Source organism: Haliotis cracherodii, unplaced genomic scaffold (genome assembly GCF_022045235.1).
Source record: "Haliotis cracherodii isolate W230 unplaced genomic scaffold, xgHalCrac1.p SCAF_7, whole genome shotgun sequence".
NCBI lineage: Eukaryota > Metazoa > Mollusca > Gastropoda > Lepetellida > Haliotidae > Haliotis > Haliotis cracherodii.
The window spans coordinates 37077196-37211736 of NW_027266330.1; the positions used below are offsets into that span (position 1 = coordinate 37077196).

Here is a 134541-nt window from a genome sequence, read left to right on the forward strand (position 1 = left end):
TGAGCTAAATTATGATTCATTGTACATCAAAATGTGCTGAAACGTATAAACGTCCTTTCATACATGAATATGGTGTGGTCACCTCTGTTAATAGTTAAAATAAATTAGCAAGGTCTTTTATTTAGAGATGATCAAATCACCAAATTAAAGATGAGTAATTATAGTTGTTGTATATATTCAAAAGTATTTTGTGATTAACCAAACCTTGAAAGATGAATGGAAACAATTTATGTCAGTACTTCAAATTAGAATGAGAGCACAGCAGGAAAGCACAGCACTTTAATATACGTATCTTGTTAACCCAATAGTTTTAAGTAAGAGCAACATATCGAGAGTATAGGTTCGCTGCATTTGTTATCACACATTATTTTCAGAAAGTAGGCATATTCTGTTTATTGGGAATAAATGTCATAAGACGATTCATGTGGGTAAATACGATTTACTTGCGAACTATTTTAGATAACTTTAGGTTAGGGGAAAACGTATGTAATTATGATTTGGATTTCGAAAGTGTCGTACTTAGGGGGTTGTTTGGGCGGTTTTAAAGGACACAGGTCTTTGCTTGGGCTTTGTATTGGAGTCTGGACCAGACAATTCAGTGATTAATGTCATGAGCATCGATCCACGCAATTGGGATCGATGACATGCATCAACGAAGTCAGCGAGCCTGACCACCCGATCCCGTTAGTCGCCTTTTACGACAAGCATAATCACCCTTTACGGCAAGCATGGGTTGCTGAAGACCTATTCTACCCCGGAAGTACGGTCATGTAATTCAGAAACAAACTACAAGTGGAGTTGTTTATTGTAGGATAAACAACGACCATGAGTCGTTTATTTCTTATTTGAGATATCAACATTACGTACAACCGGTTTAAATGTTAAATTATTTAAAAGTACACGCTTTAAAAATAGTTAACCCTACTTATAATGATGAATTCCTGAACAGAATCCGACCGCGGAAATGTTGGATACATTTTATGAACAGGAGGGTTTGGATTTGGCATTTCCTGCATATTCTCACAATTTTCTCTTCGATTATTGTACCTTTTCTCCCAATACCGATTGTCATATTGCTCTCACTTTCGGATGCGATTGTTCGGGCATTGTGTTTATCTACCCTCCCCAGCTGCATCTCTTGGGAACAACTCACCAGACACTTCCCTCTAAAACATAACGTCAAATGTACGACGTCTTCAAGTTGCGAGCGCATGTTCGAATCTCCAGAAATGACGTAATGACAGAACAATGTTTTATCATGAAATAAATTACGTTTCGTTCTTCTTTGTTCTTTGCGATTTATCGCGTATCATGATATATGATTATCCTTTGGTGCAATATTTCTGGTTGATAAATCTAATTATATATGCCTACTTTTAAGAGTAGCAACCAAACATTTTTCTATCACTTCAACAAGTCTCTGTAACATTTGCACTATAACTATAAACGCCTTCATGCATCCGCACTCATTTCTTAGCTAAACAATTTAAGTCTAAAAACTCATGTAGCCAACGACCCAAATGTTTATAGTCAGGACTATCTTCTGAGCATATCCACATTTTAAAACAAAGCTGGATTGAGTCTTTGGAGGGAATTAAGAAGTGATACACATAAGCAAGAGAATTTATAGATGTCAACGTCTGTATTATGAGGAACACAACGTTTCGGAGTATATACTTACTGCTTCATCTGATGAATGTAAATGAGGGACTGTTGGATGTTACATGAAACATTCATCTTGAGCGTGATGGTATTTCGAGTTAGATAAGTATGTAACTATGACCTTCCAAATATCACACGAATTCACCTGTCCGCTATCTTGGACAGCGCATTTGAAGCCACTGTGATTGCCCCCTGCAGAGTTGGATGAACATTCTGCTGTTGCGTGGCGGAGTTGACCAGAGCATTTCCCGTCGTCAGCTCAGTAACACCAGAGTAGGTGAGTACATGATTGAAAACTGCCCCATAATTATGTTTGGCAGATTAGTCGAGTTGCTGCTACATGTTTGTGTGAAAACAAAGCTCTTGAAGTGAAAAGGAAACCTGTTTAAAGTTACCAAGAAACGTGTTATATCGTCACTGCATAAATAATGACGAGTGTTTAGTATTAGCATTCAAATATGCCATATCTGTATCAGCCATATTGTCTACGTTAGGTGGGTAATCGTTAACCTTACTATCTCGTAGTATATATATTTGCAAGAATTTGAATTATTGAAGACATCACGATACAGATTTAACGATGCATTACGTTTGTACGAGCGCTTGATAACAGCCTTGTGTTTGTGTTTTAGTAGTTTAAATTGCTGCTCTTGATATTGTTTATTAAACCTTGATACAATGAACAATATAAGGTTACATTAAAGGATGACTTTCGGACAGGCGTGAATGTATATCTGACATATATAAGATGACATAAATAGAACAATCGGTTGTACTTCAAGAGTAGTTTATAGGCAACATTTAATTATTAAATTCAAAAACTCTCTATTTTGACTAAAATTCTTACCGTTATCATTGTATTAGTTAATGAGAAATGCGTGCCGATCAAGTATGTGCCATACATTTAAGTGTCATTGTAGATTCCGAACTTATCACGAGAATGTGTTTATGAATCATTCTCAAATAAAGGTGACATTAAATCCAGGAAACAATCCGCGAAATCGCGCATGCACAAAACGGAAAATTTGGACAAGGCATTAAACAATCCGCATGCGCAGAGCTCACTCCCACTAAGCGGTACGCGTACAGCGTCAAACTCCGGTGAAACACGCGAGAACTGACCAATGAAATCTGAGAAGTATAAACACCGGTAGAGGCTGTTCCTTGATTGACAATCAATAAGGGAGGATCTTGATGATATCCTTCTCTCCCAGTAAATTCAGATGTCAAATAACGATGTTATTTGGACGGAAAAACGATGATTTTGAAAGTGTCCAAAAACGTCGTTTTTCCGTCCAATGACCATATACGGAAAGTGTTATGGTTTATCTCCGCTGGACTATATGTTCAGTAACAACCACTGGGGTACCATGCTGGATTGTACGTATAGTGTATATGATTTTCCCATCCCAAGCTTTATTGTATGTTCAGTGTCACCCAATGCTCTACCTCTCCCGTGCTGGGTTGTATGTCCAGTATCAACCACTAGTTTACCTCTCCCATGCTGGGTTGTATGTCCAGTATCAACCACTAGTTTACCTCTCCCATGCTGGGTTGCATGTTCGGTCTCACCCACCAGTTTACCTCTCCCATGTTGGGTTGTATGCCCAGTATCTCCCACTAGTTTATCTCTCCCGTGCTGGGTTGTATGTCCAGTATCAACCACCAGTTTACCTCTCCCATGCTTGGTTGTATGTCCAGTATCTCCCACTAGTTTATCTCTCCCATGCTGCGTTGTATGTCCAGTATCAACTACTAGTTTATCTCTCACATGCTTGGTTGCATGTTCAGTATCAACCACTAGTTTATCTCTCCCATGCTGGGCTGTATGTCCAGTATCACTCACTAGTTTACCTCTCCCGTGCTGGGTTGTATGTCCAGTATCTCCCATTAGTTTATCTCTCCCATGCTGGGTTGTATGTCCAGTATCAACCACTAGTTTATCTTTCACATGCTGGGTTGCATGTTCAGTATCAACCACTAGTTTCTCTCTCACATGCTGGGTTGTATGTCCAGTATCACCCACTAGTTTACCTCTCCCATGCTTGGTTGTATGTCCAGTATCTCCCACTAGTTTATCTCTCCCATGTTGGGTTGTATGTCCAGTATCAACCACTAGTTTATCTCTCAAATGCTGGGTTGCATGTTCAGTATCAACCACTAGTTTACCTCTCCCATGCTGGGTCCTATGTTCAATATCAACCACTAGTTTACCTCTCCCATGCTGGGTTGTATGTCCAGTATCAACCACTAGTTTACCTCTCCCATGCTGGGTTGTATGTTCAGTATCAACCACTAGTTTACCTCTCCCATGCTGGGTTGTATGTTCAGTATCATCCACTAGTTTACCTCTCCCATGCTGGGTTGTATATTCAATATCACCCACTGGTTTACCTCTCCCATGTTGGGTTGTATGTTCAGTATCAACCACTAGTTTACCTCTCCCATGCTGGGTTGTATGTTCAGTATCAACCATTAGTTTACTTCTCCCATGCTGGGTTGTATGTTCAGTATCAACCACTAGTTTACCTCTCCCATGCTGGGTTGTATGTTCAGTATCACCCACTAGTTTACCTCCCCCATGCTGGGTTGTATGTTCAGTATCAACCACTAGTTTACCTCTCCCATGTTGGGTTGTATGTTCAGTATCAAGCACTAGTTTATCTCTCCCATGCTGGGTTGTATGTTCAGTATCAACATCTAGTTTATCTCTCCCATGCTTGGTTGTATGTACAGTGTCAGCCACTGGTTTACCTCCCCCATGCTGGGTTGTATGTTCAGTATCAACCACTAGTTTACCTCTCCCATGCTGGGTTGTATGTTCAGTATCACCCACTAGTTTACCTCCCCCATGCTGGGTTGTATGTTCAGTATCAACCACTAGTTTACCTCTCCCATGTTGGGTTGTATGTTCAGTATCAAGCACTAGTTTATCTCTCCCATGCTGGGTTGTATGTACAATATCACCCACTAGTTTACCTCTCCCATGTTGGGTTGTATGTTCAGTATCAACCACTAGTTTACCTCTCCCATGTTGGGTTGTATGTTCAGTATCAACCATTAGTTTACCTCTCCCATGCTGGGTTGTATGTTTAATATCAACCACTTGTTTACCTCTCCCATGCTGGGTTGTATGTTCAGTATTAACCACTAGTTTACCTCTCACATGCTGGGTTGTATGTTCAGTATCAACCATTAGTTTACTTACCACATGCTGGGTTGTATGTTTAGTATCAACCACTGGTTTATCTCCCACATGCTGGGTTGTATGTTTAGTATCAACCACTGGTTTACCTCTCCCATGCTGGGTTGTATTTTCAGAATTAACCACTGGTTTATCTCTCCCATGCTGGGTTGTATGTTCAGTGTCAACCACCGATCTATCTCTCCATGGTGCCTTATATATTCAAACGCAATGGCTATAACTTGGTGAATGATTCTACTTGTTTCAAGAATAGTGAACCGTGTCGAACCTGGTAAATTATCTCTCACATGCTGGGTTGTATGTCCAGTATCTACCACTAGTTTATCTCTCCCGTGCTGGGTTGTATGCCCAGTATCAACCACTAGGTTATCTCTCACATGCTGGGTTGCATGTTCAGTATCAACCACTAGTTTACTTACCACATGCTGGGTTGTATGTTCAGTATCAACCACTAGTTTACTTACCATATGCTGGGTTGTATGTTTAGTATCAACCACTGGTTTACCTCCCACATGCTGGGTTGTATGCTCAGTATCAACCATTAGTTTACTTACCACATGCTGGGTTGTATGTTTAGTATCAACCATTGGTTTATCTCCCATATGCTGGGTTGTATATTCAGTATCAACCACTGGTTTACCTCCCACATGCTGGGTTGTATGTTCAGTATCAACCATTAGTTTACTTACCACATGCTGGGTTGTATGTTTAGTATCAACCACTGGTTTATCTCCCACATGCTGGGTTGTATGTTTAGTATCAACCACTGGTTTACCTCTCCCATGCTGGGTTGTATTTTCAGGATTAACCACTGGTTTATCTCTCCCATGCTGGGTTGTATGTTCAGTGTCAACCACCGATCTATCTCTCCATGGTGCCTTATATATTCAAACGCAATGGCTATAACTTGGTGAATGATTCTACTTGTTTCAAGAATAGTGAACCGTGTCGAACCTGGTAAATTAAAATGCTATCTGATTTCCGGATATTAAGGAAAAACGTGATTGAGCAAATTTTCACCAGCATTTAGTGAGGCAGTAATTGATTTTGATTCCTTTTTCGTATTTGTGTGTATTTATTCACTGAGTTCAATTCAAATGTACTGTCAATGGTTACAATTATACAATTCTGACATGACAAACATACTTTATCTTATATCTTGGATGCTTTCATTGACCTTGACCTTGACGATTCAATATGATTCAGTACTAAAAAATGTTTATATGGGTTTGAGACAGATAGCGTGGTCTTAAAAGCTTGGTCGAGATTGCAGGAGGGTGTCAGGGGCCGTGCTTATAAAACCTCGGGGTCGTGTTTTATCTTTCACTTATTATCTTCATGATGTTTGCTTTGTACCTGGTATCTCTGAGTTGTATTTGAATCACGTGTGGGTCTGATAGGCAAGGAACGCTCATGGCTCGTGTCGGTAAAAACATAATATCTACAAACAGATCGATTGTGTAAATCAATATCCTGTTTAAAATATAAGACACTCCTTGAGCTGCAAACATCGCGACCCTCGTTCGACAGCTGTCAACTGAATAAACAATCCCTCGCATAAAATATATCTGGTGTTTAAAGTGTCTCCCCTAGAGCGCTGTCATAAATCCCAGACATTACATTAGGTAGGAATCCAGTGTTGCCAAGAGTTATGGAGATTGCTTTGTCCCATGCTTAAAGCAACAATGCATCTGCTGTTTTCTTTACATAGCCTCCCTTATCATTAGACCATCTGAATTGTCTGTATACAGTGTACATGAACTGTTATGTTCTATGTGCTACTTCAGGTGACGTGATGAGTAAATGTTGAGGGGAAGGTTTCTCCAATAGCAAACGGAGTAATCACTGGACACCGTTTTATTTCAATGAACTATCATCTTTCTAAAATATTAGGTTTCACTGTAGAAGGTGAGGTGAAATTTGGTTTAACGTCGCGTCCATGAGTATTGCACTAATATAGTGACGTGCATGCACATGTGTGTGTTTGTGTGTGTGTGGCTGCTTGTTATAGTCCGGACTGATGCGGATTTATGGTGCGAGCTCATTGAGATACCATGCCGCAGTTTAACATGAATACCCCACTCAGACACAGTATACTGAATCCGAGCCGACAAGTCCTTGTTTTAGCCCCTTAATGCCGAGCGCCAGACAGGGTAACAACAAGTACCATCTTTTAACGTCTTTTGGCATGACGCGGCCGGGGATCTTACCCCGGACCTTTAAGTTCCCCGGCGGACGCGCTACCACTAGACCAGGGAGGCTGTCTTTTTACTCTAGTAAAGAGTAGTGTAGAGTTGCCGTATTGAACAGATTTTGTTTGGAGGCATTCACCTTTAAGTTCAGGTTGCCGAGAGACGGTTGATCTTACGTCGTTCTAAATCATTGGACTTGTCCGTAAATTGTTCATTTGGCTGACATCGTTTCCAGACTTGTTTTATTTACGGTGTATGATACGTCAGATTTCATGTTGAATATTTTAAACCTGGTCAGGCATAAAACGCCGCTGTACCGCGATATCAATAGCCTCTCACTGAAATGAGCTCTATATCTACCCTTAATTTAGCAGACGTTTAACAAAAGATTCAGTTAATATTATTAATTGACTGGACTGAATAACAAAACGTGTTATAGTATGCACATCGTTATTAATTATTTGTTCCAAAATAGTTTTTCCGTCACATTCAATTGTAATCGAACTCCCTAACATACTTGTACAAACTTTTTTAGTCCTTCTAACGTTGTTTTAAAGAGACCTTTGTCAAGATTGCAAAATATCAGTTAGCAATTTTATCACTAACACGCATATTGTTCTTTTCTCTCATTACTCAATGTCCTTAACACATGGGTGGCTGTTTGATGACCCGGAACACACGTATCCACGACTGGCAGAGCAGATAGCGTCCATACTTTGGATGCACAAACCAGTAGAACATGTTCACAATCTGACATAAACATAACGCACTTCGTACTTCTTAGGTGCTTCCTGGTACCTGGTGAGTCATGGTCCTAATGTAGTCCACTAGTTGCAACATGTTTCCCGCTGGTGTCGTAGTGAACAGAGCCGCCACCGACAGGTGACATAGAAAGATAAAACAACGACTGTCATGTTGACCATACACAGAGAACAGTAGCTGTTGATGTAAGTTAACACAGTTTTAGAGCGAGCACACAACAGTGAGTAGATTTGTTCGTTTAATCCTATTGTGAATTGGTGAAATTGTGATGGTGTCTCATGAAGTATACATGTTATAAACAGGACATGTACGTCACGGGTTTCAAGGATCTGTGTCTCTGTCGTTCTTACATAAGTCGGGGCGGTCGGGTAGCCTAGTGGGTAAAGCGTTCGCTCGTTACGCCATGGTTAGTTGCAGATTTGATAACGGTCGTGATTTCCAAAATGTTAAGAGGCATACGGTTCTAGGAATATTTGTGTGGGAACACATTACCACCGGTGGTTGACGTGGCGTAAAACTGCCATGACTTGTCAAACATTCATGCACTCAACGAGGCTTACTGCGTTTAAATTTCCTCAATGGCGGGAGTCTGTCCCACTCCCCATGAAGCGCCTGGCCAAGTTCAGCCAAAGAGGTCGGCGGCGCATGACGTTGACTCTCATGTCTCCCTATCATGTCCCAGACGTGTTCAATACGGGAAAGGTCTGTGCTCTTTGCTTGCCATGACATTCTACGGATGTTGTGCTGCTGGAGGTGAACATTGACGATTCGTGCACATTGAGCATGAGAGTTACTGTCCTAAAAGACAAAACGTTGACTCACACACCTTGCAAACGGGCGAACAAAAGGTGGTCAGTATGCGGTCCCGATAGTACTGTCCAGTGAGACCGCATTCGTGGTCTAATGGTAGAAGTCCGGCCGCAGCTCCATGATTCCATCCCCGGCCACGTCAATCCAAATTACAAGAAAAGATGGCACTTGTTGTTACCCTGCCTGGCTCTCGGCATTCAGGGGCTAAAACAAGGACTGGTCGGCTCAGACTGGTGGGGTATATCATGGTGAACTGGTACGCAAGGTATCTCACTGGCCGAGCACTATAAATTCGGCATCAATCCTGACTAGGTCAACGTCACACATACACACACACAAGCACGCACGCAAACACACACACACACAGACACACACACACACAAACACATATACACATGTATTCATGTCGCTATATAAGTGCAATGATCTTGGGCGCGATGATAAATCCCTTTTCACCTCACCTCACTGTCCAGTGACCATCTCTTGCACGGTATGGAGTGGGGTTCACTCTGTCATAGTGATGCCACCCAACAAAATGGTTGATCATGATCCACCGAGGCATCTTTCATAAGGTCTCAAATTCACATTGGCTTAACCTTCATTTCGACATCGCAAGACACTCCCACGCCTAGCAAGTAAGTTCTAAGAGGGTAGGGAATATTACCCACGTTTCAAATTCGACGTTGTGTACACCACTGACGCCTGTTGGGAGTCTGACACGGCACGGCACGGCACGGCACCTTGTCGTAGAGCATGGAGATTAGCTGCATGTGGACGATTTCTCATTTCTGACCCGTAACTAGTACGATTGTAATGAAAGTTTGCAGCAATTTGAATCGACGTTTTAGTTCGACTTCGCGATCGGAGAGCCTGGTTACGGAGCAATTGATCGTGTCCCTCGTCCGCCCTGAAGAACGGTCGATCGTAAACATTTTGGGTTTGTTGGTACCTGTTTCATTGTCTGGTAATCAGACTGTGAAACATCGAACGTATTGGACTTCAGCAAGTCTCCATCATGCCAATAGTCCATAGACGCTCCGCGTGTTGCACACACCGCACCGCTATTTCATACCCAAACAATAAAAGAAATCAGCGTGATAAGAAGAATCAATAAGGTTGGCAGAAATAAGGGTCAGCTGAAGGACAATGCCAGCCCTAGGATGTGTTTTGGTGTTACATTTTACAAATGTTCTTGCATAGGACGCTTGCCGTCAACACTTATCTTTGCTCTGACATTGGTATTATCATTTATATTTCATGATCCCCTACCTTTTCTTACGAGGATATAAATAACGGCCTATGTATGTTATCTTTCGGACAGTTATACAATGAACAAGCTATAACACGTGTAATTCGATGTTCAGTGCCTAATCCTAGATGATTATTAGTAAGCCTATAAGTCTATATAAATACAGACACTCAGAGAGACAGACGTGCACACACATAGGGGGTGTTCGCAGGACGTCGATATTTTGGCAAGCATGTCGGACGAAGTCACAGTACGGTATCGTTTGATGATTAATCCAGTTAAGTGTTGTTGTTTTAACGCATTGCCTATCATTGATGATAGTTTCATCGATTATGACAGGAATTACGTGTCACACAGGGGGACAATTCTTTAACAGACTGAGTGCTTTAACTTCCTGGACAGAGCCTTCGATAATCTTTGCTGATAAAAGCATCACACCAAAATTTAAAAACAAGCAGTTAATTATTCACATACATATTTAAAATGAATTATACTGACCAATTTCTTGCAAGTAGCTGATCATGAGAATAAGATGCCCGCTTACATGGTAAAAGATATCTTTCAGGTTTACTGTTTGATAATGTGAATTCCTTGCGATTGAAAAGTCCACACAGTCAAACAATATATGCGTAACGGGGAACACTTTCATCACAAGGGATACAGTAAGAGGTTCGTCCTTATCTGTTTTAAGCAGATATTCGTGGGTAAACCGATTGTGGCCAATACGACATCATCGTAAAACCACCTCATCATGTCTTGACTGACAGCCCAGGTAGGTATGCCCGATCTTTGGTTTAAATTCATGAAGTTTTTTTCTTCCTTCCTAGGTGTCCCAGCTATTTTGCCTGATACCCCGAGTATAACTTTTGATAGTTGGTTTGAAATCGCTGTACGGGATAAGGAGTGAAGGTAACGGTTTGTCAAGAGCTGCGTTAGCTGCAGCTAAAGCCTTTGACATAGCTGCTATGCCTATATGACTTTGTAACCAGCTAAAGACGATGTCAGATTGGCCAGTAGAAAGATCATTGAAAAGTTCTAAGATGTCAAGGATTATGTGATGATTCAAGGAGACATTTTGAAGGCAAGTGCAAAAAGGCAATGGATCTGAGAAGATGATGAAAGTTTTGGATTAATCCATTTAATTGAAATTAAATTTTTGTTGTATTCATTGCAATTCCTGAACTCTATTCAGCTGAATTGGTCACGTGTTATTGCCTTCATTTCCCAATGAATGTAAACAATGAAGCCACGCCCTCCGCTGCGGACTACATTTTTTTGCAACGGAATGTCGGGTAATCCCAATATTACAGTCGAGGGAATTCCCTTTCTGCTCACGTGTATCGTCATGCACATTTCATTTTGCAAAATTCATGCATATTCATTGTCAAGATTACCATTTAAGACCGAAGGATGAGGAGGAATGAAACAGCAAACGTGCGTGCAGAATCGCTCTCCTTTTTTGTGGCTTGAATGGGTTCCACAAATTTCATGCCTTCGGATTTCATTTCTAACTAGCATATTTCCAACTGTGTCCTCTCGCTGTCAGGGAACTAATGTTTGAATCTGGTTGTGACTGATGTCATTTGAAACAACTGCTTCCTCCCGGACATTTGTTCCGGTTCGTTACAGTGTGACTGTTGCAATTCTTCTCGACTCTTGCCATGATTGGCAGGTTCTATGAACTTTGTTTTGATCCTACTCTCCATTGATTGGCTACTGATTGTGAGCGTGCTAAGTTATGTGCATAAATTAAACAATCACCTGATTCATGTCACGCCACAGTATGTGTACCGGGACATTTTATCAATCTCGTCATTTTTGTCAGCCCTGAATATATACAACTGTTGGTGGTTAAACTGTTATAAATAACACATGTCGTTGTAATATTTAATTATAAGGATTGACTGTGTTTTTTCAGTTCATTGAAATATGAATAAAAATACCGATGTGCAAACTTTTGTAAGAATCCGGTACATAGGTCTGCACGCCAAGAAGAACCGCAGTCCTTATATAGTTGTATAGGATCAGGAACATTCCGGAAATTTTCAGATGTTATTTTTTCTGACATAATGTTTGGAATAAAGATCACTTGACCTTTGTAAAGTTCCACCTTGTTGAAGGAGGTTCGTCAGCAGGATTGATAGTTGTAAGTATTGTTAGAAAATTGTAACTTCAACAAAAGTCATCATGGACCGACCATTCAGATTCATGTAAAATATTTGAATCTGTCAGTAAAAAGATCAAGTGCAGAATATGTGCCAATGGCAGGATGCAGATAAGTATTAGATCCATCATTGAAGATGCATAAGTCATTATTTGAGATAAAATCTTCAAGGACTTTTCCCTTATTATTTGTTCCAGTACTCCACAAAGAGGAATATGACCGTTTAAGTTGCCTGTGATGATACAGGGCTTCGGGAGCTGGTCATACAAAATCTGAAGATTTGATTGGTGGATAGTTGAGGAAGGTAGAAGATACAGTGAAACGCAGTGTTGAGTGGAACAGGGCTATGGATTGTGCCCTGCTTCACCAGGATAGAAGAACCGCCTATAGCTTTATCACCAGGCATCACAGATATTAAATTTATCTGTGTTTTTAGGAATCTTTCTTGGAGACAAAAAGCTGAGGGTTTAAAATCTTGAATTAAAAGTTGTATAAAACATTTCTTAAGACTTCAGCATTTCCATCGTATTATTTTTTTGTGGATTGATGGTGGTGCTTCCACAGGAGAAATGTCACGCGAACGTAACGAAGACCTTGTTGTGCTCCTATTTAATTCATGTGGTGATGGAGTTACCTCCATGTCCAGAGGACCAAAGGTGTTATGGATCTCCACGTGGTGGCCTTTGGTGTTGTTGTATGCAGTTCCTTTTGTTGCTTTTGTTTTAATATTGTTCTTTCTTTCTTTCTTTGAAAGATGAACCATTCCTGGCCCTGGTTCAGTTTCTTATTTTGGACACTGATACTCGACAGGTTTTAGAGGTGTCACAGACGAAGGTGTCACAACTGATTTTTAAATGAAGTGGCTGAACCGACCTGGCCCATGCCAGATGTGTCTGGCTGTCGATAAAGGCAGTGATTACAAGGCAAGAGACTGCACCAGGGTAATAGAAGTCGAAATGGTTGCGGTAAAACCTCTTCTTATATAGCTTCGTGACACAAGACATTTTGTTCAGTCTACACTCTCATGATTTTGGTCTCGCGTTTCCATGCAGGACAGGATTGGGAAGAGGCAATATGGTTCCCGCTGAACATTTCACATCTTTCCTGCAGCCAGTGGCCAACTACAACGTTAACCAATAGCAGAGGCATGACCAGGGTGGATTTGGGATATACACTTCTATTCCAATGTTACAATAACCAGCTTTGATAATTTGAGGGAAAGATGTTCGGGCAAATGTGAAGTGGTAGGGGTTGGTCGGTTCGACCACACCATCCTTCTTCACGGTAAATCGTTTGACTGCTGAGACAAATTGTTGGACAAGTTCCTGGGCATTTTTTTATCTTTGGTCATGCCAGACAGGCAGTGAGCTCTGTCATGGAGGTTAGCGTCTTGTAACCTCTTGTAACATATGTAACCTCTCTGCAATTAACAATGATACCCTTGGAGGTTACATCTGGAATCAATTTGATTGGTTCTATGTCTGAAGCCTCAATAACCAAGATATGTGGCCAATAGTCGGATCGAATAGACGTAGTAGTCAATGTGTTGTCCTTTTTAACCAGGGTGTTGGGTAGCCATGTCGAAAAGATAATGATTCAGCATATCTTTTATCCACCTGCCATGGACTGTCAACAAAGTCTTATACTGCAGCGGATATCCAAGTTGTAAAGACCGAGGAAAAAGGAGTTGTATACTCGAGGAAATTAGAAGGATCTATCTACTGAATAAAAAGTCAGGCTGGTTCGGCTAATGACAATCAATTAAAGACGCACAGCATTCGGAGGTCAGCATGACCAGATTTACCAATGAGCTACTGCATTTGGAGTGTGTGAGTGAGTAACGCTGATTTTAACAGTAGTGGGCAAGCTTTATTTATGCTTAAACAAATGTTGTTTGTATGAGCACCTGATACCTAAACAATCATTGTGGGAGGTTCATATAAAACCACGTGTGTCAGTATCATAAATCCAACAAACACGCAAAGATCCAAATTGTGCATGCCCCATGAACGAAAGTTCGTTCATTATTGACATCATTTTCAATGCTGTTTACATTTATACAGGAAGTCCCACGATCAGACATGTCGCACAAAGAAATCCTGCGACGTCATCATCGATTGCTGAAGGAGAAACTGGAGGTGACACTGGTTCTTGACAAACTGTACGAACGCGGCATATTCAGCATTGAGGACAAATATAAATGCAAGGCCAATTTCGGTAAATATGCACAGAGCGATGAACTGCTCATCATCCTCACAAGGAAAGGAAAAGAGGGATATGATATCTTCATGCAGATACTGAACGAGGTTCAACCGTACCTGATAGAACAAATTGTGCTGCGAGAATCAAGTCGGCAAGATAACAGCAGTGTAACAGGCGCAACGTTACTCCAACTAGAGGTACACTTATCTAATTTACAGATGGTATGTCTTAATGATATAGAACCAACCATTCAGTAAACTACGAAGGTTACTAAACTAAGTGTAAAGAGATACTTTGCCTTTATCTCAACCAAGAAAACAAATACACAGCTGTAGACAAAAATAAAACGTCAACAATATAATGACGGTCTGTAAATACTTGAGTTGAAACAGTGACACCAACAGTTGAAAATATGAGCAACTGGCTGATGACACATAATCAGAATGTCAAAGATCCTGATTCGATTTAGTTAATCCTTCTCTGGGAACGTTGGGGTGCTGCCGAACTGTTAATACCTTGATTATCCTTTTTGCAGGTAAAACAAAAGGAAATTGAGGAATTGAAAGAAAGGTTACTCAAACGTGAACAGTCTAACATCAAACTAAAGGACAGAGTTCGACAGATTGAAAGGGTAGGCAAATGTTTCACACTATTATTGAAGCCAACCATTGAGTTATTATTCCTTAACGTCGCATCTGCAATCTGGTACCTAGGCGCATTCAAGTTCATCAGGATAGCCGAGTCTGGACTATTGCAGTCATCATCAGCATAAAAAAAACATAGTTTTCAGTAAATGATATCGTGGTTCTCAAGTAAAGCATCATTTCATGTATATTGGTTATCTGTGTCTTTTGAAAGCGGACTTATCAAAACAAAGGCAGAGATTTTTTATACCCGCCTGTGTTCTTGCATAATGTTTTCTGTTTTGTTTTAGTTTCATGTACAGAAGGCAGGTGGAGCAAGTGGTGGAAGGGAAACACATTCAGATACAGGTGTGTACATTCATTCTTGTATGCCGCTAGATTTTGTTCATATAAACAACACACAATCAAGGTCATGTCAGTCTGCCCTGTGATTTTACCACCCCCAACCGCATTATAAAAAAATAAATAAATAAAAATAAAAATATCCTGTTTTGCAAAGGAAACGGAAAAAGGTTTCTATTCTCTATACAAAATATCCATTGCGACCTGACTGCTACATGTGTATCAATACGAAGAAACTATTTCTTACCAACTTTCCTCACAGTCGCTCTGTTTTATTTTACCTTTGTCAGGTTTTTCCAATGCTGTCATCTCATATTTTCTAAAATCGGCAAAAACGAACAACACTTTCGTCCTACTGTGTAAGTATTTTTGTCTTACAATTGGCATTATCTTTGAGCAGTGGTGGGTGTTGCGATGTGCAATCATGTATAATTTCCGTGAATATACTGAATATATATGTTCTAAATGCAGATTTCAAGTCTTCAAATAATAAATGGCGAGCTAATGTACATGTACCCCGATGTCCTGGATCCTTGTTAATGATATCGGTCACTGCATGGTCTGGTACAAACAGGATTATTTAGAGGCCGCCATCAAATAGCTGGTTAAAAACATTCATGTGGTAGCAGATGTACCCTAACTCACTATGATGGCCTGTCTTTGGTTGCTGGCGATCGAAAGACAGTTCTTTTTATAATGTCCTTCTACAGTCATATCGTTTTCATGTGGGGGCACGGGTGGCCCAGTCTTCCCTTGGACACGCCAGAAACCTATGATTGTGGGTTCGAATCCCCGTTCGCCCCGATTATGTTTCTAGGTTTGCCAGCACCATACCCGTGCTCGTGGGTTTCATCGAAGTGGTAAATGTCTGTGACCTGCATCACTTCAGGCTTTCTTCCCACATTAAGCTTGCACGCAGCGATGTAACTGGAATACTATTAAAAGCGGCGTTAAAAACAACTCACTCACTCACTAATATCTTTTTCATGTCGTCAATCTAGGTTTAAGAAGAAAACTGCGGTATACTGGTTGTCATACTGCAATTGACAGAATTTGATATATTATTATAACTGAAATACTGCCAATGTGTCTTGATCACCCGCCCTGATATTCTTGGAATATTGCCAAAACGGCGTAAAACCATACTCACTCATTCACCATTTACAACTGGTCAAGAAAGAGCTTTCTCCTTTTCAAGTGATGAAGCACCACATATAAATCCAAGATTGTGTCAACAATTATGTTCCTACTTTGTCTTTTTGAACTAATATCTACTGTTAATTCAAGAATAGTTAGAGCTGTTATGTGACGTGTTCGATCGTGATTCAACCACTACAAGCCCATTTAGTCATTGAAAGTTTGCCTAAATTGATTCCTTAAAGTAATGTAGGTATGGTTAATATTCTATCCTTCATAACCAGGGAAGGTGTAAAGGTGTAGATGCTGTCATGTATAAAACCACTGTTTATCAGTGACATCCCTAAATACATCCGAATAATAATATTGGGTAACTTGTACACAAACTTCTTGACTCCTTATTTAACCGAAACATGTGCTTTTTTTAAATACATGGTTTCTTGACGTACAAGTCACAATATAATAAGTACAATTCGTCTCGTGTGATATCAGTGCAAGTATTTGCAGCTCATACATTTTGAGAACACATTCCTGGACAATACTGGAACTTTGTTGCGACACAATTGAAAACGTACGGTTTGTGAAAATATTCGTCGAAGGCCAGGGATGCTTCTTGCAGTCATTGTTGCTGGCTGGAATCGATTTCGTATTTGTGTTGTTCGAATCCAGTTGTCTTGTCCATTATTGGTTACGCGTGGTCTGCCCACTTCAAGGATGGTCTCTGACTGCATTCGTCTGTTGCCAACGTTGCCATAAACACCAATCTTGCTTCAAGCATACCAATGGCTCCCAGACGCTCATTTTCGGTCAGGCGTGGTATTTCGTAATGTTGAATAATTACGCAATTTTGTTGTTTTTCTGAGTGGTTGTTGTCAGCACGATGCTAAACAATTCATATGGAATCCCGTTAACGCAAATGTTTTTATACCCATTCTTGGGTAGTGAAATGCATGGGGCCTGCATAAATATGGAATGCATGCTTTTCTGTAGCAGTTGCATTTTTTAGACTTGATTTCATACATGTACTACAATATTGAAAAACAAACTTTTTTTGTTTGAAAAATACACTAAATTATTGGTGTCACAAGAACTTTTGTTGTTGAGTATATATTTAGGTTGTGGGTTATGTTCACGTGAGATATGCCAGATTTTTATTCCTCCACTGCGGCCATGTTGGATTATGACAAAGTGGATTGTTCTTGGTTTCACGCCGCACTCAGCTATATTCCAGCTATATGACAGCGGTCTGTAATTTATAGAGTCTGGACCAGACAATTCAGTGATCATGAGCATCGATCTACGCAATTGGGATTCGATGACATGCATCAACCAAGTCGGCAAAAATGACTGCCCGATCCCGTTAATCGCCTCTTACGACAAACATAATCGCTTTTTACGGCGAGCATGGGTTGTGGAAGATCTATTCTTCACCGGATCTTCACTGGTCTTGGATTTCTGGACAAGTGCCACTTTTTGTACATGAAATACGCCTTCATTTGTATGAAAGATGATTTCTAAACATCGCACATGGTGTCTAGGCCACAAGTGAAGATGATTGCCATGTTTAGCGCCTGGTGAGATTTGTTGACAGAGACATTTGAGAACAACAAACAAGGCATTATGTCAGTGTTGATCGTGAGCCTCATGTATTGGCATCCACGGTGAACTAGCTAACCTTCTGTCACTGATGGTTACTTTAAGGTGTGTTTGCAGCGGTGCGTTTCTTGTGTTCTAATGCTTTGATTATTCACAATAAGAGACCACAGAGCCTTCGAAACTCCATTCTTCTTGAATCAGTCTCGATCGTACAGATGTGTATCTTATCGGGTCTGCGTCGAAGATGAATGACTACAGAAAGGTCCTGGATGCACCGTGTAAGTCAGTATCTTGTTTATGGCCGCAATCAACAATATTCAAACTGTATGACGGAGATATCAGTGATTGATATTATGAGCAACGATTCACGCCATGAGATACGTTGAAACGCAACCAGCCAAATCCTGAGTCTGACCACTTGATACACTGTCACCATTGATTGCTTTGGATCAGTTGTACCCCGGAATCCCCAAGGGGGAGGCTACACTGCACATCAGTAACGATAGCAACATACGATTCAGTGAAAGTGTCATCTTTTCACTGTTTCGTTCACATTGGTACAACAATACAAACTTGATTAAGTCTTTGAAATGCGTTTAGAAGTGATACACATTAGGAAGAGAAGTTATGGTGTCAACGTCCTTATTGCGAGGAACACAACGTTTCGGTGTATATACTTATTCCTTCTTGTAAGCAAATTTTGAAAGACACCAGGAAGCTTTTGGCACCTTCCCGGAAGAAAACTTTAGAAACGACGGGGGGATGACACGTAATGCCCCCTTCACATACACGGATTGAGGTGTTCCGAGTTATTACAAGCTATTTACGGCAAACGTCCACGAGTTGTTACGAGTTGTCACGGATAACTATAAGCAACATACGGTCATTTTACGAGCATTTATGGATTGTTACGAGTATATTACGGAATGTGACTATTCATCGAAGCTTTTACGTGTTAGTAACGACCTGTTTACGTGTTGTTACGAATCGTTCCAAATTAGCTACGAGTACTTACGAGTCCTTACGAGTTTTTGCCAAAATATATATAGATCCTGCAAATCTCAATGTATCATCATTCGACAACTGATATCAAGAGAGACAACATGGCGTATGAGAGAAACAGATTGCAGTTATATCAACACTTTCTACAATGGCTCCTTCAACTTGCCCAGAGGGAAGAGGACGTGGCCCAGCAACTACCAGATATTCCTCAACCGATATTGTAGAGTAAATATGCAGAGATGTGACTTCTATGACTTCTTAATACAACTGAAAATGAAGTGTTTGATTTTGCAGCTTTTATTCCTTTCACCAAATCGTAAACAATACGTAAGAATGCGTAAAGTATACGTATCTATTCGTAAAGTACTCGTTACTGCACGTAAAATACTCGTAATAAGCTGTAACAATCCGTAAAGCTATCGTAACACGACCCGATTAAAATCGCAAACAACACGTAAGCACTCGTAATAATCCGTAAATAATCCGTAAACAAGTCTTAAACTTACCGTAACAAATCGAAAAATTATTTGTTGCGAGTCACTTACGGATTCTTGCGAGCTGTTTACGGATGGTTACGTGTTGTTGCGAGCGATTTACGATAATTACGGATTGTTACGAATTATTTACGAAACCATCAATCTGTGGACAATCGTAAGACAATTGCACCTTCTTTCATGCATCATTAAGTGTCTGCGAGTTGTTACGAGTTGTGACGAGTTATTTACGGATGCTTGCGATTGACTACGAGTTGGCGATCCGTAAGGACTCGTAAGAAAAGTCTGTGCATGTGAAGGGGACATTACTGGCTATCTTAAACACCAATAAAACAACAAGGTAATTGAAATTGATAGTGACGTCGGGAGCAGAGATGATATGATGGCCTGTATGTCTTAGTGCTGAAAGTTTTGAGTACCAATCTTATACAAACTTATACAATTACAACTACCAGTGTGGTGAACAGGATAGACTGCGATACGATAAACCCGTGAAGATCTGGGCTAGAATAGTTCTTCAGCATTGCGTAGATCGATCCTCTTGATGTCAATCACTGGGTTGTCTTGTCCAGACTCGATTATTTACACACTGCCGCCATATTGCTGTAATATTGCCGCGTGCAGCGTTAAACAACGAACAAATCACCACGGCGGAAAGGAATTTATAGAGTAATTTAAAGGGGAAAGGTATGAGACAATTCAGAAACAGATTCCTCCAATAGGTGAATGAGTAAGAATTCAAAGTCGCATCGGCATTGATTCAGCTCCTCCTATAACGATTGATAATTTGGATTTTTGAAAAAGAGGGGGAGACGATTTGAAATGGGGCTCAACGCGTTAACGATTATTTCTCTCATGTGTGGCTGCTTGACCTTGCTTGACCTAGCTCACTGAGACACCACGCCCGGGTTTAAAATGGACAGCCAGCTGAGACAGAGTTTACTGGGCCGACCAGTTCGTGGTTTGTCCAAACATCGCCGAGAGCCAGGCAAGGTGACAAGTATAATTGTTTAACGTGTTTTGGTCGATGTAGCGAGGGGGTCGAGACATCGACCTTCCATTCTCAGGGCATTCTTCCATTCTACAGAACAAGAATAAAAAATGTTATGCCACCCATCATTGTCTTATTCTTAAATAAAACTTGATTGACAAGAGTCGATTTATTTCTATTTCCGACGGTTCTTCAGTTCAGACATGGCTGGCAATCAGTTTCATTTCTGACTGGAATTAGGTTTCACAGCCGCCTGTAACACAACCTGAAATGTATACCAGATATATATCGCATACCAAGTAGTATCGATGTGAAGATGGCAGACGACAAATTTTAAAAACTATTTCTTATTCATTATAATCAACAATACGAAAGGATATTTTGATTTTAACCGAAGACGTGCGCGTGATCACCTGACACGTGCCGATTATACGCTAACTGGTAGTTGTTTATATTTTCATTGTTTTCACTCCCACTGTTATAACAGATCTTCTCACATTTTGTCCACGGAACAAGGTGAGTGCATATCCTCCTTGTTCAATACTGCAGAACAAACAAGAAACCAATTACAACAATTGGTTGTCTTCAAATATCTGCTTTCGAAACTAACAGCAGTCAAATCGTGTGCGTCTCAGTAAGAATGGTTTTGGCGTGCTGAAACGACGCCTGTATTTAGTTCGTACGTGTAACACGAAGCGTCTTGTCACAACAAGACACTGGAAGCAATTTCGTCAACAGTTTGCGAGTTGATTTGTATTTTCACAAATAATTCAAATAATCAAAAGCAGTTGGTCCATGTCAGTTTATTCCATACATAAAACACAACAAAATGAGCATAAAGAACATTATTACAATGTCATACTCAAAATAATGATAATACAGAATATTCCAGAAATGTTTGAACAGTTTTCATAGCTGCCTGCGCAATACTTTACCCAGCCGTCTTCACGTTCCTCGTTATACTGCGTTCCTCGGGGTCTCTGTTATAACACGGTGTATGGGAGCAGGAACTCCTCTGTGTGTTCCTGTGTCATAGTCACGCTCTGTTTATAACTAATTGTTTTAGTAATTCAGAATATCATCTGCCAATATATCTGATGATGTAGTATCACAATCTAATGTTCATGTATTGTTGTCGCTTGTGCCTAACCTTGTGATTCATTTAATAACTGACGAACAACACACTCAAATTATTACTTACTATTTTCCTAATTTCATATTCGGGTTAATGGATTATCAGTTAATCCAATATGAACATATATGTTAGCTCGGAATGCCTTCCTCACATCTGTAATCTGATTATGTTACATTGTTGTTGAGTAGAGTATACTCGTTCATAAATCAGTACCATCTACATGTCATTATATATCATAAATATCACACTTTGTCTCATGTTCACTTGTAAACTACATTCATATGTTGTAGGTATACATCTGAAGTATGACAAAGATAGAGTCAATCTCGCCAATGTCCACATCAACACAGAAGGAGACCTGGTCAACAGGAAGTCGGGCACCAGACCTGCAGGGGAGGGGAGACTGAAGAAGTACTGTGGCACATGTAGCACTGCCCCCCTCCCCCGGGCTGGCTGTCCCCAGTACTGGGAGGTGGTGAACAGGGTCAGTCTGGACAAACCACTCACAGAGGGCGACCTCATCCTGGAGGTGGGTGTATGCAGGAAGGGGCAGAGGGACGTGACTCATTGTATCAATCCACAAACCAGCTCCTACAGCCTGGATGTCTCCCACTGTTCTACACACGGCGGGATATGCAGGGTGACATGTAAGGAGGGGATGCAAGTGCTGTGTCTGCCTGACACTCTCCCCAACACAGCAGGGGCATCACACACACTACATTACGGTGTTGTCTATGATGACGCCAGGAAGAAGATTGTCTTTATTGATGTGAAGGAGAATAAAGTGATGTCGACGTTAGACAATGTAGACTCTAGTCAGCCACTGTGGCCGATGTTCGGGGTGTATATGCCCTCATTGGGTAATGTCAGCATGACACTTGTAGTGGGCAGCGACATCAACATGACAGAGGAGAAGAAAGCAATGATTGTCAAGGCGCTGTCGTGATGGTGACAATGATTGTCAAGGCGGTGTCGTGATGGTGACAATGATTGTCAAGGCGCTGTCGTGATGGTGACAATGATTGTCATGGCACTGTCGTGATAGTGACAATAGATGGTTATTATGAACACAATGTGAATGTCAGTAGTTTGGCTTTTTTAAACAGATATTGATCAAACTGACCTAAGCATAATCATTTGGAATTATATTTGATACAAGTGATTATTTAGAGAAGTTATTGTTCTGTAAATGGTGCCAAAATCAACAGTGTCACACCGTATTTATTTAGGCGAGGTGAAATCGGGTTTAACGTCGCGTCCAACATTATTGCACTTATATAGCAACGTGCACGCACGTGTGTGTGTGTGTATGTGTGCTTGTGTTAGTCCGTATTAATGCCCATTTTATAGTGCTGGCCCACTGAGATACCATGCGGCAGTTGAACATGAATACCACACTCAGACACACTATACGCAGTATACTCCGAGCCGACCAGTCCTTCACCTTAATGCCGAGCGCCAGAGTAACAACAAGTACCACCTTTCAACGTATTTTGGTATGATGCCGACGGGGATCGAAGCCCGGAACTTTCGCTCTCCGGGCAGACGCTCTACGACTAGGGCGGTCGGGTAGCCTAGTGGCTAAAGCGTTCGCTCGTCACGCCGAAGACCCGGGTTCGATTCCCGATATGGGTACAATGTGTGAAGCCCATTTCTGGTGTCCCCCGCCGTGATATTGTTAGAATATTGCTAAAAGCGGAGTGAATGTTTTTACCCCTGGGCTACCCCACCGCACTTGAATAATGTGAAAATAAGTGTAAGCGATTATGTGACACGTATGCACACATAACTTTACAATAATCTGTGATTATATCATGACATATTTTTCTTAATGTTGACATTTTTTGTCTCCAAGGCAACAGGCTGGAAATGGAAATGAAGATTGGAATCAGTTGTTTCATATTTATTGACTTCTTGTGAAACGCTGTAAACAATGACGGAAGGCAGGGTTCAATATCGAGGTTATAAACCTTTCAGTATTACTCCTAGAAAATTAAGATCAATTACGTTATACCTTTATATTTGAAAACTGGGCTTACATTTCCTCATGGAAAACTGCTTTAGGAGGATTTCTACATAGATATCAAACACCTTCGCCATTTGCGTAAATCAACCCAGTAGGGCGACTCTTTCCGGGTAAGTTTAACCAACAAACTTCACTTTCATTTTCCATGGATTTAAGACAGCATCGTAAAAATGAAGGTCGAGTTTTATTAACCTTAAGTCAACAACGACTGTATCGCTACTTCTGCTGTGTTCCAAACATATACTCTTAAAAAAAGAAACGCAAAGCCAGATATGTGTGAGATAGGAAAAATACATTTATACGAGGAACCGTACAAGGCTTTGAGCCAAAATGTTGTTGAAAGAACACTTGGTGATTGTAGTCATCTCAGTTATCGGTACATAGGAAAAGTCCAAGGTGAAGGTCATCTACCATCAATAACGCGTATGTCCCCCGTTGAAATCAATAGTGGCCTGAAATGATAGCCCACTCGGCCTGAAACGCGAAATCTAACTGCTGCAGGTGCTCTATCGGGTTCAAATTCGGGGATCTGGAGGGCCAGGGCAGAACATCAACGTTGTTGTTGTGTCGACAGGCTCTTGTGATCCGTTCTGTATGTGGTCGAGTGTTGTCCTGCTGGAAACACCGAGGACGTGTGGTAGGACAACTTTGTTGATGCATCGTTGAGCCTTAAGATCGCCCTGCCATGATGAGAGATAGCCGCCCATATTATAAGGCTACCCCCCACCAAACCTGTCCGCTTCCTGGACAGGTTTTGTGGGGTAGCCTTATGATGTGGGTGTTAGCATGCAGTTTCCGGCCTAACGTTCTACCCGACGTCTGTGGACCCGTGCTCTTCAACCCCTTCGGCGGAGCAAAGATATTGATTCATTGCCCTGCCATGATGAGAGATAGCCGCCCACATCATAAGGCTACCCCCCACCAAACCTGTCCGCTTCCTGGACAGGTTTTGTGGGGTAGCCTTATGATGTGGGTGTTAGCATGCAGTTTCCGGCCAAACGTTCTCCCCGACGTCTGTGGACCCGTGCTCTTCAACCCCTTCGGCGGAGCAAAGATATTGATTCATTGCTGAACCAGACATGTCTCTATCTCTTCATTTTGCACCTCTTGATCTGCTAAGTTTGTTTTTATGGCCAAAAATATCCGTTTTTCGTTTCTTTTGTGTTAAGAGTATTATTACACCTATGAGAGGCAAGATGATGATGTGCATCACCATCTTCTCGTGTACAATTTATGTATGTCATCACTGGGTTATTAAAAAATATAATTTTTAACTGTCGTCACTTTTGGTTCAACCAAGCCAGCGAGCCTGCATGACCACCTGATCCTGCTAATCGCCTGTTATGACAAGCATGATATTGAAGACCTCTTCCATCTCGGTTCTTCACGTGTGTTTTCCAAATAAGAACAGAACGTGTTTATCAATGTATGCCTGAATTTCAGCTATATGACGGCGGTCTGTAAATAATCGAGTCTGGACCAGACAATCCAGTGATTGACATCATGAGCATCGACCCACGCAAATGGGATCGATGACATGCATCAACCAAGTCAGTGAGCCTGACCACCCGATCCCGTCAGTCGCCCCTTAAATATGGTGCTTTTTAGTCATTCTCCAACGAAATGTGGTGCCGTTTTGTGAAAATATTCGATGCATGACAGGATGCTGTCAGATCACAATTCTTCACAATGTATCGAAGTGTTACATCCTCACGCAACTCACTGCTGTCCATGGTCCAGTGGTGTATAGCCAGTGTGTCAGGACGACAAGAATTATTGTGCAGTCACACGTGAGATTGATGGTGATGAATTAACCGATGAAACTGGTGACGTTTTGCTGAGTTGCCGTTTCAGCCCGAACCCTTGAGTGGTTGTCAACCACTGGCTTTTATTGGATTACCTCCCTTTGGTAAAGGTGTCCCGCATGAAAATGTAAACAAGAGAGGTATTCACTTTACTCGTTGAAACAACAACAAGACATGCACATGTCATTGATAGATATTGGGTTCCTTCGCGACCTACCTGTATGTAATATGTCATGCGTATCTGAAGAAGTATTTACAAATGCCCACAAGGCCATGATAGTGCTCAGAAATTTGCAAAGTACCGAACAAATATCAACTGCATATAGAACGTATACTATAATGACTTTTTATATAAGGTTCCCGTGTTTCAACATGTATTTCAATATCCTGCGTCACGTGCCTGTGTGCATTAGGGAATATAAAAAAAAACACATAACATTTGTTGTTTGTTGTGACGTTTGCTTTACCTCCCTGGGCTGTGATGCGTACTGCCAGTGTTAACTCAATAACTGACATTGTGTCACTAAAACAAATGATACATGCATTATAGCGACCAGTGTCTGTCATTTCGCAAAAACGGAAAAGTTGGCCAACATATTGTTACGATGTTGCAGTCATGGCAGTGTAGCGGCCATAAAATTTCCGAGTCCCGTGATGGGATTTGAACCACGGACCTCCTGATCCGAGGTTGGACGACTTGTCCACATGACTAAAGAGGTTAACCCCTTCAGCAAGCTGACAAGATAAGGATGTCATCTGTGTGATGACTCCACGCCCTGCTACATACTCCCTCGTCAACAGAAGGCACGTCTCGGGCCGCATTGTAGGGTACTGAGGCTTATTTTGCTCAAATTTAATATGAACGTGCTCAGCCCCACGTTGGGTGCCAATGTAGCGGCCATAAAATGTCGGAGTCCCGTGATGGGATTCGAACCACGGACCTTCTGATCCGAAGTCGGACGCCTTATCCACATGACCAAGCAGGTTAAACCCTTCAGCAAGCTGACAAGGTAAGGATGTCATCTGTGGGATGACTCCACGCCCTGCTACAGCAGGATTAACAGTCACTTGCATTTCAGCTTTCTGGGTATTACTCATATTTCATGTATGCAAAAAGTACATTGATGCATATCTTATGTTTTGTCAAACAACATTACTGATATGAATGATAGAATGAATGGCATTATTTATTGTTGATGAAGTCTCTCCTTTCTCTGGAACATTCACAAAATCAGCTTCCTCATGCAACTGAAGATGGACGACATTCAGGTAGATGTCGCAGTCATAGGCGCTGGTATCAGTGGTGAGTACAACTAGGCTGTTCATGTCACTTCGAAGGTTTTCCAGCTCTCTTCTATCCAAAATATTAGACATTCTCCGTTCTGGTGGTCAGATTCTGTGACTTGACTGGTACATGGAGGTACTTACATGGCACGTTACATATCATACCACCAGGGCTACCCATCCCCCTAATAACGGCCTGACCCTGGTCCCTGCTTAGGGTCTCAAGAGATAGGTACAAACTATCCCATTAGGAACAGTTTGACCCTAGCCCTGGCAAAATGTATCTGGTCATGCATACACCGAAGTTGACTGAAGTTTTATCGTTTATGAAACATTAAAGTCAGAAGGAATGCGTACATATAGTCAGATGTACATGCAAACATTAGTGACTTGTAGTGTAACCGTGGAGTTCAAGACCATTTTTGTCATTAAACAATATATAAGTTATAACACGACTAATATAATACAGTCAAGTCTCGTTAATCCGACATTGCTGGTTGCACATGATTGTGTCGGATTAACGGATTAATTAGTTGCAAATTAGGTGTGTCGGAGTCGGAGTGCGAGAATGTCGGATTAAAAGGACTAAATAGCGCTGAATCAATCGGTTCCCATCATTTGTGTTGGATAAAGCCGAGTGTCGGATTAACAGGCGTCGGATTAACGAGACTTGACACATGAGGACACACGGGTCATACTCAGTACCCGCCCGACCTGAGTTCCCCGTCCCAGCCCTATATTCCACATATCAACCCGAGATGCCCCGATCAGCTTGGTGGCTGAAGGCCAGGGGGCTGACATGGGGGTTGAGGGTTACATGGGGTATGATATGTACCTGTAAAATGCCTGATGTCATTGACACATATTTGATAAAGAATGTTGTCACACCAACACTGATCAGTTCACTGGATCTCATCAACATGTGTGTAGCAGGAATATGATGTCTCTGATTTACACCAACATTCATCCTCATTGTTTGAAAATATGTATTTGTATTATTTATGTGTTGAAATTGCATGGGAGACAATTAAGAGTGGCAGACTCTCACAGTTTACTAGACTTACACTCACAGTCTAGCAGACTTACACTCACAGTTTACTAGACTTACACTCACAGTTTACTAGACTTACACTCACAGTTTGCAAGACTTACACTCACAGTTTACTAGACTTACACTCACAGTTTACTAGACTTACACTCACAGTTTACTAGACTTACACTCAACGGTTATCAGACTTACAATCACAGTTTACTAGACTTACAATCACAGTTTACCAGACTTACACTCACAGTTTATCAGACTTATACTCACAGTTTACTAGACTTACACTCACAGTTTACTAGACTTACACTCAACGGTTATCAGACTTACAATCACAGTTTACTAGACTTACAATCACAGTTTACCAGACTTACACTCGCAGTTTACTAGACTTACACTCACAGGTTATCAGACTTACACTCACAGTTTACCAGACTTAAAATTACAGTTTACCAGACTTACACTCACAGTTTACCAGAATTACACTCACAGTTTACCAGACAGACATTCACAGTTTACCAGACTTACACTCACAGTTTACCAGACTTACACTCACAGTTTACCAGACTTACACTCGCAGTTTACTAGACTTAAACTCACAGTTTACCAGATTTACACTCACAGTTTATCAGGCTTTCACTCACAGTTTAACAGACTTACACTCACAGTTTATCAGACTTACACTCACAATTTACAAGACCTACTCTTACAGTTAAAAGACTTACATTCACAGATTACCAGATTTACACTCACATTTTACCAGACTTACACTCACAGTTTACAAGACTAGCATTCACAGATTACTAGATTTACACTCAGTTTTCCAGTATTCATTCACGGTTTTCCAGACTTACACTTACAGTTTACAACATTGAAAGCAGGGTAGATGTGTTAGTATGATTTTTTAACATATGGTCAAGTCTTTGAACTCGATCATTTTGATTTCTCTTTTTTGAAGAAGCAAAATCCTATTTGGCAACACAGACTGATAAGATCTCACCATTTGTCTCAAACTATGGTTGACTTGATATTGTGTTCACCTGTTGATCAGGTTTGAGTGCCGCCTGTTTACTCAAGAAGACTGGATTGAGAGTTGCTGTCCTCGAAGCCCAGGATCGTGTTGGAGGACGGACCTACACAGTCAGGGTATATAGATAGGTCTATGGTAGTCTTGTCTCTATGTCATTGGTATTCGCCCATCTTTGTGTCTTTCAGCTCTGAACATAAATCATAGTTATTAAAAGATATCAAAATCATTTCACTTTACATGCTAACATAAGAACAGGTCAGTGAGCTTTTGTTGTCGCATTTTGTACCTTGTGCACTTGTTACAGTTTTGTCTTCTTACCTGACATTATGAGGCCCATGAAGCTATATTGTGGCACTGATGATCCTATCTATGGCATTATGAGGCCCATGAAGCTATATTGTGGCACTGATGATCCTATCTATGGCATTATGAGGCCTATGAAGCTATATTGTGGCACTGATGATCCTATCTATGGCATTATGAGGCCCATGAAGCTATATTGTGGCACTGATGATCCTATCTATGGCATTATGAGGCCCATGAAGCTCTATTGTGGCATTGATGATCCTATCTATTGCATTATGAGGTCCATGAAGCTATATTGTGGCACTGATGATCCTATCTATGGCATTATGAGGCCCATGAAGCTATATTGTGGCATTGATGATCCTATCTGTGGCATTGTGAGGCCCATGAAGCTATAGTGTGGCATTGATGATCCTATCTATTGCATTATGAGGTTGAAGCTATATTGTGGCACTGATGATCCTATCTATGGCATTATGAGGTCCATGAAGCTATATTGTGGCACTGATGATCCTATCTATGGCATTATGAGGCCCATGAAGCTCTATTGTGGCATTGATGATCCTATCTATGGCATTATGAGGTTGAAGCTATATTGTGGCACTGATGATCCTACCCAGCTAACAATTTCACGTTGTGACAACGTCGTGACAACGTTGTGTTTACGTTGTGGCAACGTTGTGGATGTAACGTCCATATAACGTTATTCTGTGGACTCCCATTTATGTTGTCACAACGTCATGGCCTAACGTTGTGTTACGTCATAATCACGTCGTCACAACGTTGTGATGACATTGTATTTTACGTTGTGGGAACGTTGTGATAACGTTGTGTTTACGTTGTGGTAACGTTGCAGATGTTACGTCCATATAACGTTATTCTGTGGACTCCCATTTATGTTGTCACAACGTCATGGCCTAACGTTGTGTTACGTCATATTCACGTCGTCACAACGTTGTGATGACGTTGTATTTTACGTTGTGGGAACGTTGTATTTCTACGTTGAGGGAACGTTGTATTTGACGTTGTGGTTATGTTGTAATTTACGTTGTGGCAATGTTATAATAATGCGTCCCTACAACGTTATTCTGTGTACTACCACGGACGTTGTCACGACGTGAAATAACTTTGTTACAAGGATGAAATACGGTTGTGACCATTCCACACTAAAATGTTGTAAAAACAACCCCAAAAATGTTTTAGAATATGCTTTAGTCACGTGAATGTGTATGATTCGAGATACCTTTTACCAATATTTGAAAACCAGGGCGTCGAATAGCCCGGTTAACAGTGAGTTAGATCGTGTTTTGCTAACAATGTTCAAAATGTAAAAACACCACTGAGCTGTTAACTAGATACATGATTTGACTATTAGAAAGTTAGACACCATTACCCTTTAGGCTTGTACTGAAAGAAACAAAAAAAAGAATGTGATATTTTCTGGGGAGGGTCGGGTCCTGGAATATTATCGAAAAAATATATTGTCACCGAAAATTCTTGACAAAAATAAAAAACGGTTCAGACTGGTGAAAAAAATGCCTGCCACAAAAAAAAATGACATAGATCTAGATGCAAGGTGCTTATCTTCAGGCTCATAGAGTTAAAGAAAATCATATATCTGCTTTTGTAGCTGTGACCGAAAACATATGTAATCTCCATAGAAAGGTTCCAGGTCCCCACCTCCTTGAATATTAAATGGTCGGACTCTAATCAAGTCCATATTGTATACTTCAACTTTCAGTCATGCGAAGTCACCATTCAACAAAGAACTCCAAGACATATTTGCGTTGACATTTTATTATTTTTAGATTATAGAAAATTTATACACTTTTCTAAATTATTGAATGCCAGAATCTTCTTTCTTTGGTGTTCACTTCCACTTCCCTGAAATACAAACAGCTTAATAAATCTCAAGCAGGTATATGAAAGATTTCATATGACGAGAAACATTCATTTGGAGATAAGGTTTTATCAATATTCAAACAATAATGTATAATTCAAGTGACTGATGGAAACAAATTTTAACATTCATTCAGAGACATCAAGAATCAGGTTGAATACAAAACGTGGTACGAGCATAGATTTATATAAATAGATCTACATTCTTAGCATTCATTTCAAGCAACAAAAAAACACACCAATTAACATGGATATAGACAATGGAATGTAACTGTAAACAATTGTACTTACGTTAACATAATTCACAGCCCAGGGTTTATTTGGTGTGTTCCTCAATGATTCAACATTCTTGATTTTATCTCCTGGAATGGTCGTGTAACATTTTCCCCCTTGCTGCAAAGAAAACATATTAAAAGAGTCAAAACTAAAACTATATTCAATAAGCATACATTTAGATCTGTAGTCTAAACAAAAAGATAACATACATTGTATAATTGCCTAAAATTTAGGAAAACTGTAAATCTAAAGTCTTCATGTGTAAGGTCCGATCGGAAATAAACTCAGGCTACAGATATAAGTAACAAAATTATGAGTATATAAGTAACACAATTATGAGTACCATCATAAAAAAAACAACACCTAATATAATTTGGTTTTACATATACACCGGTCTGACAAACCCGGTCAGGCAAACCAGTGATTGTTTTAGTGAGCCACGTCTCACAACCTCTGTCAGAGTACAATGACACACAATCATGTTAGTACAAATATGGTTTGTTGGGGACCTTTTCTAAACCAGAATCCAAACGGGAACATATATATTAGACAGGCATTGTAGCTAATAACGACTCACACTCACATCTTCATCGCAGCGTTGTTTATATAGATCTAGCTACAGTACGATTTCGTAGCGAGCACTGGAACTTACTCGTTCAGTTTTCGATCACCATTTTATTCTCTCTCATTGCCAAAATGTTTCAGAGAACCAAGTATCATATACTTACTACGTTTATTAACATAATACAGTTCAATATCGTTAAATATAATTCTGTAGTATGGTAGCCTTCCTGGCAACATACGGAGAACGAATATGGTTGCTATCAATTCCATTGTATTTTTCATTGGTGCACATTGACTAGATCTACACCTATCTCACCTTAATAATCAACAAACGATGACCAAATCACTGACATTGTATGGTGATATTTAACTTTTGACTATCGACTAACTATCATCACCAGCGAGAACAATACCGCAAACACCCCGTTATAGCGCGCGACGAGACTCGTTTTACTTTTGCTCGTTTTCATTAGAAGGGAGTCGGACATAGATCTAGTTATCGGAAAATGATGAATTGATTCTTTTTTTTGGAAATATTAAAAATACATATGATAAGCGCCTTGCTCAAATAAACTTTATAGATAGCACTAACAACCATATATGATCCACATTTAGGCTACTTCAGTCAGTGCTAATTGGGCCTTTTCGGGAACAACAAGTATGTTTCTGTCTCTTCCCGAAAATACAATTGTTCATAACATCATTGAGCCCTTTAGACTAGGGCTATAACTAGGAGCCTACAGAGAGTCGATCTGAAAATACTTCCATTGTTTTGATTCCCTCTCTTCGCTGTATAAGAGAAATCTACTCAACCTTTCCCATGGCCTGAATGAGCCACATTGTTTCACAAAAATCAAAGTCAGTACATGTAAACTTTCAGATTTCAGAAATAACACTGAAGAAATGGCAATAACTGTCAGTGGTCAGTAGGCGATGCATACGTTAGGCCTATTTAGGCCTACAGACATACGCTTATGATCGAAACCCGAACATAATATGACGACCACAAAACGCCGCCAGACTGAATTCTGGTCAAACATATACCACTTGCCCTTGGTAATTTCACTTGGTATCCATAAAATAATAATATGGTAAAAAGTCATGGGCTTCCTTCACCTCTATATACATCACGTTTTGTGTATCAAATATTACTATCAACACTGACGCTCAGCTCAGTGAAAGTGATCGGCAAACTGCATTCTAAACCCCGCCACTTCTGAATAATACGATACATTTAAATCATTTGACTATCTGCATGTACAGAAACATATCAACAAGCGGAGACTGCTTTTGAAAAATAACTTACCTTATCCGAATTCACAGATCATCTGTCCAGTTCCCGTTGCTCCACAATCACTTGGTTGTAATATATCCAGAGTGAGCTTGAACTAAGATGGCTGGTGACAACAAATCTTCCGCGACAATGTGACGTCATTTTGACGTCACTACACGAGGCAACAGGCTAAACTTTTCAGCAGTCACTCTCACGCCGCAAAAAATGCGCGCCAATGTGTTTTTAACTGTAATTTTGCTTGTGACAACATTTAGTAGACAGATAACTTCCTTCATAGATATATATGTTTAAAAAAAATAAAACTACGAGATGATAGATCTACAAGTGGTTTCCTAAACATCATTTACAAAAAGTGTTGTAATGTCCAAAGCATAACGTTATCACAACGTTAATTTGCAACGTTGTTGTTACGTTGTGGAATAACGTTACAATGTAACGTAATACTAACGTTGTAATAGAGATACGCATTTACGTTCTTGAAATTTTAGAATTAAGAGATGAAAATTCAAATGCCGAATATACAGAAAGGTAAAGCATTACTGCCTTGGTATTCTGACAAATCCATGTTGATTTTGATAAAGCAGTTCTATTCCTTTATGACTATCAAGAAGCAAACGTTATAAGGTTTCACCGACGTTTCAGAAACGTAGTTACAAAACGTTGTGCTATGTCCGATGTACAACGTTTTCAGAACGTGAATGTGCAACGTTGTTGTAACGTTGTGAAATAACGTTGTACGTTGACGTTATAATAACGTTGTGACAACGTTATTTCACGACGTTACCTATCCACAACCTTTCCACAACGTTGTGACAACGTCGTGTGTTAGCTGGGTATCTATGGCATTATGAGGTTGAAGCTATATTGTGGCACTGATGATCCTATCTATGGCATTGTGAGGCCCATGAAGCTATATTGTGGCACTGATGATCCTATCTATGGCATTATGAGGTTGAAGCTATATTGTGGCACTGATGATCCTATCTATGGCATTGTGAGGCCCATGAAGCTCTATTGTGGCATTGATGATCCTATCTATGGCATTATGAAGCCCATGAAGCTATATTGTGGCATTGATGATCCTACCTGTGGCATTGTGAGGCCCATGAAGCTATATTGTTGCATTGATGATCCTATCTATGGCATTATGAGGCCCATGAAGCTCTATTGTGGCATTGATGATCCTATATATCTATGGCATTATGAGGCCTATGAAGCTATATTGTGGCATTGATGATCCTATCTATGACATTATGAGGCCCATGAAGCTATATTGTGGCATTGATGATCCTATCTATGGCATTATGAGGCCCATGAAGCTCTATTGTGGCATTGATGATCCTATATATCTATGGCATTATGAGGCCTATGAAGCTATAGTGTGGCATTGATGATCCTATCTATGACATTATGAGGCCCATGAAGCTATATTGTGGCATTGATGATCCTATCTATGGTGTCTGTAACTGCTGCTCACAGAATTCCAATCTGTCATTGATTATATGTTTCCATGCCAACTTTATTATTCCCCGCAATGTGTTTTGCAGGGAGAATTAAAACATCCACTGTTTTCCATTGAAAACCATATAATTTTTCCTCCTTGTGGATACTGGGGCATGGAAGCAACCCCAAGAACTTACCAAGATGAGAATTGGGATGTTAGTGTATGGTCTACCTGCATGGAGGCTGCTCATTCTATCAACCACTAGTTTGCTATGCCCTTTTTCAATTATTTACAGTTCACCTTGATATAACTTTAACATTCCTAACTTTACTGAAGTGGACGTTGCAGATAACAAGATAGTTTTGTTTGTTTACGGTTTGTATCGAGTTTGATTGCTTATACAACCATGTGTTCTCGTTTGCAACGTTGGTGATATTGATGGTTAAGTTTAATGCAGGGACATATCTTGTATTCTTCGCAGCACCCTGCACATGGCAGCGTAGATGTGGGTGGGGCCTACATTGGACCCACACAGAACAGAGTGTACAGGCTGGTCAAGGAACTCGGACTACAAGTCTACAATGTCAACGAAGACCACAGGACTGTCCTGTATCTAAACGTCAGTGATGTTTTTTTTTGTATATATCTATAGGCTCTCTATTTGTGACCAAATTCAACAATTGATGCCTTTTATCTTATTGTTGCCAAAAGGCTACCCTGTGTCAAAATTACAACAATTATTAAAATATTATTCGTAAATTCTTCACTTTTTTTACTATATACCAGAATGAGAATAATGAGACATTTCACCATGACCTTTGTAAAGAAGAATTATTGGACGTATTGGAAATTTTTAATTTGTTTGAAACAATGCATGGGACTGCCTGACCAGGCATACTCCTAAAGTCTAATTTGATACTACAGCAATGTGTTAAGTAAAGTGATTCTAATATATTTTCAGGGTTCCTGGTCAACTTTTAAGGGAAACATACCATCTCTGAAAAATCCCGTGAGCTATCTGGATCTCAATCATGCAATTAGAACCATTGACAAGATGGCTGAACAGGTAGACAGCATTACAATTGCTTTTGGATTATTTCTTTATTTTGTTTAACTGACATTTTGTGATTTGGGCAAGCATCTTTTAGGGAATAACTTATTTTGAATTTCAAATCATGATAAGAGCATATCTGTGAAATGAAGTTTTCTGGAAAAAATAGAATTAATAAGAAACTGATAATTATCAATGACTGATTTGTTGTCACAATCTGTAATGAACCATTGATAGTTGCGGATAACGAGCCATCAACAATTCTCACTCAAGATGTAGGGGGCGTGTGTGCAGACTTGCGTACCTTGAAACCTTGTGATCGTTGCTTCGAAACCTGGTTTGTTCCGATTATATTTCTAGGTTTGTCAGCACCATGCCCGTGTTCTTGGGTTTCACCAAAGATGTAAACGTCTGAAACCAGCATCACTTCAGGCTTTCTCTCACACGAAGCTAACACGCAGAGATATATCTGTAATACTGTTCCAAGCAGTATCAAAACAAACTCACTCACTCACCGAAGTTGTACCTTGACCAGTTCAGGGCCTTTTCCATGATGAAAGTTTGACATCCTTTATGGTTCTTATTAAGATCAGGTTTGATCCAACTTGCCACCTCACAATTTAAGGCTGTAATTAGATGGATACTAATTAGGCGACCTCTTTTATACAGAAAAACAGATTTTTAGTTTGTGTTTTTTTTCTTTAAAAATATACCACAATTAGACACTACACTTTGTTTTTGTTTTTATAAACAATGGGGTCGGTAGAATAGGAAAAAAATATAATTTCAAACTACTTTTCCTTTCCATGTGGTTATTTTGTGAAGTTGTGATAGGAATACGAAACTGTTCTGTAACCTGTATTGGGAAATCAGTCCTCACATGGTACACTGGATTACCCAGGACTCCTGTGAGGCTATGAACGGTATTTGAGCAAACATTTCAGGTCTTTGAGCGTGTAGTGGGCAACTGTCCAATCTCATTAAAATCAGATCTTAGTTCTTGCTTCCGCTAAACAAAGATCTTAGCACATCCCATTACGGGTCACGTCAGACCGACCTTGTGCGAAATTTGACCGGCTGATAGAAGGACTGACAAGAAGTTGACATTAGCCAATCAGAAGGCAGCTTTACAGCACTAATTTCAAATTGGCAACTATGCTTCGAAACCTATTTTGTCAAATTCTCGGTTACAAATTTGAACAAAAGGACATTCTGGAATGGCTAATAGATGGTCTAGATTGGTCGGATGAAAGGTCGTTCGGACGTGACCCCTAATGGGATGTCCTCAGATCTTTGTTTGGCGGTAGCGAGAACTAAGATCTGATTTTAATGAGATTGGCAATTGTCTGGACCAGACAGGGAAACAATTTCTGATTTGGGTTTTATTTCCTGAGGTTTGCCATCCCACAGATTACTTCATCCCTGTGAGATAAGGATTTGGCTTGGTGGGATTTCTTGTATGTATGTGCACACAGGGATGTCACTGGGATACCAGTTACATCCCACACCATATTTATAAAACTTGATGTGACCATTTTGTATTTACACTATCAAACTTATTTAAGTTTTTATACTAAATAGTAGAATATACAAACAAATATAAAACACAACTCTCACTGATCTTAATATGGTGAGTTAGTACGTTATGCTGGTTTTGTCATACTCTCACTGATCTTAATATGGTGACTTAGTATGTTGTTCTGCTGGTTGTGTAATACTCTCACTGATCTTAATATGGTGAGTTAGTATGGTGTTGTGCTGGTTGTGTAATACTCTCACTGATCTTAATATGGTGAGTTAGTATAGTGTTGTGCTGGTTGTGCCATATTCTCACTGATCTTAATATGGTGAGTTAGTATAGTGTTGTGCTGGTTGTGCCATATTCTCACTGATCTTAATATGGTGATTTAGTATGGTGATGTGCTGGTTGTGTAATACTCTCACTGATCTTAATATGGTGAGTTAGTATAGTGTTGTGCTGGTTGTGCCATATTCTCACTGATCTTAATATGGTGAGTTAGTATGGTGATGTGCTGGTTGTGCCATACTCTCACTGATCTTAATATGGTGAGTTAGTATGGTGTTGTGCTGGTTGTGTAATACTCCAGCAGCAATGGGCTTACACATTGTACAGTACTTGGTATGACAAGCCAAAGCTTTTACTACAAGGTGACCCATCACCCCCAAGCACTTATTTCAGTGTGGGGGATGTCAAGGCTGAGGTTGTCTATGGCGGATGATGCACCGCAAAGGGTTTATTGAGACGAACACATGTACGTAAACTCATTATACCATCTGGTCTACAGAGATATGTTGCAGAAAGAATGGTGACAGGGGGGCTTACAGGTGCCATCGATTCGAAGTGATTTGGTGCATGGTATTTGTGTACGCGATCTAATAAACCAAAAAATCTAAAAGTTAGCAGTACTTATACTGAGCAGGGATTTTGGCTCGGAATTGAAAAATCACGAAAAATCAGTACAGTAGCAGATTTGAACATGAGCATTCTATCTAACATCTTGGCATTCTATTTTCATTTCATTGCACATATTCTGTTAGAAGTAGCCTGCCCTTTAATTAGAGTTGTCTGCCCTTGGTGTCCCATTTCCAAGCTCCAGAGGCGTATCTAGAACTTTGAAGAAAAAGTAGGGGTCCTCATGATATCCAAGCCACCAGGTTACTTTGCTGAGGGCCCAGCTAACATGTAAGCTGTCTGAAAAATAGCGTGGTGTGCACCATCAACACCCCTCCTCCAACCGCCGCCGTGGTCTAGTGGTAGTGCGTCCACCCGGAGAGCGGAAGGTCTGGGGTTCGATCCCCGGCCGCATCATACCAAAAGACGATAAAAGATGGTACTTGTTGTTACCCTGTCAGGCGCTCAGCATTAAGGGGCTAAAACAAGGATTGGAGTCAGTATACTGTGTCTGAGTGGGTTATCCATGTTAAACTGCGGCATGATATCTCAGTGAGCTAGCACTATAAATCGGCATAAGTCCGGACCTAGTACAAGCAGCCACACACACACACACACGTGCATGCACGTCACTATATAAGTGCAATAACCTTTGACGCGACGTTAAACCCAATTTCACCTCACCTAACCTCACCTCACCTCACCTCTCCTCCAACCATCCCTCTAGATCGACCAATGAGCTCCATTGCAGTGTGAGAGACCTTCATTACTCTCCTGCTACTGGGATACCGCTGTGAGGATCTTGTCTCACTCAATCAGAGTAATCTGCCCTTATTGATATCAGTTGGAAACTTAAGGAAGAGAAAGTGACACTAATGTGACCTAGACTGAAGTGTGGTGCTTGCAGGTGCCCCTAGCAGCTCCCTGGAAGGCAGCCAAGGCTAAGGAGTGGGACTCCATGACTGTACAGGAGTTCATCAACTCCCTCTGCTGGACGCGGTAAAGTAATTGTATCTTATTCTTAAAGGTTTATTTATTTTGCTTTAACATTTCCCTGTGGTGATTCTGGGTAGCGTAGGTTCAGAAGGTGGTGTTATATGGCTGTGTATTTTTTTGTCAACCAATAAGGGGGCATGGGTGGCCCAGTCGTCTAAGGTGCCGCAATTCGCTGTGCAGAGTTGCGTCCCTTGGGCACGCCAGAAACCTATGATTGTGGGTTCGAATCCTGGTTCGCCCCGATTATGTTTCTAGATTTGTCAGCACCACACCCGTGCTCGTGGGTTTCACCGAAGTGGTAAACGTCTGAGACCTGCATCACTTCGGGCTTTCCTCCCACATTAAGCTGAGACGCCGTGATATAACTGGAATACTGTTAAAAGCTGCGTTAAACCAAACTCACTCACTCACTCGCTCACTCACTGTTAACCAATTATTGTGCCTGTATTGCATTGTTTCTTTTGAGATTTGGTAGAGGCTCATTGCATTCTGTTTTGACAGTGATTGGTTGCCAGGAATGTAGTGCTGTTTAATGTAAGCGTTTTTTAGGAAGTTACTATATTTATAACTCATCACCCTGATTCCCTGCCTTGACCATCTTGGAAGCTTGCGCTGGGTGTAAATATTATTATCACTGACTTTTGTATTTGATACTGACCACTGCCATCATCATTGAAGACTCTGCTACCACTCTATGTTGTACTGCCATTGTATCGATTGAACCTAGTTCATTTTGTAATACATTTGTTGGTTGTATACCACGTGTTGGTTGTTTGTTTCACACTAAGTTCTTTTACTTACAAATTTTTGGGTTAACATATTGTTTCAGTTTGGGAATCGACACATAGCAATAGGTAATCCACTCTCCAAATTATTAAATGTAGCATGTTTTCATACTGACAAAGCTCATAAATAGAATTGTGAACAGTGGCGGACTGTTACAACCAGAGTGAATCTTTTTAGAAATAAGTGTGTTCAGTATTTTCTCGGCATTGCACTTTCTAGTCGCCTGACGGATGTTTTTATTTTCAATTTCTTTTATATTTCAGGGAAGTCAAAGGAATAATAAAGATCTTTGTCAATGCAGTCTTTACATCTGAGGCCCATGAATTGTCCCTGCTGTTCTTCCTTCAATATGTCCACAGCGGCCACAATGTCAACAGGTTGTCTCTCATCACTGATGGGGCTCAGGTAGAGTGTTAGTATCCCCCCCTCCATCCACAGCGGCCACAACGTCAACAGGTTGTCTCTCATCACTGATGGGGCTCAGGTAGAGTGTTAGTATCCCCCTCCGTCCACAGCGGCCACAATATCAACAGGTTGTCTCTCATCACTGATGGGGCTCAGGTAGAGTGTTAGTATCCCCCTCCGTCCACAGCGGCCACAATGTCAACAGGTTGTCTCTCATCACTGACAGGGCTCAGGTAGAGTGTTAGTATCCCCCTCCATCCACAGCGGCCACAATGTCAACAGGTTGTCTCTCATCACTGATGGGGCTCAGGTAGAGTGTTAGTATCCCCCTCCGTCCACAGCGGCCACAATGTCAACAGGTTGTCTCTCATCACTGATGGGGCTCAGGTAGAGTGCTAGTTTCTGTATCCCAATGTATCCAAGAACTATAGTGTTCATGCTCTTTGTATTAATTTCCCCAGGAGAAGAAGATTGTTGGAGGCTGCCAGCAGTTGTCTGAGAGGATGAGTGACCGGCTCGGTGCTGACGTTCACCTCAGCTCCCCAGTCACAAGCGTCACACAGGATGACGAAGGAGTAGTTATCAACAGCGCTGATGGGAAAGTCGTCAAGGTCAGTGACTTACACTTGATACACAAGAGATCCCTTTTTGTATCATATTCCGTAGGCAAATGATTCAAAAAGTACCAAGCTCTACAAACTGTACTGTTGACAAGGAATGCAGGGGAAATATTCAAGTAAACTGACATTTGTGACATTATCCTGCTCAGCAATGAAGCTTATACAAGAACTCATGAGAGTGTGCAGGGATGAACTGGCTCTTGATCTTCGGGAGTATATAAAAGGATAAATCATGACTACAAGGTTTTGGCTGATAAAGTAAACATGAGAGAGAATGAACAGGCTGAAGCCACAATTGCTATGCCCACCTCCCGAGTGCTTACAGTTACAACCAAAGTCAAGAAGTGTTTTACAACCAAAGTCAAGAAGTGTTTTATCCAGCTTACAAACTGTCTAAATACAATAAATACCAGAAAGATTAAAAAACACATTGGGATACTATAGAGTCTGAATCTGAGAATAGAAAGCAGATGAAGGGATGAAGTCTATTCATGTTTTTCCCAGAACTTCCTAAAACTAATGATCTGAACGTGGCTGCAGATAACGAAGAGACCACAATGTTTGTTGATTATTCTGAGACGGTGCAACTGATGTACTGTATTGAGTGAAGGTGACATTTCTAGTGTATTCTCTACACTTCAGGGGGCGGTGGGGTAGCCTAGTGGTTAAAGCGTTCGTTCGTCACGCCGAAGACCCGGGTTTGATTCCCGACATGGGTACAATGTGTGAAGCCCATTTCTGGTGTCCCCCGCCGTGATATTGCTGGAATATTGCTAAAAGTGGCGTAAAACCATACTCACTCACTCACTCACTCTACACTTCAGTGTCAGTATGTGATCAGCGCCATGCCACTTCCGCTCCTGTCTAGAGTGCACTTCTCTCCACCACTCCCCGGCCTCAAAGCCCAGCTTATACAGCGCGTCCGAATGGGCTCCATCATCAAGACAAACATGTTCTACAGCACCCCGTTCTGGAGGGAGCTCGGTGAGAACTTGACACAAGACATGGAACTGCGGGGGATGATAGGTTCACACAGAGCACTTGACACAAGACATGGAACTGAGGGGAATAATAGGTTCACACAGAGAACTTGACACAAGACCTGGAACTAAGGGGATAATAGGTTCACACAGAGCACTTGACACAATACATGGAACTGAGATGATAATAGGTTCACACAGAGCACTTGACACAATACATGGAACTGAGGGGATAATAGGTTCACACAGAGCACTTGACACAATACATGGAAGTGAGGGGATAATAGGTTCACACAGAGCACTTGACACAAGACATGGAACTGAGGGGGATAATAGGTTCACACAGAGCACTTGACACAATACATGGAACTAAGGGGATAATAGGTTCACACAGAGCACTTGACACAATACATGGAAGTGAGGGGATAATAGGTTCACACAGAGCACTTGACACAATACATGGAACTGAGGGGATAATAGGTTCACACAGAGCACTTGACACAATACATGGAACAGAGGGGATAATAGGTTCACACAGAGCACTTGACACAATACATGGAAGTGAGGGGATAATAGATTCACACAGAGCAATTGACATAATACATAGAATTGAGGGGGATAATAGGTTCACACAGAGCACTTGACACAAGACATGGAACTGAGGGGATAATAAGTTCACACAGAGCACTTGACACAAGACATGGAAGTGAGGGGATAATAGATTCACACAGAGCACTTGACACAATACATGGAACAGAGGGGATAATAGGTTCACACAGAGCACTTGACACAATACATGGAAGTGAGGGGATAATAGATTCACACAGAGCAATTGACATAATACATGGAATTGAGGGGGATAATAGGTTCACACAGAGCACTTGACACAAGACATGGAACTGAGGGGATAATAGGTTCACACAGAGCACTTGACACAAGACATGGAACTAAGGGGATAATAGGTTCACACAGAGCAATTGACACAATACATGGAATTGAGGGGGATAATAGGTTCACACAGAGCACTTGACACAAGACATGGAACTGTGGGGATAATAGGTTCACACAGAGCACATGCAGCAATACATGGAACTGAGGGGATGATAGGTTCACACAGAGCACTTGACACAATACATGGAACTAAGGGGATAATAGGTTCACACAGAGCACTTGACACAATACATGGAACTAAGGGGATAATAGGTTCACACAGAGCACTTGACACAATACATGGAACTAAGGGGATAATAGGTTCACACAGAGCACTTGACACAATACATGGAACTGTGGGGATAATAGGTTCACACAGAGCACTTGACACAATACATGGAACAGAGGAGATAATAGATTCACACAGAGCAATTGACACAATACATGGAATTGAGGGGGATAATAGGTTCACACAGAGCACTTGACACAAGACATGGAACTGAGGGGATAATAGGTTCACACAGAGCACTTGACACAATACATGGAAGTGAGGGGATAATAGATTCACACAGAGCAATTGACATAATACATGGAATTGAGGGGGATAATAGGTTCACACAGAGCACTTGACACAAGACATGGAACTGAGGGGATAATAGGTTCACACAGAGCACTTGACACAAGACATGGAACTAAGGGGATAATAGGTTCACACAGAGCAATTGACACAATACATGGAATTGAGGGGGATAATAGGTTCACACAGAGCACTTGACACAAGACATGGAACTGTGGGGATAATAGGTTCACACAGAGCACATGCAGCAATACATGGAACTGAGGGGATGATAGGTTCACACAGAGCACTTGACACAATACATGGAACTAAGGGGATAATAGGTTCACACAGAGCACTTGACACAATACATGGAACTAAGGGGATAATAGGTTCACACAGAGCACTTGACACAATACATGGAACTGTGGGGATAATAGGTTCACACAGAGCACTTGACACAATACATGGAACAGAGGAGATAATAGATTCACACAGAGCAATTGACACAATACATGGAATTGAGGGGGATAATAGGTTCACACAGAGCACATGCAGCAATACATGGAACTGAGGGGATGATAGGTTCACACAGAGCACTTGACACAATACATGGAACTAAGGGGATAATAGGTTCACACAGAGCACTTGACACAATACATGGAACTAAGGGGATAATAGGTTCACACAGAGCACTTGACACAAGACATGGAACTGTGGAGATAATAGGTTCACACAGAGCACTTGACACAAGACATGGAACTGTGGGGATAATAGGTTCACACAGAGCAATTGACACAATACATGGAACTAAGGGGATAATAGGTTCACACAGAGCACTTGACACAATACATGGAAGTGAGGGGATAATAGGTTCACACAGAGCACTTGACACAAGACATGGAACTAAGGGGATAATAGGTTCACACAGAGCACTTGACACAATACATGGAACTAAGGGGATAATAGGTTCACTCAGAGCACTTGACACAATACATGGAACTAAGGGGATAATAGGTTCACACAGAGCACTTGACACAATACATGGAACTGAGGGGATAATAGGTTCACACAGAGCACTTGACACAATACATGGCATAGAAGTGGTTCATCACTTGTGGTGATGTGTGATGTTACGTACAGATCTAAGTGGCACTGCTGTGGTTTGTCACTGGTGATGTATGGTTTTACAGATCTAAGTGGTATAGCTTTGAGTGACACTGGGCCATCTGCAACATGTTTCGATGACACAAAGCCAGACGGCTCCCACCCTGCCATCATGGCATTCATCCTGGCTGACCAGTGTCGCAGCATCACTCAACTCACAAAGGAAGCAAGGTGGGTCATTGTCTGTGCTTTTATGCCAGTCAGCTGTATTCCAGCTCTATCAAAGTGGTCTGTAAATAATCAAGTCTCGTCCAGGAAACCAGCAGCAATATCATGTCAAACAATCAACCTGTTCACAGTACTGAAAACATGTCCTCTCACATCTTCCCGAGACAAGAGAGTTAACTGACTTTAAAAGTCCAGTTTCCAGCCTTGCCGAACTAGGTTGAATTCCTGGGCTCGATCGTAGCGCCACCAGTGGCTGTTACGAGTTAAGTCCCTTCTAAGCCTCTCCTATGGACCCTTTTATGGACCAATCAAATTCCACCTCTCAAATCACTTGCATTTGTTTCAAACAAAATGGCAGCGCCAATTCAAGACAATCTGATTGATAATCAAGATCAATATTGTGATAAAACAGGTCTTACATCGCGAAGTGCATCAAATCACGTGAGTACCTTGATTAAAAACTTGGAAAGATTTGGAAAATATTTGTTGACAACGAGTTGTTGGCGGTACACATGCTGTGCAAATCCCGCAATCGACCGAAAATCTGCTTGACAGTTTACGAACAGGATTTCGATTCGGTGCCCTATTTTGATTGGACTATGCATAGACTCGTTAGTCCTAACTCCATAATACCAACCTATTTCGGCAAGGGTGGAAACTGAACTTTTATAGTCAGTTAACTCTCTTGCCTCGAGAGATGGTCCTCTCATGGAATCCCCACATTCTGCGATCAATTAGTTTTTTCGCAATTTAACAAGGTAAATTTGAGATAATTGTTGTACACGAAAACTGTGATGTCTTGACAGTGGTGTGTGAGCATCATTGATCATCACTGAAGTTGCATCTAATAATTAAGTTGAACATACTTTAATAGAGTTCTTTTAAATCTAAAAGTTACTGCTTGCATGTGAAATATGAAACTCTTATCCTAATTGTTACAAGAATAATATTTCAAAATGATTTATTTCAATAAAATTTTTATCATGACATAATACAGGTGTTATACATCATTTCAGAAAGCAGAAACTGTGTCAGCAGTTTGCAGATATGTTCAAATGCAAGAAATTTTTAGAGGTAATAGGTTAGATGATTGTAAATGTTCCTTATGAAATGTATGGTCAGTGGTCAATACCATTATTATTTTTTTAGGTTCTGATTTCTGATAAAAATCGAAGTATCGCCTTGGGTTTCTCTTGTTTTCCCTTAAGGTGAAGAAGTTGATTTAAGCTTTTTAGTTTTTTAAGTTAATTAGTAACAAAGATACAAAGACAAGAACACATTTGGTTTTAATCATGTGACACAATAACCAAACTCATCATTGGACTTTTCTTACCACACCAAACAATTTCCCTTCAGCCCGTGGGGTATGTGGAGAAGAACTGGATGGAGGATGAGTATTCTGGGGGGTGCTACACGGTCACCCTTCCCCCCGGAGTACTAGCACAGTATGGAAGGTATGCTGTATAAAACTACACGAGTTCAGTATTCAGGGGACATTTTGTCTTGACTACACGAGTTCAGTATTCAGGGAATATTTCGTCATTGCTTCTCCACCAGGGTTCTCACGATGTATGGAAGGTATGCTGTATAAAACTACACAAGTTCAGTATTCAGGGGACATTTTGTCTTGACTACACGAGTTCAGTATTCAGGGAATATTTCGTCATTGCTTCTCCACCAGGGTTCTCATGATGTATGGAAGGTATGCTGTATAAAACTACACGAGTTCAGTATTCAGGGAATATTTTGTCATTGCTTCTCCACCAGGGGTCTCACAATGTATGGAAGGTATGCTGTATAAAACTACACGAGTTCAGTATTCAGGGAATATTTTGTCATTGCTTCTCCACCAGGGTTCTCACACTGTATGGAAGGTATGCTGTATAAAACTACACGAGTTCAGTGTTCAGGGAATATTTTGTCATTGCTTCTCCACCAGGGTTCTCACAATGTATGGAAGGTATGCTGTAAAAAAAATACACGAGTTCAGTATTCAGGGAATATTTTGTCATTGCTTCTCCACCAGGGTTCTCACAATGTATGGAAGGTATGCTGTATGAGACTACACCAGGGCTAATTTTAGGGTGGGGTCCTGTGCTTTTAGCCCCTAAATTTTAAAAAAGGCCCTCATTTTTAAATACAATGGGGCATTTAAATATTGTGCTGTATGGGCGTACCTCTGGAATATTTGATATTTACACATAAAGGCCCCATTTCAGAAAGTTCTTAGAGTGAACCCTGCTACACTAGTTCAGTATTCAGGGAATATTTTGTCTTTCCTTCTCCAGCCGGGTTGTCACACTGTATGGAAGGTAAGCTGTATGAGACTCTGCTAGTTCAGTTTTCAGGGGATGCTATGTCTTTGCCCCTCCTGTGGGGTTCTCATACTGTATAGAAGGTTACTAAAGCTGTATGAGACTCTGCTAGTTCAGTTTTCAGGGGGTGCTATGTCTTTGCCCCTCCTGTGGGGTTCTCATACTGTATAGAAGGTTACTAAAGCTGTATGAGACTCTGCTAGTTCAGTTTTCAGGGGATGCTATGTCTTTGCCCCTCCTGTGGGGTTCTCATACTGTATAGAAGGTTACTAAAGCTGTATGAGACTCTGCTAGTTCAGTATTCAGGGGGTGCTGTGTCTTTGCCCCTCCTGTGGGGTTCTCATACTGTATAGAAGGTTACTAAAGCTGTATGAGACTCTGCTAGTTCAGTTTTCAGGGGATGTTATGTCTTTGCCCCTCCTGTGGGGTTCTCATACTGTATAGAAGGTTACTAAAGCTGTATGAGACTCTGCTAGTTCAGTATTCAGGGGGTGCTGTGTCTTTGCCCCTCCTGTGGGGTTCTCATACTGTATAGAAGGTTATTAAAGCTGTATGATGCTATGCTAGTTCAGTAGCCAGGGGGTGCTATGTTTTCGTCCCTCCTCCGAGGTTCTCACAGTATGAAAGGTATACAGGGGACTGTGCAGCGTTAGAAACTAACATTTTTAGTCCACTAGTCCTTATGATGGTAATTAACGTTTAGCAAAATCCTTAAAAATGGGCAGACTTCTACTAGTCCTTATGATTAAACTGCTAGTTTAGTTTACATGGGACTGTGCTAGTTTAGTTGGTAGGGGACTGTGCTAGTTTAGTTTACGTGGGACTGTGCTAGTTTAGTTGGTAGTGGACTGTGCTAGTTTAGTTGGTAGGGGACTGTGCTAGTTTAGTTGGTAGGGGACTGTGCTAGTTTAGTTGGTAGGGGACTGTGCTAGTTTAGTTGGTAGGGAACTGTGCTAGTTTAGTTTACGTGGGACTCTGCAAGTTTAGAATACAGGGGACTGTGCTGGTTAAGTATACAGGTGACTGTGCTGGTTTAGTATACAGAGGACTGTGCTAGTTTAGTCTACAGGGAACTGCTAGTTTAGTATTCAGCGGACTGTGCTAGTTTAGTATACAGGGGCTGTGCTAGTTTAGTATACTGGGGACTGTGCTAGTTTAGTATACAGGGGACTGTGCTAGTTTAGTATACAGGGGACTGTGCTAGTTTAGTATACAGGGGACTGTGCTAGTTTAGTATACAGGGGATTGTGCTGGTTTAGTATACAGGGACTGTGCTAGTTTAGTATACAGGGGATGTGCTAGTTTAGTATACAGGGACTGTGCTAGTTTAGTATACAGGGGCTGTGCTAGTTTAGTATACAGGGACTGTGCTAGTTTAGTATACAGGGGCTGTGCTAGTTTAGTATACAGGGACTGTGCTAGTTTAGTATACAGGGGACTGTGCTAGTTTAGTATACTGGGGACTGTGCTAGTTTAGTATACAGGGGACTGTGCTAGTTTAGTATACAGGGGATGTGCTAGTTTAGTAGGTATACAGGGGACTGTGCTAGTTTAGTATACAGGGACTGTGCTAGTTTAGTATACAGGGGACTGTGCTAGTTTAGTAGGTATACAGGGGACTGTGCTAGTTTAGTATACAGGGGACTGTGCTAGTTTAGTATACAGGGGACTGTGCTAGTTTAGTATACTGGGGACTGTGCTAGTTTAGTATACAGGGGACTGTGCTAGTTTAGTATACAGTGGACTGGGCTAGTTTAGTATACAGGGGATTGTGCTGGGTTAGTATTCAGCGGACTGTGCTAGTTTAGTATACAGGGTCTGTGCTAGTTTAGTATACAGGGGACTGTGCTAGTTTAGTATACAGGGGACTGTGCTAGTTTAGTATACAGGGGCTGTGCTAGTGCTAGTTTAGTATACAGGGGACTGTGCTAGTTTAGTATACAGGGGACTGTGCTAGTTTAGTATACAGGGGCTGTGCTAGTTTAGTATACAGGGAATGTGCTAGTTTAGTATACAGGGGATGTGCTAGTTTAGTATACAGGGGATTGTGCTGGTTTAGTATACAGGTGACTGGGCTAGTTTAGTATACAGGGGACTGTGCTAGTTTAGTTGGTATACAGGGGACTGTGCTAGTTTAGTATACAGGGGACTGTGCTAGTTTAGTATACAGGGGACTGTGCTAGTTTAGTATACAGGGGCTTTGCTAGTTTAGTATACAGGGGACTGTGCTAGTTTAGTATACAGGGGACTGTGCTAGTTTAGTATACAGGGGATGTGCTAGTTTAGTATACAGGGGATGTGCTAGTTTAGTATACAGGGGCTGTGCTAGTTTAGTATACAGGGGATTGTGCTGGGTTAGTATACAGGGGACTGGGCTAGTTTAGTAGGTATACAGGGAACTGTGCTAGTTTAGTATACAGGGGACTGTGCTAGTTTAGAAGGTATACAGGGGATTGTGCTAGTTTAGTATACAGGGGACTGTGCTAGTTTAGTATACAGGGGACTGTGCTAGTTTAGTATACAGGGGACTGTGCTAGTTTAGTATACAGGGGCTGTGCTAGTTTAGTATACAGGGACTGTGCTAGTTTAGTATACAGGGGACTGTGCTAGTTTAGTATACAGGGGCTGTGCTAGTTTAGTATACAGGGGACTGTGCTAGTTTAGTATACAGGGGACTGTGCTAGTTTAGTATACAGGGGATGTGCTAGTTTAGTATACAGGGGACTGTGCTAGTTTAGTATACAGGGGACTGTGCTAGTTTAGTATACAGGGGACTGTGCTAGTTTAGTATACAGGGGCTGTGCTAGTTTAGTATACAGGGACTGTGCTAGTTTAGTATACAGGGGACTGTGCTAGTTTAGTAGGTATACAGGGGTTTGTGCTAGTTTAGTATACAGGGGACTGTGCTAGTTTAGTATACAGGGGACTGTGCTAGTTTAGTATACAGGGGACTGTGCTAGTTTAGTATACAGGGGACTGTGCTAGTTTAGTATACAGGGGACTGGTTTAGTATATGTACTGGGGATTCGGCTGGGTTTGTATACAGGGGACTGTGCTAGTTCATTATACAGGGGCTTACAAGTCTTTAACTTGACACTTGATATTTCGCATTGCGCCTTGCTCTGACATTTTGCATGAAACAATTGCACTGCTAACATCTATTCATTGTAAAAGTTCCAATGTGAAATATGTTGAAGTACAAGACCTGCCTGATCACACCTGTATTGAGATTACTGTGTTCTGTCGTTAAGTCAGGATGATTGTCATTGTCACTTGGCTGAGTTATTTAAGGAAAGACACATTTCATACACACTGGGCAATGTTTTCTTCAGTGAAATCAGGAAGCCACACCATCGCCTGTATTTTGCTGGAACAGAAACAGCCACAGAATGGACAGGATACATGGATGGCGCGATCCAGGCCGGGGAGAGGGCAGCCAGAGAGGTTGGTGACAGGAGAACACATGGGGGTCACTTGTGTAGACATGGGGGTCTCTGGTGTAGACATGGGAGTGACAGGTGTAGACATGGGGGTCACAGGTGTAGACATGGGAGTGACAGGTGTAGACATGGGAGTGACAGGTTTAGACATACATGGGAGTGACAGGTGTAGACATGGGGGTCACAGGTGTAGACATGGGGGTCACAGGTGTAGACATGGGAGTCACAGGTGTAGACATGGGGGTCACTTGTGTAGACATGGGGGTAACAGGTGTAGACATGCGGGTAACAGGTGTAGACATAGGGGTCACAGGTGTAGACATGGGGGTCACAGGTGTAGACATGGGGGTCACAAGTGTAGACATGGGGGTCACAGGTGTAGACATGGGGGTCACAAGTGTAGACATGGGGGTCACTAGTGTAGACATGGGGGTCACAGGTGTAGACATGGGGGTCACAGGTGTAGACATGGGGGTCACAGGTGTAGACATGGGAGTGACAGGTGTAGACATGGGAGTTGCAAGTGTAGACATAGGGGTCACAGGTGTAGACATGGGGGTCACAGGTGTAGACATGGGGGTCACAAGTGTAGACATGGGGGTCACAGGTGTAGACATGGGGGTCACAAGTGTAGACATGGGGGTCACTAGTGTAGACATGGGGGTCACAGGTGTAGACATGGGGGTCACAAGTGTAGACATGGGGGTCACAAGTGTAGACATGGGAGTCACAGGTGTAGACATGGGGGTCACATGTGCAGACATGGGGGTCACAAGTGTAGACGTGGGAGTGAAAGGTGTAGACATGGGAGTCACAGGTGTAGACATGGGGGTCACAAGTGTAGACATGGGGGTCACTAGTGTAGACATGGGGGTCACTAGTGTAGACATGGGGGTCACAGGTGTAGACATGGGGGTCACAGGTGTAGACATGGGAGTGACAGGTGTACACATGGGGGTCACAGGTGTAGACAAGGGGGTCACAGGTGTAGACATGGGGGTCACAGGTGTAGACATGGGGGTCACAGGCGTAGAAATGGGGGTCACAGGTGTAGACATGGGGGTCACAAGTGTAGACATGGGGGCCACTGGTGTAGGTATGGGGGTCACAAGTGTAGACATGGGAGTGACAGGTGTAGACATGGGGGTCACAGGTGTAGATATGGGGGTCACATTTGTAGACATGGGAGTCACAGTTGTAGACATGGGGGTGACATGGGAGTGACAGGTGTAGACATGGGGTTGACATGGGAGTGACAGGTGTAGACATGGGGGTCACAGGTGTAGACATGAGAGTCACAGGTGTAGACATGGGGGTGACATGGGAGTGACAGGTGTAGACATGGGGGTCACAAGTGTAGACATGGGAGTGACAGGTGTAGACATGGGAGTCACAGGTGTAGACATGGGGGTCACAGGTGTAGACATGGGGGTCACAAGTGTAGACATGGGAGTGACAGGTGTAGACATGGGGTTCACAGATGTAGACATGGGTGTCACAGGTGTAGACATGGGGGTCACAAGTGTAGACATGGGGGTCACAGGTGTAGACATGGGGGTCACAGGTGTAGACATGGGAGTCACAGGTGTAGACATGGGGGTCACAGGTGTAGACATGGGGGTCACAAGTGTAGACATGGGAGTGAAAGGTGTAGACATGGGGGTCACAGGTGTAGACATGGGGGTCACAAGTGTAGACATGGGGGTCATAGGTGTAGACATGGGGGTCACAGGTGTAGACATCGGGGTGACATGGGAGTGACAGATGTAGACATCGGGGTCACAAGTGTAGACATGGGAGTGACAGGTGTACTTTAACAGGGTTTGCCCTAACGCAGAAAACCTGTGTGTTTGATGCAATCTAAGGAAAAAATATGCAATATTATTTTTCCATTGCGTCAAAATGACCCTCAGTTTTAAGAGGCTTTGGGAAACCTGCTTTCACAAAACGTGTTTACATCATGAAACAGAAATCCTTATTTGCAGGTGTTATTTGCCAAGGGAAAGATTAAGGAATCAGCGATTATGGAAGATGAACCAGAATCAGAGGACTACCCAGCCACGCCCCTCCCGACCTCCTGGGTAGAGCAGAACATGCCATCTGTCACTGCAGTGGTCACCAGTGTCATGCTGGCTGGTTGTGTTGGGGTAGGGGCTGTCCTTCTGCAGATGTTGGGATAGGGCTTAGTGAGAGGTGAGGCTATCATTCTGCAGAAGCTGGGACAGGGATCAGTGAAGGACGGGACTATCATACTATCTATTCTGCAGATGCTGGGATATACTGCTCTGAATCCCCCAACCCCCAACCCCCAACCTCTCACTTTCCAAACAAAATAAGAAAATCTATGGAAAATATTTTCTTATATGTTTTTTTGTTACCTTGACATCTTCAATGTGTTTTATCCATCGTCTATCCATCCCCCTGTTTGCATTGAAACCTGAAATCTTTTCTTCTATTATGTCAATGTCATTCTCACATAAGTAGTCCGCAGGTAAACAAACATTTGGTCATGGCACCAGCTAAACTTTGTGAATATGAAGGCTGTCAAGCCAAACTCTTCTTACCAGATACCATTGAATGTATCATTGTATGATTTTCAAATTTTCAGAGGATGTTCACAATATCTTCCTTACAACATGTTACAGTGAAGTTAAACTTTAATGTTTTATTGTTGTCATAGCATTTAGTAGAAAGAGGGTGTTTGTAATCAGTTGAATATCAATTGTTGTCCAACACATACTAACTGTACTGGTTTGTATATATACTTCAGGACAAAAAACAAAGATGTGTGTTTCTGGTTTCAGAACCGACCCTAGAATTTTGTGCCAACCCTAATTATATTTAGCGACATACAACACTGGACATTCAAAAATCATTGTTTTTAACGTACGACACCAGTGGTCAAGAACACGATTAATGACAGGGTTAACAGCAAGTGTGCTTGCACTTAAATTTCCCAAATGCTACCACCTACCGTGCACAAAATGACTGTTGGTGCCAGCAGTATTCTCCTGTGGCTCTGCACGTTCAGTGTGAAGTCAGTGTAATTTGTTTGCCTAAAGGATCCAGAGTTTACTTGGGCAGAGGAAATTATTTCGGAGGCCACAAATAAAGCTGTCAATGCTTTTGAGGCTTTCATTGTCTAAAGAAAGTGCCCTGCCATCAAAGAAAACTAAACCTTGATTTGTCTTAAAAATTGGACAAAGCCTTAACATCATTGTTTCAGTATGATTCGATCAGAATGTACTGAAAATATATTTATTACATACATGTATGTCATTATATCAGTTCATTTCATTCAAGAAAATTAATATTACAGACGAAATGATTTCATGTTTAGTCAAAATTGAAGAACGTTATGCGCACACCCTCCAACTTGCATGTAAATTGACCAATGAAATTGTATTTTGTCGAACCAGTTTATGTCATCTTTTATCTATAACGTTGAAACGGTCTTCAGATTTCACAGCCAGTTTCGCTTTTGACCAATGAAAGCTATTGTTCTGGCACATGATTTGTTTATTTTGAATGTTCTATGAAAGTACTTTTAACCCCATAACTGACATTTAACAAGGAACACATGACTTCCCAGTCAAAGCCAACAATTGAAAAACCTTTGACCTTTGTGAAGGTTAAGGCCACTTAAATTCAATAATTATCATTGAAATTCAATTTACTAACATCTGTGTGTATTGCATATATGTTCTTACAATGAAGTGTACATGTTTCTGTTAAGGAAATTACTGAAATATATAAATTGTAAGTGTTTCCATGGCATTTGATTTCTTGACCAAGCACAAGGTTCTGCATTAGTGTTTATAAAAACAGAAAACAATTTAATTATGCCACGCCCACTTATGGACTAGACTGTTTTCTGATTTGCTGATAATAGAATTGGTGCACTTAACAATGTAACTGATTTAGTATTGTTTCATGTGTGTTGATGAATAAAGAAGCAGTCTCTGAAGTTGGAATTGTTGACCGGTTTATTTATAAGAACTGACTTTAATATGTTCTTGTATTTATGGAGGTATAAACGCGAAAAACTGGTGTGCACGCTTTGCACAAATCCGCCATGCGGATCTACAGATGGCACACTGGTTTTCTTGAACAAGTAACACAAATATTTGTTCAATTCACCTCAAAACCAAATGGATTTACCAGATTCTGTTGTTTTGGGTGCAGGGACTATCAGTAATACAGTTTGAGTTTGACAGGCTTCACTTGATTCCCTAGAATGTAATGGCTGTCACAACACTGCACATGCTCAGAAGCCTCAGCCAATTTTGGATGGGAATTTAAATTTTAGAATGAAGAAAAAAATCAATCCTACTGACACACATCCTGAATTTTGATTTGTGTTTCTTACCAGAATACAATTGTCAGTTATATGTGGCATTCAGTTAGAACAGCCATATTTGTTTTTGCAAGACGCAGGACAAGCAATGTAAATTATTTGCATCCAAGCATGTTGTGAGAGTGCAAGAGTGCTATTTTGCGTCCAGTTTGAAACTGCTTCCCACAACAACAAAATAGGCAACTTCAACAACACTGTAGATCCCCTGGATGTGAAGTAGATCTAGACAGTTTATAAACACTTCATGCAAGATTCAGTCATCATTGCTATACAAATATTTTCTGCATACATTCTGAGGACTGTGCAAAGGATTTGAACATGCAAAGATCTACCACGTCCAGCTTGCTCAGTCTGGCAACTTGAAAGACATTTACCCAGCTGAATGTGCGTTTGAGAGGTGTTCAAATAGAAACTAGCCCTTATTCAAATGAAAATAATCCCACTTTTTTGCCTTTGTGTTTGTAATATGTATATCTATATGTAAAGATGGACGTCTTGGGATCCAAGATTCAAATACTAGATCAGAAAAAAAAACAAGACCCAGGAGTCCACTTTATTTTGAGACCTGTGGAGATCCGGGGTAGAATAGGTCTTCAGCAACCATGCTTGCCGTAAAAGGCAACTCTGTTTGTTGTAAGAGGCGATTAATGGGATCGGGTGGTCAGGCTCGCTGACTTGGTTGAAGCATGTCATCGATCCCAGTTGCATCAATCGATGCTCATGATATCAATCACTGGATTGTCTGGTCCAGACTGGATTATTTACAGACCTCCGTCATAAAGCTGGAATATTCCTGAGTGAGGCGTTAAACAACAAACAAACAAAACAAACTTAGACATAAAGTCATTTTTGACAGCTCCATTTTGTGTATTTTGTGCATAAGGGTAGAAGCTTAGTTTGGGATTATTCTGTTCCCTCTGTACCGACTCAAAGTAATACTTCATCGGATCAAGTAGTTGCTCACGAAATGTTTGACCAGTTGTTTTCGTTACAAAATAGTGTATACAAAATTGATGTATAATATATTCCAACAGGATTAGTGTGAAATTTCAAACCTTTGCCTTTTGCCGATGTTTGGGAATTAAATGTTAATAATAGCACAGTCGGGGAAAAAATCATCTCATTTCCTGGCCTCAAAAAGAGAATATGCACTATGTACAGTCCTCTTTTTCATATGGGCAGGGAAACAACAACTACCATATTTTAACGTCTTTTGACATGACGCGGATGGGGAGCAAAACACACACCTTCCACTCTCCAGGCAGACGTTCTATCCACTATAGAACACGGAAGCGGTCTCACTGGGTGGAACGGGGCCCAGCAGGTGGTAAGATGATCATAAACCTCTTCATGTAATTCAGCCCTTTTATAAAGGGAGATGGTATTATCGTACCTCCATTTGGCACATATATGTCAGGTCTCAATGTAGACGTGCAGATTCGCCCTGATTATGTTTCTTGCTTTGTTAGTACCCGTGCCTGTATGCTTCACCATCTTGGTAAACCTGGAAGACGTGGGTCACTTCAAACTGAAGTGCTACACAAAGCAGCATTAGGAACACACCCGGGGTTTCACTGTACATTGTAAAGCACCTTAGCGGTAACACACGGACACTCTATGTTATCTCCCACACAATGATCTGTTACCCATTGTGTGTTTGGTCATTGTGTTTCACCGCAGTCAGCACTATTTCAGCTCTATCACGGAGGCCTGAAAATAGCCTGACAAACCAGTGGTTGAAATTACGAGCAACGTCTTATGCCGTCGGGGTACGATGCCACGCTATCAACCAATTCAGCTACTACTATAACTCTGGGGACTTATTTAAAACCTTTCTCTGCCAGGCGTATCTAATTGTGAACGGATGGGGAATTCAAAGAAAACGGAATTCAGATTTGTCTCTGCAACTACATCCTTATTGGTCATGGCAAGTGAGTGAGTATGTCTTAACGCCGCTTTTAGCAATATTCCATCAATATCACGGTGGGGGACACCAGAAATGGGCTTCACACATTGTACCCATGTCGGGAATCGAACCCGGGACTTCGGCGTGACGAGCGAACGCTTTAACCACTAGGCTACCCGACCGCCCCTGGTCATGGCAAGACCACAATCGCCTGGATATTAACACGTCATTTGTCTGAATGCACAATCATGCGTATGAAAATCATTAAGCACTTTGAAACTGACAACTATTTTATTCATGTTCATGTATACAATATCTCCAACAGGCCTATAAATTAAAATATTCTTATCAACATTAACTCTCCTTTACCATACACAGCTAAACATAAATAAAACTAATAGCACACAGTTCATGTTCATTAAGAACAACATCAGCTGGCATCAGCCGTTACGATTCTTCCCAGATAGTGCCTCTAAATAAGAGTGGATTTGTAATTGATGCCTTGCCTTGGGCAATAGGGGTCATGTATTTGTTAACGTATTAACTTCAAACCTAACAGTTTGATTCATGAACAAGCTTATTCACCTTCCCAAATGTACGGATATCTTGCAGAAGGTTTGCCAGCCCAACCTGCACAAACACCAAGTCAGAGTCGGGAGACATGGGTTCAGTCGTGGCCGTCTTCAGTGGGATCCCACCCTCCAAGACCTCATACTCGGGGTCATGGAAGAAGGACATAGCTTGATAGTAGTAATCCATGGTCCGTGTTATCTGCTCTCTCAGAAGCATGAGGTTCTCGTTCGATGTCTGGCGGAATGCGCCGTAGTGGTAGTTCAAAAGTTGCTGATGGTGCCGCTGACGATCATTGACAGAGATGCGGAGGTTCTCGAAGGCATCGTGGATTCTCTGCCTCTGCTCGGTGGCTTTCCTGGTTATCGGTTCCAATGCTTTGACAGATGTGATCTTGGAATCCAGGCGGTTGGACGTGCTCTTCAGGCGCTCCTTCTCTTCGTCATATGCATCATCAATGTCTTGAGTTTCGTGCCCGGAATGTTCCCTTGTGTAGCAGTAGAGGCAGATGAGCTTCCGGCATGATGTCTCCCGGCAGTAGAACACCACGGGGTAGTCGGGGTGAGAGGAACACTTCTGCTTCGTCTCCCGTTCTGTCAGTGGGTGAGAGGTGAGGTCTCCCAGGTCCACGGAGATATGGTTCATGGTAGACTCCAACTGGGCGTGGTAGCTCTCGCATTGGTCACAGAGGAAATGGTTGCATTCAAAGCAGTACACCTTCCCCTTATTGCCATCCAGTTTGTTGGTGCATTGCAGCCTCTCAGGGGCGTGCTTGGCCATGTATAGGATGAGCTCATTGCGGTGGACGTAGTCAACTGGAACTCCCTCCCGCCCGATCTGCTCGGCGGAGCATGTCTTGCAGTCGGTGTCTCGGAGGTCCCCGTGTTGTTGCAGACAGGGTTCGCAGATAGCGTGGAGGCAGCGCAGGAGGCGGGGGTCACGGCGCTTCACGGCGTACTTCTGTTCACAGAAGGAACAACCAAGCAGGTCATCATGGTTCATTCTGACGATCTGTAATGAAAGATAGATATGAGAATCAGGTCGAATACGTTTGATAGGATAAAGTTGTAGGGAAGGAAGGTATGAATACCCTCCTGGCATCTCCCTATGTGGAGTCTATATGCACCCTGGATGGCAGGTTATACACGAATAAGTGTGCATATTGTGTGCAACATCAGACCGCTTTCAACATTGCAATAGGAAATCAGATTTGTCACACCACAAACACATTTCATTTGGAACTGTGAGTCCTGAAATCCCCTCTGTCCTGAAACTACCAATGCAACCATTTCCTCTGCGACCAAAACGAGAGCTATCATCCCCGTCAGTCCTGAAACCACGTTAGTCCCGAATCCTTGTTAGTTCCGAAACACCTCTATTCCTGAAACTTCATTCTACTAAAGTCCCGAAACCTTGTTAGTCCCATAACCTCGTTTGTCCTTAAATGTCGTTTGTCCTAAAACCCCGATAGTCCTGAAACCTCATTCATCCTGAAACCCCATCAGCCCCGAAACGTCTAGTCCTGAGACCTCGTTAGTCCTGAAACCCATTTAGTCCTGAAACCTTATTAGTCCTGACACCTTGTTAGTCCTGAAACCTCGTTTGTCCTGAAATCATGTTTGTCCTGAAATCTCGTTAGTCCTGAAAACCCATCTGTCCTGAAACCTCATTATTCCTGAAACCTCGTTTGTCCTGAAACCCATTTAGTACTGAAACCCCGTTAGTTTTTATTTTTACAGAAATTCTCACAAGTTTCACGTCGATAGTCTTTGCCTTTTCTCCCAAAACCAATTGCCTTATGTCTTCCACTTTTGGGTGCGATCGTTCAGCCATTGGGTTTATCTGCGTTGCCCAGCTACATCTATGGTGAACGACTCACGAGACACTTCCCTCTCGAAAATAACGTCGTCCAATTTACGACGCGATTAAGTTGCGAGCCTGTGTTTGAATTTCCAGAAATGACGTCATGGTGGAAGAATTTTTTTCGTAAAAGAAATAGAGAATATTTCATGTGGCGAGTGAAATATCATGTTTCTCTCATCGAGTCATGGGGGATAAGGAGATATTTTCAGTGGCGTTATGGAACATCCTATTTATTATATACTTTTTGCGTAGTTGTCTTCCGGAAAATTATATTATTTCATTGCAAATGTAAAACATTGAAACGTAAACTCTTGCTACTTAACACACAAGGACGTTTCACCTACCCTTATAAAGGCGACTTGAAAAGTAGTTCCATGTGTGTAAAATCTTCAAAAAATATAAACAAAAGTAAACAAAGATATTTATGTTTACGAAAATTCTTTATCATACATTTAGATGTGATCACATACAAAATCAACTTAATTAAAATGTTCTTGAAATCTACGAGACCGCTGTTGGAAGCGAAAGAATACAGGCTGGTCAAGTAACAAAAATGGGCTTTGCGAAAAGAACATTGACGAGTTAAATGATAAATTTTGAGTTTATAACGAAATATTTTTAAAAGAATAGCAAACGGCAAGAAGCGATATTAACTCCTTCTCCCATAACAGGGCTTGATCTTCAATCGCCAGCAGTGGTTTATTTTTTTTCACCTAATCTGATTGGCTGCCTGAGAGTGGAGAGTTGTGTCATCGTGTTTTGATTGGCTGGCTAAAAATAATTGACGGCACTATTTTCGGATCGGGGATACCCGAGGTCGTCTAGTACAGGAAATCCCCAGCAGGCAAAACATTACCGTAGTGACAATGTTTCCATTGCCGAAAGTTGATGACCGAAGGAAAGTTTGTGGGAGAAGAAGGGGTATGATATATGGAGATATACCACAGAATTTCGGCTTCCCAATGTACCAGATTCAGTTGCAGAATGAGAAGACGGTAACCGAAGCGAGATACCGCATCGATATTACGGGACCAGGGTAGCAACTCCGGTACATTCTTTACTGGGCGTTTTCAAGGCTAATAACAAAGCTCATGAAACAGTTAATTAATTCATGTAAAAATACCGATGAAATAGAGAAACAAACCATATTGTTTGGTATTTTTAAAAAACAACAACTGTCAACCACATAAGAAATGTCAAGTTCCAAAAAAGTTTTGATCTAGAGCCGATCGATCAAAAACATATTTCATAGATCTATTAAAATAATCGAGACTTAAATTTCATATTTTAAGAAAATAAACACTCAGATAATTTGGATCTAGAGCAATACTCAATTTTAATGCAGGAAACGATCAATCTTTGCTGGACGGACCGTACATCTCACGACCAAGATGTTTTGCAACCACAGCAGTTGTTTCCCCTTTCAACAGGTGGAGTTTACCAAGATCAATATAATTAATGTATTTTGGCCTATAATTATTTGGTATTTTTTAAACATTAAGACTTCAATTATTTAAACATACTATCTCAGGACATTTAAGAAACTCATTATGAAAAAAACAACATTACCCCGTTAAAACTTGAATATATTAAGTCATACCTAAATCTAAATAAACTCCAGAAAGTAATATATGTATTCATATTTTTTCTTAACTATTTTGATTTATCATAGGGAGCAGACAAAATGATGAAGTTCAAGATGGTGGGCACCAATCAACCTTTTTTAGGTATTTTTTTCAAAAGCAATATTCTTTTTTTTTCAACAATGATGTACATTTATGCATCTTAAAATATATTGTGTACATTTATTCATCTTAAAATATATTGTGTTTTTTAGATAGGATGAAATAATCTCAAAATTAATTTCTTATTATAAGTTTTAGGTAGAAACTCAATATCACAGTCAATTATTTTCAGAATTTACAGACAATACAGAGTATTAAGACATGTAGAATTAGGTTTGTCTCAAGTATATTCTTTAAACCAAAGATTTATTATATACCATGATTACTGAAAAAACCCACTTCTTTAGAAATGCATTAGGAATGTCTAATATTAATTTAAATACTTTTTGCCCCCAAAAAATCAATCTTAATTGGGTTTATAACATTTGTTTCTAGCGACCAAATAAACGAATAACGTATTTACATACACTAAAAAGGTGGGCCTATTTAGTGTTGCGCATTGAAAATGATAGTCACGGCGAGTCGAATGCAAATAAAGTTATGGGCCGAGAAATCCAAAACCATTAACAAATATCAAATCACATTACTAATTCTCAAAACGTTACCCCCATCAGCTTTTAATAGTTAACAAAAAACATAACACGAATGCTAACAAGTGGCTTGCCTGTCACGGAAACTTCGTGTGAGTTGTCTTCGCTAGAACCTTTTTACCTGTTTATGTTACAGTTGTCTTACTGAGCATATTCGAAAACGAGGCTGGGGGGAATCCCGAGTGGTTACTAAACACGGGAAATCTTCAACTACGAGCTCGACTTTTTATGGCATATTGTTATGGGAGAAAAAGGATTAACCACTGTGTTCGGTTGTTACCGAAAAATCTACACACGAGTGATTAATCTGTCACAATTAGAACTCGGCAAAGCCTCGTTCTAATCGTGACAGATTAATCACTCGTATGTAGATTTTTCGGTAACAACCGAACACAGTGGTTAATCCTCTATATAAATGACTACTGCCATTCTTTTGCCTTATCATAACTAGCGTAAAAAGGAAGTAAACAGTTTGTGTGGGGGCTATATATTGACGATAAAGAGAGACAATATGTGGGGAGGTAACTCTTGTATGACAATAGTTCCGTCTGGACGTGTTATGTTCACTGCGGTGATATATCGAGTGTTATATTCACTGCAATGAAAATATCACTTTTCGCAACTTCAGAAAACGCAGAAATATGTATTATAAACGCTTCGTTATTCATTGTTCTTTGCGATTTATCGCGTAGCTGTCTTATACACTGGAATGAAGTTTAACACACGACTAAGTGTGGATGACGTTGTGCAAAGTCCCCCCGTTTTCAACGCCTACTTGTCTGATATGTCCTACAAACCAACATGTCAGGGTTAAACCCATGTTCATGGTTATTAATGCTGGTAAAATCTCTATGACGCAAGTGGACATAACTTCATTTATGCAGAGTTGTAATATAAATATTTGCCTTGTTGGTGCTTAAATAATTGACACGTTACCATGTTAACAGCATTCCACATCGGATGCGCGTTTTCTTCTTTACATGAAAATACCAATGAATACATTATACATATACATATACGTAGACCAGCAATTGTATATCAAAGCAGATAATCAATAGTTTGTGATATTCTGTTTGTTTGTTTGTTTGTTTGTTGTTTAACGCCGCACTCAGCAATATTCCAGTCATATGTAAATAATCGAGTCTGGAACAGAAAATCCAGTGATTGATATCATTAGCATCGATCTACGCAATTGGGATACGATGACATGCATCAACCAAGTCAGCGAGCCTGACCACCCGAACCCGTTAGTCGCGTCTTACGACAAGCATAGTCGCATGTTACGGCAAGCATGGGTTGCTAAAGACCTATTCTCACCCGGATCTTCGCGGGTGAAACCTCTTGTGAAATATTGTGCAAGTGGAGGAGCAGTTACGCTGTTTACTGTAAGACTAAGAGTAGCTTACCTCAGAATGAATTGAGGGGATAAAATTGAGAGTCCTGTACATGGAGGTGTCTACCAACTCTTCCTTTAGGTCTACAATTGTTGACAACTCTTGGCTGCCTGCTCATCTCATCATCCCCTCATCTGACCGTACAGCATCTGAAGCCGGTCACGCCACCTCTGCCCAGAAGCAGCTTGCATTACGACTAGTTTTATGAGCCGCTGTAAATTCCGATACACTGGATCTTGATTTACCCGTGTGGTCCCGTGGGAGAGACGTAAATGTCAGCGTTTGAATATTAGCGTAAATAAAATTTATGAGCATCTTGACAATGGCTTGACAACACATGCGGTGACAGGTCGATGAGTTGCGTTGTAGACTCTCGGCGTGAGCTGACGCCTTCTGGATATAGATCAATGGGACGTTATATTGCGCGCGATAATTGCATGTATCTATTATTGGTTCCGTGATCGTGAATGTTGTGTAAAATATACGTTCAGCTATGTGTCAAGTTAAGCTTTGTTGTTCGTATACATGTATGATAAGCGGGGCTGATTAAACGTTGGAAGGTGTAAGCTGTTGTGTCGTATATATTCAAAGCCTTTCTTGAATGTCTACACTGCAAGTCTCACAATGGAAAAGTAATTTCTCGGGCTACACCCTCTACACTGCAATCCTCTTCTCCGCATCCAAATTCAATTTAGCGCGGTTAAATCTACAGATAACCTAGTTCTACATTGAAAACACAGTAGGTGTATCTCCATTCTACCATGACTAAATAAAACGCGAACTCTTTGGTGTTAGCAAATATACTGAGTGAAGCGGCATGGGTTGAGTCCAGTGTTTTGAGGGGGCTATCGATCTGAATTACGGAATCGACGAACAAAATATGGCACTGTATATACTCAAGCAGTTTGTTTACACGGTAATACTTCACTCGAACATATGACAGACATTGAAAGCATATAAGCACGGCAACTTGGTTAGCTAACATGAGGTGGGCATCCCTAAAGAAATCAAAGCAAGCTTTCGCTGTACATGGCGCGTCACCATTATGACGTCATATCGGTCATTGTGATGCAAAATATATGATGTCACAGTCGCAAAAATTCTAAGCTCTCTGTTGTCTCCAAAACGTAAATACATTCCCTTTGTAGATTTCTGTCTTGTTTTCTGCACGAAATGTATTGCAAAACATCCTTTGAATATTTTAGTAACCGCATCTGTGCATTTTGTAACCTGTAATTGTAGATATAATTATTTACATATGGCTACCGACAATGACTGAGAATAGTACTATTCTATGAATATTAGCTTCCGCGGTGATGCGGCCGTCAAACCAGTTGTTTCAATCAGAGGGGGTTTATTGTTATTCAATAGTCTCTGATTGACCAATGAGAATCGAGTATGTTTCAAATTCATGGTAGAATGTTGCTTAACGCCGCATTGTTAATGCATGAACAATCCACGTCACCCGGGTAAAATGGAACACAAGTCACCGACCCCGACGAACCCCACTTTAACTATTAATTGTCAGAGGTTGTATCCCTCCCATAAGAAATCAATATAAGTATTCGGTACATACATTGTTATATCTATACCCTCTGCTATGTAAATATTGACGCTTATACGAAAACAGGGACCCGAGGACCCGACCTCTGAGGCCTCGATCCTGTCAGATCACCGAAGGGGTTACGTCCTCGGGTCTCATGTTTGCATCATTCGTTACCAACTCGTGTAATTCCGGCACAATCCGAATAGCGACTCGTGACCCTCTCGTGGCCATTTTTGCGACCGGGTTCCGTCTTAGCGCAAACGGGCATACCTAAAACAATTGTCAACTCGTTGCGTAATGGTTCACACATTTTCCTTATATATTATATATATTTCAGATGCAATTTAAAGCGCATCGGGACGTGCGGAATTATACAGTATGATTGAACACATTGAACTGGGTCTTTGGTATTTTTAAATGCAAGACATAATATTATGTAAAATCATAATTATTTCTGAGGGATTCTTTGACGAAGAACCTGAAATCATACGTGCATTCTGATTGGTTTGTCGTATTTTCACACATAACATTCATCGATAGGGGGACGAGTCTTCTTGCAGGTTACGGAAAGGGGCGAGTGGTGACGAATGATGTTTGCATATAAAAGTACCTCGTCGCAGGGAAGACTAATACACGGAATTTACTATTGGGGTCATTTCACGGAACTTACTATCACAATCGCAGGCTGAGTAACTATATTGTTATTTCTTATTGAAGTACGAAGGGTAATTAAGATAGATATATATAAATATATATGGTTTTACACCGCTTTTACCAATATTCCAGCAATATCACGGCGGGGGACACCGGAAATGGGCTTCACACATTGTACCCATGTCTGGAATCGAACTTGGGTCTTCGGCGTGACGAGCGAATGCTTTAACCATATAGACTACCCGACCGCCCCTGTCTGCAGTGACTTCTAGATAATAATTTACACATAAAAGACTAAACATGCTTACTTCGATTCGTGTGTCTATCTTGTTTTGCTATTAATGTCATTTGTAAAATGAAAATGTTAATTTCATGTTTCTCTCGTTCTTGATACAATTGCGGTCACAATCGCCTCACAGATTATACTTGTGGCTTTAGCGTCTGGGGCGCCGATTTCCGATGTGCAGTGCTGCCTTCCATTGGTGCTTTCTCCAGAAACCTATGCCCGTTGATTCGGATACCAGATGATGATTCTAGTGTTGTCAATACCATGATCGATCGTTTCACTGTAGTTATTAACGCCTGAAAACTGCATCACGTTTGGCTACATAAATCTGACACGCAGTAAAAGAACAAACATACTGCTAGATTTGGTGTTAAACCAAACTCACTCACTCGTTCATACAAAGAACCCCACTCATTCATTCACTCGCTAACTCACTCACTCACTAACACCTTTGAAATACTTGAAATCATTAACGGTTCACATTTCCGACCACCGAGATAATTAAGCAGCACTTGATGTTGTACAGTTCAAAGGAGTCAATAAACGTAAGTTTATGACGTGATCTAATGTGCTCTGGCACTCCTACAGCGTGATTCGTTGTTTACACTATTGACCACTGGTTTGCCTGCTCCAGGCTTGTCGGGGTAATGTGGTTACGGCGTAAAACAAGTAACAACAACGTACGACTCAGAAAAAGTAACGTTATACAAACGTGCAGGATATGCTGCCAAAAACCAAGGGTCATAGTCAGGTCGACAATTGCACCAGAGGACTTTGTGCGGATAAGGGACGCAACCCTGGACACCCAATTGTGACATCTTATACCATTTGGGTACCCGTGTGCCCGGTTGCTATAAGATATCGATCGGCCTATTATTTGCCTTGTCTACCTAAAATGTATTGGGTTGCTGACAGTCTTTGACACATTAAAACCATCCACGGTTGTACAACATAACACCTTTATCAGTTGTTTGGGTTGGTGTAAGGTCATATCCAAGATTCTACAAAAAAATACTCTGAGCAGTTTGGCCAACACACATTCGTGACGCTATGGTACTATGTCCGCCACCAGACAGTTCCCTACGGGTGATACCATGTGTTCTTGAACGCCGCAATGTTCCAGCTGCAAGACCAACCGATCCATTTAGTCGATATGGGGTTTAACGTCGCGACCATGATCACTGCACTTTTATGTGTGTGTGTGCGTGCGTGCGTGCGTGCGAGTGTGTGCGTGCGTGCGTGCGTGTATGCGTGTGTGTGTGTGTGTGTCTGCTTGTAATAGTCCGGACTAGTGCCGATTTATAGTGCTAGCCCACCGAGATACCATGCCGCAGATATCAGACACAGTATACTGACTCCGAGCTGACAAATCCTTGCTTCAGCCCCTTAACGCCGAGCGCTAGACAGGGTAACAACAAGTACCATCTTTTAACGTCTTTTGGTATGTCGCGGCCGGGATCGAACCCCGGACCATCCTCTCCCCGAGCGGACGCTTTACCACTTATGGCAAACATGGGTGGCTGGAGACTTATATTCTAACCTGGAATCCCCTATAGGTTTTGCTGCATTTTGTATATAGAATGGTTATACTACAACGTGACACAAGTTGACTTTTATTCCCTTTATTCACCGTAAAGCAATATCAATATCACAGTTCATGGATAAAAATACCCTACTAAAGTGGCCAGGCTATCAATATCGTAACACCTTAGGACACTCGAAAACAGCGCTGCAGAAACAAACCACGCATCTGCGAATTGAGAGACGAAAGTTTTTAACGTAATACAAGTTTACAACTTTCTTCGAGGCATGACACAAATTAAATTTTTCAGCAATTGTTTCTGAAAATTACATTTAAGCTTATCTTTCTCGTCATTGATTATATTTTCATACATTTCATATCATCTTTTTTGTAACCACTAAATCTACATAACATCGACAAAAATGTCTATCTGACAATTCCATCATATCCTAAAGAGGCCAAAAAAGCTTTCCAGTAACTCTCGTGATAATCTGAACAGCGTATTACATGCCAAATACATGACTTGCTGTCTCTAATGAAATTAATCAAAATAACCACGAAAAATCTAGTTACACTCTGCCAACCAGTCTGTCGTATGACGACATTTCGACACGGGTCAAATCATACCAAAAATATATTCCTATCTAAATCAATGCATGTAAAGAGCTTATGATTTACAGGCAAGTATAGTATTAAACGACGCAACATAACTTAAACTTATCTAATCTTTATTACATACATGCTACACCTACATCAATTAGCTAAGGTGTAAATGACTTAACTGCAACCACTAAACCCTATGATATGGCAAATGTTTCAGAAATATGTCGAAAGTTCACATCAAAGAACCAGTCCATACTGACGGCATTGCACCATCTAGATATTCTGGAGAATCAGCCAGGCGATATTCCTGTCCATCTTCAGATTCGTGCCGCTCACGAGCGCTGTTTCCACATGGGACAAGTCAGTGTTGTAGACCCCAAACACTGGCCAGAGAGGGCGAGAGATCTTGATGTTATCAGCTGTAAGAAGAACCTTCTCCTCGTTGCAATCGATCACCACCAGCTTCTTCTGCTTCTGCATGATGAAAAAGCCGAACCGGAGTCGAGCCTTGGAGTCTGGTTGATTGGGTAGGGTGTGTGGGTAGTGTTTCAGGCTCTGCCCAGCTCCCCAGGTTCTGCGGCACAGGCCGTCATGTTCTGGGCAGTTAGACAGTGAGACTCCCCATGCGTGACTCTGGTCCTCGGCCTTGTGGTGGAGATCTATGACGTCCCTGTCGGCAACAGCAGCTTCAAAGATGAGGCTTCTTCCTCCATGGATCTGCTTGATCTCAATGTCGGTCCAAAACTCCAAGTAGGACATCCCTGTGCCGTCTAGAGGACGAGTAGACAAAGCTCCTTTGTAGTTCTTGAATCTCCAGCTGGCACTTGGTGATGGCAGGTTGGGGGGATCATTGACCAGTTTCCCATCGTGTGTAACGTGATTCTCCTCGTAGACGGTTCCTTTGTCAAACTCCATGTATACGCCTGAAAACAGATATTCACAAAAACAGATATTCACTGCGGCATTGTATCCGAGTGGGCTAACACTATGAACTCATGAACTCGGCATTAGTCCGGACACTCAGACACACACACACACACACACACACACACACAGAGTCACACACACACAGTCACACACTCGCACAGACACACACGCAGTCACACACTCACACACACTGTCACACATACACGCAGTCACACACACGCACATACGCATTCACACACACAGAGACACACACTCACACACAAACAGACACACACGCAGTCACACTCTCACACAAATACAGACACACACGCAGTCACTCACTCACACACGCAAACACACTGTCACACACACACATACGTGCACGTCGCTATATACTCCATTACAAGGGCGATCTGTAATCATTCGAGTCATGGGCCAGTCACATGATCACACTACATACACATCACATAAACCAAACACTTCACACACATACACCACATAGCCTGTACAATCCCCATTTCTTTTACAACAAAATGGGGTATTTTGGCACATATTCTACCCTGAAAAACCCAAAGTGGAGAGTACAATAAAAATAAAGTTATAATGCATAGTAAAGAATTACGAAAAAAACCATATAGATTAATAACGATTGCATATATTGCCATGAACACGGCAAGAACATCTTGACTTACACTTGATTGTGTGTTCAGGCTGGAACAACTTAGGGGAGACTGAGAGAACAGCGTCACGATCCGAATCTGCAACAGGGAACATGGATGAGATCGAGATACTTCATTAGGCCTCCTTCAGTCAGATCATTTAAAGCATACATAGTCCAGAATAATGCCTGGATAGTGTATCGCATCAACAAAAAGTAAATACATTTGCAGACATAAAAAAGGTAATTTTTATTGCAAATAGACAGTTACCCGGGACATATATATATATAATTCCGAACGAGTTTGATTTTGCACCGCTTTTAGCAATATTCCAGCAATAACACGGCGTGGGACACCAGAAATGGGCTTCACCCATTGTACCCATGTCGGGAATTGAACCCAGATCTTCGGCGTGATGAGCCAATGCTTTAACCACTATACTACCCGACCGCCCCCATATATATTTCTAACAAACGAGAGATGACACCATGAAGTGTGATGAAAACAACATATTGAAAATACTCTGTTCCATGATTTACCTGGCTCTGGTGTTATGCTGTATATCATAGTGTCTTTTGTGACAGGATCATCATCATTTTCTCTCAGTTTCTGGTGATGGGCATGGACGTAAACTGCCAGTGCAGACGATCCCGGGAACATGCCAGCTTCATTTGGTGCAGTTCGGTCTTCTGTTGGATCTAGCCGTGGAGCTTCATCGTATGAATCTGGCGCAGATCGTTGTTGTGGTGCTTGATCTGGTGTGATCACATCACAGTCCAGAGGTCCACCATTCGGTTGATTTCTATCATTCGGATATCTACTGTGAGGTATCTGCCCCTGGGGATAGTTTCCTGGACTACCATTAGCTGTATCTCTGGTCTGTGGGCCATGTGGGTTTCCTCTAGCGTCGTATCTTCCGTCTTCCGGATTCTGGTACATTGGGTCTGCATTTCTTGTTTCTGGATCATACGGGTTTCCGCTAGGTTCGTACCTTCTATCAACGGGATTCTGGTAGATGGAGCCTGCAACCCTGGTTTGAGGGTCATATTGATTCCCTCGATGATCGTAACGCCTGTCATCTGGACTCTGGACAGGAATATTTTGTTGGTATGGATACCCTCCCTGGCCTCTTCTGTCTGGACCGTTCAGGCCATCTCTACTGTATGGATCATGGGGAGGCAATCCTTCAACATCCTTTCCCCCTGTATAACCATTAAAATCAACATCTCTGCTACCTCTCCTTGGGGGCACTGACTGAGTGTTTGGATCTAACATTGTAATCTGAGGCATGGAATTAAAATCTCGTCCGTCTTCTGGAGGCATTGATGCTCTACGCATTGGCGGCATGGACTGTAGAGAAGACCGTCTCTGCTCTAAAATGATATCACTCTCGGAGAGTTTATGCTCTTTTGGAAATGTTTTGCCCTTGACTGCAGCATCAACATCCTTCTCATTGAAAACCTTCCCAAAATTCTCAATTTCTTGAACCAGGTCAGGTAGCCCATCATCTCGAAACATGACATCACTGGGAGGAACTGGATCGGCGATGTCTTGACTCAGCAGCTCCTCGGCTCGTGTGTGAATCATCCCAGTCAAACTAAGTAGCTCGGGTTTTGTTGTGTAGACAAGAGTCTTATCACAGTAAGACTTGGTGTTCTCAAGATGAGCTAGCAAAGAAGCAAGGTCAGTATCTCCCCTTCCAGAATGAGGGGAATGGTCACCAAATGATGCCAGCAGTTCTTCTTCTCTCTGGTCGATGGCAGCATAGAGTGACTCAAATACCCTGTCCATATCTCTTTGCAAGCCTCCATCTTCATTAGGCAGAGGTTCCTGGGACTCAAGTTCTCTCAGTTGGCAGTTGATCCTATCAAGGAGGGGGAGCAGACTCTGGCACACATGACAGGGGAGACTCCCGTCTCCCTGTCTTATCTCAACTGGCATCCTGTGCCACTGGTAAGGTCTCCTGAAATCAAGAATATATATATATATATATCACTAATTACCATTTCAATTTCATAGTACATGAGGGGCAATCGGGTAGCCTAGTGGTTAAAGCGTTCACTTGTCACGCCGAAGCCCTGGGTTCGATTCCCGATATGGGCACAATGTGTGAAGCCCATTTCTGGTGTCCCCCGCCGTGATATTGCTGGAATATTGCTAAAAGTAGCGTAAAACCATACTCACTCACTCACACATAGTACATGATCTACAAACTGCACGTGTATATTTTTGAGACAAGTATTGTGCCAAATTAAGTGACACATTCCAAATATGATTGGGTCCAAGTTAAGTCATGAATCTGTTTGAGTTAATCAACTAAAATCTCAGTATAATATTATCAAAGTATATACTCATCGACAAAAGAAACGCGAATATCATAAATGTTGGCTAATATATTAAGATTTACTCATATTCAAGAGATATTAGATTGATTTTATACAAAAACAAACTGGTATGTTGTGTGAACCGACGCTCATAAACGCATCACATGTGACGTCATAGATCCATGACTCAAGATGCACCATTTGCCTCGTGCAGGATTAGCGTTGAAAGTTTCAAAATCATGTGTCAGGATATCGTCATAAGAATAAAGACATGTGGTAACACTAGACGGTTAGTTTTGTCATTAATTGGTACACATTATATGTTTCTATGGTTCTCGTTTCTATTGGCAGTGAGTATATTAACACATCACCCTACCAACCTGTGTTGTCGATTGGCAGGGCATCTAATTACAACATTTAGTGAGATTTTGGAGTATTCATAGTCGGTTATAATTGTCAAAGGCTATTGACGATTGTATTTTTATCGATCTCTTTCGTCACCTGTCACTGAATATAGAACCACACAGCAATGACATTCATTGTCACAACTGAAACTCAGCAAATACTTTCTACATTCTTATTGCTCCGGCATTGTATTGTATTTATAAATAAACTTGACGAAACCATCTCTAAACAGTTGTAGTATTCAGTAATCACTTTCTAGGAAATGTGTTACAGAATCTAGCGTGGATCCGATAGTTATGCATAGGCACACAGACTGCACCCAAACCATCAAATTATTAAATAAATGACAGCAAAACGTTTGAATATTATTTCTTTACAGAAATTCACTTGAATCCACATTAGTGATTGTTCTATTTGAATTCATTGTAAAGTCAAACTACAATAAATTATTTAATTACTAAACTACACCATCTGCCTTAAAGATATAAGAACCAGCATTACCTTGAGTGCAACACTCTAGTGTTTACAGGTATTATCGCATCTTGTGTGTTCCCTCTTGTTTTGTCTGATGGCGAATCAAAGACAATCCGCTGTCCTTCTGATCCATCATTTGTCGACATTCCACCAGCGCCATAGTGCGGAGACATCATAAGGCCAGCAGATGGATCATTGACTGATTTGTCTGACCAGTCACTGCTTTGACTTGTCTTATTACCTTCATCCCTGGTCTTGCTGATACGAGGAAATGTTTCTTTATATGCTGGCATGCCACCATAACCACACGGCTGAGAGTTCATATGTCCAGCTGATGGAGCCATTGACGTTTGGCTGGCCCACTCACTGCTTGGCAAACTGGTATCAACATCATCTGTATTGCTGCATGTTTTGATCTGCAGCGAGGTTTCTTCATAAATTGGCATTTTACCATCTCCATGATGCGGAGAGTTGACATGTGCAGGTGATGAATCACTGCTTGACAGACTCGTGTCAACACCATCTGTATTGTTGCGTGTCCGGATCTGCAATGATGTTTCTTCATAAATTGGCATACGATGATCATCGTTATGTTCAGAATCCACATGCCCGGGTGATGGGGCACTGGCCACTGTGTTAGACCATTCACTGCTTTGAGGACCTTCATCAACGACCTGAGCATTTGGATGTTTATTTGCCCTGCAGATCAGTGGACCCTGCAGAGTTGATTCATCACTTATGGACACTCCACCATCATTACACCCTTGGGACTCTATACGATCAGCTGCAGGAACAATGGCAGTCTGGTTGGACCATTCACTACTTCCGATACCATTAACGTTTTCGTCAGGATTGTTATGTATATCCGTAACTTTCGGTGGACTATGTCGGCATAATTTGCTTTCTTGCTGTGCACTTTCCTCCTCAACAGGCACAAGCTGCGTGACAGTCGTGTCTGGACCATTGATCGCCTCATCTATCTCAATTAACGGTAGCTTCACTGAACCAAATGTATACCTGCCTTCATTAATGAACGCACGCTGAGTGTTCTCAAGGAAAGTTTCCTTGTGATCAATATACAATATGGACATCTCGATGAAACTGGCAGTCAAATCTGATGGTAACCTCCCAAAGCTGATTTCTGGATTCCTATTTAGGTTTGATGGTTGTATGACACCTTCAGACACAGGAGAGGGAGCCTCATTTGCACTAAAGTCGTTCTTATTGATAATGATATTTGAGCTCGATCTGAATTGCTGTTGTAGTCTGGCTAATGGTGTTTCTTCTATGTATACCTGTTCACCAGCTGGTGATACTAAATGTTTAGTCGATGGAGCAATTGTACTGCTGATGACAGGGTATTCCTTTGTTGTTATGAGGTGCTCATGTGATAGGTCCCGAGGTATCGATTTATGGGTTATGTCAGTAGTAATACATCTGCCATCTGTATGAAGTTGCTGGTTAATATCCCTCTCATCTTCTTTCACCAAAGTTCTTGGGTAATCTTCTTCTCTTGGGGAAATATGTTGTATTTCTGTTTGTATCAAGGGGTGTACTGCCTCTGGGTATGTATGTGCTTCTCTATCTTGGACAATCGATGCAGGCGTTTCCGTACTCTTTAGTGCAACCCTGTCATCCGAAAAAGATACTCTCCTTTGTCCTTTGGTCTGGTTTCTATCTAACGATGCTACCCTCTCCAAGTGTTGTCCTCGATCGGCCTGTATTGTTGGCTCTTGTTTGTGTCCTGGTAACTGCCTATATTCAATTACTAGGTCATTGTCTGGCCTCTCGACAGCCAATTGTAGGTCACAGGGTCCCTGTATTTCTTTTTCTCTGTTCAGCTGTTCTTGGCGACCTGGATTTATCATTGCTTGTGAGTGTCCTTGAAATTGTATATCGTGTGGCGTCCCGTCTACTGTGACAGGTTGATCGTCGGGTCCTTGTACGGACTTACTGGGTACCACGTTCCTAGATGTAGTTACAATATTTTCTTTATCTATTGGGGTTTTTTTATTTTCTACACCAAGTGATCTGTCATCATCCACTCCTTGCGTCTTTGCGTCATCTATTTTCTTGCCAACGGTCAACTCTACTATTCGCTTTTGCCTATGTTGATTACCTCGAGGGACTAAATTGGGTTCATGTATGTATTTATGTCCATTCATGGCAGGTCGTTCCGGCTGTTCTTGATTACCTGGATCTAATATTACCCGCCTTGGTCCTTGAACATATGTGTATTCATTCCGTGCATCCTGCGCCAGTATGTTGTCAGTGACTGCCTGGTCAGGATGATCATATCGTTCTTGGACAGGCTCACTTCTGTCAACATTCCTAGACGTTACAACATTTTCTTCATGTACTTGGTTTTCTGCATCATGTGTTCTTTCGGTACCGAATGCTGCATCAATGGGCCCATGCATGAGCCTGTCAGTGCCCCCCACTACTCTGTCTGTTCGTTGATCTTGATTGTTCATCGTTACAACATTTCGTCCTGGTATATAGCTATGGCCACTTGGTAGATCAACTGATGGAATCTTGAAAAGTAATGCTTGATCAGTCGGTCGTGTTATTTGCTTGATAACTTGTGTACTTAATCTCTCTGGTACTTGTTGATGCTCAACGGGTGATAAAGTTTCTTTATACACAACACCATTGTCATTGTATTCCTGATAGCTTGGTTCAACTTCTTTCTTTCCATCACTTAATGTTACTCTGCCAAGTTGTCCTTCTTCATCAATCTGTTTAATTGTTATATCTCTCTCCCCAGGCAATTCTCTGTATCCGGTCACTGCATCATGTGGTGGTCTGAAGTTTTTACGTGTTGCCTCGGCAACCTCTGCAGGCAATTCTCTGTATCCGCTCACTGCTTCATGTGGTGATCTGGTGTCTTTTAGTGTTGCTTCACTAACCACCCCAGGCAATTCTCTATATACACTCTCTGCTTCATGTGGAGATCTGGTGTCTTTTAGTGTTGCTTCACTAACCTCCCCAGGCAATTCTCTGTAACTGCTCACTGCTTCATGCGACGGCCTGATGCCTGTCAATGCTGCTTCACCATCCAATGGCACTTTGTATGAAGTCTTGGTAATCACATAGTCGGTTGGTCCATCATAAGACAATGCAGGCTTATTTGGTCCATCTTCTTGCTTCCCAGGAGCTGTCATTGGCACAGTGTACCGCTGTCCTGCAGTCAGTGTTTCACCACCAAGCCTGTGCATTTGTTTGTGGAAACCTCCAGCATCACAAGTTGTTGTTATTTCTGTAAATGCAATGTCACTCGGTCTGGATGGTTTCTTATCTCTCTCCAAATCAGCACCGTAGGATATGTCATCATCGGCCAATGTCACTTCGTCAGATCCATGTACCTGCCTGTGCTGAGTTGTATGGTCAGTATAAGGCGTGGTCAGTCTTGTGCTGTGGAATTCCAGAACTGGCTTTCCTACATTTGCCTTCGGTCCATTTGCAGAAAATGTATTTTGTGTTTTTCTCTCTGTGAATGCTAACAACTTTTCCTCTTGTATTTGGCCATCTGTTCCTGGTAATGTCCCATCTTGATATCGGCCCTGTATTCCATGAGTCAGTTTAATCAACTTTGTTTCAATCCTATTGGGTGTCATGTTTCCATGAGTTCCATCTCCTCCATCACGTATCACATTGTCAACCACACAAACGCGACTCCCATCAGGTTCATCAGCCACATGAAGGCTACCAGTCCTGAAAACATTGCGAGGTACCTTATTCTCAAGACTCGAATGTCTTACGAGAGGTCCACGCACACCGTACTTCCCGTGCAGTTGGTCCCTTCCTGGAAAACCTTGCCCACGACGTGTTACTGTTACCTGTCCGGGTCCAACTATTCGCCTGTACTCACTGACTCTTGTTTGTCCGGGGAGTCCGTCATTGTCAACAGCAGTTGCCTCTTTTACTACACTAGCTCCATGAGGCATACATACGTTTTCAGATCTTACTCTACTGTCTGTTTCCTGGTCCATGCTCAGCGTCACTTCTGAGGGACCTTTAGTTACAACTGTTCTAGTCCATGCTTCCTTGTCTGATTGCTGCACTGGTATAGGGCCAGGGTGGATGTCCTGTATATTTGTCAGAGCGCCACTGCCTTGTCTTCGTGTTTCTTTTGTGTTAGCTATATGCGGTTCATGTTCCAATGTCCATTGTTCAGAAGCTGATTTTGAAAATGTATTACCTCCATAGAACTGTTCCCTTGAATAGGAACTGAAATTCCTTCTATTCAGGGGACTCGGTTCAACGGCTGTCATTGCATCAGTCTTGGAATCGGTACTGAACTGCCGAACAATCATAGACCGCCCATGTGTGCTTTCACTGTCAGAGACATCAGACTCTGAGTCAATCGACACGGATATATCTCTATATAAAGCTCCACAAGACGTGCATGTTTCAGAATGCTGTCGATTTAAGTGATGCCTTTGTGTCGTGTTGTCATCATCTCCAGGATATGACTCCTGCACCTTATCAACACTGGATGCATCCTGATAAGAATGACTTGGCCCTGTGGAACCATCCTGAAGGATTTTATTCCCTGCTCTGTAGGAAGCGTAGACCGATGGCGCACCTGCATAGGACTTTTCAAAAACAGTTTGTCTAACCCCGGTACCATCAGGTTGTATCCACACCAACTGATAGGTGTTGTACTCCGGTTCGCCATTCCCATCCACAAGTAATGTGTCCTCTTCAGTTTTCTCCATTGTAATTCAGTTGAGGTCGTTGATGTCTTAATCCATTGAGCTTGGAGGTGACAGATGGCTGTACTGTGGCTCGTGTGGTTTGAAATATGACTGACCGTTCACCTGCCTTGCTTTCATATAGAAACTCTAAAGGTGACGAGCCCTAGTTATTGGAGATCAGTGAACTTTGAACTATGATTCACAGACAGTTACTGTCATGACAATGTCATGTTTCCTAATCTTCAACACGCCACGTGCTTGTGGGTAAACTGCCCTTTAAACTTTGTTGTGAACACTTGACAGGATTACGTGCAGTTTGATATGTGGAATAATTGATTATCAATTATGTATGTGAAAAGTACCGAATCCATATCCACTCCCTGCGACAATATAAGGTTCTGGTTTGTTAGCCATGATGGACTTGACCTGACCACTGCATTGTCCAGATATATATCTTCCATGTCAGTACTAATATGTAGACATTAACTTGATTTTATTGACAGATCGTGAGGCTCCTAAACAATGAACGTCATTCAATATCTTTGGACGTGTATTTGACTGATGCGTCCCGTTATGTGGTAGATGGTACTTTTATCACCAATACGTGCGAGGGACTGTTTCCAAGTTTGCAACATATGCCATTTCAGCGCTTGTAACATCGACATCCCCATAATAATAGTGCCTAGCGTGATCTATGTACATATATATATTCACAATACCGTTTGTAGGACATCACATTGTTACATTCCGATCAAAAGTGCGATTACATACAAAACCAGAATGGTGTTATATGAACGATTAGTTGGGTTCACCGTAAACATGAAAAGTATTCAGTTTTCCCTACCTTTTATCTAACTGCTTGAAGTTCAAAGTAAAACACGTTCCAGCATTTACCACTTAGGTGAATACCACGAGCACGAAGCTAGTGCTCACAAACCAAGGATCAGAAACAGGGCGAATCTTGGGTTAGAACCTGCGATCAGCAGATCCTGGCACTGCTAAGGGGGCGCACAGCGAATTGCGAAGACTAGGCCATCTATGCTCCCACATGGCCTCTGATATTCAGATATTGCAATATCTAGATATTAACATGGATTGTTTATGAATAGTGAATGATGGTATTGAGCAAAACTATGATTCATTTTGTATTTAGCGTTGGCTCGTCACGCCGAAGACCCGGGTTCGATTTCCGACATGGGTACAATGTGTGAAGCCCATTTCTGGTGTCCCCCGCCGTGATATTGCTGGAATATTGCTAAAAGCGTCGTAAAACAATACTCACTCACTCACTCACTCACTCACTCACTCATTTTGTAGTTAAGAGGTATGTGTTTACTATGTTTTACAGATCCGATAAACTTCTATAGTTGTGTTCAGTTTTCCAACAATACGTTAAGAAGATGATAGTGCGTGGTGGATGAATTATTGATCTTTCGTCGAAAAGAGAAACACAAATATATTGATTAATAGTTTTAAAATTCGCTAAATTTTACTCTGTATATAATTGTGTGGGTCGAGTTTATCGTCGCTTAGAACAGTGAGTGAATGAGTTGGATTGAATGCCGCTTTAACAGTATTCCAGTTATATCACAACGTGTAAGCTTAATGTGGGAGCAAAGTCCGAAGTGATGCACTTTGGTGAAATCCACTAATCGGGGCGAACCGTGTTTCGAACCCACAAACATGGGTTTCTGGCGTCGCCTACCCAAGGGACCCAAATCTTCACAGCGAATTGCGGCGCCATAGACATACTGTTTCGCCGCTTTGAACAGTAAGTTAGTTTATTACATGATGCATTGGTTCAATGTTGAAAGCCTAAAGTGAACAAATCGAAGACGTTTATTACGATTAGGGATCATTACAGCGATAAGGGGTACAGATAATACAGTGGTGTAACAGAGTTACTTCCCCTTGTCTCCATGATCACCTGAGACAAAAAACATTTAAGGCGGCAAACGCTGTTCACTAACTCAAGGTTCACTAACAAAAGAAGGCTAATCTTTAAACGGGAGATCTAAACAACTAAGGGACGCAACTCTGTAGAAACAGCGGACCTAAACAACCAAGGGACGCAACTCCGTACATTGCCTAAGAGGACTGGAACATCCTTGCTCCTTGTCTGTATGTAAATTTGAAACGTCACTGCCCAAGAATTTTCACACTGTTGTCTGCCAAAACAGTGAGTGTGTATGTATAGTTGTATGGGGCTATTAGCAATATTCCAGTCATATCACGGCGGGTGACACCAAAAACCAATGGTCCACACATTACACACCCATGTTGGGAATCGAACACACACCTTCGGCGTGACGAACGACAATTTGAACTACTAGGCTACCACACCGCTCCTGCCGAAACAGATGCCATTGGGCTTAAAGGGAAAAAAGTGATGAAAATCAAATGATGGGATCACTGAAAATCAGTGATGACACCAGGTGTTAGAGAAACGGGTAAGCATGACCACTGTAATATTTCATCTAGTTGTAAAGACCACATACAGAATTTAGTTGAGTTTAACATTTAACATTGCGTCAAATGAATAACAGAGCAAATTAATATTTTCCTCCTTTGAGGTTAAATATATTTTTTCGGTGTTTTGCACTGTATTGATTCGTGGTAAAGCTGATAGCGTCATACATTTTTTATACTTTAGTTTATTATTTTATGGTACGGACGTTTTTACCCCGTTCACATGCCATCATTTACTTATGTGGCTACCCCACCGACCAAGAGCTTCCTGAAGGCGTGCCAGAATCATGTGACCCAGAGTACAAATCTCTGACTTCCCCAGACTATAAGTTATCAGCCCCCCAAGCCGTGATCGTGGGTTTCCCGAAATTGGTAAACGTCTAACACTACGGGATTTCTTCATTCATGAAGCCGACTCTCTCTGACACAACCAAAGTTCTGTTCAAAGCAGAACTCAACACACACACTCACTCCTATTATTTTGACTACCAAATAAGTGTTGTGTTTATCATGAAATCCTCCCATGTCTTATTGACGTTGAAGACATGTGAGGCAATAAACACCATCATCAAACCACACACGACTCATTATCTGTCTATTGCTGAAAACCACTTCTGTATCGCAGTCACATAACAAACCTGTACACAACACATCGTTCCTGCCCACCTAGAGGCATAATATGATGTACATTCATGGACACAAGCTAAAACTACGATATCCAATTTATGACACATGTCTACTGCATAATCAAGCATGTAATCACCCAAATCCTTATATATGTATAACACATTAAAGCTTAACTGAGACATGTGACAACATGAGAACATACCTGTACTAGATCGCTAAGTCAGTCTTGGGATGACTGTGTCCGCCATAGCTTCATCCTGAGTCTCCGAGTGCGGCGACAGGTCGGGATATTGATATACGGAGAAAGGGCACAGAAGTGATAAACATCTTGTCCTGTAGGTGGGATGACACATGGCATCGTTGACAGGTGGGGGCCCCATAACAGTCGACATGAAGACGAAAGTGATTTGTTTTGTTGCGCCAATGGGCGTTTCTACTTCTCGCGTTCTTAATGGAAAGCTATATAAACCAAAGGGTGTTTTTCTTGTAATGTAAACAATATTGATACTAAGTGTTGGACTGCATAACATCGTTATGGTAAGCAGTTGTGAGGGAGTAGTGTTTTCTGTGAGGACAATCGTGACAGTGACGTCATTAGAACTGTATTATGGACAAGGTGTCTGCATCAGGTCAACAGTGACGTCATTAGAACTGTATTATGTAGAAGGTGTCTGCATCACGTCAACAGTGACGTCATAAAAACTGTATTATGGACAAGGTGTCTGCATCACGTCAACAGTGACGTCATTAGAAATGTATTATGTACAAGGTGTCTGCATCACGTCAACAGTGACGTCATTCGAACTGTATTGTGTACAAGGTGTCTGCATCACGTCAACAGTGACGTCATTAGAACTGTATTATGTACAAGGTGTCTGCATCACGTCAACAGTGACGTCATTAGAAACTGTATTAAGTACAAGGTGTCTGCATCACGTCACAACAGTGACGTCATTAGAACTGTATTATGTACAAGGTGTCTGCATCACGTCAACAGTGACGTCATTAGAAACTGAATTATGTACAAGGTGTCTGCATCACGTCAACAGTGACGTCATTAGAACTGTATTATGTACAAGGTGTCTGCATCGCGTCAACAGTGACGTCATTCGACCTGTATTATGTACAGGGTGTCTGCATCACGTCAACAGTGACGTCATGCAAACTGTATTATGTAAAAGGTGTCTGCATCACGTCAACAGTGACGTAATGAAAACTGTATTATGGACAAGGTGTCTGCATCACGTCACAACAGTTCTGTAGGGGTGAAATCGTTATTGCAGATATGATTGGTGTTCACGGACAGACTTATATTGAAACGTATGGGTGAAAGTGTCAGACTATTCAATACGGAGAAAGCTACGTGTGGGAAATATGCCGGGTGTGTACAGTGAAGCATTACCCCAGTCAGGATTACCAATGCTAGAGATGCAGTACATTTAACCCTGAAAAGCGTCCTGGGCCCCTTTGCACAAAGCGATCGTAGCGCTAAGGTGATCGTGACTCCCATACTTTCACATTAGCTTATGGGTAGTCGTAAAGCTAAGATCGCTTTGTGCAACGGGGCCATGGGTTGTATAGACCTATGCCATTGATCTTAGGGTAGGCAGTGTGTGTGTGATTTTTCAGTGTCAGTGACAGCTTTAAATTGTTGGTGATTGTTTGTTTGAAACATGATGTAGGCGTCCCGGATGAGTGGCTAACGTCTGGTATGATCGTGGTTTATAGGCCTTGATTCGCCCAAATTGTGATTCTACCATGAATTGGATACCTAATTTTTTTTTTTTTTTAAACAAAAACCTTGCGTATGAAGACAACGATATATCGATAGTCTAGCTATTGATGCATATGACAATGGTTGCCGATAACCCATTAGAATTGTATACGTCCGATATCAGAGCAACAGTTTATCGAACATAAAGCGCTTTGTTCCACATTTAAATGATAGTGAGTGAGTGAGTTGGGTTAAACGCCGCTTTAAACAATATTCCATTCATATCACGGCGTGTGAGCTTAATGTGGGAGGAAAGCCCGAAGTGATGCAGGTCTCAGACGTTTACCACTTCGGTGAAACCCACGAGGACGGGTATGGTGCTGACAAACCTAGAAACATAATCCGGGCAAACCGGGACTCGAATCCACAATCACAGGTTTCTGGTGTCCCCAAGGGACGCAACTCTGCACAGCGAATCACGGCGCGTTTGACGACTGGGCCACCCGTGCCCCCATTAAAATGAGAGGTTTCGAATCTACAGTGAGACTGCCTCAAATACTACCCAAGGGATGGTGAGGTAGCCTAGTGGTTAAAGCGTTCGCTCGTCACGCCGAAGACCCGCGTTCGATTCCCCACATGGGTGCAGTGTTTGAACCCCATTTCTGGTGTCATCAACCATGATATAGATGTTATATGCTAAAAGCGACGTAAAAACATCCTCACTCATTTAGATACCACCCCGTTATATCGTAAATGTGTTAATCGTTGTAGGAGACTGTTCGATTTAGCCGACTTCGTTTTATCCGGATATTTGATAACCAAATGATATAGAAAGCTAATAACCATATCGTTATATGGTATCTGATAAAGAACACTACACATTGGACCCGTGAAGATCCGGGGTAGAATAGGTCTTCAGCAACCCATTCTTGCCGTTAAAAAAAAGGCGACTATGCTTTTGGTAGGAGGCGACTAACGGGACTGGGTGGTCAGGCTCGCTGATTTGGTTTGATGCATGTCATCGTATTCCAATTGTGTGGATCGATGCTCATGATGTCGATCACTGTGATTTTCTGGTCCAGACTCGATTATATACTGACCGACGTCATATAGCTGGAATATTGCGTTCGGCGTTAAACAACAAACAAACAAACAAACACTACACATAGAGTAATAGGTATAAAATATTAAAAAAACACTAATCTTGAGTGTGCACAATGTGAGAGGTCCATGTACGTACAATACTGAAATCACTCTGTAAATTGTGTATGTTGCATTCAATGTGTAAAATAAATCATTCAATGTCGCTAAAAAAAAATTAAAAAACGGAAAAATATTTCAGTCATTTTACAATTATTTTTCGGCGAGGTATTGAAAAGTTTAAAAGAGCTTAAACATATCACAATTGAATAATTATGCTAGGCTTTGAAGCCATAATATTGATTTTCCATTTCTTTAAATCCTATTTTTTTCAGCCACTGGGTGATGAAACTGAACATAAAAAAGGTTTGGAATTCGTTATCGTAATATAATAAATGGGAAAAAAAGTTGTCAATGTGACTGTAATATTCGAGCGTTTAGCAAATTGGCTTGTGAAACATTTCAGTCATTTCACACATTGGCTGATGTTACACATTGACTGATGTTACACATTGGCTGTAACTTGTACATATGTAACACGTGTACACGCAGTGACAGTTTGAAAGAAATAACATATGACACCAAAGTGGAGCACTGTTCACATTGTATTACATGTATAACAATAGAGGTCGACATTGCACATATCAGTGAGGCAGATAAGGTTTGAAGCTTATTCAGTATTCATATTAACCTTACAATTAGTGCGTACAGTACACGCACACAATAGGGCATTATGCACAAATTGTAATGTCTAGGTCAATTGACTCAATACTTGTTTTGTGTGATCAATATGAAATAGAGTCCCTGAGTTCAATTAAAATATGCGCAGGTTTGAAGGGTCTGTACCATGCAAAGAATATTTTAAAAGGTTCAAGACGTTTATGACAACACCACAAACAAATTGATAATATTACATTGGGATTCCTGGGTAGTTTTTGTCATCAATAGATATGCAGTGTTTAATAGAAAAATAGAAAAAAAATCATGTAGTGAAGATGGCTGACGGGATTAGGGATGGATGTATTAGTTTACATTCTGTGGATAAAAGCGAGTTAATAAAATCCAAAAATATATAAAGATCTTATAACGGTATTGTTTCGTACTGTTGATACTACGGCTCGTATGACGTGTAATGGCGTCAAAGTATAATGGCTAATATTTTGATGGTGTCTTGTCCATACAAGTCTATTTCTCGGTCACTGCAATTTATCATAAATTGTTTAGAGCAAAGTGAGTGAGTGTGTGAGTTGGGGTTACGCCGCTTTTAACAATATTCCAGTTATATCGCGGCGTGTCAGCTTAATGTGGGAGGAAAGCCCGAAGTGATGCAGGTCTCAGACGTTTACCACTTCGCTGAAACCCACGAGCACGGGTATGGTTCTGACAAACCTAGAAACATAGTCGGGGCGAACTGGGATTCGAACCCACAATCATAGGTTTTTAGCGTGCCTAAGGGACGCAAATCACAGCGAATCGCGGCGCCTTAGACGACTTGGCCACCCGTGCCCCCGTTTAGAGCAAAAACATATATTCGTGTGTGTGGTATCACTTCCACAAAACCCCCGCACGTAATGATGATCATCAATACTCATATTTAGTGAGCTTGGCTAGTCAGGCTGGTCGGTTGGCTGGACAGACATGGTGACGTCATAGGATTGTGACGAAACTTGTCACAAAGGGTAATTCATCGAAATTTAGTCTTGGTGACTTATGAATTCGTAATGTTAAATCGTGACATTCGGAATATACTGAATTATCGAGTTGGACGTTCGTCCACACGCCTCAGCCTCTTGGTCCACCACGCTACTGACACTGAAGAGATGCCACAAAAGAGTTGCATATGATAATTATTCAGGGAAAAACACATAAACACCTTCAGACACAACCGATGTCCCATATGGACTATATGTGTATGCCCACTCGGGATCCAGTTGGAGTGAGACCGCCTCCGTGGTAGAGCGTCCTGTTCGGAGAGCGGAAGGTCCGGGGTTCGATCCCCGGCCGCGTCATACCAAAAGACGTTAAAAGATGGTACTTGTTGTTACCCTGTCTGGCGCTCGGCATTAGGAGCTAAAACAAGGGCTGGTCGGCTCGGAGACAGTATACTGTGTCTGGTATCTGCGGCATGGTATCTCAGTGGGCTAGCACTATAAATCGGCATCAGTCCGGACTAGTACAAGCGGCCACACACATGTACATGCACGTCGCTATATAATCTTGGACGTGACGTTAAACCCCATTTCACCTCACCCCACCTCACCTCCAGTTGGAGCTTATAGACAAATCCGAACGGGGCCACAAGGCCTTCCTATTCAGGACCTATTCCCCCGCCCACATTGACCCCAAGTAGGCCACAACTAATGTTTTTTGCTGAGTTGTGATGCCTATTATGTCTGACACAGTGTGAAGGGTCTGGCTGTATTAGTGTAATTTCGAACCACAACTATCAACCTTTATTTATCAACTCACAATCAATAACATTTTACTGAGTAGGTATGAGGTAGGTATCTCCACGGTCGACCTGGTTGGCTGGTTATTGACAAGTTAGGCTGAAGGTAGTGGCACGACAGCTGGCGTGTACTGGTTGAAGACAGTCGCCCACATAGCATGTACCACCTCATAACTCGGCATTCGATGAAATCATTAAACATTAACACATTCAGGGGCTGTTAATATTTCAGATAACCCATTCATCAATACATGGCTTTATAAATCCATGCATCGTAAAGAATGGCGGTGAATGAGGGTTGAATAATAGACTGAATTTCATTGCCTGTACGTTAAATGTCATGACAATGGAAAAAGGACGATAACTCATTGTGGCGTTTATGAGATAAGCCCATGTGAAGATGATATTGCATCGGATCAGTCTACATCATAAAGTGAGATTTAAGACTACACATTTGAAGCCACATCACTTTCGTTGGATGGTGTGTGGAATTGGAAAGGTAAATGCTATTTCTTGTTCTTTATGTTTAGCTTAAAACATTTGTACAATGTTTTAAGCGTCTCCAACAGTTGAAACCAAGTGACACTTTTGCACTGTGATACAACTGGTTTGTCGTGTAACTCGGTGGTGTGGTTTCGTACAGGTGTGGCTTACAAATGACCACGCGCGTGCTCATGGAGGGTTATATTGTCGATGTCCTGAATGCCCAGATACAGAAACAAGAGCCTTCAGTTTCTTGCATCCCGTGCATCTGACATCAATATACATTTATATGTACTTTATAGTTATGTGAAATAATATGTACTTTCTGGGATGTGTCCCGTCAATAGTAGAGAGATTGAGAAATTTAGCTGGGTCAGCCTAGAAATCAACCGTATCATCCTTTTACATTGCTGTTTGTTGCTCAACACCGCTCTCAGCAATATTCGAGCTATATGATGGCGGTTTGTAAATATTTGAATCTGGACCAGAAAATCGCATATTTTGTACGGATAATGATATAAAAGTGATTTAATATTATTGTCGGTATAGTTTAATAATAATCTATAATAATAACAAATGTCAACGCCACGGGATAACCGGTTTCGATTATCCACTCTATATTCCATTGGACGTAAAAGACAAAATAAAGGTGAAAATAATATGAATGGATCACTGAAAATCCTTGATGACACCAGGTGTTCGCCAAAAGGGAAATCATGCCCTACCCCATCTGTAGAAGTGAGTGAGTAAGTTAGTATGGTTTTACGCCCCTTTTAGCAATATAACAGCAATATCCCGGCGGGGAACACACATTGTACCCATGTCGGGAATCGAACGCTTTAACCACTAGGCTACCCGACTGCCCCTCCCATCAGTATCAGAATCAACAGACGCGATGTATATCATAACACACTAGACATAGTTATTCCTCATAACCCTAAAAAACATTTGGGTTCATAAATGTTATTCAGCTGGTGTCTTCACTATAATCAAGCTTCAGTTTCCCAAGCCCAAAATCGTACATACCCTAACACATACGCTGTATTTGTTTGTTGTTGACCAACCATTCCATTTAGTCGTCTCTTACGCCAAGCAAAGTTTTCGGTGGACCTTTTCTAACCCGTAATGCCTAGGGAAAACATATTGCGTGACAGATATGTAATTGCATTATAACCCTAACTGAACTGTAATAGTCTGTCGTTCTATCATATCAGTATAAAGTGTTTTTTTTCTTGTTATCGTAGGATTAAGTCAATACTTACAATCAAAGATGTATATACATTGTTTACTACTACTCTGTAAATAATAGGTAACTGATAATGTTTGTTTGTTTGTTTGTTGTTTAACGCCGCATTCAGCAATATTCCAGCTATATGACGGTCGTCTGTAAAGTATGGAGTATGGACCAAACAATCCAGGGATTGACATCATGAGCATCGATCTCACGCAATTGGGATGCGATGATACGCATCAACCAAGTCAGCGAGCCTGACTACCCGATCCCGTAAGTCGCCTCAAACGACAAGCATGGGTTGCTGAAGACCAATTCTAACCCGGAATCATCACGGGACGATAATGTTTAGTAATCCATTCACTGTTATACATACGTACAAAGAAATGTTAAACAGAAATTGGTATTTTCGACTTCATGGATAGGTAGTACCTATTTTCGGTACAAATTCTGTGATACGTTTCTGTAAATACTATTACTCATTTACCAAATATAGCAGATCAGTTTAATTGTTTGAATCCCATGTGTGACACATCTAACTTGTATATTTTATAAAATTTAACCCATTTTAAACCATACATGCATTTGACATATTTCTTCAGATGGGAAAATCAACCTAATCCCTGACCACTTCCATCAACATCATGAATCACCTGTACTGCACTGGGTGCCAAGACCATTTTGGAATTGACAGGAAGGTACCCAGGGTGCTGCCGTGTCTGCATGGAATCTGCGATAGGTGTGAGGGAACATCTGGGCAGAGTGTAGACTGCGGCAAATGTAACCGAAAACGGTTTCAAAGGAACACTATCAAGGATGATCCTGTTCGCAAGAATGAGTTGATGGTCACCTTGGCCCGGAGATGTCCAGACCGACTGTTGTGTACAAACAAGAATGATGGCAAACTGGCCTCCATCTTCTGCTTGGAGTGCCTGCATCTTCTCTGTGAGGATTGCCAGATGGCTCACAGTAAAGTGCAGACAACCACCAAACACAAATGTCTGTCCATCCGCGACCTCGGAAGAGTTGCAGTGTCAGATTGGAACACAAAACTCCGCTGCGGAAAGCACCCTGATTACCCACTGTTGTTCTTTTGCCAAGACCAGTTGGTATGTCTCTACTGTGTGAGGAGAGGCCAGCAGCAGCAACCTTTGGAAGATATTGAAGATGCTTTTGGAAAGGAGAGAAGCAACCTTCAAATACTTTCCGAGCGGCTCGCTAGACGAATTGCACAGACACAACGACATGGGCCTTATGCTACCTCTAACCAGAATCCGAAAAGGGAAATTAGGGATGCATTTGCAAAGTTGAGAGCTGCAGTGAGGAGCCGACAGATCGAAATTTCGGATTTTCTTTTCAAGAAAAGGGGTCGGAAAGGAGAAATAACCTTCAAATCAGATATTCCTCGAAATCTTCCAGATGGTGACCTGAACCTGTTGCACTATCAGATCCTGAAGAATGGTCACCTCACCAGTGGCACTGGAAAGCTCCGGTTCCTTTCTCCCAACATCCAGGATCTCATGAACAAGCTGTGGTACTTTGGACGTGTTATAGACATCAAGTCTGGCAAAGACGTCAATAGTCCCTATGCAGGTAGGAATATGAAGCCAATATGTGGCGAAATGCATCGAAATTATGATCAGATACCACCAGCAAAGTCTCCATACCCTGATCCGAGAATGACAGATGGCCAAGGACGGGGGAGAAACAGGGACAGAAATCAGGGCTCTGATCCATCCATAAATCCCCACTACGTTGAACCTACGATACAAGGAGGAATGAAAAGGAATGACCCGCGGCTGAGAGAAAATGATCCCTATGGTCCAGCTGGGCCTCAAAGCACGGAAGGCAGACAAAGGCGTCTATCATACAGAGATGAACCATTTGTTGAAAACCCCTATTATTCGGAACCTCTGATGAACGATAGCTGGGGGCCACAATCCATGTCACCAGGTTGTGGAAGCAGGGATTCGCTCCCTACCAGTTCAGCTTACAGAGACGAAACAATAATGCCCCGGACACAAAGCCCACAGCACTCGGAAGCACCAATAAGTGGTAGCCGTGATAGAGCACCAATGTCTTTGAGGGATGAGAGTTGTGATGCAGTACCTGTCAGTCCACCTTACAAAGAGGAACCAATCCCTTCCAGGTCATCTTACAGAGATGAGACAATAGTGCCCCAGACACAAACGCCACAGTACTCGGAAGCACCAGCAAGTGGTAGCAGTGATGGAGCACCACTGTCTTTGAGGGATGGCACTCGTGATGCAGTGCCTGTCAAGCCACCTTACAAAGAGGAACCAATAGTTCCTCTGATACAGGAGTCCCAGCACTCTCAACCACCGATGAATGACAACAGAGGTTCAACACCCCCAGACACAGACCTCCAAACTCCCCCTCAGAGTCTCCCCGGACAGTCTCCTACCCTGAGCCCTGATGGGAAAGAGAACATGTATCCAGACACACGTCCTGGCAACGTCCCCTCCGAAGAAGGCCCACACGACACAACAAGACCTTTCAGCCCTGTACCATATAATGAAAGACCCCTGGAGTATCAATTCCCTTGGCATGTACTACCGCGAGACCCATCTATGCCTCAGCTACAGAAAGGACCCCAAGGAAAACCAAGAGACCCCACTAAACAAATCCCAACAGTAGCTCCAGAGAACAGAGAGAAACCAGTGAAGGACGAGGTCAATGCACCATCCCAATCAGAGCCAATACCAGACCAACCTGACAACACAGCACAGCCTCCGCTTGAAGACACGACAAACCCTGATAAAGATGTTCCTAAAGATGAACCAAAGGCTGGAACCAAGCCTGATGAAGGTACTCCTAAAGACGAATCTTCGGCTAACGCCAGGCCTGTTGAAGATACCTTCAAAGACGAACCCTTGGCTACAAACAAGCCTGACATAGATACTCCTAAAGAGGAACCTTCAGACAACAACAAAATCACAACAGTAGTGATGTTGATCAACATGGTGACTGGCACTTGTACAGAAATCGGGAGGATTCAGGTGCTAGATGACAAGCTTGTGCCAATAGATGTTTCTCCAGGCGACATTATCGGTCATCTGGAGTCGCCCTCAGGTGATGTTCAAGAGTTAGAAATTACCCCTTCTCAGTACAATGGCGTCCTGTCAAGAATAATATGTTCCTCAAAGGATGGGGGTATTTATAATCTTCCTATTGACTTCAAGGGACAGCGACTACCTGGAGGTATGCAACTTGAGGCTTGTGGTCTGATTGGTAAGTAATTATTGTTAGATTGTGCCGTTAGAGTATTTACCAAACTTTCCTGTAGTTTGAAACACCACAGTGTGCTGTTACACCACATGTTGGACATCAAGTAAATAAAACAAATGGGTAAAAACAGTGGTTGACATTATTAGCAACACCCGAGGTCGTCAAGGTACGATGAGTCTTACCGATCCAAACTTCAGTCTAGGCCAGGTCCCCCATGGACGATTATTAAGTTTTACTGTTTTTTGCATCAGTAAAATATGAGGATGAGGCTTTTGATAGATTGGGATCACGAGGGCGAGGCTATTGATATGGGATCATGAGGATGAGGCTATTGATTGATTGGGATCATGAGGTTGAGGCTATTGACTGATTGAGATCATGAGGATGAGGCGATTGATTGATTGGGATCATGAGGATGAGGTTAGTAATTGATTGGGATCATGAGGATGAGACAATTGATTGTGATCATGAGGACGAGGCTATTGATTGATTGGGATCATGAGGGTGAGACTATTGATTGGGATTATGGGGATGAGGCTATTGATTGATTGATTTAGATCATGAGGATGAGGCTATTGATTGATTGGGATCTTGAGGATGAGGCTATTGATTGATTGGGATCATGAGGATGAGGCTTTTGATTGATTGGGATCATGAGGATGAGACTATTGATTGATTGGGATCATGAGGATGAGGCTATTGATTGATTGGGATTATGAGGATGATGCTATTGATTGGGATCATGAGGATGAGGCTATTGATTGGGATCATGAGGATGAGGCTATTGATTGGGGTCATGAGGATGAGGCTATTGATTGGGATCATGAGGATGAGGCTATTGATTGGGATCATGAGGACGATGCTATCGATGGATTCGGATCATGAGGATGAGGCTATTGATTGATTGAGATCATGAGGATGAGACTATTGATTGATTGAAATCATGAGGATGAGGCTATTGAATGATTGAAATCATGAGGATGAGGCTATTGATTTGGATCATGAGGATGAGGCTATTGATTGGGATCATGAGGATGAGGCTATTGATTGGGATCATGAGGATGAGGCTATTGTCGATTGGGATCATGAGGATGAGGCTATTGATTGATACTGATCATGAGGTCGAGGCTATCGATATAGATTCGGATCATGAGGATGAGGCTATCGATATAGATTCGGATCATGAGGATGAGGCTATTGATTGATCGCAATCATGAGGATGAAGCTATTAATTGATTGGGATCATGAGGATGAGGCTATTGATTGGGATCGTGAGAACGAAGCTATTGATTGTGATCATTAGTATGGCGATGATGATGATTAGGATTCATAACCATTTGTTTAAATATTCCACCATCATTTTCTATTCCAGATGTTTCCCGAGACGCAGTTATATTTGTCACTGAGATGACAGACATGAAGATCACACACGACTATATAGTTCTATGTGAGTAACAATATCCACGTAACTCTGCCTTAGTATCTCTACATGCCTAAGATGTCTCTGAAACGCGTTATTTCGGATCGAAGTGAAACAGAAACCTTTCTTTACCACAGTATCAAACAGTCGTATCATCTAATGGTGATGTTCTGCTTCAGGTCCCAACATGGACGATGCTGTTGACCGTCAGTTCAGCGACAGCGACACCGCCAACATGTCAGCCCTTGCCCAGTCCGCCAGGGACATGGGAGTCCGCAACTACAGAGGTTCAGTCTCGGGCTTCCCCATAGACTTTGAGGGTTTCGCCTACATGGAGATATGGATAGAAGCCGTCTTGAGGAGGAAAGCTGAGGCCAGGACGATCGTGTTTGAAGTCGGATTGGCTTCGCGGGCGGTTATTGACTCGACTCACATCATGGAGGGGCAGGTTCAGGCCTGGGGAATATCCATCTCGTATAGTCCAGAGCTGAAGACCCTATGCAAGAGTGTGTGGGGAGGAGGGGAAATCTTCGATCACAGTCCTATAAAGGGACACAAGATTGCACAAACGATGTCCTTCAAGTTTGGTATCCTCTTGAACAGTCAGCATCACAGGCTTGTGATCTTTGACCTTGAGCGTGACGACTCGTTCTCTGTCGTCCCTAGAGTTGATTTTGGAATGTCTCTGCTTCCGGTCTGGGGTGCTTGTAACTATGGCAACGCTGATGTAAGCATACACTGTATTTCCGGCGATGTCTTGCAGCTGGGAAGACTTGATACTCGACTCTTCGTGAAGGCGATGAAGATGTCGATGTCAGATGAAGTGATGTGATGTGATGTGATGTGATTAACTCGCCTGTACTCTGTTCACTATTAGTCGGATTTAAAGCAGCGATTGTATATAGGTGACGTTCATTTGCAACTAAAGTTATATTTAATATTTTCGTAGGTCTTGTACGTTTTGTCGGGTAATTTAATAATAGATTAGCCACAACGGTCATAAAGGGGAAAAATATTTTGGAAGTCGCGGATTCGAATTTGTAGAAATGAAGATATATTTTTATTCCATTTTGGGATTAGAACTAGTTTAACTGAAGATTCCATTCTGTTACTACAATATAAACATTTTAATAGCTTATCCCACCTACATAGAGTATCATAGTGACCAATTGATCAGAGGAATGAATACAAAATGACAACTTTGTCATGTTATGTGAGACGTTTTCGTATGGTATGGGGGCGGTCAGGTAGCCCAGTGGTTAAAGCGTTAGCTCGTCACGCCGAAGACCCAGGTTCGATTCCCGACATGTGTAAAGCCCATTGCTGGTGTCCCCCGCCGTGATATTGCTGGAATATTGCTAAAAGCGGCGTAAAACCATACTCACTCACTCGTATGTTATGTTTCACGCTCGGTGATAAGTAACCAGATATTTGTGTTGCTATATATGTGTTGAGAATCGTGTGGGCATCTAAGCATGTCTCCATGGGGAATACCATACGATGAACATCTCATCTGAAAGGGTAGTAAGTATTTTTTTCTTTGAAGGGTCCCACTTTAGTGAGAGGAAATTTTGTTGTTTTCAAATGGTAGGTGTCAAACATTAGTAGTTGGCAATATTTAGTTCAGTTTATGTAATAATATCATGAAACATGTAGTTGATTTGCATTGTCTGCATTACTGGAGATGTTACATTTATTTTAAAGTGTCGACTCTGATTCTGTTTAAATAAAGGTTGTAGAAAACAAAACAATGCTTATGTTAAAAATATATGATATGTGAAACATGGTAACACAACTGAAATACAGATCAAGGCGGAGTAAAACTCAACTCACTCACTCACTCATGTCAGCCTTCTCCACCCGCGTCAACGTGGTGAGGTGAGATTAGGACAAAGACTAAACTCACACAAATATGAGAGGGGTGGTCGGGTAGCCTACTGGTTAAAGCGTTCGCTCGTCACGCCGAAAACCCGAGTTCGATTCCCGACATAGGTACAATGTGTGAAGACCATTTCTGGTGTCCCCCGCCGTGATTTTGCTAGGATAGTGCTAAAAGCGGCGTAAAACCATACTCACTCACTCACACAAATATGAACTAGAAATGAAGAAATACCACTAAATCCTTATTAAAATCGTTTATTTGACATGACACATGGTCATTTTATGTATAAACGGATTCTCATTTTATAATATACAATTTTAATGTAGATACGTTAGCAAATACACTGCATGGATAGTATCGAGAAACAAATATATAAATGGTCGGTTTACCATCGAAATTCTTTATGCCTCTCAGTAACATTCCGGCACTGCCCCGGGGTACACCAGGGCGTCGTTGTACAAAGTCTATGTTAAAGTATGGGAGTTACGATCGTCTTAGGGCTACAATTGCTTTGTGGAACGGGGCCCAGGAACGGGCTCCGCACATTATCCCCATGCCTCTAGGGTCCACACCGGGACAACCCAATTATCTTACATATCACCATGCTCGGGTGAATTTGTACCCATAGCAATAGGAAGACCCCTAATAAACCACCAGGCAGACTGGGCGTCGGCCGATCGTTGAAATTGCCCAGCGCGTCAAGCAGCGGGAACCCGTTTTAACCTCCAGGACATTTTTCGTTTTAGGGACGATTTCGCGTGTCATTTTTTATCGTCCTTTTTACCCTGTTTCCGATTTTCATTTTGAATTTGGTCAATCATTTGTGATTAAGTATGTCCTAAAGTATTAAAATCTGTAAAGTTGATATGTCAGACTTTACTTGCCCTATAACAGCTCTGACACCACACATTCCACTCACTCATAAAACTCAACATACCTCAGCACAACTCAACACAACTCAGCTTTAGTCAGCACAACACAACTCGACATCACTCATCATCACTCAACATCTCTCAACATGACCTTGCATAAGTCCACATAACTCAGCATAACTTCCTTGTTTTAGTTTTGTACAAGTCCCTCAAAGAATCCGGGGTAGAATAGGTCTTCAGCAGCAACCCATTCTTGTAGTAAGAGGCGACTATAACGGGATCGGATGGTCAGGCCCGCTGACTTGGTTGATGCGTATCATCGCATCCCAATTGCGTGAGATCGATGCTCATGATGTCAATCACTGGATTGTCGGGTCCATACTCCATTATTTACAGACCGCCGTCATATAGCTGGAATATTGCTGAGAGCGTCGTTAAACAACAACAAACAAACAGTTATGTACAAGAAGCGAGTGAGTTTGGTTTAACGTCACTTTTAATTTAAACAGTAAAGGTGTGGGTTTCACCAGAGTAGTAGTCCCGTAAAGATCCGGGGTAGATAGGTCTTCAGCAACCCATGCTTGCCGTTTAAGGCAACTATGCTTGTCGTAAAATGCGACTTACGGGATCGGGTGGTCAGGCTCGCTGACTTGGTTGATGCACGTCATCAATCCCAATTGCGTGGATTGATGCGCATGATAGTAATCACTGGATTGTCTGGTCCAGACTCGATTATTTACAGACCGCCGTCACATAGCTGGAATATTGCGGCGTTAAAAGACCAAGCGGCAATCAACCAGAGTAGTAAACGTCTGAGACCTGCATCACTTCGGGCTTTCCTTCCACATTAAGCTCACACGCCGTGATATAACTGGAATTCTGTTCAAGGCAGCGTTCAACCGAACCCGCTCCTTGTTCAAACAGTGTAACACCAATATCACCCACAACAAGTACTAAGTACACAAAGTTCACAGTGACGTCACGGAGGGGTTATCGCATACGTCTGTAAACCTCACACTAACACAATACACCACTGAACGTTGATGTCGATTACAAGATCAAACCAGTCAGTCTTACGCTTGCACGAGTTCATCTCAGGTGCGCTAGTCCTGTATATGCTATACCAGCATGTTACAGAAAAATACCGAATAAAATATGTCATAGACCTCGATGGGGCGCTACGGAAACTACCGAGCTTGTCTGAATGATAGTTGATTGCGCAAGAGACTGATAAGAACTACAGGCTTTAATTCATCGCTGTGTGTCGGGCGAGGCGTAGTCGCGTGGATACTTCGAAAGTCGATATTTTATGTGTAAATACATTTATCTAGGTACAACGATCGCCGCAAGAAGAAGAGGAGCACGGGTTCCCAGTCCCGTGAAGAATCGTCCACTGACGCAATCCTCGGCCCTCTTTTGCGTCATTTTACCTGTCTCTCCATAATGCTTCCAAACAATCTGCAAGTGCGAGTTCGAATCCCACTCAGTCTCGTAGATTTTTAAAAAGTTATTTTTATGGTCACTTTTCTTATTATGATTGGAAGTTTCAAGGCAATTGTTTTATATACAGAATCTTGAAAATAACAACTTACCTTAAATATATTTTACTATAAATACAACAATTATTGTTGTTGTTACTACTATAAATAATAGCACATGGTCACACGATTCCTGCAAACTGTTTCTTCAATGTATTTAACACACTATATACCCTTTTAATCTCAAGCATAAATTCCGCATTATTTTATTTACTGGCAACACTGAGTTTTGTTTTGAGGTTTTGTCAGAAATTGGAGAAAATGAGTTGGAGAGCCTTGTGAATGAGCTCTATAGCTGCATGAATAGACTTGGTTTGTATCGCCTTCTATTATTTGTAAATGCGTTTACATGTCCTTCATACAGTCAATGATTGCTTTACCATCGTCGTCGTCGTCGTCGTCATTCATGTAACGATTATAACAGAACGGAAGCTCCTATTTGCTTCGGTGAAAAAACACACAACTATAGCCTTCCCTCTCAATAATTTCCCAAGTTTTCTTAAATAAGAACTTGATTTCCTTTTCGAGGACTGAAAGAAATTTGGAACATTTTTCTTAGAATTTGTTGTTTTCAATTTTCACTTTGAGCAACGTGTTTGGTTCTGATACCACGATCTGGGACAATTATAAAGTGGCATTTCGGTAAATATAATGCTAGTTTAATAATGGAAACACGTTAGATAATACATCAGTGGGGAGTGAGTTGCATTTGACATCCCTGGCCTATTTTTTCCCCATTATATAGACGATTTCGATCTCAGGTACATAGTCCTTCCCATTATTTAGTCAGCAGGCAACATAGCGTTACAGAAAGTTTTGACGGAAGTGTACAATAAATTTGGAGAGATTAAAAGATGAGTTTTACAACTGTATGAAAAGATTGTTCCTCATTTTGTTTTTGTAAATGCGTTTACAGGTCCTTCAAACACATACACACACATGATTGCTTTATCATCATATTTGTTGTCGTCGTCATCGTCGTCATTCGTGTAACGATTATAACAGTACGGAAACTCCTATCTGCTTTGGAAAAAAAAGATATGTATAGCCTTCCCTCTCAAAAATGTCCCAAGTTTTCCTAAATACGCACTTGATTTCTTTTTCGAGGACAAAGCATTTTGGAACATTTTTCGTATATTTTGTTGTTTTCAATTTTCCAAAAAAAATTCTTCGCGAGGTGTTTGCTTAAAGGCAAAGTAAACTCAAATGGCAACTTTGCAGATTTTAATTCTTTAGGGCAAACCTAATCGCTAATGCATGACAAACTTCAGTTTGAATAACGGAAATAGCCTAAAACAAACGATACAAAATGACAAACCAAATCGTCTCGAAAATTGACCAACTGTATCTAGGAAAACTGATGTTCGCAACAAAAAACCAATCATTTGTTTCAGTTTACTTGCCTTTCAAAACGTAGCCGAATACGGCTACACTTTGTTGATAACAAACATTTCGGCATGACAACACTTTCATCAATATAGTGACCGAAGTGCCATAAAATACCTCGTTTGCCTTCTTCACCCGACTTCATTCTTCACTTCAGGGACCTGGAGATACTCCTGACCAGATGATTGATATTATGAACAACTTAGAACAACGTTCCATGCCAAAGGGGTACAATGACAACAATTTCAAGTTACCGACCCTGACCCACCGATCAATCAAGCACAGGTTGCTGGGGACCTTTTCTGACCCGGAATCCCCAGTGAAAACATATTCTGTTACAGATACGTAATTTCAGTATGTAACCCTAATTGAGCTGTACTAGGCTGTCGTTCGATCATGCATGTGGCATTGCGCTTTTATTTTCTTGTTATTTTCGGATAATCATATTTATAAGTTACTTCTGTACACTTGAGGACAAATAATGGTTTTTGCCTTGAGCAGCGCGTTTGGTTCGCGTTTTATAATACCACGATCTGTAAGAATTATAAAGTGGCTTTTCGGTAAAAATCATGCTAGATACACTTTAGATATGTTGAGAGTCTTGGGGGAAGAAGTTTACTATAAGAAACGTGTTTTGCGTTTAACACCTCGATCTAGGACAGTATAAATTGATATTTACGTAGATTTAATGCTATTCGACATGTCCAAATTGTTACCATGATACCTCTGTGAGGTTTTAGTTGCTAACCACCGCCCGGGCTAAGTGGTACCGATTACAGACCAAACATTTCTAATATATCTTGAAGAGCTTAGCGCCAAAAGGCATATTATTGCATAGATAACGTCTATGCGTCCTTGTCTACCTGTAGAAAACATATTGTATGTTTTCATTGAAAAGTTTTGGGAGATATAACTACTGAAAATTGTGTAAAAGGGCCAAAGTCAAGTTATATGTCACTTTGCTTGATTTTGGCCCTTTTAGCTCTCATTTCCGTGCGTGGTTGGGACATGTTGTTCAAGAGATTTTGAAAGTTAGGACACATTATTATTATGTTTCAACTATTTCAACAAAGTTGGCATTAGTTAAAATCATTTAAAAGTGCTTCAATAGTATGTGTTTGTACTTTTTTCACTAGTAGTTTACCAATCTCACATGTTAAGTCCCATGCAACTGTCTGAGTGTAAAAGGGCGAAAATACAGACACTGACCCGGTTCACCCTTAAACAAACTAAAAACATAAGTTTATTTCCTTTTTTGAATGTTTTTTGATAACAACATTTATCTCTCTGCTGTCAGAATGGCCTGAAGCTTAGGAAGTTATCGATGACTGAACAATGTTCATTAGCAGGGAAATGGTTATGGTTTTCATTACTTTTCCCAAAACGAAGTCCGACCGCCTCCGTGGTCTAGTGGTAGAGCGTTCGCCCGGAGAGCGGAAGGTCCGGGGTTCGACCCCCGGCCGCGTCATACCAAACGACGTTAAAAGATGGTACTTGTTGTTACCCTGTCTGGCGCTCGGCATTAAGGGGCTAAAAGAAAGACTGGTCGGCTCAGAGTCAGTATACTGTGTCTGAGTGGGGTATTTATGTTAAACTGCGGCATGGTATCTCAGTGTGCTAGCACTATAAATCGGCATCAGTCCTAACTAGTACAAGCAGCCACACATACACTTGCATGCACGTCGCTATATATAAGTGCAATAATCTCCATTTCACCTCACCAAATGAAGTGCACATGACATTGGCCCTTATGGCTGTAAGCTCTTCGCTTTAACCTTGATGTTTGATGTAAATTACCATGAATAGTGGCACTATAAAGTGGTATTTTGGTAGACATATTATTCTGTAGATGTAAAGGTACACCACCAGCATCCTCGGGTGTTCCTGGTGAACCAGGATACATTCATCGCGTGACTGATGCTGTTCATAAGATTTGTCAAGCCGTCTTTGGAGAAAAGGTGCCTTCTTTTGCTTGCTGTTCACAGCAGCCATAAAATTATTAAGACACTTAAAGGGGAAGTGCACTCGCAAAAATCACTTTCTTTCTTATTTTAAGCAAAACGCAATTTTAGAATTAGTATCAGTGTTTGAAAATATCCCCTCATTTTTCTCACAGTGAAAGTAGGAAGCTCACGGTAAGTGTGAAAATGTCATGCAGTTATGAGGCCTTCGGTTTCCGAGCTAAACAGGCCTGAGTTATCCCCCTTAGATTATGACGTAATTGGTGCCAATCTAACTGGGTCCCTGTCTTGTCACAACGCAAAAGATATCATGTACCAGTTTATGTTATTACAACATGGCATCCGATATACTGCCTGATCCGAAGAAGTTCTCTTGACCCATCAAGAAATCGCAAAACCATACGCTTATGAACCAACAGGGCAAGTTCCGTGGTATGGAAACGATGAAAATCAAGTGGAAACAAGAGAAGACCCACATCACCTGATGTGTCACCCGAACCCGACTCGACATCTACACAATTAGGCCTACCAGTGACTAGTAAGAATAACACTTTGATGTGTGTATACCTAAATTACCTATATGCTCATTATTACATTTTCAGAAGCGGAAACGTAGATCTAATATTCTAAGAGATTTTTGTCACGCCTGATGACCCGCATGCACAGGAACTCGATGATAGCGTGTATAGCATAATATATTCGTATAGAATGAGTTCAAGCCCGTGTAGACCCGTGAAGATTCCGGGGTAGAATAGGTCTTCAGCAACCCATGCTTGCCGTAAGAGGTGGCTATGCTTGTCGTAAGAGGCGACTATCGGGATCGGTTGGTCAGGCTCGCTGACTTGGTTGATGCATGCCATCGATCCCAATTGCGTGGATCGATGGTCAAGATATTAATCACTGAATTGTCTGGTCCACACTCGATTATTTAAAGACCGCCGTCATATAGCTGGAATATTGCTGAGTGCGGTGTTAAACAACAAACAAACAAACAAACAAACAAAGTTCTATTCACTGACGAGTATCGTTTTCACTTCAGCCACAGGATGGAGGGATTCGAGTGTACCGACGTCGAGGTGAACGTTACGTCAACCATTGTGTCATGGAAGAAGATTGGTTAGGGGGCGGCAGCGTCATGGTATTAGGTAGGATTACATCAAGACAGAGGACCCGTTTGATAGTGGTAGAGGGATATCTCAATGGACAGCGCTACCGCGACGAGATCATTGGCCCTGTTGTTCTACCGTTTTTGTGTCATCATGGCCCACGCATTACCTTTCAACATGACAACGCCCGGCCTCATATTGCTCGACTTGTTCAGGATTCTCTTCAACAAAACAACGTGAATGTCATCCCCTGGCCGGCTAGCTCCCCTGATGTCTCACCAATCGTGCACATGTGGGATGAGATGGATCGGCGCCTTCGACATCAACCACGTGTTCCACAGACACTCCAGGAACTTCGAAACATGCTCCAGCAGATATGGACAGATATCCCACGGGACTTTGTGCGATGCATGGTCCATTCCATGAAACGAAGATGTGTTGCTTGCATCGCAACCAGAGGTGGACACACAGGCTATTGATTAGTAAATTGACATTTTGGCATGTTCATGTTTTTTATGAAATTATCATGATATAACATTTATACTAAGTTTTCCCATAATAATTAGATCCACATTATGTGCTTTTATGAGTTATCATGGTGAAATATTTATACATCATATCAGTAGTTTCAGTTATAGCATTTTAGATAGATGCTAGCCTAAGGTAACGAAAACACATCTCCTAGACATACTATTCAATAAGACAAAAGTTATGTCTACATCGTTTAATAGATTTAAAGCTTTTAGATAAATACTAGCCTAAGGTATCAAGATCCCATCTCCCAGACATAATATCCAATAAGGCAAAAGATATGTCTACATAGTCTTATAGATTGCCTTGAGCTATTTTATTTAAGTAAATCTGTCATCACCTATATTAGAATAACATTCAGCAATTACTTCAATTTAGACTCATTAAGGATTAGCCCCCATACAAGCATATGGGACATATTGTGACACCATAATCTCTTTCAAAGCACCCAGTAAATATGTCAACAATATTAGTGCCAGTCAAACAGGACTAACAGGATTAAGTATTCCCCTCTGTCTAGCCATTCATTAACCATAAGGCACAACCCATTGTGTATCAACCAATCATATTCCTTTTTGTTGTTCTAAGTTTTGTTAAATACATACAAAAGCAAAATGTTAAGCAGAAGGGGTTTGACGCTCATACCAAGCAGACCTCTCTCCCACAGCCCAGAGGGTTGTACTGACTCTCTGTGGCACCCTCAGCTATATTCTAATATATTGTAAATTGTTCATTGTTAATTGTTCTTGTAAATAAAATTGTGATTAGTCTCCTGTGACTCCGGCTCTTTGCTGACTAATTCCCCCAAGAAAACCAGCACGCCATTTGGAAGGTTTTGTTCATCCGAACAGAACCATAAAAATTTCATAATAAAATCATGCTTTTTCTGAAGTCAGTACAGGAGTCTTTTATCTGTTGAAAACTGAAATTTTTTCAGATTTGGTAAAAAACATAACTTTGCATTAAATCTTATTCAATGTCACAGGAACTTTTGTTGTTCAGTATATAATTAATTATTTAAAACAGTGGGTTGTTTAATTGAGTGGACCAGATATATGTAAAATGTTTACAAAAAGCTCATTTACTGTCACTATCAATATATATAAATTATTTCAGAAACTATTATTAAAACTTGTTGAAATTTAATAAAAAATATTTGAAATTGTAACTTTTTGTTTGGAAATTAAGACTTCCTGACCTGACTTTTTGGGCAAATCATCTGTAACAACCACCCCTTAAAACTTTGTCCTAACTGACTGGAAATAATCACATGCATATCAACCCCATAACCTGTGTTCTGTGTGTTCTAAATGTTAACATACCTTATATCATGTGGTAAAAATCCAATTTCATAACAAATTACAGTCTGTAGGCCTAAAGCAATGAGTTGTTTACACCAGTAGACCAGTAAGAGATGAACCAGAGCTCTGATTTCATATAAAAATATGCCCTGAAATCTTTGATTAAATTCTTTGCTTTATGAATGTAATGCTGTGAATGCTTTTATTCTCCATCTTAAGCAAAGGCTCAAAGATAATTTACAGCAATTCTGGAGTGCTTCTGTAAACTCTTCTCCAAAATGTGATCTTTAAAAGCATTTTAAATCCATGTTAAATGTTGAAAGGTACTTGTCATGTCCACTCCCTACCCATTTAAGAATTGTTTTTACTAAATTCAGATGTTCAAATTTTAAAATAGCTTTAGAAACTGGCAGATATATTAAAACAGACCGTTCACTCAGATTTTGTAACTATTGTAGTAGTAAGGGAGTTAATGTCATTGAGGATGAATTTCATGTACTCTTTTATTGTAATTAATATTCTGCCCTAAGACAAAAATACCTTGTTAATCTTCCTATGCCTACTCATTACAGTAATTCTCATGTAATAAATATTCTTAGTAATTATAATGAGCAAACATTATTTCTAGTTTGTAAATTCTTATACTATGCTCACAAAATAATTAATGATAAATTCTGTGCCCTGTAAATGTCATGCTCACATGTCTGTATTCTGGGCCATTGGCCTTTTACTGATCATGAATAAACATGTCTGTCTGTCTGTCTGTCTGTAATGCTGTGACTCAAACTAAAGGTGGACACAGATGTATATGTACCAAAGGAATGACCTTAGAATCAGGTGAGGTAAAATGGGGTTTAACGTCGCATCCGAGACTATTGCACTTATATAGCGATGTGCATGTACGTGTGTGTGTGTGTGTGTGTGTGTGTGTGTGCTTGTACTAGTTAGGACTGATGCCGATTTATAGTGCTAGCTCACTGAGATACCATGCCGCAGTTTAACATGAATACCCCACTCAGACACAGTATACTGAGTCCGAGCCGACCAGTCCTTGTTTTAGTCCCTTAATGCTTAGCGCCAGACAAGGTAACAACAAGTACCATCTTTAAACGTCTTTTGGTATGACACGACCAGGGATCGAACCCCGGACCTTCTGCTCTCCGGGCGGACGCTCTACCACTAGACCACGGAGGCGGTCCCCACAATCAAGGAATGGGTAAATCATAATAATAATAATTCAGTGTTGTTCCCTTCAGCAATCATCTGGAACAGTTTCAGATTAAGATGGTTTTGCTTCTTCAATAAGTTCAGATTTATGAAATCTGCAATCATTTTTTCATATGGGTGAGTGAGTAGGGTTTTACGCCGCTTTTAGCAATATTTCAGCAATATAACAGCGGGGGACACCACAAATGGGCTTCAGACATTGTACCCATGTGGGGAATCGAACTTGGGTCTTCAGCGTGACGATCAAACACTTTAACCACAAGGCTACCCCACCACCCTATTTTATATGAACACTTGAAATAAAGTTTAGAAAAAATATATGATTTGCTTTCATCAATATATTTTATTATGTATTTGAAGATCTATCATGCAAAACAAACAAATTTGACATGTAAAATAAATCTCCAGTACCATAAATGTTTATTTGCGAGACAGTTATGAAAACATATATAGGTTATTAAATTACATCAGTGATATTGAAACATGTCCACAATATTCCAAGAAGTATTCAAACCAATAGTAATAAACACATCATGTCAACATGATGGAAAACTATAAACTGTTTTGGCTATTTTTGAATTATTAACATGGTATAAAAATTATGCATATATCATCAATATAAGTTGCTTCTTCTATAGGCTTCCCTCAAGATTGAATGACAAAAATATACATTTAAACGGTATGATATTTTTGTAATAGTCTGTACTGTGCAACTAATCAAAGGCACTCTTTCATTTCAGAATCTGTCTACACCTCATAAACAAGAGGTTCACATTTGGATTTGCAGAAATAGTTGAAGAATCAGCTTATTCAATCTTGTGTTGTCGAGGTGATTCATGAACAATTTCCATCTGATGTATGTACTGTTTTTCTCAATGCTCACTATAATAAACATTTTTCATTGAAATCTTGTTTTATGGTCTCTGACAACAATCAGCCTTTGCTGTTTCTGTTTATAAGTTTCTGTAATACAGGATGGCTGATGCTGGATCAGGTAGTTTGGGGCAAGGGCGAAGGCTGGGGAAAAGACTGAGGACAATAGCACATGTACTGGCTAAATGCTCAATGGCAACTTGTTAGTGCACTGGTTGACTATTTCAAAAGCACAGTTCTCTTGTTGTCTGAAACACAGTACCTCACAAGACACACTAATATTTTATGACTGAGAATAAGCACAATTTGCACACAATGAAAATGGATCTCAACCCACGGAATTTCTTCTGACACCGGTAGGGCAGAATACTCTAACCTTTCGCAAACACCTGGTATGATCACTATTTGATAGTGATTCATTAACACATGCTCATGATATAGTCAGAATAGTACAATCGACTCTGTTTTTGACAGAGATTCCATATGAATATGGAAAGGGTTTTGTCGCTCTCATTTTCTTCCATATAGTTGTCATAGCAACTGATTTACGACACCCATTGTCTGAAGAGCATTTTATTTAAAAGGCTCATTACCCTGGAGCCATGACACTTAATTGCTGTTATTTATAAGATGCTAATCCTAATTGTTAATCCCCATTTTTGTGTACATCGACTGTCTGCCATCCTGCTGATGAATTACTGTTTACATTTATATTTATTACTTACTAAATGTCAGGTGACCTTGGCTATATAAGCCTTGGTCGAGAGAGATTGGGAGAACCCGTGTGCGAAATACGCATCAGTCGGAAAGCGCACGTTAAATCTCCAAAGTAAGTAAGTAAGTAAGTGAGATTGGGAGGAGAAAGAAAGGTCTTACCCTTAGCCTAGCTAGGGTTAGGCTGGGTGCTCTGGGGCACCTAGACAACAACCACTACCACTATGTGCTGACCTGGCACATAGTGTCTTTTGTATGTATATATCTACATCTATAAAGTAAAAATGTATATACCGCAAGCCATCGTCTCCAAGTTGTCACTTCCTACTGAGAACCATACGTCGACCCCTTGCATATACGAGTATGCAAATTATTCATTAATCAACGTCAGGTCGACACATGTTGTTATTATCATTGAGGGACCTGAAAAATAAAACAATTTATTAAGATAAATTTGTCAAAATAATATGTACACTGACAAAGTGATTGTAAAAGTAGGTGGCAACAGTCATCAGCTGTGTAAGGCACGTCATGCTTACTTTCCGCCTCACTGGGTGCCTAAATACAAATGTCATCAGTTAACTGTGTACAAATTGTATCAGATCTATACTTTTATATCTCATTCACAATATACTTTCATATGTCATCCACACTAGACTTTTACATCAAAAGACAATCTTGCTAAAATATAGAATATAATAGATAACAAAGCAGTTTCATACAGAAATTATTTGCATGTAGTTTTTACATTGTGTGAATATTCATTGTCAAAATATTACTTTGTACCTCATACTGTGAAGCACGGTGTGCCATGCTTCTGGTGTACACTGGACAGCAACTGTACACCATGATGGACTGAGGCTCTTCTGGGGATCTGTACTTTCTGGGCATCAGTGTATGGTGTGACTTGGCTCAAAACTACATATGTTAAAGATACAACATAGAAACATTAACACTTTTGTCATCTATATCTTACTATCACAAAATAAAAATGGTAACTTGATTCATTTCATGTATCAATGTACTGTAAAAATTGTACATGCGTGTAAATTGCATCAAACATGAAATATGAGGCCCATAATTTTGCATAGAGACTAGATATTTTGTCAGCTACAAACCAGCAAAACCTGATATCTTTTTAAAAAAAAAGTATAAAGCCTAAATAAAAAAATAAACATGTTGCAACAAAGTATTTTTTACTTCAACAGTCTGTATGATTATTTAAAGATCACGACCTCCAAGAACACCCCCCCCCCCCCCCCCCCCCCCCCCCCCCAAGAATATTAATTAGTTTATATAATTTGTTTTACTCTCTATAATTATTATGAAGTTTATCAGAGACCATATACCGGTATATATAATAACCGGAATGAGATTTGTGTCAATTCCAGACATGAAAGGCTGTAAAACTAAAAAAACATGGAACTTACTCCACCAACATGAATAAGCTGCAGACTGCAACGATCAGCTGATGACGGAGGATCGACATCACCATGCAGGAAGTGAACATGTGAACGAGACAACATCGCGGATATTCAAGATTATCAAGTGAAACTATGAACAAATATCACCTTACCCCTGCTAAACCAAATTTCTTAAATACTACTGTGGTTAGAATTTATCTGTTTAATAACTAAACAGCAAACGTACCTGAGTTACTTCAACTTTACGGCATTTGTTTACAAAAAACAGCCAAGCCAGGGCCTTGATGAGAGTGCTGTCCCTTTAGCCGTTTCCATATAAGGACCGTACACCATCCGCTTCCGATCAGTTTCAGAACCAGCAGGTATATGATCTCTCGCGGAACACGACAGCAACTCAGACAGAGTCAATATGCGCAACACAAATGAACAGATAAGTGCAATTCATACAACGGACCCTTCCAACCATAATCGCGAATCCTACAGTATGTTATCCATGCATTGTTGCCTTCTCAGTCGCGATTTTTGAAAAGACATAATTTAGAGTAATTGTGCTTAGCGTTGTGTTTTGAACAGCACGGCACCGAACAAAAACCAACAAAACAATAGGCTGCGCATCTGAGAAGATTGAACCACACACCTGTACCTACACCACGTGAATTAAACGAGCCTAATAAAGTCTTATGACGTCATTCCTTTATCAATTGGCACCAATGACGTCACATTGCATGGGGCATAGGCCATGGTGTGTTTATTATGGAAATAGAACTCTCGGTAAATGTGAAAAATATGAACCGATATAATGAATAAAATAAATTAGATACTTGTGATAGTTGTATTGTTTTGCCTCTAAAGCAACTAGGTAAATACTTTTCATGTTGAAAAAGTACAAGAAAAATATAACAAATGTAATTGGGGATAACGCTTTCTTAGTAAAGTACAGATTCTCGTACTTTGGGGATTAAGTCCCGTCCGGGATTCAAAGCCACGCTGCCAGAGTGAGGCACCCTCATTTCCAAATATAATTGCAAGTTTATTCTGTTTCTAGAAAATTATGTTTTGTAAGACGGACAACACAGCAGGGTCCAATTGGTACTCCCCAACCCCCCAACTCCCATAACAAAAGCATAACATAAACGCCCTAAGATGTTATATAGACTATACGAATCTTTACGAAATAATACAATATATCCCCATCCAGAAGTGGTATAACATTTTAAGAAGTATTAATTAGAGAATAATTTCATTTGGGATTTTCCTTTATTTCTTGCTTTTTTTAAAAGAAGATTTACATTATTATTACATATACCACTGTGTCCAGAAGTGGCCAAGTTTGCTATTTTTAAGAGAAAGGTTTCAGTATTATTTACACACATCACATCCTATATAACTCCAAGGATCGCATGTCAGGGTGCATGTATACCGAAATGCGAGCGCTGGAGATATCGAGGAGACATATGTCACCACCTCGTGCATTTTTTACAAGTTTTCCAACATTATATTTTCCAATATCTTGCAACACCTTTATAGTTAAACTAAAAACTGTTCCCATATGCTGCTCTATATTTTATATCATTTTCATACATATACACCTTCTTCGTCTATTTCATGAGAGGGCGGGGGCGGTCGGATGGCCTAGTGGTTAAAGTGTTCGTTCGTCACGCCGAAGACCCGGGTTCGATTCCCGACATGTGTACAATGTGTGAAGCCCATTTCTGGTGTCCCCCGCCGTGATATTGCTGGAATATTGCTAAAAGCGGCGTAAAACCATACTCACTCACTCACTCATGAGAGTGGGGGCGGTCGGATGGCCTAGTGGTTAAAGTGTTCGATCGTCACGCCGAAGACCCGAGTTCGATTCCCGACATGGGTACAATGCGTTTCCCCCGCTGTGATATTGCTGGAATATTGCTAAAAGCGGCGTAAAACCATACTCACTCACTCACTCACTCACTCACTTAGAAGGCACGGGTAGCCCAGTCGTCAAAGACGCCGCAATTCGCTGAGCAAAGTGGCGTCCCTTTGTCATGCCAGCGTTGCAGGACTCAGACGTTAACCACCCTGGTGAAACGCATGCACGAGTATGGAGCTGACAAACCAAGAAACATTATCGGGGCGAACCGAGATTTGAAACCACGATCATAGGTTTCTGGCGTGCCGAATGGACACAACTCTCCAAAGTGAATTGCGGCGCCTAAGATTTTTTTTTTTTTTTTTTTTTTTTTAACTCCGCACTCGGCAATATTCCAGCTATATGACCGCGGTCTGTAAGTAATCGAGTCTCGACCAGACAATCCAGTGATTGACATCATGAGCATCGATCCACGCAATTGGGATCGATGACATGCATCAACCAAGTCAGCGAGGCTGACCACCCGATCCCGTTAGTCGCCTCTTACGGCAAGCATAGTCGGCTTATACGGCAATCATGGATTGCTTGGATCGCTGTAACAACCGCCCCCCCCCCCCCCCCCCCCCCCCCCCCAATAAAAAAACAAACTCAGTATACTCTCCTTTGACCCTCAGTTAGTACGTTTTTGCTCTTGTGGTACTTTATACATATTGTTCTTTCTTTGATAATTTTTTTTTCATAAACATCATCATGATTAAAATACATTAAAATGTTAAGGCGCTTGGTAACTCATGGTCGACCATCCACTGTATTACATCTCCATTCTATTATGATGAATACCTCTAAAAATTACCATTTATTATTACAAAATCATTTGCGAAATTTGGAACAAAATCCAAGCCATATTACGGAGAGGGGCGTCAAAATCGACTCTACATGGTGTACCCATGTAGTGAATTGGTGTGACGAGTCAACGCTTTAACCTCGCAAGACAAACCCCACTGCCAATGGCTTTGTCGGTTAAGATTATTTATATAAACAAATGTCAAATCAGGTTAGAAGTGATGTATATTTCATGCAGGTGTTCACCAGAATAGTCACGAGATGTCATGGTTACGAGTTTAGCCAATAGGGAAACACTTCCGTTGCACGCGCTGTTCCTGCGCGTTATCCAGACTCAATGGATCGAAGCAGACGACGCTTACTTTATGAAATGCACCGGTGCATGTTAAATTAATTTCAACAAGCTGTCTAGAATTCATTTAAAATCGAGATTACAATGGGCTTAGACTCCTATCTCTCATGTTTATATTATTCACGCTCTACTTTGAAAGGCTGCGTTTAAAATTTTGGTATGTCATGTGCATTAAGAAGACCTTTCACGAAGAAACATTTTTCAGCTTGATTTCCTGCCCTGCCGTATGTTTTCACTCTGGAGAGGACGTTCAACAAAACGACATGGTAAGTGCAGTAATATGTGATTAAACAATCTGTTGGTGAACATGTAATTATGTAAACGAATAATCGCTGTGGTTGAAACGATTCTCAGATGATGTGATATTATATTCGATACAAAACAGCACAAGGGCGGTAAGAGCGTTTCTGTCACCGTGTGTGTGTGTGTGTGTGTGTGTGTGTGCGTGCGTGCGTGTGGAGGGGGCTAGGGGAGATTGTCCCATGTCGTCAATGAATGAAGTATATTATTTAATGTAGGAATACAGCATGTACATAAAACATTCTAAATTCTGTTTATGTTTTTACACCTATGTCGTCAGAGGAGCGAACGTTTTAACATGGTTTCTCCATACAACACCAGTAATGAAAACAAGAGAAAACAGTTTCGTTGCGGTCATAACAGCTGTCTCAACACAATTATGCAGTGTTAATTTATTAGTTTTTTTAGATAATGAATGAATGAATATGATTTTTAAGCCGCTTTTAGCAATATTCAAACAATATACAAGCCAAATCACGGCGGGGGACACCAGAAATGGGCTTCAGACATTGTACTCATGTCGGGATTCGAACCCGCGCGTGCACACTATACACACACCGAATTATTTTTTTCAATAACTTTCCACAAGGAGACTTTTTTCAAACGCCTCCACACATTGGCCAACAACATATGCACACATACAGAGTATTTCCTGCTAAATGACCGTTTTAACCATTCATTGCATCTCCATCTTGTCCAGCTCCGCTATGAAAGGTGTAGTAACATCAATACATGCTGTTTTCTTTGTGAAACTTGCAAACTGATGGTTTAATATAAATAAAACTTAACACGAGTTTAGGTCCGTCGATTCTGCAATCTTACTCCGACGAGGGTAGTTGTTTGGTCCGCTGTTAGCATCCGCAAACTTAGTACCAGTGTCTAAATAGGGAGGGGTGAGGTTAGGTGTCACTTTTTCCTTTGGAATTTTTATCAACAAATCTTCACAAGGTGAGACTTCGCTAAACCCCTGCACCCATTGACCGACATCTACATGCATACAAATATATATGGCAATTGGTTTGTTTGGAATTTTATTTTGTCAAAGACTAATCTAAAATATTTGCTGTATATTATAATGAAATTTGAAATTGCCGAGAATACTGTCGATGCATTAAATGGCCTGAAGAGTAAAAATAGATTGTTTTTATATTTTGATGTATAGAGCTCGAACACAAGTTTGTTACTGATCGTGATATAGAGATCAGTTGTCAAGGTCATCGGTTGTTTTGCAGTTTGTACATTGATCACTGGTGTTTAGTTGCAGAGTTTAGATCTGTGAAGTCTTGAACTTATTTTGTCTAAATGGGTCGAGTAAGGAAACAATGTACAATTTGGTAATACTTTTAGTGTGAAGGGATTTATGTCCATATAGATTTACTATTTGGAATATAAATTTTGAAATTAGATACTATATTATATTAATGTTTTGATCCTTGTGCTAAGATTTAGAGTTTTAGAGTTTGCGGGGGTAGGTAATAGGTCAGATAATATAAGTAACGTGTTGAAGAGGTTCCAGTTCTTGCCCCTTAGGGATTACTTAAGAATGAACGTTTACTTTGTGTGAGTTCATTTAAGAATGACTGAGTAAGTTGGGTTTAACGCCGCTTTTAGGTGTTTCAGGTGAACGATTAACTAGCCCTTACATGGGTTTGTGACGGGTGCCACTGGTGGTACAGGATACGCTCACCTTTTCGCGAGCATCACTATTCTCGAGTGATTCATAAGCACATGCAATCGTACAACCGACTTTGCTTTTAACAGAGATTTCTTTTGAATGTGGTAAGGGTATTGTTGCTTTTTTTTTTATTTGAAGAAGAATGGGGGCAGGACTTTGTTTGATTGTGGTAGGGTCGGAGGCTTTCATGGTGGAGTTTGAAAGCTGTTGGCGAGTCGGACGTTGTGCTGATGTTTATGACGGGATGTTGCTGTCACTGTCGCTGATAGTAAATGCTACGGCCGATTATACCATGAAATAATGTTAATGAATGCATCATAATGAGTGCGTCTTTTAATGTTTGGGCTCTATCTCAGATGCGTGAAACCCTATCATGATCAATTCGTGTCGTATGTTTTAGCTTCGGTTGTGACATCCCACTTCCTACAATAACGTCTTTTAATGTATTAGTACCTTTCAAGACGCAACACTTCCCATTAAAATGAGTTGTACTTTTAATGTTTTAGCTCAAGTTGAGATCCATCTAGATCTCTTAGACCATGCAGAATACAGACAATCTCGTTTTTTAAATTTTATGGTTATTGAAATGAGTTTGAATGAAATTTGCGAAAAGACCGTAGCCCTAAAATTATCGTAAAGTTATCACAAGGAAATAATAGGCTATCTTAGCCCTAAGATATTGTAAGATTGTCATAAGTCTAAGATAGCCCCATACCTGTCGTACCTGTTTATGTTATCTTCATCAAAGATGGCGGCATACTTTGCCATAAATATTTTTCAAACAAATAATATGCTTTACGTTCAAAGATTGACATTTCATTGTGTTAAACTGTGTGATTCAAATTGACACTTCGAAAAAACAGGAAGAACGCATCGAAGATATCACATTGGAAATTTTCTTGATCGCGACAGCGATCCACATAACTATGGAATCGATAGCTTACAATATATTTCTATCCGAGTCCATGCTGAAGAAGTGTGAAACAACATACTTTTTCGATAATTTGGGAAGAATTAAAACGGAAGGTGTCGGCAGGCTCTATAGTAATGACCGTGACCTTATTGATAACTCAGGGACGGCTAAACTTATTGATTTAACAAGGAAATACATGTGATCAAATATGCGTACAGTATATTTGTATAAAGAGTATATTTAATGTTTTTCTAGCAAAAATACTTGTGTTTGGTTTCGCTTTCAAAACAACACCTAGATTATCTGTATTACTGAAAGACAAATATTTGTGATACAAGTGATTAAATATTATCTATGGAATAAATGCATACTTTAAAAAGAGGTGATTAATGACATAGATGTATTCCACTATCTAAAGCAATTTATTAATATTTTGAGAACAAAAGTAAAGCCCTTTTTTCGTTTCGTATTTTCGAGAATGGCAATTTGAAAAATCAAGTCACAAATGGGTTCCCATGCTCATTTGGGTTTAAAATGTCGTTAATAAGTAACACATTTCGAACATTGTCCAAATTCACTTTCCAATATATTTTTGCAGAAAATGTTTATTGAATGACCAATAAAACATAGACATTTTCACCACAATAATCTTTGACTTTTGCATTCAATGGACCGATTATAAAATAATAATTAATGTTCTTTAAAATGAAATAGGTGTACATTTACCCGTTTTATATTCACAAAATATAGATACTTAGGACCATTCAAACAATAAATACACTGTAAAGGATAGGGTCACTGGACAAATACTATTAATTGGCCCTAAGCAATGCTGTCAGACAAGCCAAGCGTCATCGAACTGCGTTCTGGAATAGATTTTACACATTAACAATGTAGATATTTCGCTCCTCAGCCAGATTTAAATCATAACAGACAAATCAGTTTATTAACTCTTCTTAATTTAGAAGGATAGAAAAGGACTACATTATATGTATGTTTACGGTAACTTGTGACGTGTTCCATGAGACAACATAACTTGACAATTCCTAAACTATCTCCCTTTGTCACTTTCAAATTTTGATAAGAATTATGGATCTAGATAGGTTTAAAATAAATACAAATAGCTTGATATTGTATTTGCGTCCTTTGTTAATTCGTGAAATGTATTGGATATGTAAATAACAAAAAAAACTTACATTGTCATTTTAACTCGCTCGTGGGTGCGCAGCTTCCTGAATAATTTTTGTTTTGAGTGTTTCCAGGTATAATGTTAGTGATTTCTCTATAAACTTGACTTTTGACATAAACACAAGAACAAGCAGTGTTGTGAAACGGACCCAGCATACCTAACATCAGACCTGAACCCGCATCTTAAATGCTGAACGCCAGCTATTAGATCATAGGTTTCGCCATTGTAATTTAAAATAACGTCCCTTACTTACTTTCTTCCTTGACTTTGTGCGCGATGTGTTTACATAAAGCTCTGCTCTCTCGCGAGAGGATCATTAGAAGGGAAAATAGTCAAGTATCTTCTTTTTATTTCAATTCAAATAACTATTAAGTTGTAACACTTCACTTATAACATTTATTGGGTTTGAAAAATGCCTTTGCATAGCACAGCGTTCGCTCGTCACACCGAAGACCCGGGTTCGATTCCCGACATGGGTTCAAAGTGTGAAGGCCATTTCTGGTGTCCCCCGTCTTGATATTGCTGGAATATTGCTAAAAGCGGTGTAAAACCACACTCCCTCACTTTGCATGGCACACGAATGCTATTTGTGTTCGGCTAGTCATGGTATCATTTATCATAAGAAATAACGTCTACATATTGGACATATGTAGCATTGAACGGACTGTCACTCAAAAGGTGTTTTACAGTGTGACCTGACAATGTGATAATGAATTCCTTGTCACTTCTCCATGTTGTTGTTATTGTCTTGGACATACCCGTGACATCACTGGAAAACACCCAGCTATTTAATCGCAAACAAAAATGAGTTCTCTGATAGGGATCAAAACTTTATACGATCTGCGACATATTTAAGATAGTTTCGAAAATGTATCTGATCTTAAACTTGAGATATCTTATCTTTGAACGTAAGTTGTTAAGATTGATCGCTTCGAAAATCTAGACCGTCGTCTCTAATGTCTCAGCCCCAGTTATGACGCGCCACTTCATATAATGTAATTCAGCAATATTTAGCTAAAGTTATTGGCCCGCCTGATGAATCTACCTTAACATTTAATCTTAAATCAAATTCCAAGCATATCAAAATATCCTATGCACATCATGTGTTCACTTTCACCCATTCATACACACACCCGCATTCAACTTTACATAGTCACACTAAGTTAAAATCATAATATAATTATACACTCTGTGACTCTGTAATAATTTAACGCCCTTCACTTTATGATACGCAACAAACACAACGATAACACGTGGCCTTGTTGTCAAACAAATTCTTCCGCTTCTTATCGTCTTTGTTTTGTTTCTCAAGTGCCGTCATATAGTATATTACGTCATTTCAAAAACATTCACTTCGCCATCTTGTAACTGCTACGGTACGCGATATACTTTCATAACAATTAGGCCTAGTAGTTGGTAGTAGATCAGTACTAGATCTAGCAATGCCACCATAAAGGAAAGCATCGTTAGCTCACAAGTTAGTTGAAGCCTGCAGCCACGAAAATCACAACGGCAGCGGGGGGTAATGCAGTAGTAGCTTCAACAAGTAACAACTCGGAGCTACTCAGTATGGGTATGTTTTCGCTAGGAGCAGGTGTAGATACAACAGTAAATATTAATCCGGACTCACTTGTATCAAGTTTACCACCGGCACCCTACTTCAAATAGTGAGGTACAGTGCGCCTTAGCTGTTTTATCAAGTTCGCGGTTCGCATTCGGGTAGCAATCAACACCAAATTCCCTTACCGCCTTGCTCTTTGCTTAATCACAGCACTTCTGCTCAATTTGACAATAGCCCACTGCATTCAGCTCATAATGCAATTTTGGCGCAGCAACAGCGCAACCCGCTCGGTCTCACAACGCTGTAGAGTCTCAAGGTGCCTGGCAAGATATCAGTAATTACGTAATAAATGTGAAAACGGCTTGCCATACGGCCAGGCACCATCCTCGTCTCAGCATGTATTGCCTCACTTAGACCTTTGCCCAAAATAAACTTGTATGGTCATTCCTTGATATATTTCCAGTACAGTTTTCCATTTCATCCCATTCTACGAAAGGAAAAGTTTGAAATAGATAATGATCGTTGGTGAATGAAAGTAATGGAATTATTTGTCATATATTCTTGGTATTGAACTTCGAAAATATAACTAACACAATCTTTGATATTAATGGTTTTCAGTTATTATGTTTTTCTTTTGGTCTAGCTAAATTACAGCTTGGATGGAACATACACAATTTAAACTTGTGAAAAAAGAACCACAAGAACGCATTTATTTTGCTCTTAGACAAGATCTTTTCTTTTATTATAATGCACAGTGAAAACAAAACAAAATGAAAACTATTTAAAACGTCAAAACAGTTAGTCTACACTGAAATCGTTTTGTCATTCAGAAATCGATTATGAATTTACCTATATATTGCGTGTAGATCTAATGTTACATTTACTGTTTATGTTATAAATTGAAACATGCGAGATGCGAGATAATATATGCGGCAAAAAAAATAAGAAGGTTGTTTAATATTGGGTCCATTTTGACAGCTTTCTCACTGTAATGCACTTACTCAACTAAATGCACATTATTTTCTTGGAATATCAAACCTTTAAACATCTATGAAAAGCACATTCGTGAACACACCAAAAATAGAAAACGGCCCCGAATATTCTAACAGTGTTAGTCTGGTGATAAACGGTCTCATTCACTCGTCGGTCGCCGTGGTAATCTTCCCATTCGTGATGTACTAGTCTACTTTCTAGTTCTATTAAAGAGAATATATTATTATTTGGAAACTGAAACCACGTGTATCCATTATACGACCAATATATCAGATCAGCTGTTTGACGTGACGTCATCCACGTCACAACACGCGAGGTCAAAACACGCGCACCTGTCCAGACAACAAAATCACAGTGGCGGGAAATCTTCGACCGTCTGTTTAGCCTGAAGATTTAATTGAAGATTGTAACGTCATTGAATGAAAAAATGTTTAAAGCTTTTACTCACTGCTGACTTTTAAGATAACATATCAAATAAGAGTTGAAGACTTGCAATGGATTATCATACGTTAATCGAGAGTAGAGTCTACATCAATAATTTGTAAATTTAATATTAATTGGATCTAATATCTTCGTTGATGCACGTCATCGTATTCCCAATTGTGTGGATCGACGCTCATGATGTCAATCACTGGATTTTCTGGTCCAGGCTTGATTATGTACAGACCGCCGTCATATAGCTTGAATATTGCTGAGTACAGCGTTAAACAACAAACAAACATCATTTTAATAGTTATGTCGATGTATTCAACAGTTGTTTTATTTTTGTGTTGCATGTACCGTCGACAGAAACGAGGGCCGAGCTACATGTGAAACCGACCTTGACACAATTTGTTTCAAATATTGCGTCGACCAACGTTAGATGTCGTGGCCACACTTTTGAAATCTCCTTTGCGACAAAATGTGAAACGGTTAGGGCAATTCTTTCACTCGGTCAGGTAGTTAGAGCAATAACACATGACTATTAGTCATTACATATGAAAAAAAACAGCAGTTATTTGTCGAAACGGGCGAGCATGTAGGACAACTGGTAGACAAGAAATCGCGGCACTGCTATGATGCGAACCTGCCCTGTCGATCACTTCGGGCTTGTCTATTCAATGTTTACGTTTTGACTTGCTGCCCATACGACCGTAATATTAACGATCATAGCTATCCACATCTTGGGTTTGAATATTTTCTGTAAATCAGCATCATAAACAGAAAGACAATCTGCACTGTCACTTCGTCTCTAGCCCCGTGCTAAATCGACCCGTGCAGATCCGGGGTAAAATAAGTCTTCAGTAACCCATGCTTGCCGTAAAAGGCGACTATGCTTGGCGTAAGAGGCGACTAACGGGATCGGGTAGTCAGGCTCGCTGACTTGATTGATGCATGTCATCGATCCCAATTGCGTGGATCGATGCTCATGATATTAATCACCGGCTTGTCTGGTCCACACTCGATTATTTACAGACCGCCGTCATATAGCTGAAATATTGCTGAGTGAGGCGTTAAACAGCAACCAACCTCGTCAGCTTGTGGCGTTTGTGTCCGGGAGTCTAAGCGAAGCTATTCACAAAGCTAAGCGAAGCTATTTGCGTTAGCGAGCAAATGTACGCATTTTTGAACACTGATTGGTTCCCCGTGATCTATAAAGATTTCGACAAAGGACGCATGCTACTTATTTCAGTTACAGTTCTGAATTTCGTCCGTGTGCTTTTATGCCAGAGAATGACTATGGGTTTGTGGTTATAGCTTGAATTCTACCCTTTGAGTGTCTGAGAACCCGTAGAGTTCTTAATCTCGGTCTAGAACACTTTCTAAAAGTATTACATCGTCAGAACACGTTGAAACGTTCTAAATATGTTTGTAGAACACTCATGTTCTGGGTTGAGAACATCAAAATTCAGACTATTTCAGAACACATGGACGCGTTCTAAAAGTGTTACATCCATGTGTTCTGTCCAGTGTAAGTAGAATACTTAGGTTTAGAGTGTACAGGACATGGTGCCCGTACCTGCAGTTCGTTTCGTCCAAGACAGTCATCAGACAGCCAAGTAAGCGGCCGTCATATAGCTGGAATATTGCTGAGTGCGGCTTTAAACAAACAAACACTTCATATAATGAGTTTGTCTCATATCTTTCAGCACCAGTTGTGACGCGCCATTTCATATAATGAGTTGGTCTCTGCTTTTTCAGCTGCAGTTGTGACGCACCACTTCAAATACTGAGTTTTTCTTTAATGTTTCAGCTCCAGTTGTGGTCTTCGGACGTATATTCAGCCTGTGAGCGCTTATCATAATCATCAAACATCATCTAACCACCATCAACCTTCAAGACTTCAAGCTACTATTATTAGACACCACTAAAGTTCCTTATTCTGCCTACAGCCTAGCCGGCCCGGCTACCACGTCTGGCTCCCAGCTCAAGCGGCCCTAGCGACCACCCGCCATTGTTACTCAGCGCCCACGGACACACACCCCTCAGCTTTTTCAAACGACTCTTATTCTTTTTACTGCCACTCTTTTTTCTTATGGATTCATCTTTTTCTGCAGGGGTTAGTATGACCTCTCCTCTATTATCCACATCCATTTTCTCCATCCCCCTAACCACCCCCAAACAACAGAAACAACAAAAGATCAAACATACCCCACCCCCAACCCCCAACCCCGACATTCAACAACACACCCAAAATTCATATGCCCAAGAAACTCCCCCTCAAACTGCTAACAAAATACTAATAGCCTTTTTAGCTTACTCAACCACTCCACTAAATGAAATCTTCTCAACAAATGTATTTGCTCTTTGCCTGCAAAAATCTAATTTCAACTTTAAATATATCAACATTTGCGGCCGAGGCTTCAAAATTACTTTTCCTGATCAAACCTCACTAAATACAGCTTCCAGATCCCTTATCATCGACGGGTTAAACATAAATTGTCAAACCCCTCGCTGCCAATCACAAATACAGGGAGTTATATATCTAGACAGCAAAGACACCACATAAGACATCCAGGAATGTATACAATTAGGCAACCAAATCCACACACAACCCCAAACTATAGACTTTAAAGCAATCCACAAAAAACAATCATCACCAGGTAGAACAGTCACACAAACAGTTTTCATCATCTTAAAACAACAACACTCCCAACTCACATCACCTTCAGCCACTAAAATTTAAGTCCACCATATCAGAAAAAACACACATAATGTCAACACTGTCTCTCTTTCGGCCATAAGTCAATCAACTGCAAAAACCTTCCCCTATGTCCCAAGTGTGGGTCCCAAAATCATGCCATTCAAGAATGCACTTGGACTCCCTACTGCATAGATTGCCAAGCCGAAGGCCACACATCCAACCAAAATACATGTCCCATCAAACAACAACATATCCTAAAACTTAACAAAAATATTAAGCAATCGGACCTCCCCACACCAGCAACCATCCCCTCATATAATTACACAGCTGATGATCAAGAGGACAACTTTTACCCACTCACGGACCAAACCCTAGACTCATCGTTCAGCTCGTATCCCCCCGCCTACCCTACCCCAACCCAACACCACAAAGTCCTCCACACAAAACTCGCCAACGAGCCCAAACACACTCATCCTCAGTCGCCCACACAATAGTCTCAGCCGACATCCACCACAGCCCTCTCCCCCCCCCCCCCCCCCCCCCCCACACACCCCTCCAACTACAATGCAGACAGGCTCCCCACCACCAAGCACTACTTCCAACACCACAAACCAATACAATATTTTAAATAATATCCCCATCAAAATTTACTTTTACAATTATAAAACAAAATATAGACAGAAGGCACTACATCATCAACATGGAAACATGTAAAAGTAGAACCAGTCCTGAAACCAGGAAAAAACCCAAATTGAGCCTAACTCATATCGCCCCATTTCACTAACTTCCCATTTATGAAATATTATGGAATCAATTATAAATAACAGACTCAAGCACTTAATTTCAATAAACAATCTTATAAGCCAAGACCAGAGTGACTTCACAAACAATAGACAAACTTCAGACCACGTTTTACATTTGGAACAAGACATTAAGACAGGACAAGCACAAAAACAATATACACTGCCCATATTTATAGACTTCAGCAAAGCTTTCGATATGGATTGGCATAATGGCCTCATTCAAAAATTAGAAAATAAAGCCATTAATAGGAGAATTTTAAATATCATACACTCTTTCCTAACAGACAGAAATATCACAGTTAAATCCCATGAAACATTATCAGATACCCACCCATAAGAAAATGGCACCCCACAAGGTAGCATATTGTCGCCGACAATATTTAATTTTATGATTGATGCCATTTTTTTAAAAACTATTAAAAACAATAATATATCAACAGCAAAACTTGCAGACGACATTTCCTTCTTGACATCCTCTTCTTCATTAAACCTTATAAAAACCAAAATACAGTCTGCACTTAACAGTGTTCAAAAATGGTCTACTAAGTGGGGCTTTCAAATAAACAATGACGAAATCACATTTCAGAAAGAAGCAAAGTTTCTAGGAGTCACATTTGACCAACACCTCACCTGGACTCCCCATATTTCAAAACTGGTCAACTCTTGCGAAAAAGACTTCAACCTAATGAGGGGCATCAGAGGCACTGACTTGGGATCAGACAAAGAAACACTTCTTAGTATATATAAAACAAATACAATCAAAAATAGATTATGCCGCTCCGGTCCTAAGTTGCATTACAAGTACAAATCACAATAAACTAAAATCTATATAAAGCCCTAAGAATAGCCACAGGTACCAGGACTGGTACTGCCCACAATACACTACTACTAATGACAGTTATATACGCTCTCAATGACCCACCGCAGACATCTAACTAGCTTAAACTACTAGGCTGGGGCCCAACATAACCCAATATACAAAACACGCTCACACAAAAATATGACAACATTAAAATATCTACAATAAAAAACTTCAAAACCCACCCAGAAAAAGCCCCATACCTTACTCACCTATACCAACTATTACATACCCACAATCTCACCAACATTAAACACACTCCCCCACCACCACCCCAGCCCCCAACCACCCCAACATTATATCCTTGATTAACCAGCACCAGGAACACACCTCACTACCTAACTACACAGTGGACTACATACACAACCCAACATCTCCCCTACAGAAAAAAACATCATTAATACTTAACTTAACTTAACTTAACTTAACCATGCCACATACATACCAACTGCCCCCCTCCCACACACACACACTTACTCTGACCCCTCACAATATCAGAACAACAGCACAGGACTAGGTATCCACGTAGACCAGGCTAAACCAATAACCCCTAATTGTCATTATAAAAATTATACTACTACTACTACTGCTGAACTATTAGCCATACTTAGAACCCTTCATCTAGTAAAAACCCTTAAAGAAAACAACTTTCTAATTATTTCAGACTCTCTTGGCTCATAAAAACAAATTCAAAACAAATATTCCAAAACCCGACCCGACTTAATAAACAACATCATCCATTTCATTTCAGAATTAAAATCAGAAAATAAATCTATAAGTCAACTCAGGGTACCTGGCCAATCCAACACACCTGGAAACAACAGTGCAGACATAGCAGCTAAAATAGCCATAACTCATCCATCCCCATGCATTGATTTTCACACTTTCAAAGCCCAGCTGAAATCTAAAATAAAACAAAGAATCAAAATTCAAAATTTCTGCTGCATTAACCTGGATTAAGACTATATTTCATAAACCTATCTATAAATGCCACAATTATAACAATTAGACCTTTTTTGATAAAATAATTTCCCGTGTTATCAGTGGCAATACAAATATTAACTATAATTTATTTAAGCAAAAAAGACATCTAAATGGTAACCGTACAAACTGCCTCATTCCCGAGTTTCTAGATCACATTTTTAACCACTGTCCACTTAACAGCACTTTCCACTCTTAACTATATCACTCTATCCCATCTCACTATCAGCACAATATCTCCTTACTATTCCGTCCATGCAACCCTCCAGCAATATACTACTCCATCATCAATTTCATTCTTAATGCTAAACGCAGGGAAATTTTTTAGAACATCCCAAACAAACTCTGGCTGAGTTTAACGTCCACTTCACAGTTGATGTATTTCGTGGACAGGGAAGGTAGGGAATAATAAATATCAAGAATATCTGAATAAGAGTAAATCACCATACCCAAGACACTGTAACTGACGGGACATAAATCTATCACGAGAAACCTGTTTTAATGTATACAGCAAGTGTATTCAAGTATATCAAATATATAGAAAAAATTAAGATACAGTGTATACATTTAAAGAAAGAGCTTTTTTTATAGAAAAGGATGGCCCGAAGTGGGAAAGAAGCAGTCTAAACTATCCTAGTGGTGTAGTAATCTAGATGTAATGATAAAGTATAGCATATTTGGGAGTGGTAATGGATGCAGTTAAGTTGCAGATGTGGGAACCTAATAAAGAAAGAAAAAAGGGGATAAGCGGGTCGCGCGTTAACCGTGAGTGAGAGTACTTACTTACTTTAGAAATTTTACGAGCGCTTTCCGACTATAAGCGTATGTCGCACACGGGCCGCCAGGCCATTTAATGTATTTGCCAAAAAAAGAAGAAGGCATTTTTGCAACCCAGGAGGGGGCTATTAGGGATCGCTTATATGGGAATTTTGAAATTTGGAGATTTGGAATGCATGCCAAGGGGTCAGAGTGATAAGCTGGTTGAACGATGTTATTGTTTTCGTACTATGGTTAAGTGAATTTATGCGCGCGGACGTCGAAGAGGACAATCAGCGCTTGTAATTTCGATCCCGATCCGAAATGGGAAAAGTTTGTTTACAATAGTAAGTAGTGATCAGAATCAGAATTTGTTGGTCATGGTCATAGTACAGGGGGGCCGACCTCCTCTCAAACAGCGGCATGTATTCCAAAACCGATTTCATCAAGAACGCCGCAGCCAAGCTCGTTATGAAGAATTGCCAGGAGCTCGACAGCCCAGAAGAGAACTGATGTAAGAGACTCTTGTCCAAGAAACTCTACTAGTCACCCACCAAGTCCTCCCGGACCTCTTGCGCCACACACGCTTGACCACACCCCCTCTAACCCAAGCCCAAAGTTTCCATATTATTTACGTTTTATTACTTCAAATTGGGAAAGGGCACGTTAAATCTCCAACTTACTTACTTACTAGAATTTGTCTGGGAGGTTCTGAAACGTGGTAGTATATTTATATTTACTGACAGTTTTCAGTGAGCATGCAGTGGGCGTGATAAAGACGGGTTTGTGGTTCAGGGCATGACAGATTTAGGTTTAGGTGCAATTAGCAAGAGTGCCGGATAATAGAGTTTTAGCAAGTTGGAAATCTTGGTTAGTGAGGGGGTGATAGTTTTTCTTCACAAAGTGAGCTGTGCAGTTCATTATGAATTGAGGTGTTAATTGAATGCCTTGGTATTGAGTTTTGGTGAGAAAGGAATTTAAATCTTGAAGTGAATTGATTCAATGGTCAAATCGTTCTCTTCTCAGGTACTGGACCATGGTGAGGATGGGGCGGTCATGGGTACATTTATAAATTCGAATGCCAGGGGCTGAGACGTAAGTGAAGAAGGAAGTGATTTGTGAGGATTTTGTCTGCACCATTTGATACTAGTTGGTCTCCAATGTTTCAGATCCAGTTGTGATGCTCCACTTCATTTTAGTTTGTCCCTTATGTTTCAGCTACAGTTGTGAGCACCACTTCATATAATGAGTTGGTCTCCAATGTTTCAGCTTCAGTTATGATGCACCACTTCATATCATGAGTAAGTTTCTTGTGTTTCAGCTCCAGTTGTAATGCTCCACTTCATATTAGATGGTCTCAAATGTGTCAGCTCCAGTTGTGAGAACCACTTCATATAATGAATTGGTCTTTAATGTTTCAGCTCCAGTTGTGCTGCGCCACTTCCTTTTAGTTGATCTCTTATGTTTCAGCTCCAGGTGTGAGCACCACTTCATATAATAAGTTGGTCTCCAATGTTTCAGCTTAAGTTGTGATGCGCCACGTCATACTAGTTGGTCTCCAATGTTTCAGCTCCAGTTGTGATGCGCCACTTCATTTTAGTTTGCCCCTTATGTTTCAGCTACAGTTGTGAGCACCACTTCATATAATGAGTTGGTCTCTAATGTTTCAGCTCCAGTTGTGAGCCTCACTTCATATAATGAGTTGGTCTTTAATGTTTCAGGTCCAGTTGTGAGAACTTCATATAACTAGTTGGTCTCTTATGTTTCAGCTCCAGTTGTGGTACGCCACTTCATATTAGTTAGTCTCCAATGTTTCAGCTCCAGTTGGGAGCACCACTTCATATTAGTTAGTCTCTAATCTTTCAGGTCCGTTTGTGAGCACCACTTCATATAAGCTTGTGTCTAGCATTTCAGCTCCAGTGGTGAGCATCACTTCATATAATAAGTTGGTCTCCAATGTTTCAGCTACAGTTATGATGCGCCACTTCATTTTAGTTTGTCCCTTATGTTTCAGCTCCAGTTGTGAGCACCACTTCATATAATGAGTTGGTCCCCAATGTTTCAGCTTCAGTTATGATACACCACTTCATATGATGAGTAAGTTTCTTGTGTTTCAGCTCCAGTTGTAATGCCCCACTTCATATTAGATGGTCTCCAATGTTTCAGCTCCAGTTGTGAGCACCACTTCATATAATAAGTTGGTCTCCAATGTTTCAGCTCCAGTTGTGATGCACCACTTCCTTTAAGTTGATATCTTATGTTTCAGCTCCAGGTGTGAGCACCACTTCATATAATAAGTTGGTCTCCAATGTTTCAGCTTAAGTTGTGATGCGCCACGTCATACTAGTTGGTCTCAAATGTTTCAGCTCCAGTTGTGAGCACCACTTCATATAATAAGTTGGTCTCCAATGTTTCAGCTCTAGTTGTGATGCGCCACTTCATTTTAGTTTGCCCCTTATGTTTCAGCTACAGTTGTGAGCACCACTTCATATAATGAGTTGGTCTCTAATGTTTCAGCTCCAGTTGTGAGCCTCACTTCATATAATGAGTTGGTCTTTAATGTTTCAGGTCCAGTTGTGAGAACTTCATATAACTAGTTGGTCTCTTATGTTTCAGCTCCAGTTGTGATACGCCACTTCATATTAGTTAGTCTCAAACGTTTCAGCTCCAGTTGTGAGCACCACCTCATATAATAAGTTGGTCTCCAATGTTTCAGCTTAAGTTGTGATGCGCCACTTCATTTTAGTTTGCACCTTATGTTTCAGCTACAGTTGTGAGCACCACTTCATGTAATGAGTTGGTCTCTAATGTTTCTGCTCCAGTTGTGAGCCTCACTTCATATAATGAGTTGGTCTTTAATGTTTCAGGTCCAGTTGTGAGAACTTCATATAACTAGTTGGTCTCTTATGTTTCAGCTCCAGTTGTGGTACGCCACTTCATATTAGTTAGTCTCCAATGTTTCAGCTCCAGTTGGGAGCACCACTTCATATTAGTTAGTCTCTAATCTTTCAGGTCCGTTTGTGAGCACCACTTCATATAAGCTTGTGTCTAGCATTTCAGCTCCAGTGGTGAGCATCACTTCATATACTGAGTTGGTCTCCAATGTTTCAGCTTCAGTTATGATGCACCATTTGATATAATGAGTTAGTCTCTAGTGTTTCAAATCCAGTTGTGATGCTCCAATTTATACTAGTTGGTCTCCGATGTTTCAGCTCCAGTTGTGATGCGCCACTCCATTTTAGTTTGTCCCTTATGTTTCAGCTACAGTTGTGAGCACCACTTCATATAATAAGTTGGTCTCCAATGTTTCAGCTCCAGTTATGATGCGCCACTTCATTTTAGTTTGTCCCTTATGTTTCAGCTACAGTTGTGAGCACCACTTCATATAATGAGTAAGTTTCTTGTGTTTCAGCTCCAGTTGTAATGCCCCACTTCATATTAGATGGTCTCCAATGTTTCAGCTCCAGTTGTGAGAACCACTTCATATAATGAATTGGTCTTTAATGTTTCAGCTCCAGTTGTGCTGCGCCACTTCCTTTTAGTTGATCTCTTAGGTTTCAGCTCCAGTTGTGATACACCACTTCATATAATGAGTTTGTCCCTTATATTTTCAGGTCCAGTTGTGATGCTCCACTACATATAATGAGTTGGTCTCTAATGTTTCAGCTCTAGTTGTGACGCACCTTTACATGTGAACAAATGAGTTGCTCTCTAGTGATGTAGCTGCAGTTGTGACGAACCATTTCATTTTATGAGATGGTCTCTACCTTTGCAGCTCCAGTTGTGATGTGCCACTTCCTACTAGTATGAGCTGATATTTTATTATTCATATCCAGTTGAGACGCATCACATAGACGAAGCATATTATTTTTCCAGACAGAATCATTTTTTCAATATTATGGTTTAAACTCGGTTCTCCTTCAACTCCAAAAAGTTTCTATAGTCACAGTGAATTTTACTGAATGTAAGCATGTTCTTCTACAATTGTAGGTTATACCTAGACGACCAAGGTGCCTGGACATGGGTTTACACATTGCAACTGTCCGTGGTCACGTGGGCTCCATTCTAAGAAAGCCATGTTATGCTGGACTTTCCCTGTGAAGAATGTGGTCAGTAGATATAGGGGTGTATTTTGCTGGTCCGAATGTTCCGAGTAGTGGAGAAAGTATAACCTTCCGCATCCATGGTGAAGTGTAAGAATGAGTTGCGGGTGCTGTCCACACCCAATGATACCCCAGTTACCGTAGAAAGGCAGTTGTAGTGTCAGCTGAGGTCGTCTGGAAGTCTGATCTCTAGAGCACATATACTGATAGATATCGAAAAGTTCTCAGCTTCAGGTTCAAATGAACAGATACATTGCCTCCGTTTGGCCGGTATTTAGCACAATGGTCAATGCAAAGATTTCGTGTTATGGACCTCTGTTGTGCATCCCGTTCCGTCAAGTAACTTTTGTAGAGTTTTATAACGATTTGCGTATCACTACCAAAGTATCATTTCGAAAACAAAATCAAGACTATAGACTATATTAAAATGTACCACCTCGAGTAACGATGATGTTTAATGTTTTAGATCCAGCTCAGACGTGCAAAATCCTATTTTAATGAGTTGGTCTTTCAATGTTTCCAAAGTGTTTTAGCTCCAGTTGTGATGCGCCTCTTTATGTAATGAGTTGGTCTCTTATGTTTCAGATCCAGTTGTGAGGCGCAATTTCATATAATGAGTTGGTCTCTAATGTTTCAGCTCCAGCTGTGAGCCTCACTTCATATAATGAGTTGGTCTTTAATGTTTCAGGTCCAGTTGTGAGAACTTCATGTAACTAGTTGGTCTCTTATGTTTCAGCTTCAGTTGTGATACGCCACTTCATATTAGTTAGTCTCCAATGTTTCAGCTCCAGTTGTGAGCACCACTTCATATAATGAGTTGGTCCCCAATGTTTCAGCTTCAGTTATGATACACCACTTCATATGATGAGTAAGTTTCTTGTGTTTCAGCTCCAGTTGTAATGCCCCACTTCATATTAGATGGTCTCCAATGTTTCAGCTCCAGTTGTGAGAACCACTTCATATAATGAATTGGTCTTTAATGTTTCAGCTCCAGTTGTGCTGCGCCACTTCCTTTTAGTTGATCTCTTAGGTTTCAGCTCCAGTTGTGATACACCACTTCATATAATGAGTTTGTCCCTTATATTTTCAGGTCCAGTTGTGATGCTCCACTACATATAATGAGTTGGTCTCTAATGTTTCAGCTCTAGTTGTGACGCACCTTTACATGTGAACAAATGAGTTGCTCTCTAGTGATGTAGCTGCAGTTGTGACGAACCATTTCATTTTATGAGATGGTCTCTACCTTTGCAGCTCCAGTTGTGATGTGCCACTTCCTACTAGTATGAGCTGATATTTTATTATTCATATCCAGTTGAGACGCATCACATAGACGAAGCATATTATTTTTCCAGACAGAATCATTTTTTCAATATTATGGTTTAAACTCGGTTCTCCTTCAACTCCAAAAAGTTTCTATAGTCACAGTGAATTTTACTGAATGTAAGCATGTTCTTCTACAATTGTAGGTTATACCTAGACGACCAAGGTGCCTGGACATGGGTTTACACATTGCAACTGTCCGTGGTCACGTGGGCTCCATTCTAAGAAAGCCATGTTATGCTGGACTTTCCCTGTGAAGAATGTGGTCAGTAGATATAGGGGTGTATTTTGCTGGTCCGAATGTTCCGAGTAGTGGAGAAAGTATAACCTTCCGCATCCATGGTGAAGTGTAAGAATGAGTTGCGGGTGCTGTCCACACCCAATGATACCCCAGTTACCGTAGAAAGGCAGTTGTAGTGTCAGCTGAGGTCGTCTGGAAGTCTGATCTCTAGAGCACATATACTGATAGATATCGAAAAGTTCTCAGCTTCAGGTTCAAATGAACAGATACATTGCCTCCGTTTGGCCGGTATTTAGCACAATGGTCAATGCAAAGATTTCGTGTTATGGACCTCTGTTGTGCATCCCGTTCCGTCAAGTAACTTTTGTAGAGTTTTATAACGATTTGCGTATCACTACCAAAGTATCATTTCGAAAACAAAATCAAGACTATAGACTATATTAAAATGTACCACCTCGAGTAACGATGATGTTTAATGTTTTAGATCCAGCTCAGACGTGCAAAATCCTATTTTAATGAGTTGGTCTTTCAATGTTTCCAAAGTGTTTTAGCTCCAGTTGTGATGCGCCTCTTTATGTAATGAGTTGGTCTCTTATGTTTCAGATCCAGTTGTGAGGCGCAATTTCATATAATGAGTTGGTCTCTAATGTTTCAGCTCCAGCTGTGAGCCTCACTTCATATAATGAGTTGGTCTTTAATGTTTCAGGTCCAGTTGTGAGAACTTCATGTAACTAGTTGGTCTCTTATGTTTCAGCTTCAGTTGTGATACGCCACTTCATATTAGTTAGTCTCCAATGTTTCAGCTCCAGTTGTGAGCACCACTTCATATAATGAGTTGGTCCCCAATGTTTCAGCTTCAGTTATGATACACCACTTCATATGATGAGTAAGTTTCTTGTGTTTCAGCTCCAGTTGTAATGCCCCACTTCATATTAGATGGTCTCCAATGTTTCAGCTCCAGTTGTGAGAACCACTTCATATAATGAATTGGTCTTTAATGTTTCAGCTCCAGTTGTGCTGCGCCACTTCCTTTTAGTTGATCTCTTAGGTTTCAGCTCCAGTTGTGATACACCACTTCATATAATGAGTTTGTCCCTTATATTTTCAGGTCCAGTTGTGATGCTCCACTACATATAATGAGTTGGTCTCTAATGTTTCAGCTCTAGTTGTGACGCACCTTTACATGTGAACAAATGAGTTGCTCTCTAGTGATGTAGCTGCAGTTGTGACGAACCATTTCATTTTATGAGATGGTCTCTACCTTTGCAGCTCCAGTTGTGATGTGCCACTTCCTACTAGTATGAGCTGATATTTTATTATTCATATCCAGTTGAGACGCATCACATAGACGAAGCATATTATTTTTCCAGACAGAATCATTTTTTCAATATTATGGTTTAAACTCGGTTCTCCTTCAACTCCAAAAAGTTTCTATAGTCACAGTGAATTTTACTGAATGTAAGCATGTTCTTCTACAATTGTAGGTTATACCTAGACGACCAAGGTGCCTGGACATGGGTTTACACATTGCAACTGTCCGTGGTCACGTGGGCTCCATTCTAAGAAAGCCATGTTATGCTGGACTTTCCCTGTGAAGAATGTGGTCAGTAGATATAGGGGTGTATTTTGCTGGTCCGAATGTTCCGAGTAGTGGAGAAAGTATAACCTTCCGCATCCATGGTGAAGTGTAAGAATGAGTTGCGGGTGCTGTCCACACCCAATGATACCCCAGTTACCGTAGAAAGGCAGTTGTAGTGTCAGCTGAGGTCGTCTGGAAGTCTGATCTCTAGAGCACATATACTGATAGATATCGAAAAGTTCTCAGCTTCAGGTTCAAATGAACAGACACATTGCCTCCGTTTGGCCGGTATTTAGCACAATGGTCAATGCAAAGATTTCGTGTTATGGACCTCTGTTGTGCATCCCGTTCCGTCAAGTAACTTTTGTAGAGTTTTATAACGATTTGCGTATCACTACCAAAGTATCATTTCGAAAACAAAATCAAGACTATAGACTATATTAAAATGTACCACCTCGAGTAACGATGATGTTTAATGTTTTAGATCCAGCTCAGACGTGCAAAATCCTATTTTAATGAGTTGGTCTTTCAATGTTTCCAAAGTGTTTTAGCTCCAGTTGTGATGCGCCTCTTTATGTAATGAGTTGGTCTCTTATGTTTCAGATCCAGTTGTGAGGCGCAATTTCATATAATGAGTTGGTCTCTAATGTTTCTGCTCCAGTTGTGAGCCTCACTTCATATAATGAGTTGGTCTTTAATGTTTCAGGTCCAGTTGTGAGAACTTCATATAACTAGTTGGTCTCTTATGTTTCAGCTCCAGTTGTGGTACGCCACTTCATATTAGTTAGTCTCCAATGTTTCAGCTCCAGTTGGGAGCACCACTTCATATTAGTTAGTCTCTAATCTTTCAGGTCCGTTTGTGAGCACCACTTCATATAAGCTTGTGTCTAGCATTTCAGTTCCAGTGGTGAGCATCACTTCATATACTGAGTTGGTCTCCAATGTTTCAGCTTCAGTTATGATGCACCATTTGATATAATGAGTTAGTCTCTAGTGTTTCAAATCCAGTTGTGATGCTCCAATTTATACTAGTTGGTCTCCGATGTTTCAGCTCCAGTTGTGATGCGCCACTCCATTTTAGTTTGTCCCTTATGTTTCAGCTACAGTTGTGAGCACCACTTCATATAATAAGTTGGTCTCCAATGTTTCAGCTCCAGTTATGATGCGCCACTTCATTTTAGTTTGTCCCTTATGTTTCAGCTACAGTTGTGAGCACCACTTCATATAATGAGTAAGTTTCTTGTGTTTCAGCTCCAGTTGTAATGCCCCACTTCATATTAGATGGTCTCCAATGTTTCAGCTCCAGTTGTGAGAACCACTTCATATAATGAATTGGTCTTTAATGTTTCAGCTCCAGTTGTGCTGCGCCACTTCCTTTTAGTTGATCTCTTAGGTTTCAGCTCCAGTTGTGATACACCACTTCATATAATGAGTTTGTCCCTTATATTTTCAGGTCCAGTTGTGATGCTCCACTACATATAATGAGTTGGTCTCTAATGTTTCAGCTCTAGTTGTGACGCACCTTTACATGTGAACAAATGAGTTGCTCTCTAGTGATGTAGCTGCAGTTGTGACGAACCATTTCATTTTATGAGATGGTCTCTACCTTTGCAGCTCCAGTTGTGATGTGCCACTTCCTACTAGTATGAGCTGATATTTTATTATTCATATCCAGTTGAGACGCATCACATAGACGAAGCATATTATTTTTCCAGACAGAATCATTTTTTCAATATTATGGTTTAAACTCGGTTCTCCTTCAACTCCAAAAAGTTTCTGTAGTCACAGTGAATTTTACTGAATGTAAGCATGTTCTTCTACAATTGTAGGTTATACCTAGACGACCAAGGTGCCTGGACATGGGTTTACACATTGCAACTGTCCGTGGTCACGTGGGCTCCATTCTAAGAAAGCCATGTTATGCTGGACTTTCCCTGTGAAGAATGTGGTCAGTAGATATAGGGGTGTATTTTGCTGGTCCGAATGTTCCGAGTAGTGGAGAAAGTATAACCTTCCGCATCCATGGTGAAGTGTAAGAATGAGTTGCGGGTGCTGTCCACACCCAATGATACCCCAGTTACCGTAGAAAGGCAGTTGTAGTGTCAGCTGAGGTCGTCTGGAAGTCTGATCTCTAGAGCACATATACTGATAGATATCGAAAAGTTCTCAGCTTCAGGTTCAAATGAACAGATACATTGCCTCCGTTTGGCCGGTATTTAGCACAATGGTCAATGCAAAGATTTCGTGTTATGGACCTCTGTTGTGCATCCCGTTCCGTCAAGTAACTTTTGTAGAGTTTTATAACGATTTGCGTATCACTACCAAAGTATCATTTCGAAAACAAAATCAAGACTATAGACTATATTAAAATGTACCACCTCGAGTAACGATGATGTTTAATGTTTTAGATCCAGCTCAGACGTGCAAAATCCTATTTTAATGAGTTGGTCTTTCAATGTTTCCAAAGTGTTTTAGCTCCAGTTGTGATGCGCCTCTTTATGTAATGAGTTGGTCTCTTATGTTTCAGATCCAGTTGTGAGGCGCAATTTCATATAATGAGTTGGTCTCTAATGTTTCAGCTCCAGCTGTGAGCCTCACTTCATATAATGAGTTGGTCTTTAATGTTTCAGGTCCAGTTGTGAGAACTTCATGTAACTAGTTGGTCTCTTATGTTTCAGCTTCAGTTGTGATACGCCACTTCATATTAGTAAGTCTCCAATGTTTCAGCTCCAGTTGTGAGCACCACTTCATATAATGAGTTGGTCCCCAATGTTTCAGCTTCAGTTATGATACACCACTTCATATGATGAGTAAGTTTCTTGTGTTTCAGCTCCAGTTGTAATGCCCCACTTCATATTAGATGGTCTCCAATGTTTCAGCTCCAGTTGTGAGAACCACTTCATATAATGAATTGGTCTTTAATGTTTCAGCTCCAGTTGTGCTGCGCCACTTCCTTTTAGTTGATCTCTTAGGTTTCAGCTCCAGTTGTGATACACCACTTCATATAATGAGTTTGTCCCTTATATTTTCAGGTCCAGTTGTGATGCTCCACTACATATAATGAGTTGGTCTCTAATGTTTCAGCTCTAGTTGTGACGCACCTTTACATGTGAACAAATGAGTTGCTCTCTAGTGATGTAGCTGCAGTTGTGACGAACCATTTCATTTTATGAGATGGTCTCTACCTTTGCAGCTCCAGTTGTGATGTGCCACTTCCTACTAGTATGAGCTGATATTTTATTATTCATATCCAGTTGAGACGCATCACATAGACGAAGCATATTATTTTTCCAGACAGAATCATTTTTTCAATATTATGGTTTAAACTCGGTTCTCCTTCAACTCCAAAAAGTTTCTATAGTCACAGTGAATTTTACTGAATGTAAGCATGTTCTTCTACAATTGTAGGTTATACCTAGACGACCAAGGTGCCTGGACATGGGTTTACTCATTGCAACTGTCCGTGGTCACGTGGGCTCCATTCTAAGAAAGCCATGTTATGCTGGACTTTCCCTGTGAAGAATGTGGTCAGTAGATATAGGGGTGTATTTTGCTGGTCCGAATGTTCCGAGTAGTGGAGAAAGTATAACCTTCCGCATCCATGGTGAAGTGTAAGAATGAGTTGCGGGTGCTGTCCACACCCAATGATACCCCAGTTACCGTAGAAAGGCAGTTGTAGTGTCAGCTGAGGTCGTCTGGAAGTCTGATCTCTAGAGCACATATACTGATAGATATCGAAAAGTTCTCAGCTTCAGGTTCAAATGAACAGATACATTGCCTCCGTTTGGCCGGTATTTAGCACAATGGTCAATGCAAAGATTTCGTGTTATGGACCTCTGTTGTGCATCCCGTTCCGTCAAGTAACTTTTGTAGAGTTTTATAACGATTTGCGCATCACTACCAAAGTATCATTTCGAAAACAAAATCAAGACTATAGACTATATTAAAATGTACCACCTCGAGTAACGATGATGTTTAATGTTTTAGATCCAGCTCAGACGTGCAAAATCCTATTTTAATGAGTTGGTCTTTCAATGTTTCCAAAGTGTTTTAGCTCCAGTTGTGATGCGCCTCTTTATGTAATGAGTTGGTCTCTTATGTTTCAGATCCAGTTGTGAGGCGCAATTTCATATAATGAGTTGGTCTCTAATGTTTCTGCTCCAGTTGTGAGCCTCACTTCATATAATGAGTTGGTCTTTAATGTTTCAGGTCCAGTTGTGAGAACTTCATATAACTAGTTGGTCTCTTATGTTTCAGCTCCAGTTGTGGTACGCCACTTCATATTAGTTAGTCTCCAATGTTTCAGCTCCAGTTGGGAGCACCACTTCATATTAGTTAGTCTCTAATCTTTCAGGTCCGTTTGTGAACACCACTTTATATAAGCTTGTGTCTAGCGTTTCAGTTCCAGTGGTGAGCATCACTTCATATACTGAGTTGGTCTTTAATGTTTCAGCTCCAGTTGTGATGCGCCATTTGATATAATGAGTTAGTCTCTAGTGTTTCAGATCCAGTTATGATGCACCATTTGATACTAGTTGGTCTCCAATGTTTCAGCTCCAGTTGTGATGCGCCACTTCATTTTAGTTTGTCCCTTATGTTTCAGCTACAGTTGTGAGCACCACTTCATATAATGAGTTGGTCTCCAATGTTTCAGCTTCAGTTATGATGCACCACT

At 40.9% G+C, this 134541-nt stretch overlaps 5 protein-coding genes across 6 annotated transcripts; 3 read left to right on the plus strand and 2 right to left on the minus strand.

Annotated features, from left to right (window-relative positions):
• The first annotated feature begins 13834 nt into the window (after positions 1–13834).
• LOC139448400 (uncharacterized) lies at positions 13835–22594 on the plus strand. The gene is made up of 6 exons (XM_071229943.1): positions 13835–13873; positions 14108–14443; positions 14782–14877; positions 15181–15238; positions 15523–15591; positions 21878–22594. The coding sequence occupies exons 1-6, from the start codon at positions 13835–13837 to the stop codon at positions 22531–22533; spliced, it is 1254 nt and encodes a 417-aa protein (XP_071086044.1). The 3' UTR covers positions 22534–22594.
• A 3796-nt stretch (positions 22595–26390) lies between these two features.
• LOC139448854 (amine oxidase [flavin-containing] B-like) lies at positions 26391–54296 on the plus strand. The gene is made up of 14 exons (XM_071230379.1): positions 26391–26428; positions 26621–26721; positions 28796–28890; positions 35039–35176; positions 35519–35623; positions 38929–39020; positions 40067–40208; positions 40670–40819; positions 41653–41812; positions 44488–44632; positions 45646–45703; positions 45986–46083; positions 50277–50388; positions 52370–54296. The coding sequence occupies exons 1-14, from the start codon at positions 26391–26393 to the stop codon at positions 52562–52564; spliced, it is 1629 nt and encodes a 542-aa protein (XP_071086480.1). The 3' UTR covers positions 52565–54296.
• Positions 54297–56932: 2636 nt separating this feature from the next.
• Positions 56933–62927, minus strand: LOC139448094 (transcription intermediary factor 1-beta-like). The gene is made up of 2 exons (XM_071229608.1): positions 62762–62927; positions 56933–58228 (listed from the first exon to the last, which is right to left on the minus strand). Exons 1-2 carry the CDS (start codon positions 62801–62803, stop codon positions 57200–57202), a joined length of 1071 nt encoding a protein of 356 aa, XP_071085709.1. The 5' UTR covers positions 62804–62927; the 3' UTR covers positions 56933–57199.
• A 3931-nt stretch (positions 62928–66858) lies between these two features.
• Positions 66859–80210, minus strand: LOC139448418 (uncharacterized). Of its 2 annotated transcripts, none has more exons than XM_071229972.1 (4): positions 80127–80210; positions 69465–70888; positions 68959–69024; positions 66859–68283 (listed from the first exon to the last, which is right to left on the minus strand). In XM_071229972.1, the coding sequence occupies exons 2-4, from the start codon at positions 70864–70866 to the stop codon at positions 67634–67636; spliced, it is 2118 nt and encodes a 705-aa protein (XP_071086073.1). In that variant the 5' UTR covers positions 70867–70888; positions 80127–80210; the 3' UTR covers positions 66859–67633. The 2 variants fall into 2 exon arrangements, with proteins under 2 accessions (XP_071086073.1, XP_071086072.1); XM_071229971.1 differs by lacking the exon at positions 80127–80210 and adding an exon at positions 72156–73298.
• Positions 80211–85638: 5428 nt separating this feature from the next.
• Positions 85639–93336, plus strand: LOC139448415 (uncharacterized). Its single transcript, XM_071229969.1, has 4 exons — positions 85639–85726; positions 87544–90193; positions 91563–91637; positions 91790–93336. Exons 2-4 carry the CDS (start codon positions 87586–87588, stop codon positions 92440–92442), a joined length of 3336 nt encoding a protein of 1111 aa, XP_071086070.1. The 5' UTR covers positions 85639–85726; positions 87544–87585; the 3' UTR covers positions 92443–93336.
• The last annotated feature ends 41205 nt before the right edge of the window (positions 93337–134541 follow it).

Coding starts and splice junctions, on each gene's coding strand:
- LOC139448400 (XM_071229943.1), top strand. CDS start 13,835: ATGACCAGATTTACCAATGAGCTACTGCATTTGGAGTGT. Junction 13,874..14,107: donor AGCTACTGCATTTGGAGTGT/GTGAGTGAGTAA, acceptor ACATTTATACAG/GAAGTCCCACGATCAGACAT. Junction 15,239..15,522: donor GGAAACACATTCAGATACAG/GTGTGTACATTC, acceptor TACCTTTGTCAG/GTTTTTCCAATGCTGTCATC.
- LOC139448854 (XM_071230379.1), top strand. CDS start 26,391: ATGACCAAGCAGGTTAAACCCTTCAGCAAGCTGACAAG. Junction 39,021..40,066: donor AACTCCCTCTGCTGGACGCG/GTAAAGTAATTG, acceptor TTTATATTTCAG/GGAAGTCAAAGGAATAATAA. Junction 44,633..45,645: donor CAACTCACAAAGGAAGCAAG/GTGGGTCATTGT, acceptor ACATCATTTCAG/AAAGCAGAAACTGTGTCAGC.
- LOC139448094 (XM_071229608.1), bottom strand. CDS start 62,803: ATGTACAGGACTCTCAATTTTATCCCCTCAATTCATTCTGAG. Junction 58,229..62,761: donor TCCCCTCAATTCATTCTGAG/GTAAGCTACTCT, acceptor CTTTCATTACAG/ATCGTCAGAATGAACCATGA.
- LOC139448418 (XM_071229971.1), bottom strand. CDS start 73,219: ATGTCCATATTGTATATTGATCACAAGGAAACTTTCCTTGAGAACACT. Junction 69,025..69,464: donor CAGCATAACACCAGAGCCAG/GTAAATCATGGA, acceptor TCCCTGTTGCAG/ATTCGGATCGTGACGCTGTT. Junction 68,284..68,958: donor GCCTGAACACACAATCAAGT/GTAAGTCAAGAT, acceptor ATCTGTTTTCAG/GCGTATACATGGAGTTTGAC.
- LOC139448415 (XM_071229969.1), top strand. CDS start 87,586: ATGAATCACCTGTACTGCACTGGGTGCCAAGACCATTTTGGAATTGAC. Junction 90,194..91,562: donor TGAGGCTTGTGGTCTGATTG/GTAAGTAATTAT, acceptor TTTCTATTCCAG/ATGTTTCCCGAGACGCAGTT. Junction 91,638..91,789: donor ACACGACTATATAGTTCTAT/GTGAGTAACAAT, acceptor GTTCTGCTTCAG/GTCCCAACATGGACGATGCT.